At 36.0% G+C, this 101,256-nt stretch overlaps 12 protein-coding genes and 2 pseudogenes across 18 annotated transcripts; 8 read left to right on the top strand and 6 right to left on the bottom strand.

The window, feature by feature from the left end:
* The first annotated feature begins 1,572 nt into the window (after positions 1 to 1,572).
* On the top strand, positions 1,573 to 2,307 carry LOC125198808 (putative calcium-binding protein CML41 pseudogene; annotated as a pseudogene).
* Positions 2,308 to 3,049: 742 nt separating this feature from the next.
* Positions 3,050 to 9,196, bottom strand: LOC125219052 (protein DA1-like). 2 transcript variants are annotated; one of them, XM_048120910.2, is made up of 12 exons: positions 8,870 to 9,196; positions 8,136 to 8,285; positions 7,453 to 7,537; positions 7,070 to 7,265; positions 6,450 to 6,570; positions 6,106 to 6,189; positions 5,111 to 5,230; positions 4,448 to 4,660; positions 4,291 to 4,353; positions 4,119 to 4,219; positions 3,970 to 4,028; positions 3,050 to 3,557 (listed from the first exon to the last, which is right to left on the bottom strand). In XM_048120910.2, exons 2-12 carry the CDS (start codon positions 8,244 to 8,246, stop codon positions 3,259 to 3,261), a joined length of 1,452 nt encoding a protein of 483 aa, XP_047976867.2. In that variant the 5' UTR covers positions 8,247 to 8,285; positions 8,870 to 9,196; the 3' UTR covers positions 3,050 to 3,258. The 2 variants fall into 2 exon arrangements, with proteins under 2 accessions (XP_047976867.2, XP_047976868.2); XM_048120911.2 differs by lacking the exon at positions 8,870 to 9,196 and adding an exon at positions 8,726 to 8,829.
* A 9,853-nt stretch (positions 9,197 to 19,049) lies between these two features.
* LOC125222527 (BEL1-like homeodomain protein 2) lies at positions 19,050 to 24,622 on the top strand. Of its 4 annotated transcripts, none has more exons than XM_089062527.1 (6): positions 19,050 to 19,240; positions 19,295 to 19,619; positions 19,696 to 20,319; positions 20,890 to 21,269; positions 22,234 to 22,294; positions 24,076 to 24,622. In XM_089062527.1, exons 2-6 carry the CDS (start codon positions 19,416 to 19,418, stop codon positions 24,439 to 24,441), a joined length of 1,635 nt encoding a protein of 544 aa, XP_088918653.1. In that variant the 5' UTR covers positions 19,050 to 19,240; positions 19,295 to 19,415; the 3' UTR covers positions 24,442 to 24,622. The 4 variants fall into 4 exon arrangements, with proteins under 4 accessions (XP_088918653.1, XP_088918651.1, XP_047981150.2 ...); XM_089062525.1 differs by having other exon boundaries at positions 19,317 to 19,619; XM_048125193.2 differs by having other exon boundaries at positions 19,051 to 19,240; positions 19,317 to 19,619; positions 19,699 to 20,319.
* A 5,030-nt stretch (positions 24,623 to 29,652) lies between these two features.
* On the top strand, positions 29,653 to 34,189 carry LOC125218966 (DNA-directed RNA polymerase subunit beta (DUF616)). Its single transcript, XM_048120794.2, has 6 exons — positions 29,653 to 30,269; positions 30,964 to 31,181; positions 31,404 to 31,580; positions 31,680 to 31,835; positions 32,936 to 33,212; positions 33,596 to 34,189. Exons 1-6 carry the CDS (start codon positions 29,930 to 29,932, stop codon positions 33,826 to 33,828), a joined length of 1,401 nt encoding a protein of 466 aa, XP_047976751.1. The 5' UTR covers positions 29,653 to 29,929; the 3' UTR covers positions 33,829 to 34,189.
* A 2,161-nt stretch (positions 34,190 to 36,350) lies between these two features.
* LOC125223115 (exocyst complex component SEC3A-like) lies at positions 36,351 to 49,399 on the top strand. The gene is made up of 25 exons (XM_048126104.2): positions 36,351 to 36,705; positions 37,724 to 37,794; positions 38,115 to 38,195; positions 38,312 to 38,379; positions 38,479 to 38,581; positions 39,027 to 39,175; positions 41,203 to 41,320; positions 41,527 to 41,631; positions 42,003 to 42,104; positions 42,249 to 42,386; positions 42,658 to 42,786; positions 42,872 to 42,952; positions 43,085 to 43,159; positions 43,829 to 44,002; positions 44,109 to 44,256; positions 44,331 to 44,395; positions 44,509 to 44,679; positions 45,321 to 45,400; positions 46,207 to 46,288; positions 47,079 to 47,176; positions 47,304 to 47,412; positions 47,827 to 47,895; positions 48,610 to 48,675; positions 48,764 to 48,856; positions 49,087 to 49,399. Exons 1-25 carry the CDS (start codon positions 36,528 to 36,530, stop codon positions 49,195 to 49,197), a joined length of 2,664 nt encoding a protein of 887 aa, XP_047982061.1. The 5' UTR covers positions 36,351 to 36,527; the 3' UTR covers positions 49,198 to 49,399.
* A 1,174-nt stretch (positions 49,400 to 50,573) lies between these two features.
* LOC125218469 (octanoyltransferase LIP2p, chloroplastic-like) lies at positions 50,574 to 54,067 on the bottom strand (annotated as a pseudogene). Its single transcript, XR_016133584.1, has 5 exons — positions 54,000 to 54,067; positions 53,694 to 53,796; positions 52,500 to 52,728; positions 51,930 to 52,080; positions 50,574 to 51,103 (listed from the first exon to the last, which is right to left on the bottom strand). The product of XR_016133584.1 is annotated as an octanoyltransferase LIP2p, chloroplastic-like (transcript).
* Positions 54,068 to 55,003: 936 nt separating this feature from the next.
* Positions 55,004 to 56,758, bottom strand: LOC125217865 (allene oxide synthase 1, chloroplastic). The gene has a single exon (XM_048119428.2). The coding sequence runs from the start codon at positions 56,664 to 56,666 to the stop codon at positions 55,107 to 55,109; it is 1,560 nt and encodes a 519-aa protein (XP_047975385.1). The 5' UTR covers positions 56,667 to 56,758; the 3' UTR covers positions 55,004 to 55,106.
* A 2,620-nt stretch (positions 56,759 to 59,378) lies between these two features.
* Positions 59,379 to 62,958, bottom strand: LOC125219518 (wall-associated receptor kinase-like 14). The gene is made up of 3 exons (XM_048121516.2): positions 62,135 to 62,958; positions 60,915 to 60,989; positions 59,379 to 60,697 (listed from the first exon to the last, which is right to left on the bottom strand). The coding sequence occupies exons 1-3, from the start codon at positions 62,856 to 62,858 to the stop codon at positions 59,508 to 59,510; spliced, it is 1,989 nt and encodes a 662-aa protein (XP_047977473.2). The 5' UTR covers positions 62,859 to 62,958; the 3' UTR covers positions 59,379 to 59,507.
* A 2,452-nt stretch (positions 62,959 to 65,410) lies between these two features.
* On the top strand, positions 65,411 to 67,015 carry LOC148934004 (uncharacterized). The gene is made up of 3 exons (XM_089062128.1): positions 65,411 to 65,503; positions 66,118 to 66,400; positions 66,672 to 67,015. Exons 1-3 carry the CDS (start codon positions 65,411 to 65,413, stop codon positions 67,013 to 67,015), a joined length of 720 nt encoding a protein of 239 aa, XP_088918254.1.
* Positions 67,016 to 67,901: 886 nt separating this feature from the next.
* LOC148934005 (uncharacterized) lies at positions 67,902 to 69,834 on the bottom strand. The gene is made up of 3 exons (XM_089062129.1): positions 69,563 to 69,834; positions 68,488 to 68,737; positions 67,902 to 68,279 (listed from the first exon to the last, which is right to left on the bottom strand). Exons 1-3 carry the CDS (start codon positions 69,832 to 69,834, stop codon positions 67,902 to 67,904), a joined length of 900 nt encoding a protein of 299 aa, XP_088918255.1.
* Positions 69,835 to 77,131: 7,297 nt separating this feature from the next.
* LOC125223732 (inactive protein kinase SELMODRAFT_444075-like) lies at positions 77,132 to 81,359 on the bottom strand. 2 transcript variants are annotated; one of them, XM_048127008.2, is made up of 8 exons: positions 80,954 to 81,359; positions 80,669 to 80,793; positions 80,325 to 80,419; positions 78,685 to 79,643; positions 78,444 to 78,604; positions 78,248 to 78,324; positions 77,833 to 78,160; positions 77,132 to 77,731 (listed from the first exon to the last, which is right to left on the bottom strand). In XM_048127008.2, exons 1-8 carry the CDS (start codon positions 81,132 to 81,134, stop codon positions 77,636 to 77,638), a joined length of 2,022 nt encoding a protein of 673 aa, XP_047982965.1. In that variant the 5' UTR covers positions 81,135 to 81,359; the 3' UTR covers positions 77,132 to 77,635. The 2 variants fall into 2 exon arrangements, with proteins under 2 accessions (XP_047982965.1, XP_047982964.1); XM_048127007.2 differs by having other exon boundaries at positions 77,265 to 77,731; positions 78,444 to 78,610; positions 80,954 to 81,357.
* Positions 81,360 to 84,154: 2,795 nt separating this feature from the next.
* Positions 84,155 to 87,533, top strand: LOC125219200 (uncharacterized). Its single transcript, XM_048121110.2, has 7 exons — positions 84,155 to 84,315; positions 84,943 to 85,012; positions 85,112 to 85,171; positions 85,794 to 85,908; positions 86,714 to 86,829; positions 86,945 to 87,069; positions 87,182 to 87,533. The coding sequence occupies exons 1-7, from the start codon at positions 84,239 to 84,241 to the stop codon at positions 87,303 to 87,305; spliced, it is 687 nt and encodes a 228-aa protein (XP_047977067.1). The 5' UTR covers positions 84,155 to 84,238; the 3' UTR covers positions 87,306 to 87,533.
* Positions 87,534 to 89,309: 1,776 nt separating this feature from the next.
* Positions 89,310 to 92,464, top strand: LOC125221912 (thylakoidal processing peptidase 1, chloroplastic-like). The gene is made up of 6 exons (XM_048124240.2): positions 89,310 to 90,362; positions 90,910 to 90,978; positions 91,078 to 91,146; positions 91,221 to 91,307; positions 91,395 to 91,462; positions 91,726 to 92,464. The coding sequence occupies exons 1-6, from the start codon at positions 89,619 to 89,621 to the stop codon at positions 91,841 to 91,843; spliced, it is 1,155 nt and encodes a 384-aa protein (XP_047980197.1). The 5' UTR covers positions 89,310 to 89,618; the 3' UTR covers positions 91,844 to 92,464.
* Positions 92,465 to 94,432: 1,968 nt separating this feature from the next.
* On the top strand, positions 94,433 to 99,875 carry LOC125223375 (signal peptidase I). The gene is made up of 3 exons (XM_048126498.2): positions 94,433 to 94,776; positions 95,073 to 95,399; positions 98,886 to 99,875. The coding sequence occupies exons 1-3, from the start codon at positions 94,606 to 94,608 to the stop codon at positions 99,624 to 99,626; spliced, it is 1,239 nt and encodes a 412-aa protein (XP_047982455.1). The 5' UTR covers positions 94,433 to 94,605; the 3' UTR covers positions 99,627 to 99,875.
* The last annotated feature ends 1,381 nt before the right edge of the window (positions 99,876 to 101,256 follow it).

Consider the following 101,256-nt stretch of genomic DNA (forward strand, 5'->3'; position numbering starts at 1 on the left):
TTCCTTGTAGTAAAAAGGGCCAGAAACTTTTGATTTGGTGCAAGACATTTCATTATTTCAGATAAAATAGAAAACCTTTTTGACCACTCCCAATCTACCATAATTTCTACAATTTGTTCTATTTATTTACACTATTGTAGTTTTCCACATTATTGAGAGAAATGATATGCTTAGGGACTAAAAATGAGCGACTGTGAGCGCCTCTTTTGTTTTCTCTTTCTCCTCAATATCCTCTCTTCTCAATTTCTCGCCCTCTGTTTTACACTTATCAACATCACAATCCTCTCCGGCTCTCCCCCTCTATCTCAACTATCGTCTCCCTCTATCTCCACTTTTTTCTCTTTGTTATGAAATTCATTCGCCTCAACGATGTGCTACAACACTGCCAAATTCTTAAATTTATTTTCATAATCCAGTTAGGCGAAAAGGGGTGAAACTAGTTTTTGCAATTCTTCTTCAATTTGAACTCTCTCAATTCCTTCGTTATTCTTTAATTGAGAATTTCATTTTCGTTTTTATTTATGCAATTCCAACAATTTATACAATCATCTCTACTAACCACCAAAACTGGCAGAGTACAGTTTCGCCCCCATTATCCTCCAGAGCAGTAGAAAAAAAAATTGAAATCTCCAGATGCACAAAAATAAAAAAACGGGTTGTCGATTAAACCTTATGAAACAAAAAAAAAAGTGAATGCTTGACACATAAGTTTACTATAGCAATATCAATGGCAGTAGGCTATGGTGGAAATAAGAAATTTGTTGTGGTTTACATCTTTGACAATTGCAATTTTAAGAATTCTGAAAATTAAGGAGAAGTAAGAGAGTATGAGAAATTGATGTGGATTTTACATCTCGCTTCAATTTTGAGATTTCTGAAATATTAGGAGAAGAAAGAAACCAAATGCGGATGTGTTGTGTAATTTCAAGCATGAGAAAAAAAATAATGAAGAGGAACTGCTGGTAAGCAAGAAATCCAAGATGAGATGAGATGTGCCGTGAAATTGTTGCAGCGGAAAAAACAGTGGAGATAATAAGGAGACGATAGTTGAGATAGAGGGAGAGAGGATTGTGATGGTTGAAAAGTGTTGTAGCAAAGAAAAACGGAGAGCGAGAAATTGAGAGGAGAGAGAAATTGAAGAGAGAGAAAATAACATCCCTCAGCATATCATTTCTCTAGAAAAGAATATGCATTGTGGATTAAAAGATTTCTTTGAATAATGATAAAGATAAAATCTGAAGTAAGTTAGTTTTGCAATTATTTTTTAAGGAAAATCAAATGTGACTGACTTATTCCAATATATACTTGTTAGTGAGATGGAAATAATACTTCAATATATACATAAGTAGAATAGTTAAATGTTACTCCAAGCCTTCTTCACTAGTACTACTACATTATAACTAGTATATAGGAAAGCACCATGCAATTTCTTGTGAAATTTGGCCATTAATTCCGGCACACATTTTTGGGTAATAATTTCCATCTCATTCAAATAATCTATATAAGCCCTATAGTTTTGTCACAAACATTCTAAGTTTTAACTAATAAAATTAATTCACTTCATACATATCTAAAAATATTGATCAATGGCAATTGCAACCATCACCAAGCCATTCCGCAGCCGGATTTTCAAGCTCCGCCTCCGCACCAAGCCTAACACCGCCGCCGCCAACCACCAAACAAGAAGAGTTCCGGCAGGTTTTCCGGTTCCTGGACGCCGACAACGACGGAACCATCTTGGCGGCCGAGCTGACGGCCTACTTCGCCAGCATTGGCGATTCGATGTCGCCCGAGGAGGCGGAGAGGATTATCGGAGAGTTCTCGGGAGGCGGTGATATTCGGGGTTCGTTGGTGCTGCAGTTTGAGGAATTCGTGAGGGTGATGGAGCTGCGGGAGGGCGCGGACGGCGCGGACGTTCTCCGGCGGGCTTTCGAGGAGAAGGGCTGCGGTTGTATCACGGCGGAGGGGCTGAGGCAGGTGCTCCGCCGCCTCGGCGATGTGAAATCGGTGGGGGAATGCAAGGCCATGATTGGGGTGTATGATCTTGATGGCAATGGGGTGCTTGATTTCGATGAATTTTCTAAGATGATGAGTTATTGATCGGTCGTATAGGCTCGAGTTGGACAACCAATTGCTTCGATTTGAATAACCGGAGAAAGCTTTATGTATATACGAAAAGATATCGACCAATCAAAACGATTCGACTTATGTCACGATAGAAAGATAGCGGTCTAGTCAGTGTGTCTATCTACGTCATGATTAAAAATTTAGAAAACATATTACGCTCTAAAACAAAGGATTGAAACAGAGGACGTCGCGTGTTTTTTCTTGATTTGATACACTTGTGGAGCTTATAATTATTGTGAGAACATAAACATATCTCCTTCCGCATCGCAATTTCTTAGCCAAAATACATAATAAATTATTTTTCGAATCTTGGTACGCATATCAAAACTTTTGGAGCGGTTGTATATTTTTCATATGAATTAACTCTCTCTCTCTATCTTTTGTCCACGAAAAATAATTTTATCTTTCCATAGTTGTCCGTTCATAAAAATTAGTCTCATACTCATAAGAGAAAGTTACTCTACTTATCCACTTTTTTTTTTAGCATATTTTATCAATTATCTATTAAAACTTGTAATGTCAACCGTTGACACCATTTTTAGTGAACATAGCCCAACATTCACAAAAAATAGTCTAATTGATGGACGGCAAGTGTGAATGCAAAAATTGATAAAAATATGCAAACTAAATAAATAAAGTGGGAGAAAGAATGAGAAAATGTAAATGAATAATTGATTTAGAATAACTTTTATTTTTAGTATGAGACTATTCCGTTATGAATGAAAGGAGTATTATTGAATGTAAAAGCTAAAAACATAAAATTATTAAATGCTCGAAAACACTCAACTCTTAAACTTAAATCCAGATTTTTTTCAATTGAATGACACGAAAATTACACATAAAAATGATGGTAAATAAATTATTTTATTAGCATATATTGAATGAATCTTCAACTTATTTAGTGCACATACAAAGCATAAAATTCTAAAATCCCGAAATCTGAAATTTATTATTATCTGTGATAAATCATGTACGTGTGAAATGAAACCTATACAAAAAAACTATACAATAGAATGATCACGAATGATTACTAAGACCTATTCTAAAAACTCCTGTGCAAATAAATGAAGAAAAAAAACTAAACTAAAATCTCACAAAATCAATCACAAAAATGATAATAAAATCCATTATTTAGTGAGGAAATTTTCCAGTCTTTCGAATATAATCGAGTGTGCGCTGCAGCCCAAACTTGGTGACCGCTTTGTGGCCAGCTCGAAAACCATTTCCATACACCTCAGAAGGATCTGATTCGATCTGATATTTGAAGCACTTGCTAAGCTTCTTGTCGAACCGAGAAGTCTTTGATCCTGACGAATGTGAGGTTGATGCATGGTTGTTATCAGACATCGATAGGATCTGAGACTCCAGCCACATGCTCGCAATGACCTGACATATACCCTCTTCCACGTCTTGTCTCACACCTCGAAAACCTGGACAAGATTACCATTATCAGCACATGAAGAACGAGTGAGGCAACGACATGGACAAAGAGACACACGTTGTGCAAAGAGCACCGGGAGAAGACTTCAACAAGCATCAGTGATTCTTTGCTAATAGTTATCTAAGCAAGCCTTCCTTTTTTCACAAGTGATACAAAAACCTCATCTCGCTTAATGGTTACTTTAGTGTTTAGATCACCGAACCAATTTATTTAAAGAAAGCTAAGGGAAGGCAAAAAAAATGTCAGAGTGATAATTTTTAGGCAGAATCTTTTCGTGGCATGCAAAACCGGGATCTGGACGCACATAGGTTAGACTTTATATGGCAGAATGTTCTATTGGAGATAAATATTGTGGATGAAATGGCGATTGTACAAATGAAGTTTGGCGAGAGAGAGAGCACCATTAAGTCGCAACCATAAATGCATCATCTCATGCGCCAATATCAATCCAGTCAGCAACCTGCAGGCATGAGGAAATCTGGGAAAATGAAATCGAAACCAAAATGGAACGTCTGATCAGTCGCTAATAGGAAAAAAAAGTTAAAAGTACCTTGGAAGACCATATAGAATGAGGATTGCTGTCACTTCACAATGGTTGTGCGGCTCTGTTATCATGTCCACGACTCGATTTCCAGCTCTCATCCTTGGCCGCTATAATCCAAATGGGGAATAAGGGTTCTGGGAAAAGGCAAGATCTGAAAAATGATCAAAGAATCCCTTACACTGGTGATTGTCGGTTCCTTGGTGACACAAGCACCCCGAGTTTCAGGCATGTGATAATGACCCTGGAAAAAAAGACAGAAAACTCATATAAACTTAGTAGATGAAACCTATAACAGAGAGTAGGTGACCCTGAATATATGATGTTTCGTATCTTACATGCTGCTCTGCTCCCATGGCTTGATTCAGTGCCTGCTTCTCAACCAAGTAAATGGGAACTTTCTGCGTCAATTTCATGTTTAATCCTTTGAAGAACTCATGTATATCGTAGAAAAGGGGCTGGCATTGGTGAATGTCCATAATTGCTGAGTCCAGGCACTCTAAGCAGAGTTTTCGGCCGTCGTTAAGGGCAGCATATATTTCCTCCGCTGACTGCAACAAGCAAAAGACCCAAAGTAATGATTAGCTACAAGTTTAAATGAATCACATTAGATCTTATGGTGGCAGCGAGTGGTTGGTTTGCATAGATTTAGAGGGTGTTTGGCTAAGGTCATTTTAGAGAGTTTATAAGCTCCAACAGCCTATAAGATGTTTCAAGAGTTTACAAAATCTAATGTCTTAAGAGCTTATATGTTGTCAGAGTATTTGGATGATTAAGCGAGGTAAAATCTTCATTAGAGAGAAAAAAAAATGAAGAAAGATGAAATTGAAAGGGTGTACAAGTTAGAAATAACAAACCATAGTATGGTAATCTTTGCATATTGATTGTTGTTTATAAAATTATGTAAAAACAAGTTGGGGTGAGGAGCAGAGCAGGGATCTTCATTAGCTGGTTTAAGGAGCTTATGATCGAAGAAACACTTTCTTAGTGTCGATACTTACCTCCTTTCGTTCACAACTACAGCATCTAGGAGTGCCATCATCCTCATGCCTAGGACAGTACTTCTGGGACCAGAAAGGATGCACCTTATATTCAATAAGACCAGCTGCGTTTGTCGGAATCTGTGTACATGAAAGTGATAAACGATATAAACAAAAATACGAAATCATATAACCTTACAAATTTGATTTTTTTAAATAGTCTACAGTTCTTTTGACATAGAGATGCATTGATAAAAACAGTCTAAACTTATATTTAAACAATCAGAATCAAAATGAACCGTTCAAAAATCCCTCTCACGGAATAGTTAACCGAACCATGCTGACCTCTACCATCTACGACCTAACCAAGTGCAAAATGTTGCCTGTCGCATTCGCGTAATAGTGCTCTATCACTCCTTTTTCGTGAAGATATAAACAACTTAACCAAGCCTAATTTAGCAAGTTGCTCACTAGCACTAATAATTCTATGATGTTACTACCTAAAAAAAGAAACTGTGATGTTAGAGATCATGACTGCATTAAAATTGTCAATCTTTCAGGTGAATTTAATTTCTCTCCCACCTAGATTGTTCTATTTATGCCTAAATACATTCTATAGAATTATAGCATCTTAGAGAACTCCGTCACAGCCGGTCTTCGTCGGCCAGTTATGAACATCCTCGTCCACCAGAAAGGTATTCTTCATAATTCTAAAAGCTAGAACATCTTTTCAATGGTGACATCAAAAAGGTATCCAAAAATTACAACTTAACAACCATAGACAGTATAACCATAATATATGCATTCGGTGATCTTTCTCGTTCCTACAGTCGCAACCATATCACCTATCACTTTCTAAGCAAACTGCAAAGCTCATTGGAAAGCAACTTTGTTTAGCAGCACCAAACACGTCATCAAAGTATATGTAGATTGTGTGATAATAATAAGGAAAAGAACTTTTGCTCAAGCATTTTCAGACGGAATGAATATGATATTGCTTGGGTTGAGATACTTACGAAGTGTCTGCAGACATCACATTTTGGATGATGAGACTCCTTGTAGCAAGTTTTATGATAATGATAGCTACCAGACACGAAAAACTGTCAATAAAGACACGAACCTGGATTATATAATTCATCATGTGAATTCTGGTCATATTAAATGTGGCGCAATTGCAAATGCAATATTTTGATATTACAATCATCAAGATTGCTCTAAATTAACAAGTTCTACAAAATTGACCAATATGCATGAATGTGAATGTTTAGTTTATAACGACTAGTAAGCCTACTACACATATGAAGCTCTCTATCAAATGATAATAGATGAAAATAAGATGGACATATCATATTCTTTATACCTCGTAATCAGATAACGGTTGGTTACATACACGGCATCTAAAACATTGTGGGTGCCATAGGGCATCCCTGCAACTCACATATCCTCCATGGCCAATCTCCATATTACAGCCAGCACAGATCCTATCACAGAAAAGACAAGATAGGAAGACTACATTAGAAGCTAGACAAAAAATTATGAAAATGAAGTCAGTGTTATACACATAAAATCTGCATCTAATGATTACATTGGAAGTAGAGGTAAATTTTGAAGCCATGCTAAAACGAAAAGGAATGTTTAGAAGATGATGTCTAGAGCTTATGGGGCTCTTGAGTGACAAATTTTCTCTCCGAGTGAGAAAGCATATCAGCTTCCTTCAATTTTATGGTAGTCTTAAAGTACCCACAAATCATAGTCTGGAAAACAACAAGAAGCTCAAAAGAATTTGCCACTCAGAAATCTCCTTGAGCTAAAAGCAAATCAAACATATTATGGTAATGCATATGCTTCTGGAAACTGCATATTAACATAAAGATCCAAATTGGTTCCTAGTTCCTCGGAGAAAGTTTTAGTTAAATTCTCACATGTTTATATAAATCTGATAATCATAATTGTCACATTATGTCAAGACTCCACATGTACCTTAAGCTTGTGTAATAAGGGATTGTTACAGGTTGGTAAAAGTTATCGTTTCCATATCCATATTCGACTCCAGTTCCATATCCATATCCATTTACAGTATCATTTCTACTCCATGACTCCAGTTGAGAATCTATAACCAAACTCTCACGAAGGGCCCTCGCCAATTGTTCACTGTCATCCAGTTGTGGCTCTTTCTCTGTACCACATCAGGAACACCAAAAATTATGCATGCATTAATAAACTGTTACTGGAAACATGAAAATAGACCGTAAGCTATATCCAGCAAAGCAAGTCCCTTTAAAATATCAATCGATTGTCATTGAAATCTTACACAGGAGGATGATAATAGATAAATTTTAGAAAAGTCTTCAAGGAAACCTTACCAGCTGTAGATTTTCCTTTTAGGTCATCTTCTGAAAGCGATAATGCAACAGCATGGTCTATATCTTCGGTTTCTCTCCATGAATTCTGAACCAATGTACAGCCAGAGAAAACAGAACTGAGAAGTTAAGAACATGAACTTTATCCCCTCAATCTATGTTCAATCAAAATTGAACTTCAATAAGAGCTGATCTAATCTGGCAGACCATAAAATTCAAATCACATAAATCTAAGGTATGAAAAAGCAATCTTAGACTTGAAAAGGAGACTGAACATTAGTTGCATAGCTTTGACGCTGTTCTATCCATTGGGAGATTGACACTATGTTTACGACCCCACATTCTTTCCTGCCCTTGTTTATGGGTGATTAAGCCAAGATCAGTTGAAGTGAGGCCAGTTACAATACGAGAACAGGTAGTTTCATAATAATAGGAGATAAGGATCTGACATTGATAAATAGAAAAAAAGCATACGAATATTGATAGAGTTTCTTGCAAAACCAATACGCCCATGTTAAGTTCAGATTGATTACTGCCGCAACACAATTTTAATACCTCTACTCTTGAACAGTTGAACTCGATCTAACATTCCAAACATTTAATGATTGGAGTAATTTAATGCTATGAGACAGTCCTATGAGGAAGAAGAGAAAATAAAATAAAATGAAAGTAACAAATTTACTTACCAATGAAGCCGATTGAGGAGTCTCTGCAGTATCCGCTCCATATCTCCAATCAGAATGCCCTTCCAAAACTTTATGGTCCGAACACTTGAGGATTTTGCGAAGCCAGCCCATTAGATAAATTAACCAGAGGACAGCCAACGAAGTCTCTACCTGAGACACACTATTTAGTTAAGGAGCAGAAGGATTGAGTAAACAGAGGAAGAAAGAATCGGAAGTCTCGGTTCATGGGTGAAGCAAATACCTTAACTGGATAAACAAGAAACTAGAAAACATTTTGAGTTGTGCACCACATTATGTATTTCTATGGAATCAAAATTAGATTACCTCAACTGAAATTGACCAGAAAATTCTTCAAAGCAATGAATGCTTGCATAATGAAACCCAAAAAGATCTCAATCCATTCCAGAAACAGTTTACACAGGCACAACACATTCCATAGAGCAACAGCTTGATATTTAAGCCAAAATGAATCACACAAAACGTGGCAAAATCTATAACTCAACAAATTCAAATTGAATTGCAGTTTGAAACATTAAATGACAAAATGCAGACACCAATTGCAAACCAATAAACATAATTACGATACTCACTAAACACCAATTGCTTCAACAATCAAATGGCACGGATTGCATGAATATCCAGCTCAATTTCCACACATAAATTGAAAGAGATTTCAGAGTTATCGTTTGATCAGATCATCAACAAAAAAGGTAAATATTTGACTAGTAGCTGACCTGAAAATAGACCTCATTAACTCCACAGCAATGGCTGATGCAGAAATATCACAAATTCTCTTAAAAAATCTGAGCGTGCCCTTTTGGTGCATTTAGTCCTCAAAGAATCTTTGCGGAAGAAAGAATACTTTTTTTGCAAGATGTAAATCAATCAAGAATCTTTAGGTTCTCAGGGACAAAAATAAAAAAATAAAAATATAATCTTGATGATTAAGAAATAGAATAGCTCAATGATAAGATGAATGAATGCTCCAGGCGTTTCTTCTCTTCGTCTTCCTCTTTATAGTTGGTCAATCAAAAAATCAAACAAATTGCGTGGCAAAAACTTGTTTGCACTGTGTGAATATGGCTGCAATTTTCAAAGTCAAACTATGACAAAGAGTATTAGCTTTATAATTAATAGATTGAGTATCTTTTACATATCGCAAGATAATTAAGTTAAGAGTAATAAATAGGTAAATTAGTTTTTTTCCTAAATGTTTTTAGATTTATCATAATCTTGATGAGAGAGCAATTTTTTAATTTGATTCTTCAAATTATGATTAAATCTGTCGTCAAATTTTATTTTCATTATACATTGATGACATGACCCTTCACATAAAAGAAACAAATTCACCGAAGATTTGATCTAATTAATTGCCGATTTGTCATGCTATCATTTTAAATTAAAAATTATCAATGTTATATATGCTTCTATTTTTTTGAGCTTGGAATTTCATCCCTTCAAATATTATCCATATTTATTTTAGGTGTAATTACTAATTATGGACGTCAATAATGTACCAATCCAGCAGGTTTTGGACCAACTCTACTTAGATTGCGGATTAATTAATTGCAGGCTAATCAAATTGCTATTTTTATTGGGGAGTAAATATTCAAACCAAACTCTAAAAAAAATCAGGTTTTGAGATGGCCTAACGAGCTAATCGAACTGCTATAAATAAAATTAATATGTTCTAAATACATAAGGATGAAAATAGTCCAATTAATAAATGTAAAACATTTAAATATAATAATTTTTAGATACGTGCTTCATGAACTCAAAATTAATAAATACTCTGAAAATAAACACATGTATTTCAAGAAATTTTAAAGCAAGTTATTAAAATTATAATACTCAATTTATTATAGTGAGTTCGGATTTTTTTTTAATTAATTGATTGCTATTTTTAAAAATTATTTATATTATAAAAATCATCAATATGGTGTTGCATCTAGGTCAACCCATCGAATTTCGAACTAATCGGGTGTGGGATAATAAGATTGTAATTTTATTGTGCTATAAATTTCTAACTATAATCCTTTATTTAGTGAGCCTATTCGGGTGAGTCCATGAGTTTTGGATTAATCTGATTACTATAATTTTATTAGACTAGATGTCTCCGGTTCTAACTCTCTAAATTCAGCGCGCAGAGCTAGTTCACAGATTGTGAACTGGACTAACACCCCTAAATATAATGTAGTGTTTGACTGTAAAGTCAGACAAGTGTATTTAATGTAAATAAATTAATGTAACAATAAAAAAAAATTATACTTCCTCTGTTCAATCATAAGCGAGTCATTTTCCTTTTCTAGGATATCCAACCATAAATGAGTCATTTTACCTTTAAGTAAAAAATCGTCTCTCTTGCTTTATTTTTCTACATAATTTATCCTTTTCACTCATCTATTTTTCACCTCCCATAATTTACTTTCTTCACTTTTAACTTTTAAAATATTAATTTATTAAATCACGTGTTCAAAAGAAATGAGTCGCTTATAACTGAACGGAGGGAGTATATAAGATAGTTCTACGTCATAAAAAAGTGGATGAGCAATATTTTGATGGACCTACTAAAATAAAATAAAATAAAATAAAAAAGCAATGATAAAGGAATAGAAAATGTATTAAGTATAGTTGTATAAAAGATTTTTCTTAAACTATAGCACGAACATCATTGTCACGGTGATCTCTCAGCTCAAATTTAAAAATTCAAACTAAAGAGTTACTACTACGTAATCAAAATTCACCCTATAATTAAGAATAACCCTATATTTAAAATAACACACGGTGACATAGAGAAAATGAAAAACTAGAGAGGATAAGAAAAAAGAAAAAGAAAAAAAAAAGTAAAATATGCAACATTCTTTTGAACTTTTCAACTATCGTCTTGTTCTCTTCTTTAATCCAAACTGCAAAATCTTCATCATGGTTTGCTTTGAGATCTGAAACTGCAGTGCTATGAACTTTTGACAATAAGATAATTTAGTTCTTCAGTGTTGAAATGCCATTTATGATTTGGCATAGTGCAGGGACGGATCTAATGTTCTACCATAAGGGGCAAATGCCCCACCTCAAAAAAAAATTTATATGCTATTTTATCATTAATTTCTAGTTTTTTTTGAAATATCCTTTCATATGCCCCTTCTTAAATTCTTAAAATATATTTATATAGATTCTTGCCCCACCTTGGCACCTATATAGAATTTCTGGATCCGTCCCTGGCATAGTGTATAAGTAAAGATAGAAGGTAAACCAAGGTATTATTGGTTTTTTCGTGAAAATAGGCAATGAATGAATTAATACTCACATAAGCAAACATCGATTAACTATATCTTTACATTCAACAAATCACATTTTCTCTGGTGTTGATAAAGCAAAAGTCTTGCATTTTGCAAAGTCTTATCCATATGATTTTCTTCAATAATTGAGATAATGACTTTAGATAACCGACCTCAGAATTATTTTGTGGACGTGCATTATAGTGAAGATGTCGTCATTTTAAAAGAGATGCAAGCTTAGTAGACTTGCACTTGTTTCACAAATATCATAAACTCATTTCTCAAACATCATAAACTTATATCGACAATCAAAGTAAAAAAAATTGACAACCAAATAAGTTACCCGATTTTCAGCCCGTTAGAAAAGACTACAATGAAACGGAAAAATTGGTAGTGGCAGACAAAAAGTGCAGCATGCTGCTGTATTCAAGTATATAATAAATATTGTTTCAAAAATATTAGGCGGCCAAATACAAAGAGATTAATTAAGTACTCCGTACAGTCTATACTGTAATAATAAGGGCTCGTTTGCTAAGAAATATGACATATAAGAAAATTCGGAAAGTAAGATAAGAAATGCGGGTTTCGTATCAAAATAAGCTCATATGAGAGTTTTTTTGTTATTGTTTGATAAACAAGAAATGAGGTAGAAATGCTACCCGGCCAAATTTATGAGATACATATTCTTGTATTTTGAGGAAAAAATTGCAAGCTTAGATGAGTGATAATACATACTTACATGATAGGTTAACCATGATACTAATAAATACTTAGAAATAATCATATAAGTATCTATATCTAAGCATTACCAACTTATGAAATGACTCATAATAAAATAAGATAATGGAGTGACATAGGAACATGTTAGACAATTCAAACTAAAAAATAGCCCACAACAATGTTTAAAGAAAATTAAAATCACTGTATAAATTTTATAAACTACTCATTATTCATATCACCAATTAATTTTAGGATAAAACCTATAAATTGCTATCAGAATAAAAACCACCATCTATTTCTATCAGAATAAAAAGACCATCCTATTTTTAATGTTCTAGAATTTAAATCGTCATTCCAATTACCATTGACATGTACTAGGTATAATTAGTTCCATCACTTACTTTTTTTTATTAAACATAAATTTGATTTAGTAATGTAGTACTCCGTCTGTTCAACTCCAGATGTCTATATTCTTGAGTGACACAAGTTTTATGAGAAATTGTTAGGTGGAGTAGAAAGAAATTGTAGAGAAAAAAAGTATTAAATATTTTAATAAGGAAAGAATATAAATAAATTTATTTTTAAATATAAAAAGTGAACATCTTAAATGAGGCGAACTGAAAAGAAAATGTAAAACTCTTGAGTGTGACGAAAGGAAAGGAGTACTAAAATTTCAATAATTTCAGTCTCTTGAGTAAAATGGGCCTTCTAACACTTGTTGGCAAAGGACCCAAAACAACAAAATAATTTAAAGCCCAACTTTTGCTCTTCCATGTGATATACCCAACCCAAGCCCAAAAGTAATTCGAAATTGTTAGAGCACTATTTAATTTAATAAAACTCGAACCACATAACACACATATATATTAGGAGAGATTTGAGATAGCAAAAATTATTTGAACACAAAAATCTACGGTACATATGCATCTACTTTCTTACTTATTAATGCATACACCTGTGTAATTCATGTAAAGTTGATTGTAATAAAAAATCCGTTTTTGTATCCTTGTATTTGCTTTGTTCGAAATTAATAAACAAAAACATGATGACATTGCAATAAAAATGCTGTTATTTCCATAAATATAATGCCAAATACGTTGCCTTCCAATGTATCAGCTACAAATTAAATGCAATCTATGACCTTTATAAAAACTGGAGATATTTATTTGCGCCAAGAGACAATTTATATATGTACATCGACTAGAATTTAATAATTTACATTTGAAACTGGTTGAGTTCACACCGGAGACAAGAAATTTTTTTAGTTTACTCTTGTTATTGAGATTTACTTTAAAAATTGATTGATATCTTGGACAAAACTGTTATTCATAATACTAGTGATCCTGGAACGAGTCTTCAGAATTTGAACTAAATTAATAGATGATACAATCCGATAGTTAGTATAGCAACTTTATATTATATTGGTATGACTAAAGTTTATATTTACCTACTGTAAATTGTATTCAATCATATAAATGAGAAAAGTCCGTATGTACTCTACCATAATAACTTCTACAGTAAAACTGTAAAAGTATGTATAATTATTCGATAAAATAATAAATAAATTCTCTGAAAGAATAACTCTCCAGTCTCCGATCCCAGACCTGGTCCAAATCAAAATTAACACCATCAACTTCAATATGATGCATAAAAATAATATTTTTTTTACATACAAACCACATGATCAAATGCATCATCATTGGACCTACTATAGTAACAAAAAGAATGGGGACTCATGTTTCTATTAAATATGATCATCTGCGCCAATAAACTCTTGGTCTTTCTTTATTAATGTTTTAATAAATTATAGTACTGCTACATTACTACATTTATATTGTTTGCGAAAGCTACCCTCAACTTGTAACGAATTCTCGAAACTCTTTTACTATTTATTAATAATTTAATTTATTTTTTATTTATTCCATCTCTGCAAAATAGAACTGAATCCCTGATTTCCTACTTCCTCTCTTTGTTAAACAATATATACCTCCGGTGCTCCACCTTGCCTTTGTATTTGTCTCTCTCGCTTTGTTTTTCCGTTTCTACCTCTCATTATCTGCCACAACTTATTGCCGGTCGAATATATTAAAAATCTTTTAAATTTTGTCCTAGTACATTGATTTAGTAATGATCGCGTCTTATCTATATAAGTATAGAAAATCCCCCATCTTATGAGCCATATTAAGGGAGTAAGCGACCTATTTCTAATATGGTATCAAAAGTCTACCCAAATCATTATAGATCTATTTATCTCTTACTATCTTGTCTTGCCTACCCTACGTGTGGATGTCTGATGTTCATTCCGGCCCACACGTGCGGCGGCGTATTAAAAATCTGACCCATCCTCCTTATGACTCATCTTAAAGGGGTGGTTGACTCATTTCTAATAGATACATTGACGATAATGTTACGTCACCCATCCTTTAATTATTCCTCTCTCATTACCCGTGTATGATACTTCTAGGAATTTTCTTGTTGGTCATCACCCATCTATGGCTTATCGCATACCGCTACTACTGCTAACGCTGCATCTACTACTCCCACAAATTCTCTTATTGGTCATTATCCATCTACTATAATCTGGCGCAGACCGCTACTGCTAACGCCACATCTACTCCTCCCATGAATTTTCTTCTTGGACCCAACGTCAAAATCTTGGCTCCGCCACTATACCGGGGTAGGCAGGATTTAAATTCAAATTTTTTGTATGTATGTATGTAACACTATGATGAGTATATTGGGCATATTTAATAAATTGATTTGATTCAAGTTGATGAAAGAAACGTATATAATGATAATGGTGGTTGTCAACATCAAAAACAGCTGCTCATAGTTTTGGTAGTCCCCCACTGGAAAACGGGACATTCATATTTATTTAAGAGCTACCAAAGACTATTCCCTCTTTTCTTGGTTCCAAATAAGTACCCATTAATCACATTTTTCCATTTCAACAACAAATTTTTTTGTGGTCCCATTCATTTCTATCTTCATCGTCTTATTACTATCTATCATGTTGCTTCACAACTTGTGCCACATATTTTTTTTTTGGGTACTCCTCTCATTTTTAGTGTGAACAAAAGCTCACCTAATTCGATCGTAATATTCGATTTTCTTTCTTGTTAATTAGTAATTAGAATATGATTATAGAAATAGGGAGTACTCCATCGGATAAAATATTTGATTCCATGGAAACACTTTTTTGCTAATAAGTAGTACTTCGAATAATTTGATGCATTTTTGTCAATTTATTCATATCTTGTGAAAGGTGAGTTTTTACTCTTACACAGTTACACAAATGAGATTATTGTGTAGGGTTATTCCATGGGTGTATTTTGAATGCATATTTATTATAAGCACCTTCATGTGTAATTCACATTGGTGTTTTTTTTTTCGTTTTTATTTTGTCTATTCCCCTTCCTTATACTTCGAAATATAATCATGAAAATGAACTCACAAATATTTGAGAGTTCATAAAAAAAATAAGTAAAATAGTTTCATATATTATATGAAACTATTTTACTTATTTTTTTGTCCGCCACTTAAAATTATAAAAGAGAAATAAATAAATGTATAATGACTTGATAAATTTGATGACTCCTGTCATAAATTTTTAGTGTGATACATATGCTCGATCCTTTTTTATCCATACATGCATGCAGCTGTGGGTATGGATTAATTCCATTGACAAAAAAAAAAGTTATACTAGTACTTTTCTTCTAATTTTGATGATTGTAGCATTTCATACTTTTTGTAATGTATTTTTGTTTTCACAATAAATTGGTCCGAAACTTGAATGCGTTGGCTGAATTTGCAACTCTATACGAAGACATATATAGAAAAACATTTTGTTAGTATGGTCTATTTCTTTTTTTAACATCTTTCTCCTTTTTTATGTGCAATTGAGAAAAAACCATTATATAAATTACGGTTAATCATGAATTACCACTTTGATTTTATCTTGGAAAAAAAAATCAATTTTCATTTTCTTATTAACTTTTTCAAAAGTTTGATTCATGTCTCACTTTACACATTCCAACATTAGAATGATGACTCGGCGGTAGATTATCTTAATGACATTGTTTACATTATTTTGTGAAAAGGAAAAATACTACTACTACATCTCACATTTTTGAAATTGCACTTAAAGTAACTAGCATTTGATTAATTTTTTACTTTTTAAATTTTACGAGCGATCTTTGTATAGTCAAACTCTCTCTCTCTCTATATATATATATATATATATTTTTAACTAACGTAATAAACTCACTAAAGTAAGCCGTCTTTCTTTCAAATCCCCTCTCTATTTCCTGTGCGTCTCATTTGTCACCTCTGATCCCAATGCCATGAGAAACTGCCATACGGTGACAGAGTCATCGTTGTCGCGGCTCTATTGCCACCACACCATGACACTGTTGAGGCACCAATAGCAGGTCCGGTCTAATTCCCCATCCCCTCCCTTCCTCTCTCTTGCTTTGGCCAACAACATTAATTAAATAAACATTGATACCGCTACCACTTGTTCGAAATTTTTTTGTTCTCCGTCTTGTAATATTTTCTCTTTTCTAGATATTGCCAACATAATATTCAAACATTGAGTAAATGTTTTGAGATTTGATTCCAATTAATGGAGTGACGGGAGTTGCAAGCCCTTGTCTATAAAAAGAAGTTCAAATGCGTTCGATTATAGAATACTTTAAAGAAAAAATATTTAAGTTTTCAAAAATCATTTTATAAGATGTGACATTAATTAAGAATTTTGAAAATTTGGATTAACGAGAAAACGAAAGTTGGAGATATTTTCCAATAAAATACTCGAAATTGGGATACTAATCAGTAATCAGAATGAACGTCTATAACCAATCTACTTCTCATTGATGAGATCTACAGTATATTAGTAAGTACAACTATACAATAAGCTAGAGCTAGGGACAAAATGCCATATAAATTCACTATAGTTTGAAATTGCAAGTTCTCTTTGTAAGAACTTAGAAATTATGTTGTGTCTCCAACTGCAATATATCAACAAACTGTAGAAACAATATGTTTTTAAAGCAATCTCTTTCAGTCGGACCAATCAACATCTCTTAAAGTTTCAACCATGTTGGTTGTACCATATATAATCATCACTCATGTTTACTACATTGTACTGTCCTATATTGAACTTGTAATCATAAAAAAGACAATATTTTTCCTTTCTGTCTAAGAATTACATGTAGCACAGAACACACGCTAAAGGTAGTAAATTTTAGCACATGGTTTCACAAATTTGTGAAGGGAATAATTATTTCTTTTCACTTGAAGAATTAATTGGACTAATTCTTAGTGCTTCAATGCACATATCTTTGTCTCCACCCTTTTGTGGTAGTGGCAGAAGCTTCATTCATCCATTCGTTCATTGGGACAAATTTCATATTCCACATAATGTCTGTTTTTTATATGTGAAACAATTGTCAATCTGTTCATATTGCCATAAAGGACAATTTATACTCTTATGGGTTATTATGATTCACATTTGGATATAAGGCTGTGCTCTTAATGTTGTCAGTTTCTATGTAATGATATACTACAACAATTACAATTGACAAAAATACATATTTTGGTTTTTCTTTTATGCTTGCCTGACTGCCTCTGGTACTCATTGCGTGTTCATTGGTTGAAATTTCATCATGAAAAAAAAAAAGAATATTTTTTCACCCTTCAAGAATTTCACTCTTTCTTTTTACTCATTTTCACTCTATTGATGGATATTCATGCTATCATGAGATGTTGGTGTAAATATCATAGCAATTCTCATAGAAAAGGTGAATAATTTAATTAGGAAATGAGGAACTTAATTGAAGGGGAATTTTCTTGTTTCATATTTTTACTTTGATAATTTTACAAGTAAAGAGGGGACACGTTTATTGTGTTACGAAGGGTTACTTTTCAATTACCAAACAAACTTCATCTATTTTGTAAATATTTTAAAACCATTGCAATAATATCATTATAAATTGAAAAGTTACAATACTAGGAGTATTAGAACATTCCAAACATCCTATAATAATTTAAAATTTAGTAAAACTTCATGCATTAATTAATAATTAATTTCTTATAAAATGGATTATTGAAATTTTTTGGTGTGCACATCCTCTTTGTCTTCCTCCTTCACCGTCGCCGGCCTCCACCCCGCCGTGGCACCGGCCCCTCCTCCACCGCCTTCTTTGAGCTCATAGTGTGTGGGGACCGACTCTTTTTCCAAAAACAAAATTAGGTTTAATAGTAAAACACAAATCACCATTGTGCCTCTTTCGCCATAATTTCGGTCCTTTTTTCGAGGTAATAATTTCGGTTTCCTTCCTCCCATAACTGATTCTAATGAACACCTTTTATCATTAATTCATTATGGTACTTCCATTATGCTCGTTGCAAATTGCTATTTGTACTAATATTCAATATTACAAATAATTTCATTTTCCCTATTGAATTCAATCAAAATATACTAACCAATTAGTGGCGGCATGCATCATCATCAACATCCAACTATATGAAACAACAATTCTGAAAAAAGAGAGACGAATAAAAGCCAAAACCTATATAGTAGTACAACATTGTTAGGTGTCAAATATTATGAAAATTAACACTAAACCTTTCGAAATCACTAAGGTCACCAATTTGTGTACTATAGTTGGTATACAAAAATACTACATTTAGTACAATCCAAACACATATAACTAATAATAATCAAGAAGCAAGATTATGAAAACACTTTTCTCTATGGAGTATAATATTATACATGTGCTATGCTTAACTTTCACTACCTCAACTTTCTGTTAATAAAAAGAAAAGAAAAGAAAAGAAAAGAAAAAAAAGAAAGAGGGGTAGAGTACAAATGATAAGTTTTGTAGGTATATTAAATATATAGAAAGTTTGGTGAAAGCGAAGCGAGGTAGAAGAGTAGTGTGAGGATGAAGAGAGCGACCCTTTTCCTTTCTCCTTTCATTATCCTCTCTCCCTCTCTCTCTGCCTTGTCTCATCCCCAACACTGTCCCTTCCTCTAAGATTCCAATTTCCAGCACCAAGATCAAGATCAATTCACCGGAAAGTGATGTTTCCAACCCTCATCTTAAGGTACTACTTCAAATTTATTTTAGTCTTTCTTAATTCACAACTTAAAATAAGTAGTCTTCTCTTGTTTTCTTGTTAGAGATCAAAGAGTATGAAAAAATAGGGGTTGTTGGAAACAAACCTAAAAAAAATAAATCAAATCATTCAATCAAAGAGGATTTCGTTTATCCACAAATTCATGTCACAAAGCTTCCAACAAAGCGTCTACACCTTCCCGAATGCATACGAACGATCCGCGGCCGCGAGCGAGTGGGTGTTAAGAGAGCAAGGCGGCTTCGATGCCCCGCCGCCGCCGCCGCCGTTCGACGCCGGAGGTATGCTCACGGAGATCATAAACCGGCGCCACGGCGATCAGATCCAGAAACAGCAGCTCGATAACGAGGTGAGTGTTGACAAATTTTTCACTATAATTTCATGCAACTAAATCAATCACAGCTCTTGAATTTCCTTTTTTGAAGCAGCTCTCTTTCATGAATCATCCACAAGCTGCTAAAGCCGCGGCGGCGGCTTCATCTAATCTGGAAGGGTTTCACTTAATTAGCCCTATTAATCCCCCTTCCGACATGCCGCCGCCGCCTCAGATGAGCTGGATCCCGAGCAGCAGCGGCGGCCGGGGACACGAGGCGGCGGCGAGGGTGCTGGAGGGGCAAGGCCTTTCTCTATCTCTCTCCTCTCTAGAAGGCAACAAATTTGAGAAAATGAATGTGGGAAACGGCGAATTATACTTCCATGGAAGCAATCCATATGTGATTGGAGATGTCGCGACAAATCCGATGCTGTTTGGGTCGCCGAGGTTGGCGTCGGAGCACGAAAACCAGAATCTTCACTTTGGCTATGTTGAATCTACAAGAAGCACGAATTGTGTGAGGAATTCGCGGTATTTGAAGGCGGCACAGGAATTGCTAATGGAATTTTGCTGTGTGGGAAGAGGGAATAATCAAATTGTGAAGAAACAAGATAGAAACCCTAATTCAGACAACGGTGGCGGTTTGTCTTCTTCAAAGGACCACTACACCTTATCCCCTTCTGAGAGAACTGAATACCAGAGAAGAAAATTCAGGCTTCTCTCCATGCTTGATGAGGTTAATTAAATTTTCTTCCTTACAGCTACCTAATCAATGATTGAAGTAGGAAAATTAATTTGAATATTTCATACTATACTGAATAATTGACACTATTATATGATAAAATTAAATAATTTTTGTAAAGTGGTGGAGTGCAGTTGGGGGTACATGTCTAATGAAGAACGACATGCCTCCATTACAGGTTATAAAAATTTTAATTGCAGAATTATTTTAATATATCTTGAGAAGGGGACCATGGCATCTTTTTAATCCTGAATTTGTAAAATAATACCTAGTGCTGTTGGTTTAATCTGACTTTTTCTTAAAAGGAGTAAAAAGACATTCATTCTCCAAGTGATTATGCTCCTGTACGTTTTTTTGAAATCACACACGCACACACACATATACATACATTTATTAAAATATATAAATTAATAATTTACACTGAATCATTTGTGTTTTTCTCCTGATCACATGCAATCAATCAATGCCATAATAATAAAGCCATTGTCACAACTTTATTTAGACATTCCTTCTGCCGGAAAAGCTTCACACATACATAATAAAATTGTTAATTTTGGAGGGCAGGTGGAGGGGAGGTACATGAGGTACTGCGAGCAGATGCAGGCGGTGGTGAACTCGTTCGACGCGGTGATGGGGCAAGGGGCGGCGGCGCCGTACACGGGGCTGGCGAGGGTGGCGATGTCGCAGCATTTCCGGAGCATGAAGGACGCGGTGGCGCGGGAGATGAAGGCGTGCTGCGAGGCGCTGGGGGAGAAGGAGGTGCAAGGGGGGATCACCAAGGGGGAGACGCCGCGGCTCAAAGTGGTGGAGCAGAAATACCGGCAGCACAAGGCGCTGCAGCATATGGGGATCATGGATCCCGAGTCGTGGCGGCCCCAGCGAGGCCTGCCGGAGCGCTCTGTCACCATCTTGAGGGCCTGGCTCTTCGAGCATTTCCTCCATCCGTATGTCTTTCTCTCTCTCTCTCTCTTTCACTCTTACACGCATTAATGTGTGTAAACTGCAATCTTGATAACTTTGCTGTTTTGTTTGCGGTGGGGCTCGTGAGAGAACTGAGATGAATCTGTGAATTTTTTTCCCTCAAATTAAAGCATGTGAAATAATTAAATTCATAACTCAAGTGGGACTTAATTGTACTTATGTAGTAAGTATTATGAATACTATACTGAAATTCATAACTCAATTGCAGCTCGAAAAACTTACTCAACTAAAATTCAAGGACGTAAATGGAAGAATTCATAAAGAACAAAAGATTAAGATGTTGTCGATTCACAAATATGTCCTCAACTTAAGGGATGCATTTTTTCCCTTAAATTTTGGTTATGTTTTAAATTTTCTGAAGCAAATAGTCGTGTCTCCAATTTTGTGTCATTTGTATGAAGATTTTGTAGTAGTCACTATACTAATGTATATCTCTAAATTGGTATATACACTACAAAAATTTACAAAAGATACAAAAAAAAGACACGATTACTTGAATTGAAACTTCTTGAAAAAATACCGCAATTTAGGATGTGCAACCAATCTTTTGTTTTTCTAGGAAGCTTCTATTTGCGTCCATTAATTTCAGTCGAGCCATGTTTTTTGAAGTATTGGTATTTTATTTAGAAACACAAAGTACTGTCCTTAATTAATTGCATTAAGAAATATCCTTAGCAGATAACTCATTCGATGTCTAATAATTACATCAAAAATTGTAATACCATTTTTAAAAAGAAAAATTATGATTTGAAATGGAAATAAACATAGGTCATTATAGTAACACACTTTTCCTTTAATTAATTAATTAATACAGTGGATGAGATGAGTGGTTTCATTGAGGAGAATGTGGAGTGGGACACGTGGTGATTTGTTTTTGTTTGATGATAAAATTATTTTGTTAGCTAAGATAGTTTAATATTGTCTCAGCTATCCAAGTGAAGCAGACAAACATTTGCTGTCGCGACAGACAGGTTTATCAAAAAATCAGGTACTAGCTCATTATATCTTCTGTATATCAAAATCGCTGTGTCATCTGTGGTGAAAGGGATATCTCATGTCTAACTTCGTTTTGCGTGCATATTTGTGATCTATCTTGGATCCCAACTTCAAACTGCACATTCATTTAAGATTTAATAATTGATATAGAGTGTCTGACACACTAATTTCAAGTGCAAAAGTTAATAGATTGTGTATGGAATTGAACAAAGATAGCATCTCATAATTAGATTGCAATTTTGCTCAACTAAAGTACTATCTTGTTATCTGAGTATATTGGTTAGATCTTCTTTGAAATACATGAGTAACATGAGGTATCATATTCTACAGTTTTAATCTGGAGTAATGAATTACTGCTATTTGCACTAATATTTATCTGTACAATGTTGAAATTTTTCTTGATTTATGACCTCATTTTTAATTTATTTTCGATTATAGTAATGATCTTTGCAAATTGCATGTCTGAGCCTGACTCTAGAATCACCCATAAATTTGAGGCATAAATAAAAGAAGACAAGAGTAGGTCATAAACTGCTATTAGCCCTTCTTCCTAGTATTACTAGTATAGAATAATGTTTTCAATATTATGATATATTGGTCTTATAAATGCTTTTGAGAAATTCAAATATCATTCCAATACTTTTACATTTTTTGGCTAGTTTTTTATAATATTATTAATTCTTTCAACCCTATTTATAGTTCATAGTACAATTTATACGCTTTATTAAAAAAAGGTGTGCAGTTTTTGGTTTTCATGTGGTAGACTTTTTCCCCAATTGTAAGAGTTTCTTTATTTGAAATTTGTACTATAAAATTTATTTTTTGTTTGAGTTTTATAGAAAGAATTGATCTTTCTCCTAATTAATAACTCGAATAAACTATATTCTTATGAAAGATTTTATTTACTAGGAGTAACATAATACTCCAATAAACTGATTCATTGGAGTAAATGGATATTGATATTTTTTCAAAAGTGAAAAATACTATGCGCATTCCTGAATGATTGATAAGAAATATCATGGGGAAGGGAATAAATGACTAATTTCAGGGTCATAGGAATCGGTGTATTTAATTGGGATTGGTGATATTTCTGATGGTCGAGGACCCAAGTCACCACAGGAATAATGATTGATTGTTTTTATATTGAAAGAACGATGAATTCTAATTAAAAAAAAAAATTAAGTTTATAGTATCTATTAGATTGAGTACATATTAGGTGATTTTGAGATTCTTTTGCTCTCTGAATTACAAGAAAAATATTAGAGCAATGTAAACGATATTCATGTCAACACTAATCCTTTGGAGTTGGTGGATAAATTATTGTTTATATTTTTTGTTTCATGATTTATATTTTGAGTAATTGTAGAAGATATTAATCCATGTAATATGAGATTTTTCAAAATTGTCGTAGTAGTAACATTTTATGCGTTTAGTCCTTGTATATATGTTGTGAATTTTGATCAATATATTACAATTATATTAGTTGCCTTAGTGAAAGGATCAACGCTGCCAAACATATATGAAATGTTTTTCACCATGCCTGTAAGTTTTTATTTCTGGATTTTCAGTCTGTCACATTTAGAAGTTGAAAATAAAAAGAAAAAAAGGACATTTGGCATTTGCAGACTTTTCTCTAGTGATCATTTGCATCATTGCATGAAGCCATTTGTTTTTGTGCATTAAATTTCGACCAAACATACTCAGTGTTGCAGAAAATTAATTACTATGTCTATGTCTTTTCTCTCTCTCTCCCTCTCTCTATCTCCTTCACAGGTATCAAATTGGTTTATAAATGCTAGGGTTCGACTTTGGAAGCCCATGGTTGAAGAAATGTACCAACAAGAATTCCAAGAAGCTTCAGCTGCAGATAAAGATAAGGATGACCAACCCACTTCCGAAACCGACGCCCCGAAAACGGACCCTTCAGAAACCCGGCAGCCGGCGGAAGATATGATGGTGCCGACCGAGTATCGGTGTTTCATGGAGAATCCTGAGATGGGGTTGGAGTCGGAGTTCAGCGGTGGGAGTGCGGGGACGCAGGCGGCCGGAGAAGTTTCGCTTACGTTGGGACTCCGGCGGTCGGAAAATGTGCCGATTAATATGAGCCATCTCTCAGTTAGGGACTTTGAAGCTTATTAATTATTGAGTTATTGAAAAGCATATATCGGCATTTTATTATTATTATTATTATTACTCTATGTCACATTATTGTTTCTATCAAAAGTACAAAGTGCGTGTAATAAGTAGTAATGTAATTGTATAGATCCAGTACGTTAGATGAAATGATTTTGCCTATTATATACTCCCTCCATTGTTTAAATGATGATGTAATTAATTGCCAGCTGCACATATTCTATAAATTCTAAGCTATAATCTGGATTATTAGATTTCTAAATTTGATGTTGATAAAAAAAATTGACAATACAACGTCGATATTGAAATTTTTTATTGACTTTATTTGTTATCTGTTGAAATCAAATGTAGAAATCTAATTATTCAGATTTTAGTTTGCAATTTATAGTAAAAGAAAATACAGTAAAAATACAGTATCTACTAAGTAACAATAATAAATGTTAAACAAAATACTATATTATAATTTAGAGTAAACTTCATAGGTAGAATATGAAAAATAAGATTTGCACATTTTGAATTTCTGAAGTTAAAAAAATTAGGTTTGTAAGATGATTGAGAAAAATTGCACATAAGATGGCTTCACTGACCATTTTTGGCTTTTTGCTTCTAGACGCTCATTCTGAAGAAGCACACCATAATAATAATATAATAACATCTGAATCATCTATGATTCTATTTTAATCTCAGAAGTCTTTAAAAAGTTATAAATAGTCTTTTTTATTTTCTTAAAAATGGTGTGTTTAGTGGGGAAATATCCCTTTTATTTAACTTAGTAGCACCTCAAGAGCATCTTAAAGTAAAAGGGAATAAGGGATAGACAAATAACCATAGAGAGAGCTGAGCATCTTTTAACAAAAGGGATAGACAAATAACCATACAGATATAATAAAACATAAATTCTAAATATTGTACAAATTTCAAATTGAATCGTTAAAAAATGTTAACAGATGACAAAATAACAGCAATACAATGTCAACACAGAGTCGACGGTTGATGTTGTGTTGACATTTTTTGTTGCTGTTATTTTGTCATCTATTGATATTTTCTAATGGTCCAAATCATAACTTAGAATTAATATAATATTTGGAGTTTGCATTTTATCACTACCCAATAATCATATTTATATTTATTAATAAAAACTCATCATGGCATTTGTCATTGTCAAGGTATTTCACCTTCTTCAATTTGAATATTTCTCTCTCTTCTCCATAAAAATATAAATATGTAATTATTTTTGTTTATCATATTCAATTTACTTTCTTCCCTTAATTTTCATTCTTTAAAAAAAAATATTTATCTTTTTAAAAAATAAATGAGAAGTATGCATTCTTAATTTACTCCCCTTAAAGCATCATTATTATAAGGGAATAAGATAAATTAAAACATATATACAAAAATAATTATATATATACAAAATAATTACCATATTTACCTTTTGTGTTGAGATAATGTAAAAATTGAAGAATTTGTAATATCTTCTCAAATATTTTCTGTTAGAGCAAAATATTTTATGAAAAAGAAGTATACATGGTAGTTATTTCTATTTACCTTTTTATTTACTTTTTTTACCTTTTCATTTACTTCCTTCCTCGAAGATCCTTTAAATTTCACAAATATTGCAATCAATATATTTTGTTTGTGTGCTTAAGATCCTTTAAATTTCACAAATATTGCAATCAATATATTTTGTTTGTGTGCTTATTATCTACATTGGGGTATATTTATTACTACTATAAAAAAAATAGGAGTATCACAAATAGGGATGTCAATGTAGTCCGCAACCCGTGGGCCGGTCCGAATAGTCCGCTAAATTTCTAGGGTTAGGATTGGAAATTTCTAGCCCGATAAAATTACAGCCCGATTAGCCCGCACCCGATTAACCCACAACCCGTTAGGGCCAGACCCGAAAACCCGATGGGCTGGCCTGGAGACCCGATAAAATTTCTCTCGTTCTATTTATTTGCCTCTAATTCGACACTTCATTGATTATTTTATAATATAGATTACTAAAAAAATAACTTTCAATTTTATATATTAATATATATTAAATTTTTATTAATATAATAATAGATATATAAATTAGAAACTTCAGATTCACTAAAAAATATGTTTAAATTTCCAAAACATGCTTTATAATTTCTTGATATTTATGTTTTATTTTGCATAAATCTCAAATATTAGTTTTTTATCATGTTTATGTTTGAGTTTAAGCATATATCTCAAATTTATCATAGTTAAATATTTCACATTTTATAAATATAACTAATTTTCACCATTATATTGGATTAATCGCAGGTTAATTTTATCGGTAGCAACTTGATTAACCCGTTGGGCTAGCCCGAAACCCGAGCTTTTAGGGTTAGGGTTGAACTTTTATAACCCGAAGAAATACAACCCAATTAGCTCGCACCCGATTGACCCGCAACCCAAATAGAGTTGACCCGAAATCCGATGGACTGGCCCGATTGACATACTTAATTACAAACATACTCCAATGAATATTACAAAATATGGTAGTCCATCTGTTAACCCATTGGAGTAAACAAAATCTACGAAAAGCCCAGCAGCATTAAACTGAATCCGGCCCAATGTAAAAGTTAAATATTTATACAATATATAAAAGGAGAGTTTTGGGAGGTTTTGAATAATTATTTTATGCTAGGAATGTAAATACAATTAATATAAAATTTAGAAATTAATTCTAATAAATATATAATCCTACTTAGTTGGTTATGCCATGTTTTTTTTTATTAGTGGAGATTACGGAGGTTTTGAATAATTATTTTATGCTAGGGATGTAAATACAATTAATATAAAATCTAAAAATTAATTCTAATAAATATATAATCCTACTTAGTTGGTTATGCCATATTTCTTTTTATTAGTGGAGATTAAGTCTACGTGAATGAGTGGGAGGTTAGCAAACATATTAGTTTGGCCTGAGTTGGATAAATTGATGGGGAAATTATTGCACACGTTAATTTCTTTTATGTCAAGTTAGTAGTTGCTCAATTTAGATTAACCACTAAATAAAACGGATCTTTATAGAAGTAATACTGTTATTGATGCTCAACATCCCTGCAGGTATATTAGAGCATCCGCAATGGTCGGCTAGCGACCGGTTAGCCGATTCGTCGCGCTGGCCGATCGGCTAGCCGAACCATTGCAGTCGGCGAGAGCGAAATCGGCGAGCCGATCGGCGTGGGCTGGCCGATCGCTCGGCGCTGGCCGATGCGCTAGCCGATGCGCTGGCCGCCATTGTAGCGGCCCGATCGGCCAGCGCCGAATTTTGTTTTTTTTTTATTCTTTTTTAAATTTTTTTTAATTCTTTTTTTAAAAAAGATTCAATTTTTTTTTTTTAATTTTGAAAAACTATATAAACGCGATTTTCTCTATCTCTAAATTTCTGTACAAGAGCAACATCTAGCGATGGACAACAACAACTAGCCCAATACAAAATTAAGACCTAAAACAGAAACATGTCATACCGTCGGGACCCCCGTTCGGCTAGCGGCAAACTATAACAGATTCAAGGTGGCTCGTGTGTGGAAGCTCGGATTTTTTTTTCTATTATGTTATTTTTATGATTTTTAGTTAATGTACTTTTTTTTATTTAAATAAAATTAATAAATTTTCCCGTACATGTGTCGTAAATTTAATTCCGTATTTTAATCGTAATTTTAATTCCGTAAATGTAGTATATTTTGAATTATTTTTATTGCGGCTGGCCTAAATCTGATGTGGCAGGTGGATTTTTTAGTGTTGCTGACGTAGCAGGGGAGAGAATGGTTGGCCTATGGCTTGCTTATGTTTTCTTTTAAAAAAAATTATCGTAATTTGATTGATTTTTCTTCTAAATAATTTTGCATCGTGATTGGTAAAGGGTAAATGTTGATGTAAAGAGAGAACTACACACTCCTGCATCAGATCGTTCTTGCACTCATTTGGAGTTTGACATATCAAGCAATCGTAGCTATTCTTCTTCCTCCACTCGGTGTTTTCCTCAAGTTTAACTATGAGGTACTTCTACTTCTCTTTCTAATTAATATTCTTTTCTTTAATTTGATAGTATATAGTTACAATTATATTTATATTTGATTTTAGTGAAATTAACAGGTTGAGTTTTGGATTTGCTTCTTATTGACGCTTCTTTTGGTTACATTCACGGAATCATTTATGCTATATATATATATATATTCTTACCCAATAGACATATTCACCTCTCTCTCTCATTCCTATGTAAATAAATACTTTTATTCTCTGTTTGTCACCTTAATTGATGTTAATTTGTAATCACTATAAGCTTTGCCTTCTTGATTTGAATGGCTAGGGAAGCCTCCACAAAATTATGTGGTGTGAATTATTTGATTGTGTATTTTCATGGGTCTCATACATCTTATGCTTTGCTCTATGGATGATCGTTTTAATACATATTGATTATTAATTTTGTGCATTGCAAATTGATTTTGTTTTTTATTTTATTGTAGTTTTAGGTGAGGCAATCGACTTTACCTACGAGTTATGTTGAAGAGTGACAAATTGTGAAGAATTGAAGGTTTTAGTTTATAAAGATTTTATTTAAATTTTAAAGTTAATGTAGTGTATAAAGAAGTTTAAAAATGATGAGTAATTATTCATTGTATTTAATTTTTTATTATGATAGATTTTTATCTTCCTACTACATGATTTATTGTTTAAACATTATATTATGTGATTTGTTTCAAATTTATTATGCTTCAATGTTGATTGTATAGATTTTTTATTCTCGTATAACTATAATTGTTACTCATATTATTCATTGTTAATATTGATTCTAATTTGTTTAATTAATTTAAAATTGAAAATTAATATTTAAAATATACTCCCTCCGTTCCATAGTAATGGAGGTATTTCTTTTCGGCACAGAGATTAAGAAAAATTGTGTTGGGAGTTAAGGAAATGAATAGTAAAGTGGAAAATGAAAAAGGTAGAGAGATGAAGAGAGAATAAAGTAAGAGAGTAAAGTAGGTGTGTAAAAATGTGTTTACTTTTTTTAAAAAGGGAAATGACTCTATTACAAAGTAATAAAAACGTACCAAAATGATAAAATGACTCTATTACTATGGAACGGAGAGAGTATTAATCTATGCACAGCACATGCTTGATGGAGTACTATTTTGGAGTAATAGTCGAGTACTAAAATTAACAGAAAAAAATAAATAAATTCAGTCGCAGTCGCAGCCATCTCTCTCGACTCCCACTCTCGCACTCTAACGAGATTCAACAATTTCTCAATTCCTCTCTCTGTAATTCTTCTTCTCAAATTTCCGGTGAAACTCTCCAATCTACACCCACCACCGCCGCCCGTTTCCTCCCTCATTCTCGGCCCAACGATCATCACTCGCGCAAGCACGACTGCTCCTCGCCGCTGCCTCCGTGGCTTCTTCTCTTCTCAGCCTCAACTCAAGAACAGCGAAACCCTAACTCATAAGTTTATAAAACTCGTCAATCGGCAATGTCGACCAACGGCGTCCCAATATATGTCTCCGACGACGACCCCGAAGACCCCTTGAGACGTATGCGGCCTAGGGTCCGCCGGAAGCGCAAGAAGCCCGGCGTTAGGAGCTGGTCTGATTTCACCCGAAGCGTCGTCAAGTGCTTGCCGCTGCTGTGTTTCCTCATCTTTGTCTGCGTCTGGATTTACGAGCTCATCAAAATCGGCGATGGAGCGATCCCAAGTCCGCCACCGGTCAGGAAATCGGATCACGCCGCTACTCAGGGTAGTAAAGAGAAGCCGTTGGGGAATTTGAACAAACTTGATCCTACCACTAGGGTTGTTGGGGGCGTAAGAGAGCGTAAGTCGTACTATATCCTAATTTCTGTTTTTGCTGCAACTTGTCTCCTCCTTCTGCGATCCATTGATGCAAATTGTGCTCCCGTGGTTTATGCTGTGTGTGTTTTGTCATAGTTATTGAGGCGTAGTGATTGCTTTCCATGCTTGCAATGGACACTTAAGTGATGTCTAGCTACATTGTCGAAGTTAGGAAACTTTTCTATAGCACTATCCAGTTTTGTGAGTTATTTGCACTTAGGTTTGGAATTTAGAGTTATGTACCTGAATTACATGATATGAAGCACTGGGAACAGAAATGTTCTCTTTTATGTCTAACTGACATTTATTGTACTAGTGGAAGAAGCAATTTGGATGAAACTATTGATAGTGTGCAAGTGTCTTATTTGGGTTCCCAAGGGAACGTTTACTCTGAGTGACAGAATAGATTGATAAAACAGAGGATTGAGTATTTTGAAGGATAAGGGTCAAGGTCATTGGTCTATAACCGGACCCGATGAAAAAAATGGGATCAATTGTTGTGGACTTGTTGAGAATGATTCGGATCTAGTTCATGTACTATTAGAAGTAGAAGGCACTCAAACAAGCTCAAATTTAATTGACCGTCAAAGTAAACTGTGGATTAACTTGGATTAATTGTAACGACAATTACAAGCTTGTTTGTTAATCCTATGACTCTCTTTTCTGAATTATGTCAGGATGTTTGAAGCTTCTACCTCCTGGAGAACTTGAGCTTCTGAAATTTCCCAATTCTATGGACTCTAGAAGTCCACTAAAAGAGTTGGCATATGCCACGGAGACCAATGGAGCCAGTAAAGAAGGGACGTTTAACTTATCCATGGTATATTTGGAGGGTTCAAGATTTAATTTATTCTCAGGAAACCCAACTCTTGAACAGAGAGACCAAGAGTTTAAGGTAATGCGTTCTATCTTGCCCCTCTGTTTTTAAACAAACTGAATGTCAACTTATGGCATTCTTTTGTACTCTAGAAGAGGACTGATGTGCATCTTAAGTTGGTGAGACATTCAGATTTATGGTCCATGGCTCCATGCTTTGGTACCTCTATGGAATATATATCTATCAGATCTAGTCTCATTTTGGTGCAATTAGTTTATCACAAATCTTACCATATGATAGGTGACTGAAAAGGCTAAGGCCCACTGTGGGTTCTACAGTGAAATTGGAGGATTTAGGATTTCTGATGAAGACAAAAGTTACATGAAGACTTGCGAAGTGGTGGTTTCTACCTGTGCATTTGGTGGTGGAGATGATCTTTATCAACCTATAGGAATGTCTGAAACTTCACTTCAGAAGGTTTTCATCTTATATACAGAAACGTAAATGGAGATTGTATGATATTGATTCACACGTATGAGTGTGGTCATGATTAATTTTTAACATAAATGGATTCAGGTTTGCTATGTGGCTTTCTGGGATGAAATTACTCTGGCAACACAAGAAGCACAGGGGAACAAAATTGATGAAAGACATTTCATTGGGAAGTGGCGTGTCATAATTGTTAGAGACTTACCCTTCAGAGACCAAAGATTAAATGGAAAAGTACCCAAGGTATGAAACTCTAAAATTCCTTTTGCTTTATGCAAGTCATTATTGTATCATACCAGGTATAACTAGTTTATCGACAACTTGTCCACAACTGAAACATAATTGTTTTTTTCTCCTGTCTGTATCCAAAGCTTCGCTTTGGTTTAGGCTTAACTATCAGTGACATTAGTGTCCTCCTGCTGACATCTTGAATGCTCGTAATGATAGAATGGAAAAAAGATTAAGAGTCTTGTGGTTAATTTCTAATGAAGGTTATGTTGGGGGAGAAATATGTCCTGTAATAACTATTTCATATAAATAGAGAAGCCAAGAATATCTTGGGCTTATTCTGCAATTTTTGAATGCATTTTTTTCTTTTCTGCGCTGTTTTCAAGAGCATTTTGTCCACAAGTGCGGAAGTAAAACTAAATTTCCCCCCTGTATAGGCCAGTCACATGCAGATAGGATATCCATCTCCACCTCCACCATGGTGGAGTGCAATGAACAAAGGAAAAAACCTGGAAAAAATATCTAAGATTGTCATGTTATTTCTTAAGTTTAAAAGAAAAATGCCTCCTTTTTTATTGTACATGGGTAATTGCATCAATAATTCTAGCACGAGTAATTCTTCTCTGTGGAATACAGTGTTATATTTGAGGGGGAATTGCGCCTAGTACAGACTTTCACATGATTCTGGTTTTTCACAAGAACAATAAATTCCAAGTACAAATACATGAACTTTCTCTCTTTTTTTCTCATTTTTTACAAGTGGACATTTTCAGCGAGATATAAGCCAAAGTGAAGGCTGGAATGACACGATGAACGAAACGTTTTACTCATAGTCAAATTACGTCATTTGGCACCGCTGGCTGTTTAATTTAATCCATGCAGGCATTCCGGCCTCCACCTCAGCATAGATCTTGTTGAAATGTGAAAAATGATTAAAATTGAAATTACGAGTATTTATAGGTTGATTTACAGTTTATGTGCAAAACCATAATTGTGTGATAGTTCGTGTATTTTGGCGCAATTGCCCCTATATTTTATTTACATGTTGCTGTTTATATTTTAGATTGGTGGACATTTATACTAACTCTTTTGTGAATTATTATCTCTTTATCCAGATGCTTGCCCATCGTCTTTTCCCAAATGCTAGATATTCCATTTGGGTTGATTCCAAGTCCCAGTTCCGGAGAGACCCTTTGGGTGTGTTGGAAGCCTTACTTTGGCGTTCAAATCATGAACTTGCAATTTCAGAACATGGTGCCCGTAGTAGTGTGTATGATGAGGCAAAGGCTGTTGTCCATAAAAATAAGGCGACCCCAGCGGAGGTGGAGGTCCAGTTGGCACAGTATCGCCGTGATGGTCTTCCTGAAGATAAGAGGTTCAATGGGAAGAAAGGTATTGTGTTTCTGGCTCGCATCTATTCCATCACCATACTAGATAGGGTTAAGAGTTTTCAGAACATGATGAGTGGACTTTGCTACTAAGACTCTTACTAATATTATCTACTTACAATAGCTTCAAAAAAATGTTCTGTCTATTTATAAAATTAGCATTTTGTGGATGAAAATCATCATATATCTTTCAAAAGCATAATTGTTTCTGGAAGAGGTAGTGTAATCGTTTCATGTTATGGTGTTTTTCCTGTTGAAGGAGTAATCTTTGGGTTGTCTTGTTATATCATTTGTTGGCTTTAGCTCTTGGCAACATATTTTGTTAAGACAGTAAGTAGCATCTTATTTCTGAATACAGTATGGATAATTTTACGATTCTGTGTGCAGCACTAGCAGAGGCTTCAATAATCGTGAGGGAGCACACTCCAGTGACAAACTTGTTCATGTGTCTTTGGTTCAATGAAGTCGTCCGCTTCACTTCACGTGATCAACTAAGTTTCCCCTATGTCCTTTGGCGACTCAAGGGTTTAACGCGCATCAATATGTTCCCTGTCTGCACCAGAAAGGATCTTGTAAATAGTATGGGTCACATACGCAAGGCAAAGCCCCTCACAAGCTAATACTCTCTGTTCGTTGCCATAAGCAAGGGGGTCTAATTTAGCAGATTGGACATCCTCCAGCTTCGGCACATGTATCAGCAAAGAGATCACGTAAGCAGGATACATTTTTGTATTCTTTTCATTTTTTCTTTTTGGACTTCAATACCAACCTTGTATTGATTTTTCACAATTATGGGATTTGGGGGGTGGTGTTGGAGATATGTTTTTTGTAAATTTGATTCTTAGGTTATTCATTCCAAACCATTTGACCTTCCGTTAAATTTTATTTTTTCCCTTTGATTGTCCAGCTTGTATTATATTCATGAGTGAAGTACCTGATTTTTCAGTTTAGTACTAGTAAATAGCCTGTGATCTCTTTTTATACTCCCTCCATTATAGAAGATGATTCACTGTTTTTTATTGTTTTGGATTCACTTTCTTTTTTATTGTTTTATCTAATTCAAGATGACTATTACTAAAAATGGAAACACTTTTATATTACTTTATTCTTTCTTTTACTTTATTCTATTCATTGAACAAACAAAAATGAATATTTTGATACCTGAAAATCACATTTTTTGTATCTGATGCTGATTTTTGCTCCAAAATGTCCTCTAAAAAATATTTTCATACGTTTGCTATGGAGGATATTTTTGGACTTGCACAAAAAATTGACCTAAAATGATAGTACTATCTTCATTCTTTCTTCTTCTTTCCCCTAATTCTTTTCTCGGTCTCTTCCAATTATAACGTACTATGACATATACTCCCTCCGTCCTAGATAATTCGACCCAGTATTCCATTTCGGGTCGTCCCATATAATTTGTCCCATTTCACTTTTAATATTTTTGGTAGTGGACCTCATATTCCACTAACTCATTCCTACTAACATTTTATTATAAAACTAATATTTTAAAAGTAGGACCCATATCCCACCAACTTTTTCAACTCACTTTCCATTAGATTTTTTAAAACTCGTACCGGGTCAAAGTGTCCCAAATTATCTGGGACTGGAGGGAGTATATGTTTCAAAAACTATTGTTTACGACAATTGGAGCGGTTTGATTTATTTTTTATTTTTCATTTTTCATCCAATTAAATAGTTGGTCTACAAATCAACATATCTGAAATGTGATTTGTAAGAAGTACTCCTTCATCCCATTATAAGTGTGATGTATTTCCTTTTAGATTGCCCAACTAATACTCTATCTCTCTCTTACTTCATCCTCTAGCTTACTTGTTTTCACTCCAAAAACTTATGCCCAAAAGTTTTGACTCATATGAAGTGGGAAAGAGAGAATGTGATTCATAAGAATAATATTTTTTAAAAAAAATATAATTGTAAATAAATTCTCTAGTATGTATTGTTAGGATTGTAAATGTATAATGATTAAATATGATTTTATTAATTAATAATTATTAATTGAAAAAGTAGTATTATATGAAAAAATGACCTAAAATCGTGCCGTAAATATTGGTAAAAAATACCACAAATATACAAATAAAACACTAAAAAAAAGAAAAAAGAAAGAGGAGAAAAAACAGAAACAAAAGAAAGAAAAATGAAATCACGTGTTTGGTACTCCACAATTTCATTGAAATTTCCGAAACTACCCTCTATGGCCCAGAAATCACATGTGTGATACATAGAGTTATTATCTAAAATACTACTCCTACTACTATAAAAAAGACCATGGACTATTTTTGTGCAAAATTAAAAAACCATGTTCCATTTTCGAAGTTCACTCTAAATTCATTAGTTTTACATTGAAGAAAGTTAAAAAGATGCACTTAATAATATGTTGTAAATATACAAACATCAGATGTTATCGGTTGCGTAAACAAGCTTTGTTCTTTTTTGAATTTGGATAGACTAGTAACTATCAATGAGTTTGATTTTTTCGCTTAAACTCTAATATCCTCCAAACTTATGATTTTTCTTCTGAAATTGCATTCCCACCAATATTGTTATGTCGACAATCCTCATGAAAGAAAGAAATCCTTGCAAAGGTACTCAATATTACTTATATAAATATTTACATATTTATGAATATTAAAGTCCACAAAATTTTAATAAGTACAAATTTACGGCATAAACTCAGTTCTACTAAAATTGCAGTTTGTTAATAAATTGTTTATTTGGTCATGCAACTCTGTGACCATTCTTATCATTTTTATATCATTTTTTTTTATGAATTTTTACTAATTTTTAAAAAATATTATGATAAATAATTTTTATCCACATAAATAATTCATTATATGAGAAAAATTTATATCCTTTGAAATAATTGTTTTTTTGTTAAGACTCTACCGAGTTTGGATCTATTTATATTAGTTGAGGGAGATGAGAAGGATTATTGTAGTATAATTTGTTATCTAGATCTCTCTACTTTTAGTAATCGAATGTTTCTAAATGAACTTCTAGAAAGTTTATTACAGTTGAATAGCTTCTAAACTTTTAATTATTTGATAAATAATAAAAAATTGTTCAAGTAAAAAATGAATTAAGTTTGTACTCAGTAATAATCGTATGATTTTTTCTCAAATGTAAATAAGGAGACTATAGTGATGATGCTTTCTTACAGTAGCGCAGTTCTATTTTGACATTCATCTGACTTGAATTGTTGCTGGTTTCCTCCATCACCAGCTTTCCCCCTTCGCCTCTTTACTGTAAACCCCAGCTTCCAACTCATTTTCTCTCTCTTCAGAGCTGAGCAACAATGGCGAAGTCGAGCGCTGACGACGAGGAGCTCCGGAGAGCCTGCGCGGCGGCGATCGAGGGCACCGATCAGGAGATCCTCATGTCGATCAGAGTGGCCAAGAGCCGAGGGATCTGGGCCAAATCCGGAAAATTAGGACGCAATCACATGGCCAAGCCCCGAGTTCTCGCCATTTCGAGTATTGTTATTCGATTCGCTTCCACATATTCTTATTTCGCTTAATTTTACTCGTTTTTGCGAGGAGATGATTAGTGTAGTACTCGATTTATGCCGCCTGCTTGAATTAGTGATTCTGATTAACTTGAGAATTGGTCGACAACTAGCGAGGATTTACTGGAACTTTGATGGAGAGTAATTACGTGTTGGATGTGCTTGTGGGTTAGTAAACTAAGGCTTGGGTTAGCTTTGGCTGTCAACATTGGTAGCGAGGGTGGGAAGTAGTTGCTACTCAAAGCATTTTTACTCTTCTAAACCTCGAGATTGAGCGCAACTCATGTTACGATCTTATCATATTAGTTTTCCATATTTGGCATAAGTTGTGTTCTAAGTACTAATTTTAGAGGTCTATTGTCAAGTCAGTTTCAGTTAGCATCAGAAATTGTGTTGGACACATCAATGTCAACTTTGCTATATTTAGATTCTTGTATTTAACTAGGTTTGGGGAAATTTGTATGAATTCTTTTAACTATGTGCATGTGTTTTTTGTTATTTAAATGAAGATAGCCCGTACGATGGAATTACCGTACTCATGTTCTGGATATGTGTTGGAACTGGAAAGACAGATATTCATACTAATACATTAGCTTGACATGACGTAAGGGATTTGAATAAGAAACGGTCCGTCGAATGCTGGGAAACATGTGTTTGCTTCAATTTTGGGCATGATGGTATTGTTAGCACTGTTCGAAATAAATTTGTTTCCATCCCCTTCCTCATCTAAAAAACATTGCTTGAATACAGTTATAAAGGTCTTTAATGTGGTTTATTGATCATCTTCAAGGCTTTCCTCTGATCTTGATGAGCTACATAACAGATGACTGCACCTTTTCTTCATGTTGATTGTGTGCATAGTGTAGATATTATAATAGTAACTGGTGGAACAGTCTTAGCTGCTCTGTTCTAATTCTGGAATGAATAAAATATTGATCATGTGATGTTATTATTGTTTGTCTAATTGCTTGATATGTTGCTTGCAGCAAAGGCAAAAGGCCAAGGAGCATCAGTGTTTCTTCATGTGTTAAAATATTCCACCGGAGGTGTTCTTGAAGTAAGTATCATATCTTATTTTAAAGTTTTTATGATGTACACTATCTTTTTTCATATATTCGGTTTCTTCTTGTTCACCACAGTAGAGATAGTTACATGGTTTCACGAATATTGAGTAACAATTTTAACAACTCAAGCTTATAATCCATGAGCACTAATTACTTGTGAGCAAAGTGTAGATTTAACAACTGGGATAGAAAACTGAATTTGAAATTTGCATATATAATCTTATCTGACACCTTTCTGATTATCAGGCATATCACTTTGTTTTGAGGGTTTGAAGTATGTTTTGGCTTACATTATATTTCCTTTGATGTATAGCCTGCAAAACTATACAAGCTGAAGCATCTATCAAAAGTTGACGTCGTTACAAATGATCCGAGTGGATGTACTTTTATGCTGGTACATAGATCCTGGCCTCTATATACATCCTTGCTAAAAATATTTATTTCTATAAGTTCATGATCTTTGCTAAACAAATGTTGTGAAAGTGATTAATGCTGATCATGTTTATCAAGGGATTTGATAACCTCAGAAATCAGAGTGTTGCCCCATCTCAGTGGACAATGCGCAATGTTGATGACAGGTATGCCCCTTCAGGCAGTTATTGGTTATGATTTTCCTTTCACCTTCTTCCTCTGCTGATGACCCCCCCCCCCTCTATGTTGGCGTCGATGTGCCTTAGGAACCGTCTACTGCTTTGCATCTTAAATATCTGCAAGGATGTGCTGGGACGTCTTCCTAAAGTTGTTGGTATAGACGTTGTGGAGATGGCTCTTTGGGCTAAGGTGCAGCATGATATAAATTTGGTTATTAATGTTTCCATCACTTTTTCAACCACAGTCAAACAAATATATTTGACATTGTTTTTTCAATCCTTGAACTCTGGGCACTACTATTAATATTATTTAAATTTTTATAAATACTTATCTTCCTTTCACAGACCATACGATGTACTGATAATGATTCGTTTAGGAATTGCTTATTTTTCTATTTCCTTCCCAAGTTTCTTTATGAATATCATGATATCTATGCATGCCCGGACAAACCTCTTTATGATACTTGGTTGATGTATATAATGGATAACTTTTCAGATTATAAGAGAGTATATACATCAATTATCAGTTTTCTGTGTAATTGATATGATCTGTAATTCTGTATGGTGTACAGGACCATGATTGTAATAGTTATACTCCGTTTTTGTGATCAGAGTTTATTTTGTATCTTTTACAGGAAAATACACCAGCCATTTCTAAGCAACAAGGTGTCGTTCAAGATGGGCCTATTGTGGCTGCAGTTGCAGAAACTGACACAAAAGTGACTGTTGAAAGGGAACTTGTATCTCAAGTGGAGGAAGAGGATATGGAGGCTCTTTTAGGAACGTATGTACTTTATTTGAATATAAGATTCCTTCCTTGCGCTGAGCTCTTAGAATATAGTCAAACTAGTTATAACTACTATTGTAATGCAATGTTTACAAGTGGAAACAAGAAAGCATCATGGTATCACAATCCTGATTATGAGGAAATCCAGTTTTTACCAGATATGGTTTGTGACGTATGCTTGTTCATGCATAAAATTGCAATTTCTTAGGAGAAGAGTCTTTAAACGTAATTGATTTCAGGGACTGCTAATGTGAGTTAATTTGCGGGAAGTATGGCTCAGTTACAATACATTTGGGACATGGTAGTATGCCATTGATGAGTCTTCATCTAGTTCCTTTAGATGTATAACCTTGAGTATTCTTATTGATTTCTAGATTCTGATCGATGATTCTATAGCTAATATTGATTCTTATTTGAAACCTAAAGTATTACTAAGAAGAAACAATTAACATGTCAATTTACATATGAGTGTATGCAAATTAAGGGAGGAAAATTTGTGCGGATTGAGCATGAAAATCCTTCAGTATAATTTATGAAGATTGTGCCATCATTTAGTAAACTAATGCTTCGTACAAATTCTCAATAGCTGAAACCTGTGCCCTGTTTGTTTAATTGCTAGAAATTTCATAATTCCTTGATTCCCAAAATGACATGGACCAATAAAACATACTCCCTCCACTCCAAAGAAAGAATCCACTTTAAATTGGCCTGGAGTTTTAAGTTAGATTTCACAGCTATTCTTTTTAACCACCAGTACTTTTATTGATTTATTGATTTAGTTACCAGTACTTTTATTGATTTATTATTCTTTTTCTGTGAAATTTAAGTAAAAAAATGCTAATCCTTTCTTCACTATCTTATTTTCCTTGTGCTTATTAAGCTATTTTCATTTGATCCTTCATTTTGTATTTCTATTAAATAAAGCTCAGAGGACTGAATAAACCATGTAAAATTAAAAATAGATTTTCATGTTATAGTTTTGTAAATTTTAATCTAACTGCATACCCTTAAATTAAAAGCTTTATCTTGATTCTGTGGCAAATAATTTTCTTCAGGCATTCTTGTTAAGAATTTTCGACATTGCACATGCTGTTGTCTTTAATGAAGTTTAAGAAAGTATTACTGACTCAGTTTTGTATGCTATAAGGAAAAGATTTGGAAAAAACAGTCAAATGTGAGAAAAGACTGCCTGAAGACTTGAGTTTTATGTATACAAAAATGGGTACTCAATCGTATGGTTGTTGTTGATGATCTTGATTGCAACCAAGATGTTAGTATTGAAGGATCAATTCTTTTCTAGTTGGGGACTAACTCTACCTTTTATGTGGCTCCACTAACCTTCATTCTTTCCTGGTGAGGTTAGATTTCACATTTTACCTGAACTCCTCATTTAAGGGATATGTTTAACCTAATATTAAAATAGCTTTAGATGCATGTGAAAATTGGTGGGACTAATTGGCAGCAGTTAAAATGAGATTGTTAAGGTGCAACCAAGCTGCTATCAGTATATTAGGATTCCTCTCATATTTTCACTGAGAGGACACCTTGGACTGTCCTGGCAAATAGTGGAAGACAGTAGAAGTATTTTCCTGCCACTTGCCATTGTGGACATATTTTACTGATAGACAAGGGTCCTTCGATTGACGATTGCCTCATATTTGAAGGAGTAGGTAGTTCTTTTATTCATGTTCACGGTTAAGTTTTTACCACATGGTCTACCATGTTCATTAGTCCAGGGCCATAAGAATGTCGTTATTATTGAATAAAGCTACCATGGTTTATATATTTATATGCGAGGACTATGAGCTACCATTATAATGTTTAACATTGCTTATTTCTGCGTTCTTTTAGAGACATTATATGGGTTGAGACAGTATACTGTCTTACTATTTCTGTTATTCTAGCTATCTCCGTAGTCCATATGCCCTTTCGTCACAGTTTGCCTCATACTCATTTGTATGCTTTCGCTCTATTTTGTGTTATTTGACCAAGAGCTATGGGTATTGGTAATCATTGATCTGCAGATATGTTATGGGGATTGGTGAAGCTGAAGCCTTTTCTGAGCGGTTGAAACGAGAGCTTCAAGCGTTAGAAGCAGCAAATGTGCATTCAATTTTAGAAAATGAACCTTTAATAAATGAGGTTAGTTATGAGATCCTAATGATTACGTGAGATATCTCTTCTTTTTGTGGAATTTCCATGCACTTAGACTTTTGGAACACTGAAAGGTTGGATGGATAGTGGTGCCCCTTTTGGCTCTTGTGTCTAATTAGATTCAGTTATGCTTTTGTTTTATGCTGGAAGTAGCAATATGTATAAAAATATAAATTCATATTTTTTTCCTGCAGGTATTGCAGGGGCTTGAGTCAGCTACTAGCTGTGTGGAGGACATGGATGAATGGCTAGGGATTTTCAATTTGAAACTTCGCCACATGAGAGAGGACATAGAATCGGTAAAGATCTCTACAAACTGTAATCTGATATGGAAAAGTTTGCCTAGCGACCTACTTTTGTATACCACAAACACCTTATTTTTCCACTGATGTTTCCTCCCACTTTTGAACAAGAGTGATGGGATTAGAACAAAATATATGTTGACTATGTATATTGTCATTGTTGGATTTCACCACTTATGCTGGGTTTGAGCACATACCATACATCCAAATTCCAAACTAATTTATTTAATCCATGTACTTTGACCCATATATTACCTGTTACATTTGAGTTATTTTTCTGATACATTTGAGCTATTTTTCTGATTCTGTTAGAAAAGAAGTGTATTATCACTAGTTTGCTAACATATTTTATGTTCCATGGCCTGCAGATTGAAACACGAAACAACAAGCTGGAAATGCAGTCAGTAAATAATAAATCTTTGATTGAAGAACTTGATAAGCTTCTTGAAAAACTGCGCATCCCATCTGAGGTCCTTCCTCATAGCTTTTTTAGTTTGTGAAATGTGCCTTTTGCAGAATTAGGTGTATTATCTATAGTCTAGCTTCCCCCTACTTAAGTCTGTACATGTGAGAGTTTTAGCATTTAATTTTGTATTTGTTCCTTTAAATTGCAGTATGCAGCATGCCTTACAGGGGGTTCATTCGATGAGGCTCGCATGCTTCAGAACATTGAAGCTTGTGAGTGGCTAGCAAACGCTTTGAGAAACCTTGAAGGTCCCCATTTGGATCATACCTATGCAAACATGAGATCTGTATGTAAGCTTTATGCCTTGAGTCTTTAACTTTTCTGGCCAAGGTTAATTGCACACTGTAGTTACTCATCCTCCAATATAACATTATATATTGCACTCTGGAGTAGTTTGAATTGTTCTGATATTTATGAAAATTCTCTTCTCAGTACTATAATAAAAAAAATAATACTACTAGTTTACTGCAAAAGGATAGTCACCTGAATACCTGATTAAGCTTTGTGATGTATGACAAAGTTGGGATATTTCTCTTACTTGATATGATGGTGAACAGGTTCGGGAGAAGCGGGCAGAACTTGACAAGTTGAGAAACAATTTTGTCAAAAGAGCATCCGAATTCCTGAGGAACTATTTTACTAGTTTGGTGGATTTCATGATAAGTGATAAGAGTTACTTCTCTCAGGTATTCCTTGCACACATAGTGTTGATTAATAATTGTTGGTCTGCTATAATGAGTGTAATTTTGCCGTCGTCTTGGTCTTTAACAGCGTGGACAACTTAAGAGGCCTGATCATGCTGATTTGAGATACAAGTGCAGGACATATGCACGCCTCTTGCAACACTTGAAGGTACAGTAAATCACCCACAACATTTTATGTTTGATATTATTGCATACAATCATGAGCTATATCATTTCTTCATACCATGCCTTAATTTGGGGCTGGCTTCTCTTGCTCCACTTTGCCACTTTCCATTTTCAGACTTTAGATAAGAATTGCCTGGGCCCATTGAGGAAAGCCTATTGCAGCTCTCTTAATTTGCTTCTACGTCGAGAGGTCAGGACACATGATATTTCTTAAACAGCTCTTCATTTTCTTGTCTGATATATCATCGTATATGCATCTACAGCCGCATGCTTTCTAGAAAGATTTTGTATGTAATTTTGATTTTGACTTCACTGTTACACTGTCCACATTGGAGCTATGACTCGTTATGTATGAATTGCTTTCAGTCCTGCTGGATATTTATATGCTTCTCAGAATATGTTTCTTTTATAAATACTCCCTTTGTCCCAAATTATGATTCTCCTATGATCCTATCTTGTTAAGATGTCCAAATAGAAAGGGAATTTCCTATTGGAAATCATTTTCCCAAAGTTACCTTCTCCAGTTAATGGATGATTTGTTGGATGAATTATAACATCAATGAAATTCAGCTTGATATTCTTCTGAATGCTTCTATATATATTTGTATGTTTCTGCAATAACTGTTGTGTTTATCTCATAGGGCTCAAGCAGATCTTTTATCTGCCATTGACAATGTGGGAACAATAAATGTTGTGCAAATTATTTCAAAGATGATACATAAAATTGATCTTTCCATTTTGTTATAATATGATCTTTACATAAAACATTTTGACCAGTGTCTCTGTTTATTTGCTTATATGCATAAAATTTTACCTTATACTTCTAAGATTTCATACATTATTATGATTTCCACCCCAGGCCCGTGAGTTTGCAAATGAACTTCGTGCTAGTACTAAGGCATCAAGGAATCCAACGGTGTGGCTTGATGGTTCTGCAGGATCTAACCAAAATGCTAGTAGTGCAGACACATCTACTGTTTCGGAGGCATATGCAAAAATGCTGACAATTTTTATTCCTCTTCTAGTTGATGAGGTTATAATGAGCTTCCTTCAAACTTCAGTCTCTTGCTGATTTTGCTGCTTTCGTTTTCTTGGAAAGATGCTTGATTCTTGCATATACTCTTGCTTTTGAACTCCAGAGTTCTTTCTTCGCACACTTCATGTGCTTTGAAGTGCCAGCTCTTGTTCCACCTGGAAGCCTTGTCAATGGCAACAAAAATGTACACACTGATGATGAAAATGATGATGATTTGGGCATCATGGACATTGATGATAATGAGAATGATGGTAATCTCCATCTTTCGTCATACTTTCTTCTTTCCATTGCGACATGATCACATCACCCCCTTACAATTCTGCAGGTAAAAAATCTGCAGATCTGCAGGCTTTGAATGAATCACTTCACGATTTACTTGATGGAATACAGGTACTTTAAATTTATAATCTGCAAGTTTTAGTTCTCTGATATAGTACAGTTAAGTTCCCATTTGTTATGGACACTCTTCATCCTCTATTCTTTCTTGCCGTGATAAATTTTAGGAAGATTTCTATGCTGTTGTGGACTGGGCATACAAGATCGACCCTCTTCGGTGTATATCTATGCATGGTACAACAGAACGATATATTTCTGGTCAAAAAGCTGACGCAGCGGGATTTGTGCGTATTTTACTGGATGACCTTGAAAACAGGATTTCTACACAGTTCAGTCGTGTAAGTTCTTATGTTCAAGTAGGAAAAGCACATTCCAGAAATAGACAAAGGGGTAAAGAGTGTGGTGTGTATGCTTCTGTTTGGTTTTCAAAATGTGTTGAAGGATCTTCCAATTTCTATCAATCACTTAATGAGCTTGAATTAGCCTGGCAACCTAAAATAGCATTCCATCCCTCCGGCAATATGTGTCCTGTTTTTCCATTTCGAACTTTCCGCCATTACATGTCCCATTTTCTTTTTACTAAATGTAGTAAGTGGTCCTACATTCCACTAACTCATTACACCCACATTTCATTATAAAAACTAATGCTCTGTAGTATAAAAAAAATGGGACCCACATTCCATTAACTTTTTACACCTACATTCATTCACATTTCATAAACCTGTGCCTGAATCAAAGCAGGACACCTAGGACACATATTGCTGGACAGAGGGAGAAATATGCTACTTATAAGTTCCAACTAATCCTATCTAGGGGGTGAGGGGAGTTGCTAGAAAATATCAAGTCTGACTAAAACAGCTGGCCTCAACTTGGTTATATATACCATTATAGAGTCAGCTATAGTTATATATAACTATATATACAAATGGTACAGTTTGACCAGTGATTTTCATGCACTTAAACATGTACTGTATTCCAGTTTGTGGACGAAGCTTGCCACCAGATTGAGAGAAATGAGCGAAATGTTCGACAAATGGGACTCTTGCCATATATACCAAGGTATACTAAACCTCAAGGTCTTTGAAGTTTTAGAAAACGAACAAATCCATTTCTTATCTTTGATAATTGTGTTTTAGATTGTGTTAGCTGTAGTTCCCATTTTACATCCTGTGTCATGTGTATGATTGTTTGACCAAGACCATAATATTTCCTGAGGACGAAAGCTCTAAACATTTACAATTCCTTTCTGTTAAACATTTTAATTGAAAGAATGTACTCATTCCTGTCCACATAATATTTCTTCTGATCGCTTCTTACATGCATAGTAATGGATCTATGGACTATTTAGCTAATTCAAGCCATAGTGATAGCTTAAACACACAACATTAGACTAGTTCTACAGGTAGCAAGCTGCATCTAACTAGATGCTATTTAAAATCTGGTGTCAGGTCAGCACCACACCGTTGTCATACTCAGATAAGCCTATTACACACCTACATGCTCTTATATTATGGATACCAATGTTGAGTGTGGTCCAGTTTAACATTCGGGGTTGACTCATAGTTTCCTTAGTTTATGGGGATGGTTAGAAGCAATGCTTCAGAAAGATTATGCACCGAATACTGATGTTCACAAATGAAAGCAACTGAGCCTGAAAGTTGGATGTATAATTTGTTCAGAAATTTGTAACTTGGATTTCTTAGCTGACTTTATTATTTTCATTTGCGTGGAATTAAATATCTTTGTGATCTTAAATATCCTTTCGAGAACTTTTTCTGTTCACTCCATGTGTATTAATTTGGCTTTCTTAGGCATTCAACAATGTTTCTCTATCAGCCATGAATTTACTGTTAGTTTTGGCATAGATTTGCTACTCTTGCAACACGTATGGAGCAATACATACAAGGACAATCGAGGGATTTGGTTGATCGGGCGTACACAAAGTTTGTAAGTACTTCTCTTAAACTCTTTTTCTTTAAATTATATGATTTGATTTTATTGTTCCTATCTCTTCTAGATTCATATATATTATGGGTTTTGCATAGTAATGTTCAGTTGCCACTTTCAGTGTGTTCATCCTTGATCTAACTAAAGATGTATATGATACAAACATTCCATCCCACAAAATAGTGCACACTAGGTTGTGGCATGGGTTTTAATAAACATTATGAAGAATGTATTGTGAGTGGAAAAGGGTGCCACTTTTTTTAGGTAGAGTGTATTGTGAGTGGAGAAATGGTAGGCCATGCATGATGAAGTTGTAAATAAGTGGAGAAAGTATGGATGAAAGATAGAAATTTGTATCCAAAAATGACAAAGAAATAAATATGCATTCATTGCGTGGATGGATAAAGTTTAATATTTTGTCTGTGATTTGAGAAGGGAATCACTGAAGAGTGTGACAAACTATCTAATTTCTGTTCTATCTGTCCTGCTGTGCCAGTTCTATTTGATTTATGGTGTAGAAACTGTCAATGATCTTGGAGCCAAATTCTTCTAGAATCTGTTAAGAAAGGGAGAAATATGTAATTATATTATTCTTCTAAACTTCTATTTATGTTTCAGACTTCAAGACGTAGCTCATTATTATTTTTATTATAATAATAATTATAATAGTAGTAATTTTTAGAGGTAAATACATTTAATCATTAATACTATGTATTCATTGACTACAATTATTCTTCATTTTAATGCACAAATTGAAATTTCCTGAGATGTATAAATCATACTTTTGCAGGTAACTGTAATGTTTGCTACATTGGACAAAATTGCTCAATCAGACCCTAAGTATGCAGATATTTTGCTTTTAGAAAATTATGCAGCCTTTCAAAACAGGTATTGCTATCAGAGTTAGTCATTCTATGAATCACATTATGTTATTTGTTATTGCTTTATGCCTGATATTTGTTTTTTTGGATACCATCAAGAACTCTGATATTCACAAGCTAATCACACTGTGCAGTCTGTATGACCTGGCCAATGTTGTGCCCACTTTAGCAAAGTTTTATCACCAAGCAAGTGAAGCTTATGAACAAGCCTGCACACGCTTTATAAACTCAATTATCTTATATGTAAGTTGTTCTCTTTCATGTGAGTCATATCTCTGTTCCTTAATCAGTTAATCTTACAAATCATACATTAGCATCCCATGAGATGCCTTGCAATTTTCCTTCTTGTTTTCCATCTTATCCTCCGCCCCTTCTCTTTTCTTGCTTAGTTAGCCAATGAAACTTCAACTTTGTAATTGAAGTCCCTATCTCTGATGTCATGCGTGATGTCCAATACTGAATTGAAATATCTGCAAAAGAGAGAAAGACATACAAGGGATCTCTGCAAGCTATTTTCTCCTCATCCCCTTGAGTCACTTCTCAATATCCATTGACATATCAAGCTCTTAATTTGATCGTATTCTGTCATAATATGTGCATTGGTTTGATTTTCTGGAATTTACATATTGAGAAATTTGTTTGATGTTCCCAATGCAGCAATTTGAACGCCTTTTCCAGTTTTCACGCAGAATAGAGGACCTAATGTATACAATTACACCAGAGGAGGTAAATCTTAAGCACGCGCCTTATGAATCATACTGATTCTAGAGTGTAGTTATTTTTCTTTCTTTCTTGTTCATCTTCTTCATATTCTCCATCCCCACGTTTTAAAGTCTTCTCCTAGTCATAGCATAAATTTCACGCCATTTCTCTCTCTCTAGATTCCAATATTTCTTGTAACTTCTTCTAGGGTCTGTCATTATAATTTGCCACTCAAACTGTGTTTTCCATTTTTCTGCCTAATCCTCATCCCATCTTTTGCATTTTTCTAGACCTTGCCAGATTTTACCGGAGACTGATTTTTATTGTTGATCTATGCATTTTGGGGTTTGAGATCATATATTTACACATTTTTTTATAGCAAAGGGAATAATTCATCACGTTTGTACTTGTAACCTAATGATGCATAGAATTTACCTTCCCTCCCAAAAAAGGAAGAAAAATCTAGTATGGCAAGGTGCAAAATGTTAAGGTTCATGGGTAATTGCAATAATCCAATTTCTGATAAGAATGCAGTCCATTAAACAGTGAAAGGAACCCCATGTTGCCTTTACTAGTGGTCATTCCTATAGATTTTTTCCTGTGATTGAGTAATGTAAGATGCATACAAGCTTCAGTTCTAATTGATGCCATGTCAACTTAAGCATTTTAATTCTTTACTCTCCAGAGCTTTTCTTACTAAATTCTCGAGACTAAGCATGAGATAATGCAAAATTTCAGATACCATTCCAGCTAGGATTGTCAAAAATGGATTTGCGCAAAGTTGTGAAATCAAGTCTATCTGGGGTATGACTGATTATTGACTTTGAGATTTGGCATCTGACTAGAACAATAATATCCTCTGGCACAAATTGTTATATCTTATGACATGTAGGTTGACAAGTCCATCGCGGCAATGTATAAAAGATTACAGAAGAATTTGACAACATCAGAGGAGCTGTTACCTTCACTATGGGACAAGTGCAAGGTATTTTTTTTAGTTATACAGTCATCTCCTTTAACTTGAAACTGTCCTTGCAATGACAGTCAATTGTGTATTCCATGGTTTTGCAACTCATCTAATATCAGAATGTTGACATTTCTGAATTGAATGAACAACAGAGAGTATGCTCATTTTGCTATCTAAATGTGCATCATTCCTAATAAAATGGAGTATATTATGAACTACCTTACTGATATATCTGAAACTAATGGCAGAAAGAGTTTCTAGACAAGTACGACAGCTTTGCCCAACTTGTCGTTAAAATTTATCCGACAGAGTCCATCCCTCCCGTTTCAGAAATGAGAGATCTACTGGCATCTATGTAAATGAGCAGCCGGTAAATTTCATGAGTGTATAAAAAGTTGTTGATCAAATTACTTTACTTATCTCTTCCACTGCATTTTGGTGGAGGCTCACAATTTGATTTATTCAAAGAAAGTCGTTAGTATAGTATCTAGTGGCTATCCTTTGTATTACACGCTTAATCCATGATTGTTATGATTAGTGTAAATCTATTTTTTCCAGTTATTCTGCTTCATCTTCATTTTTTTCTGCAGTTATTTAAATGCGTAGTAATTTGGAGCTCGCTATTTAGTATATTGCAGTATATTTTTTTAAATAAATAAAGTCATCTGATATGTTCCAGTTATTTGCAAAGGAACATATTATTGGGCAGTAAGTTATTTATACGTCCATGGATGTTGGATTATTGCAAATTACATAGTGCCTTTTTTTAATCACTCGTATAAATATGACCACCCCTAATTCCTTGTAAATCTCTTCAAATCTGACCGCCATTGACGAAGCCTCCGCTGCCGCAGCCTCCGAGCATCAATTCGCCATTGACAGCATCGCAGAGGAACATCTGAGTTTTAGAAATAATTAGAGTAAAAAATCAGAATTAAAAGTCTAATTTGGTTAAAATTGGGTTAAACTCGTTGACTGTTATAAAATTAACAGGATTATTGACGGAGGACCAATTGTGATCCGATTTGAAATGTGCAGAACCAAAAAATTAAAAAGATTATATGTTAAGGACCAGTTTTGGCCTTTTCTCTTATTATAATTATAAAAAAGTACATAAAACTAGTTACAGACGTAACCAACAGTATTCTATGTGAGTATATTTTTTGAATTTAGTATTCTAGATTGAAGGATGAGTAAAATGTAAATAATCAATCAACTTTGATGTACTAATAAAATAGTCATTTAATTGGGTGATTAAGATGTGACTTGAGTTATCTGTCATAGATTTGAATTTGATCCATCTAAAGTCTAAACCAAATAGTATTTGATTAATTTGAATTACTTTTATCATACATGCTTTACCACCACTCAAACCAAATCCTTTGTACTTGTGACGATGGTCTTGTAACAAGTCTAGTATATAAATGTGTGGAGCACATTTATATACTCCATGTTTTTTTGGCATGCTGACACAAACCAAAACACGGCAACGTCTTCTTCGAACTTCTACCACTACAGTAGTCTATATGACTCAATGATTGGTCTAATCCAGTTTGGTATAACTCATCTATCTTAAAAATTATATGATAAAAAATAATCTAAAATGTGTGTTTTTATCAAAAAGATCTAAGTGCAACCCCACGAATCTTCCACAAAATCCATTATACGTGCTTAACTTGACATCATTCCTCATTCAATTACTATCAATCAAACATGTAATTTTAAACCCTAAAAATTATCGAAATGCCCCTTTCTAGACTAATTCTCAATGGTTAAACAATCTCAAATGTATTCTTGTTTACAGGTTGAGAAATTTGATCAATTGAGAGAGAGAGAGAGAGAGAGAGAGCTACACACACATACACTAATACCTCTAGGTAACTCCTGGCCCACCAATCTATTGATGAGAGGGGAAACGTAGAGCGAGACTTAGATAACCATGCAAGCTAACTTCTCTTATTAACTGAGCTTAGATTTGTCCAAGCCCCATTTTTGTGTAGCTTTAGCAGAGATCTACCTGGAATATTTCACAAAAGTGTGTGACCAGTGATTTACATGAAATATCAATCAATTCACTATCATCATCATCTTCTTTGTTGCCTTGAGACCGGAGTATACCTTTTATGCTTCCAACTTGACGATCGTTAATCCCACATGGGACTATGCGTTGAAAGGGCATTAGGTCTGTCGTCACATTAAGTGCCAAACCGTGATATGTTATCCATCTCGATATCTTTACACCGATGGCTGCTAATTTCTCATTACCTGTTCCCATTTATGTCAGCATTTCGTCAATAACTGGACAAAGTGCAAAAAGAAAATTCTGAAACATAAATAACAAGTGTTGATGGCATGCAGTCAACAGAACAAGAGTTTCACAGGCCAAAATGCTTTTTTCAAAGTGGACAAAGACTTGTAAACCATTAAGAAAAACAGCTATACATTGAGAACACCTCCTACAAACCACAATTCATGGAGTGTGTGAGGGTTGACTTCTGAACCAACAGAGATTTTTCAGACGAAATGACACCATATATGTTTCTTATTTGGATTATGATGTTTGCAAAAACTTCTAGTAAATATGTCCCAAAACCCAAAATGATTCTGCAGTAATGACCAACATCTACAAAAACTAGAAAAATACACAAGACGAGAGAGATGGGTGCTAAATGAACATCTGCACTGCCACCATGTTACGAAGAATAACTGGCTAATCACCCAGATTTAAGTACTGGACTGTACATATTATAATCCAAACAAGATTGTGGGACAAACAACATCTTGCTGCCATCCCCAGTCAAGATAGAGCTATAAAATGTTTTCCATAAACTAAATATTTACAAATCTTTCATATTTTGTTCCATCTATTGTCTATTTGGAAGAGTGAATTATGTCTACTCTATAATATATGCAGCACACTCTGTGGTCTACTATTCCCTACATCTCTCTTTGTTCTTTTGGATTGAGCGCTTCTTCACTAGTACAACTTTAAGTAACATGTATTTCTATGTAAATTAACAGCTGAAATACCGAACCACACCGTTTCAAGATGAACAAAGAGAGAAAACTAAAATCAGGTTACAAGTCATACCAACCCAAACACCAGTTAAGCCTGCAATGCGTGATGCTTCAATATCAAATGCAGAGGAGATAGCACGGATAGCAACCTCTTCAAGTGCCCTCAGGTACCAATGAAGATCCATCTTGTGATGCCGTAGATTCATAATAGGGTACATGACTAGCTAAAGCACAACAGAACAGCAGGTTAATCTCACACTAAATTTTTCATTAGCTTAATCATATCTCAACAACATCCTTCCAGTCAACCACTTTTCTACGTTAAACCTCCCAACTCGAATGCAAATCGATGTTCTCAATTTCCATCCCCAATTTCAAAGAAATCGTACACATTTTCTTTTCATCCAAGCACATCTTAAATCAAATAAAGTGCCAATCACTTCAACCGTAGCTGGAAATCAAAATCCTTCCACCCAATTCCCAAATCAACATATATACTTCCAATCCCTCTATGCTCATAACATGAAAGTAAGGGTTTTTAAAAATATTTTATCCAAATTTTGCAAATTCATCAGAATGTTTCAGAGGCTACAATGAACACGATGAAGAAAGAAGAAATCAATAAAATGTGGAAGAGATATACCTGACCAGGGCCGTGATAAGTAACTTCACCGCCGCGTTCGGTTCGATGCAAATCAAAAGGCGCCCAACGTGTAAACAGGTTGGTGCTGCAAAATAATCAAAGATTCAGCAACATCTTCATCCTTTTCACTCAACGCTTTCTTCTCTTCGACGATGGATTTTTGCCATCGCCACGCCTCGGCGTAGAAATCGCACCTGAAATTGGAAGCGGAAAGGGGGGAAATGTAAACCTAACTTGCTCTGAGGTTCAAATTGAGAAGTAAAGAGGGAAAGCGACCTTCTGTTGCGGCTAGGGGTAGGGCTTAGTGAAAGAGAAGGAGTAGCGCAACAGCGATGACGAATTGGAGTTCATTTTGATGGGGATTGTGTTGAGAGGTGTGGATTGGAGCTGAAATTTGGATTGAGTGGGAGAATCATTTGGTAGGATGAAGGAGAGTGACACACACACCATACAAGAGTGAAAACAGGTGGCGCCAAACATCGCCGATTAGAGTTACACTTTGACTTGGAACGAGTTTTAAAAATTATTTGAATATCATGGATGTGGGTCCTATTTTATACTACTCCACTATGTAGTATATTTTCCGTCTCAAGATAAGTGAGCAAAAACTTTTCGGATGAAATTTAAGGAAATGTGATTTTGTTAGTAAAGTGGAGGAGAATAAAGTAAGATACTCCCTCCGTCCGCTATTAGGAGTCTCATTTCATAGCGGCACGAGTTTTAAGAAATGATAAAAAATGGGTGGAAAAAAATTAGTGAAATAGGAGTCCAACGGGTATATATATTAATTTTAAATGAGATGTGAGTGAAATGAGTTAGTGGAAGATGAGACCCTATTACCATTTATGGTAAAAGTGAATCGGGACTCCTATTCACGGACGGACTGAAATGGAAAAACGAGATTCTTATTCACAGACAGATGGAGTAGTTAATAAATTAGAGAGAAAAAGTAAGAGGGAGAATATCAATAAAGGAAATGGTTCACTTATCTTGAGACGTCCTGAAAAGGAACGTGAGTCGCTTCTTGGAATGGAGGAAGTATTAATTTTATAGTAGAGTGTCAGTCTAATGAACTAGTGGAGTATGAATCCGGGGATTTGGAGTTACGAAGGTGTAGCTGGGGCACATATTGTGTTTTCTGGGTTTTCGCCTCCGACCCGAGAAAAGACACGGTCAAGCCAAGCCCTTACCCGCCTGAATGGAATTCATATCTCCTTCGTCTGGTCGAGAAGGGAGAAAGCCCGGAGAACCAGGCTTGCTTAGCTTACAAAGAAGAACTCGGCCTTCGGGGTCAACACTGCAAAATATGGTAAAATGTGTATTTTAATGGACTAAAAGAGTAAATCATTATTGGTGTCCGACCAATAGAGTAAATCAACGGTATTTGACATCATTTCTGAAAATTGTGAAATAACCGACCTTTAATTGCAAAAGAATAGGGAATCACTCATCACGATCTTAATTACTAGTAATACTACTATTCATGCAACCACCATCTACCTATTACGGTGGACCAAACGTTGTACTGATAGACTCTCAAAAGTCAATTGTTCTAAGTTGATAGGCATTCTTTATTAATTTTTGTAATTGTCGGTATTAAAGAGACGTGTAAATCAAATGGGCCAAACACTTTTTATAAGAGGTATTATGTCGACATAAGTTTGCCATTTATGGAAAGCCATTTTGAAAGAAAAACCAACTAAATACTAGTAGTAAGTATTTCAGATGGTAATATGATATCTATATTGATTATAGGGGTACAATAAAAGGTGGGTCAACTATTCCATCCAATAATATTGAGCTTGTTTCTCATCTTCTCACGGCAAAGACGCGGACGTGGCAATTTCACCAAAATTTCTTCATGTAGTGGACAAGAGAGAATTTGATTAAGTGGTATTCTTGAAATACTCCTATTAGTTAATATTGTAAAATTAACTTTATTTTGGGTGAGTTGCAAAAATAAAATTCAAAATAGTTTAACTTTGATGCTGGAAAATATATTACTCGAAAATATGGCTTTGTTTTAATACCGATAAATTCAAAAAACATATACTACTACTCTCTTTGTCTCAACTTTAAGTATTTTAATGCATAATTAATAAAATAAGAGAGATATTAAAAGAAAAATTGATTAAGTTATTATTAACGAATAAAGAGTCACAAACAAGAAAAAAGTTTTCCAAAATATAAAGGTAATTTAAGGGACGGATCAAAATGAAAATAATTATTATTTTTAAAGGACGAAATTAAATTAGTACTCCATATGAATGTCAAAACAAAGTTATTTTGTTAGTACTTTTTAAAGTAGATATTTCATGCAATTACGAATTAAAATCCGAAACATTTTGATGCCCAAATGAAATATATTTTCATAGTACTATAAGTTAACAAATAAATCTAAATATAATCTGATTTATGCTTTCTATGACTTTTCTGCTCTATATTTGCAACTTGCACCTAAATTTTTTTTGTAACACTATCAAGTACTACTAACTAGAAAAATATCAGTACGATTAAGAAATTATATTTGATAAAACAAAAAGGTTACAATATACAACCCCACAAACCACTACTAAGTACCATCACCACCACTACTCCGCCGCAGATTCAAAAACTCGCCCTTTTCAACGACGTCAATTTAATCGAGTTCCCCAGCGGCGACGTCGAAACCTCGATGTCAAACGAATCGTAGCGGCGGAATATCTCCACCAGCAGCAACCTCGCCGCCAGCACCACGAAGTCCTTCCCGGCGCACTGCTTGTTGTTCACCGTGGCGTGCTCATTCTCCGGCCCGTTCGACCACACCACGTGCTTCAGCAGCCTCTCCCCTTCCTCCCCCACGAACCGGCCCGGCACGAACTCCTCGGCCCGCTCGAATATCCGCGGGTCCTTGGTCGCGAACGGCTGGAACCCGAACAGCATCTCCCCCTCCTTGATCTCGAACGCCGCGTCGTGCGACTCCACCACGAAGTCGCGCTTCGCCTTGGCGTACTGAGACGCCACGGGCGGCTCCACCCGCAGCGCCTCGTACACCACTGATTTCATCAGCGGCATACTCTCCATGGCCGCCATGGTGACGCCGCCGTGGGACGCGACCGCTGCACGGACCTCGCGGGCGAGATCCGTGTGCAGGCGCGTCCCGCCGCGGCCGACCCATTTGAGGATGTTTGGGAAGAGCTTCTTCATCCCGCCAAAGGAGTTGAAGCACGTGGTGTATAAGAGGTTGTGGACGGCCTCGTCCGGGGACAGGCCGAGCTTCTCGGCCTGGCACAGAAGCTCGGCCGAGTTGCTATAGAAGAACTCATAAAGTCTCTCATAGTCCTTCTTTATCAAAAAAGGCGGCAGCATGAAATTGTGCAGAAGCCCATCTTCGATGGGCCTTGGCAGGCCCAGAGTCAGCAGCGGATGGAGCTGAAACAGGACCCATTTTGTGATGAGGCTCGGGCCGTCCGGCCCCAGCTTCGTCTCGAGCGGGTCAACCCCGAAGAACGATCGGGCCAGGAAGTTGAAGGCGGCCTGATCGCTCGGGGGGCCGAAGTCGGCCTTCCCTTTGGAAGCCAACTCTTTCTCCAGATTCTCAAACATCTGTGAGTAAGTATGGTGGAACTCCGGCATGAGGCGGTCGCGGCGATAAGAGAGCATGATGAAGATGAGCTTCTTGAGCTTGGCGTGGTTGGGCTCGGAGGGGTCTAAGAAGGAGAGGGTGCGGTAGCCGCCGGTGAGGTCGACGGAGGGCATGTAGGTGCCGGTGAAGAGGTCCTTCTTCTCGACTTTATCGGTGTTGAAGAGGGCGGGGAAGCTCTTGGCGTCGAGCAAAACGACGACGTTGGGGTTGAGGGAGATGAAGGGGCCGGGCGGCATGTTGGCTCGGAACACGGTGGATTGGTATTTCTTGATCCTCGATTTGAAGAATTCGTCGCGCCCTTGGTTGTAGAAGAAGTCTTCTCGGTCCTTCCACGGCCCGATCAAGGGGAGCCCGTAGTCTCCCGGGATTTTGCGGATGGGGAGGGTGGAGGGTTTCGGCGGTGGCGGCGCCGCCGTGAAGGGCGGAGGAAGTGGCTGAGAAATGTATGGTTTCTCGGAAAGAGTGGCGGTGGTGATCGGGTGAGATCGCTTGGGCTTTGAGAAAGCCGGTAGGTTTGAGGGAGAGGAGAAGAGAGAAGCCATTGATGAGTAGATTTGAGTTTGGTAATTGATTGTTGACTATTGGTGGTGGGTATAAATAGGGAGTATAATGAGAATAATAAATAAATAAATTTTGATGAAAGCAAGATGGATTATAAACATGGGTCGGAAGTTATGTACTTTAATACCGGCGCCGTCCAAAAAAGGAATAGTGAAATCGAGAAAAAGTAGGCTCAATTCCGGTTTCCTAGAAATGTCACAATTTGTAGGTATGTAGAAACATAAACGCTTGACCTTAAATAATGTAATTTGTAGCTACTTTTACATATACTGACTAATTTTGTGATACTTACGAAAGTTAAAAACTTGGAGTGAATTTAGGTGGTAATTATGTGCACATATATTAAAGAGGGAAAGTAATGTGAGTTGAACGCTTGAATGAGTGTGAATTATCGTTGGGAGAATTAAAGACATTATAAATTCAGTCCTGTTTTTCAGGTTTGAATACGAAAAATAAATTAATAGTAGTAATAAATACTGAATTCAAATCACATATGGTGGGCTGATTCTCCGTCTGCTTATTACACATGTTCTCGTCTAGAATAGTCAACACAACAAACACCAAAACAAGTCAAAGCTAACTACACGTCACTCCCAAACTCCAGTACATGGACGGTCCTTCGATTATAATGTGCAATAAGCCAATAATAAAAAGATGCCCATGCCAAAGTCAAAGCCAATAGTGCGGGCTGCGCAGAGTATTATATGGAACACCGAACCACCATATTTTCCTTGTTTTCTCCCTATTTCAGGCTATTTATAGAACACCGAACGAACCCTAAATAATAATAATGAAAATGAAAAGAACTAATATATAATCTGCGGCTAGCCCATGTCCATTTCATACCCTAAGTCGCACCTTTTCTAACCCATGATCATTTTTTACATAACTTATACGTTATTGTATTATTATTCCTCTTAGTTTTCGCATCAAACCAAAACTCCCACAACCATGTACCTTATTATCTTACCTATACTCTAATTCGTCTTCAATTATCAAGTTATGCAACATAGTACATACTACATACATGACGTCGAAGATGCAATATATTAATGCCATAGACATGGTGAGCGTTTAATTACTGCCCAATGTGCCTGAAGCAATCTGAAGGCGCATTCCAAGTTTTTTCTTTCCGCCTCATGTCTGCTCTTAAGAATACAACACCCTCTTTGGAGGGATTCATTCTCCACTAACAATACTTTAATTACTTTTTCTATCTACCTCTCTCTTATTTATCAATTTTACATTAAAATCCGTGTCGAACCCAAAATGCATATTCTTTAGGGACGGAATGAATATTTGATAGAGGATCTAATTTTCTTTCAATTTTGATTTTGAATATGAAGTTAAATTTATTTATAAATATACGAGTTTTCAATTATTATCGATTTTTATATGAGTGCCAATTTTCGACGAAGTAACGTTGGCTGGCTGAAGACGAAAATTAATGTTGTTTTATTACTTTAATCGCAATTGATATCAATTTGAAAAATTAAAATAATTGAAAATTTAAATATTTCAAAGTAAAACCTTTAATTCATATACAAATAAAAATTTGGTGAAAGTATGCTCATTTAGATACAATTGCGGAATTATCAAAGTCGCTAACAAATTAAAGCTTATCTTTAGCCATTACTAGTATACCACTTTTCCTACTGTCTATATTTCTGTCCAAGAGTATTTCCAATTATTTACGCTAAACTTAAGTGTATTTTGATGTAAAAGTTTCTCCAATCATTATACTAGATTCAAATTTAAAAATATATTTTTTATATTATGGCATTTTTCTCAATTGTCCAATAATATTATGATTTAAGAGAAATTATGAACGCTTTTGATTAATGAAAAATATGATGCAGATAAAACATCTGGTTATCTGGATGACGTCATTTAATAATTTTTTTAGCTAAATCTATAATTTGATGATTTAAGATTTTTTTATTGCCATGGCTATTTTTAAAAAGATTTGTGTGATCATCCGGCGGTCTTGGGCGCCACCTCTTCTCTCTGTTTTCACTCTTCGGTGGTGTCCATTTCCACCTCCTACCAAATGATTCTCCCACTCAATCCAAATTTCAGCTCCATCCCACACCTCCTTTAACATCTAATTATGATTATTCAAGTTAGACTAGAGCGATCACAAATACAATAGTAAACCTCCTTTCGATTCATTTAGATTGTAGTTTACACACTTGGTACAATTCTAAACCATGAGCATGTAACTCCCAAGAGTATTACTAGTATTTATTATTGAATACTCAAATCTTGGGAAACATATGAAGATTGGCTTGGATATGGAGTACTATATGCCATATAGTCACCCCTTTAATCTCAAATCAATTATCTAAAATGTATTCCCAACGACGACGAAGCATTGCCCAATAAAGAAGAGCAAGATTTCAAATATATGATGTAGATAATTTCATCAACTTCATAATTGAAGGATCAAATGGTATGTATGCAAAGAAACACAGAACATTCGCCTTCAAAATGGGTAAAATTTGTTGAATTTGAAAATTCTTTGGCAGTTATTGTGCGTGTTAGTATATCTGAAACCAATAAAAGAATTGTTGAAGAACATTATCGCCATCGTCAGGAACATAGATGATAAAATAAAGAAGAGTGTTGTGTTGCAGAGACTCATGTTGCAATTGGCGCAAAATAACTAGTTCGACGGTTGATGCTTGTATCAAAGTATTAATTATATTTGCAACTATTTTTTGTTTGAGTATAATCAAGGCGCTTCCATTTGTATCCTCATATTAGAGAAGATTTTTCAAGAAGTCTAAAACATTAGAAACATACCAATTAATCAAACAGATTTAGCTGTTTGACGAGGAAGAACTCTCATCACTTCTCAATGAATCAATAACTGAAGCAATTGGAGATAAATCCATCTGCATATTCTTCAACGTCTTCTTGCTACTACTAACCCTACACAAGCTTCCATCTTCTGCACCCACCACCAAATTAGAGGAAGCCTTACTCCCCGCCGCCGCAATCTGCTCCAACTCATCCAAAACATCAATCATCGACGGCCTCAAATCCCTATCAAAGGCAAGGCACCTAAACGCCAGCTCACCCACCTTATTCACCGACCAAAGCGTCCCCTCACCGCCGCCGGACTTCAATATAAAAGGGTCAACAATCTCCTCCAAACACCCCCGCCCGATCCGATCCACCGCCAGCGCCGCCAGGTTGATCTCCCCCGGCGGCCGGCTGAAATCCACCACCCTCATCGCTGTGATAATCTCCACCAGCACCACTCCAAAGCTGTACACATCGCTCTTGTCTGACAAATGAAAATGTTGGTGGTACTGCGGGTCCACGTACCCAGGCGTCCCCTGGGGGGCCGTGGACACGTGGGACGCCTCCTCAGACATCCCAAGCCTCGACAGACCAAAGTCCGCCACCTTGGCGGACAGGTTGTAGTCGAGGAGGATGTTACTGGTCTTGACGTCTCTGTGGTAGATGGGAGGCTGCAGTGTGTGGTGCAGATAAGACAGGGCGCGGGCCGTCTCAGCAGCAATGCTGAGACGGACCGCCCAGGGGAGCCCACCGGCCTTCTCTCCCTGCAGGTGCTGGGAGAGGGTGCCATTGGGCATGAACTCGTACACCAGGATGTCCTCGCGCTCGATGGAGCAGCCGAGGAGCTGGACGAGGTTCGGGTGCTTTACTGAGGAGAGGAGTTTGATCTCATTTATCACGTGCTGGATATCGCCCGGGCCGTGGTCTCTTTGTTTGAGCCGTTTGATAGCGACCCATTTGTCGTTGCTGAGCTTGCCGGAGTAGACTGTGCCGTAGGCGCCGGTGCCGAGCATTTTCTTGTCGGAGAAGAAGTTTGTGGCCTTCTCTATTTCTTTGTAGGGATAAATTGGAATGGTTATGGATGCTGTTTCTTTCAGTTTCAAGCTCCGGTGACGTCGGCTTCTGCTCCGAACTTTTGATAATTTTACGACGAATCGCAAAGTTATGGCTGCTGCCGCTGTCACCGTAATAGCTGCTGCAATAACTGAGTAACACATACATTCTCAGAATGCATAACACCCATTTGCATAATTAAAAAAAAATAAAAATCCAAACATGACTACTTCAAAAAATTTGCCTAGTTTTGTCATTTTGTATTGTAAGGTTCTATTTTTATGATAAAACTTTTAAAACATAAGTTTAAGAGTGGAAAAGGTGTGCAAATATTTTAAATCTCATTTGGAAATTGAGTGGTTTCTTACCTCCTATTAGAACAAGTATTCTAGTAGCTCCTCTGCATTCGCCAGATAGATATTTGGAAAGGTTGCATTCTTGATCTGTTTATTAAGCACATCAAAAAACTATGTTTCAAATTGAAATCACTGTAATAAAATTTAATATACAAACAGTTCAAGTATTTTGCAAATAAGAATCATGAAGATGCTAATTAAATTTGAAGCATCTTTGCTGTAGGAATCTGTTGTCCAGGTCTAGCAAATAAATTAATCAATATTGTTAGGTATAATTATTAAGACTAGCAGTTCTTGGATTTGATGATTACGCTATTTAGACTTCTAGTGCTACTAATTATTTTACGTCAAAATAAAATTATTGAAAGTTGGCCCATTAGACTAGTGGATTGGTTTGACCCGCAATATCTCCCGTATTTATTATGCCAATTATTTTTTGGATCCCTAAGTCGCAAGAAATTTTATATGACAGGGCTGAGTATATAAGAAACGCCTTTGTTGTTATTTTTTTTTCTCAGTGGCTAAAATTATTTATTGGCTTGTGAGTGCATGCCTATGTATGAGGGCAGAGTGCATGACGTATGACAATATAGTAATTCCCTCGCGTTAAAGAACTTAAAATTGAAATTGCATTATACTAGATAAATACTCCACATTTAAAAAAATATGTGTTATAGAAATAAATAAATTAGAATGATGTTTAACTTAAAAACTTTTATGTAGAAGGGGATCTTCTAAGTTACACAAATAGATCTTTTTCATTTCTACCTAGCAACGACAGCGACTACATTTTACAAATATAAAATGCAGAATGTTGAGTGTTAGTTAAGTCACTTAAGGTTTCCATTGTGTCAATTAGAATTTCGTTAATGGAGCATCTGGTCAAAGGTAGATATATATATATATATATCCTGCTGATTTATTCTATTATCAAAAACCTTATTTAAACTAGAAAATGGGATACTTTTTTGTACATTACATACAAAGTAACTGCACTATAAATAATGATCATTAATCTATTAAAGTAGAAGAAAATGTGACTAATGAAAATCGTGTTTGAAAATTGAACATAATGACCAGTACCTACTCCCATAACTAACAACTTAATTAATCTAAACAATTTAAATCCAATTTCATTCTCCACGTCAGCTAATATCCATTATTTGACAAGTAATAAAAAAATTCTAAATAAAACAAAATAAAAATAAAAATAAAGAATGATGATAACTAACCTCTCCGGCAGCCCATACCATCCCTAAAACCATCGCCGACGAACCCATCAACGCACCGGCACCGATACGCCGCCGCGTCCCCAATCCCCGGCGGCAAAACAGCCTCGCATTTAGCATGATCGGAGCAGCCGCATCTCCCCAAGCGCCACCACCCCAGCCTCACAATCCTCACATCCAGGGAAACAGACAAATTACTCATATCCAAAGACTCAATCGAAATCGCCGAAAACAGCGAGGTGCAGCCGCTCCGGCGCAGCCTGCCGTAGTCCATGAAGAGGCTGGAGTTATCCGCCTGCGAGTAGCAGCGGATGCTGTCGTTGGTGTGGCCCCCGCAGTCGAGCAGCTCGAAGTTGGCTCTCACCTCCGTGGTGGGGATGAAGCACGAGTTCGGGCCGCCGCTGCAGTTCTGGAGGAGCACGGCGTTCAGGAACGTCGGGGCGTAGTTTCGGGTGAAGAGGCGGCCCAGCGCCTCCACGGGGCGGTTGCACACGGCCGGGAGGCTCGCGAGGATGGTGTCGCTCGTGATGGCGAGGACCGGGAAGTCCGCGGCCAGGGCGGTGCCGTTGTGGCTGCAGTTGAGTTGGATTTCGCAGCCGGGGGAGAAGCCGAAGGGGAAGGGGACGGTCCTCCAGCCGCAGGTTTGGTTGCACGCCATAGCCGCGGCCGCGCATAGAGCGAGAGAAGCTGCGTGAAATAGGATTTGATTTGAGGATTTTAGTTTCATTTTTGTGATGCCAAAGTTTAATGACTTAATGTGGTTTGTTGTTGATGTTGTTTTCAACAAATGGAAATGAAAAAACTTGAAATAGTGTATGTGTATTATGGTTGAATCCATATAATGACATGTTTCCATTGTAATGATTTGGGTTTAATATTGTCGTTTTTATCATTTATAATATGTATAACTGGTGGATAATACAAAATTGAGTACTAATATATAATAGCGTATTACTACAATTTTCAAAGATGGAAATATTGACTTTATGTCCTACTGGAGTGGATTCTAAGGATACAAAATGGGAAGATTAAATTAAGAACAAATGATGATGGGATATGATTGGTTTTCAGTGGTTCTACATACTATTTCCACTTCGTGCATATATATTTGTCCACTTTTCACACGAGCTAATTAGTCCGTTATAAGAAAATAAAACAAAAACAATTTGGTAAAACGGAGAATTTTTTTATTAAGGGAGTTTAGGAAATAACTAATTTTTTATATAGCTAACACAAAATTTAAGAGATGATGGACAATTTATGAGAGCATCTGCAGTGGCGCCACACTCACGGCTAGTGCGCGGCGCCCCTGCAAGGTTTTTGAAGCGGCCATCGTAAAATCGGCATTGGAATGGTTCCACAACTATCGTAGTTCGAATCTTGATTGTTTGAGGGAAGAATTTTTGGCAGATGTTAATCATAAATTAATTTCATCCTTGCGCTATCATCTTCGTTGATATAATATAGAAACTATGCAAAGATGAATGAGCACGCAAATTCAAACAAGTAGTGGGGATGCCTATCGACTTGCCTGATACCCTCATCGAAGAGTATACCGTCTTATAAGAGACTACCATCAATGAGACAATGATGATTGTTCCTAATGATGTGACAGGGACTTACACTTTTACTTTATTTCGGAAGGGTTAGGATCATCGAAGAGACTACCATGAATGATGACGTTATTCCCGATGATGGCATAACTCATGATGTTCTAAGTGGCGTTCTTTTTTATAAAGTGACGTTCTCAATGATGATGTTGATTTTTTTGTTCCCAACGACGTTGTTCGTGATGATGGCATTTCTTTTTTATTGTTTCGGTGCAACGTGTAACGGATCCACTCTCTCCGGCAACTCCCACAAAGAAGACAATGAGTCACCACATGCGCTTGTTGTTACGAGAGAGATCCCGACGCACGATTTCTCTGTTGATCCACTCTCTTCGACAACTCCCACAAAGTAGACAATGAGTCGCAATATGTGCTTGTCGTTACGGTTTCTCCATTTTGTTTTTGTGATTTATTTCAACCACGGGGAGTTGATATGTATAAGTGTCCCGCCTCTTCTATTTTTCTCCATGAATATTATTTAGTTTATTTTATTATCTAGAATATATTATTTGGTCTATTTTATTATCTAGAATATAGTTTAGTCATGTCTTTTAGAATGTTATAATTTGATATGATTTTGATTTTTTTAATTTCCCTAGATAATTTTTTCTATCCTCAATTATTATAAATTCTAGTATTTCACCAGTTGTACGCAACATATCAAGAAATTGAAAAATATTGTGTAGTTACAACCAGAAGAATTGAAAATTTTGGAAAAACTAATAATTTAATCATTAATTTTAGTGTCTAAATAAATGGAGTATTTTTTACTATTAGGTTGCGTTTGTTTGGTCTGATTGCTTTGGGACAGATAGTGTTAGGGCAATTAGCAAAACCTTGATGGTCTCAATTTACTATATCTTCACCGAAATTTGGTTGGTATGATTCTACCACCAAGAGAGTTATACATGCTTTGATTCAGCATTCAAAAATCTGAGATAGCATATAGAATGGACAAAATTGTCCTCGTAAAAACTGCTTATTTCCAACTTTGTCCTCATCAACCCTAATTCATTTTTGGATACAAAATAAAAGACCCGCCCCCAATTTGAAGAGTGAGCGCCACTTTCCCCACTTCACAAAATCGGAGGACCGCTTCCCCCGAATCAAATTCCGATAACGTGCTGCGTTTTAAGATTCACCGGTATGTTTTCTATCAACCTTCACTTCGGATAGCACAGATTATTAGGTAAATTTTGAAACCGTTTCGGATTGTAGGCTGGGTTTGTTGTCATTGCGACCAGAAGCGAAGCTTGATTTTCAATGGCCTCTCAACAGCTAGGAGGTACCGAAGAAGATGGTAGCCCATCACACGAGGGTAATGATGTTTCACATTTTATAATGTTGTGTGGAACGAACTCGGAAAAGAGATGAAGACGCAGTGTTAATGGGTTGTAGTTTGGTCGCAGGCATTACCATCGTGGGCAACACAAAGAATGTGAGGGTCGATAGGACCCGGCGAACTTGGTCAGCTCGCGAGGAAGAGATACTCGTGGCTACGATGAAGGAATTGGCAGCGAAAGGTTGGAGGGGAGATAACGGTTACCGGGCAGGATATCTAACACGTATTAGGGAGGCGATCCAGCTTGAATATCCCAATACTGATATCCTCCCTCGCCCCCACATGTACTCGAAGATATCAACTTGAAAGAAGAATTACGGGTCGCTCATGACGATGCTTAACCATAGTGGAATCGGGTTCAACTCGGACGGTAACTACAAAATTGAATGTGATGATGAACAATGGGCTCACTTTGTGAAGGTATATGATATTTTAACTCTCCAACATTTTGAAAATAAAGGCTCCAGAATATCTTATGCCTATGCATTTGCTATATCCTAGTTGATGTTTGAATGAAACAATATCCAACTATTTATGCATTTGGTAAGATATTTGATTCTGAATATGTCTGACACCCTATCCTTCTGTATGATACAATAACTAATAATCTAATGTGTATGCATTTGAAGAATTGATTCTGTATGATGAGTTGATTATGTATGCAACCAATATTTTAAATGTAATGCAGTTGCTAAATCCCTCTTATTATGTTTGTATGAAACAAACACCAACTATTTATGAATTTGGTAAATTGTATTTGTTTATGTATATGTATGAAACAATATACTTCTGTATGAGACAAATTTCTATCGTATATGCATTTGAAGAGTTAATTCTGTATGATGAGTTCATTCTATATGAAACAATATCCAATGTATATGCATTTTCTAATTCTTTCTGTTTATGTTTGTATGAAACAATAGCAAACTTTATATTCATTTGGTAAATGCTATATGATTCTGTTTATTAGAAACAATTACTGCTATACTTGCCCCAGCTAATACCAATTGTTCGTTTACATATAATATCCACAGAAAGATAGCAATGCTAAGTACATGAGGAAAAAGTCATGGTCTCTAATAGAAGATTGGAAGGAGATATTCGGCAAGGACCGTGCTGCGGGTGCCAAGATTGTTGACCTCGGTGATGCAGTTGGAAGCATCTACGGTACTAAAGAGTACCCAGCTGACGACGCTGGAACATCCCACCACATGACGCTGCAGGACCTATTTCCGGACGAATCTTTCCCAGATGGAATTCTTCCTGAGATGGTAGGTGAAAGTCAGTCCTATACTGAGGGGGTGGGTGTTGAGGCTGGTGCCGGGGGATGTGTTTGGAGCAGGTGGTGGGTGTGGTTCAGGGGCAGGGACAGTTAGTGGGTCTGGGTCAGGGGCAGGTTCCGGGGTTGGTTCTGGGGTTGGTTCTGGGTCTGGGGCTGTGGCTGGCCTTGGGGCAGGAGCTGGGTCTGGGTCTGGGGCTGTGGCTGGGCCTGGGGCTGGGGCTGGGGCAGGAGCTGGGGCTGGGGCTGGGTTTGGGTCTGGGGCTGTTGCTGGGGCAGGGGCTGGGTCTGGGTCTGGGGCTGGGGCAGGGGCTCGTGGTGGGGCGAATGCGGCTAAGAAAGTTCTGAAGAAAAGAAAATTAGATGACAAGATGGATGGAGTGCTTCATCTTATGAGCCAGATCCACACCGACACAAACGAGCGACTTAAAGAGATTTCGGCTAGGATTGGCTACGAATTCAATCTTAGTACGAAGAGGTCTGAAGTGTTTGACCAACTGAAAGGTATTCCCGGCTTAACTCTTAAACAACAATTCTATGTTTCTAAGAAGCTAGTTAAGGAGCCGGAGCTCATGGACCTGTTTCGAGGGCTGCCTGAAGTTGCTTGTGCAACATTTGTTTTCGACCTTTTGGAAGAAGATCAGATGCTTTAAGCGCTGAAAACATCAGACACTTGTTCCCCGGTTTGTGGTTTTTGTGGAACTCTTTGAACCTTCTGTTTTGGGATGTTTAACCTCAGACTATATTAAGATTGAGGGAAGTAATCCGTAGGACTATAACTACTTGAGTTGGCGATGCATTTACATCCGATAACTGTATATGATCGGACACAACTCTAATATTTTGTAGTATTTTGTTGTTGAACTTGTTCAAACATTTGTGTACGTTATGTTAATGGGATTGGGATTGCTATGCTCCTAAGCATTTGAACTGTGTGTAAGAATATGCCTTTTCTAGCTATTCATGACAAGTCTTGGTTCGTTTAAGTGCAAGGTGTTATATCATTTGTGTTTAGCCCAAATACAATTGCAATTTGTTTGTGAATCTGATTTATCCATTTGCATAATGAATATTGAGGGTTTATTATGTCTACTGAGAAATGGGAAAAACAACATGTTGGTTAAATCCCTAATTCCAATTCCTTCATCGGCAATCAAAAGGTGCACATAATTCAAACAGTGAGCCATACATTAAGACCAGGGCCCAAACCTTATGAAATTTACTAGACATAATAACCCTATTTTAGCTAATATCCAAACAACTAATTATCCATCCATGTGGAGCAAAAGGATGGATAATTTCCAACATGAAAAGAAAAACCTTAGCAAAGTACTTCCTAAAAAACGCTAACACACAATTGAACCTCCCGTACTACACAGTTCAAAAGGATAGATATTTTCCTACTACACTAGATTAACGATAGCCTCGTTCTTCCTACATAAGGGTACCACACAATTGAACCTCCTATACTACATAAGCCAGAAGTTCTTCACGATGGTTAGCAAGATTCGTCCTCGGTCAGCCTCTAGGAGGGGGACTCTACGAGGCACACGATGACCCTTTAGGCGAACCTAAAGGGTCCTTCCTCAGGGGTTTAAAGCAGGTTGGAGAATTGGTCGATGACGCCTCGTCGAAACATGGGCCACTTACTTCAAATAGCTTCCGACGAACTCGTGCGGATATGCCCGGCATCGGCGATGCTACCTCGTTAGAGTCGGCCGGGGAATCATTTCGCACTCCCCGTATAGGAGCGTCGGGTACGAGTGTATCACTTAACACGATGACCTTGGTGTTGTCCGATAGAATTATAACCTCATGAGGTAACTCTTCTTTGACATCAAACAACCCAAACAAACTCGCAAGGAGGCTGAATTCGGGTTCGTCTCGGTAGTAGTAAGCGCCGGCCGAGGCATCCCGCTAAATAATCAAAGTGCAAACGTGTCTGAGTAGAGAATTATTGTAGAATAATTTAACACGATCAGACAATTTTAACAGAAGTGCAAACGGTGCATGAGTAATTGAATCTTGCAAAATTATTTACCATAGTTCTTTTGCAGAATTATAATCAAAGGTGTATGACTACCGAATTCATGCATACTTCATAGCGATGGGGATGTATACGTACCTTGATAATCAGCTTCCAAGTGGATTCGTCGGCAATCACTATCTTTTCTTTCATATTCCAATATGCCCCGTTCGTTCGAACAACATTCTTGAACGTCAAGTGTCGGGCCTTCATAAGTTTCACTCGAATGGATATATCGTTGGTCGACAGCTCAGCGCTAAACGGAGGGTTGATCACTCCACGGAGCGTACGAAGCACGTCCTCAGACCCGCAATCGTCGTCCCATTCTCGTCCAAGAAACTGAGTATACCTGTTTGTGTAATAGAGTAATAAATGAGGCTTATATTTTGAATAAATGAAGGCTTAAATTTTGAATAAATGAGGATTATATTTGATTGAATAAATGACTTCATATCTTTGCATGTATTTGGAAGTTCACAAGCATTATACATCATTTTTTAATACAGAACACGTGTTCATTTATTACAAGCATATGTATATATAGTGAATATTATGAATACAAGTGGTTATGGTAGTATTAGACACACCATTGCCTAGATTAAGATCTCAACACAAAATATCCACCGCACATTTATTTCTTATTGCATTTTACATGTGCAACCGAGAAAGAGTTATTATTCATTGATTCATCAAAATAAAACACAAAGCGTTATTATTAATCTCCAATCACTTGTATTGCCACGACACATTTTTCACATAACTTACTAAATTGTGAGGAAAATATGGGAATTGGACATGATCATTGAATACATTTTGTAGACAAATTTGAACATTTAATAAAACCACGTTATGCCAATATATCTTAACGTTTATTAAAATATCCTAACATTATGCTAAATGTCTTAAAAGATTACAAATATTAAACATCGATAAATACGCGTATTATCATAACTACCTTATGCTCAATATCTTCCAAGAATACGAGTATAATTTGAAGATATGGATCAATATCTTCCAGAGCAGGGATCAATATCCAAAATTGGATAGAAAATGTCCAAACGATGATTCAGTGAAATGTAATAATTCTTAACATGCCAACAAGTGAAAAAATCCACACAAATACTGTCAATACGAATCAATACGGTTGCTAGTAGCTAACGGCATACACGGTTACATTGCAGTTCTCTCCGCCCACATAGCTCTTGCAAGATCATCTCGTTTCTTGGTCCATGCTGTTGAAGGTTCAACGCTACTGATATATTCCATATTACCCGAATCAGGCTCGTTCTCTTCCTCATCGTTTGCTTCATTTGCCAGCTCTGCCTCAATTGGATTTACAGCCATTTCACCTCTGATGTGATGTAGTTGTGTAGTAGGAAGCATGCTATGATCAAGCCCGTTTGAACATCTATCGGGTAGAGACTTGCAGATCGGAGTATACCCCATCGCATCTTCAGCACCGCAAACGATCGTTCGATGACATTTCGGGCCTTTGTGTGTCTCAAGTTGAACAGCTCTTCCGGGGTTTGTGGTGCTTGCCTACCAGGGCCCCATTCCTTCAAATGATAGCACTCCTTTATAGGGAGTCATAAACCCCTCGGCATTTGCATACGCGTTATCGCAGAGGTAGTAACAACCTTAAACAAACATAAGCAACCGAATGACTACATTTGGCTTGGCGCCTTTTCAAATTGGATGGTTACAGTAGTATACAACCAGCATATGATGCTCATAATTGGTTAGGTTTGTACCTTTAGGCACCTTTAGACCGAGGGGTCTACTGACTGCTTCCCGCAAAATCCTTGAATCGCCGGCGGACCCCTCCCATCCTGGCAGAAGGTAAGTGAAGCGGAGGTGAGGGTCACATACGGCAAGTGTGTTTGTCGTGATTTGCCCTTTCCTGTTTCTGTAACGAGGTGCGTCAGCAACCGGAACTCGTACGTTGATATAGGTGCCATCTAATGCGCCAAGACATCCATGTATTGATTAACCAAAATGAATTAAACTGAGATATATGAATTCTGCCAGTGTGACTAATCTTAAACATGGTGTTGTAGCGTGCAAACCTGAAACCAATTCCAACGCCGGTCAGAGCAAGCCTCATCTATAGGAGTGGGCTTTGCTAAAAAAAGATTGTGAAGCGTCAGCACTCCACGGAGGACAGTGTGTATGTACTTTGATATGGTTTGGGATGACCGCATGAATCTGAACCCAACTATCCGAGCCTTCGTGTGGTGGGAAAGAACACATAAAAACATAGAAACTTGTTCTTCTACAGTGACGAACTTCTGATCTATCAAACCTACACGATCACGAAGAATACGACAAAGACGCCCAAATGTGTTCCTATCCATCCTTAAGTTATCCATACATGCCCGATCACTGACACGAACAAGTCTATCTAAATGCTTAACATGATCAGGTATTGTGTCGAGCACAGGACAGATTCCAAGCCTATCCCATCGTTTGCGCTTGCGAGTTTCTGGGCCAATGAGCGTGATTATAAAAGATATGAGCAACATATTGATTTGATGATTCAGAAGTATTTCCTCCAATAAAATCAATACGGTTGTCAAATCATGACGCCTACGTTCACCCTGATGAAGCAAAACAAGATTTGTAACTGAACGCAAGGGGTCTAAATTAGCATAAAATCCTTAAACATGTTCAATGTCAGTACACCACCACATCTTCAACAAAAAAAGGTTCAAACCACTTCGGAGGAGTGAGTGTACATATGCACAGAGGTGCTGCCAGTCAGTGAAATATAATCAACCTCTCAAATATCCCATATCAAATGCAATTATACACAAATATGCAGCAGCTAATTCTATGTAGTCAAGTATTCAAACCCATATCAACTTTCATGAAGCACAGCAAACTTTTGAAATCAAAAGCAACTCATACGATGTGAATTATGAAATACAATCCAAAAAAAACATAGGATAGTGGCAGCAATCAATTATAAAAACTGCATTTCAAACGAGTTCAAACATCCAAGAATTGGGCTTTCATTCGGCCATTTGCTTGAACTGGTTCATAAAATCAAAATAGCGACCAGTCAGACGGTTGAGATGAAGACGTTTTGCTCAATTGAACTCCGCATAATTTTTAAATCGATACAACCCACGTCTAATTGGGTAAGTTTGGGTAAGCATCGAACTAATTTAAAACAAATACGAGGTCCATTCACGACTCACAGTGTGTACCTTACGAATGTCGTCTTCAATAGCCATTAGAATCGAGCGAGAGTCGACCTAATCTGCCGAGTAATCGTCTTATTAGTTGAGCGGCCTGCACAATATGAACAGATTTCAATTCAAAACAAAGTAATACGAGTTCAGAGAGGAATTGCAGTAAATGGGTGCACCTCAATTCGTCGACGCCGCTGATTTTTTCACAGAACGACGACGGGCGCCTGGGGCAATTAGAGGACCATGTGATATATCAAATTGAAATTGGGGCTAAATTCGAAGGAGAAGGGAACAAGGGGAGGGGTGTAGTGGACATTTGAGCAAAATGAAGTCTAACCAGAAGAACAACATAGTTCTTATCGGGGAGGAAGGGCAGGGTAGCTCAATAAGGTTTTGGTAGGTTGCTATCATAATTGCTATCGGGTCAGTGGGTATATCCCGGGTAATTGGATTTGTATATCATACCAAACAAAAATAGGATAGTGGTAAGATAGTGTGGCCTAACAGACCAAACAAACGCACCCTAAATATTTCTTTCCATACCATTTGGAGTTAGTATGTTATTGTGTAGCGTGAACTATTGCCAGAATAGCAGTTTGCTCACTACTTCTCTCCAGAAAAGTTTTGGCAGACCGTTTTATGCACTTTCTCTAAGAAATATAATAAAAGATATAATAAAAGATGAATACATGTGTTCCAACTTGGCATTGCATTCATTTCTCAGACTTCTTCAATTTTGATATTTGAAGGAGAGATTTCAATAGGTTCTATTCATCCTCTCAGCAATATCATTTTGCTGAGGGTTCGATGGAACATTCCTATGTTTTTGAATTTCATTTTTTTTTGTTTTTTGCAAAATTTCTCAAAATCAACATACAAGAATTTCATTTAAAATCATGTCGGTTTCCAATTTCAGCTTGAGATTTATCCTTACAATGTGGAGAGATTTCGGAAAAAGGGGTTCAATTCGCAGGCCTTTCGAAATTAGGGATTAAATTTGCTAACCTTTCAAAATATGGGATCGTGGCATGCAAATTTTTCGGAATAAGGGATTTTAAATTTTTTATATATTTTTCCATTTTTTTCTTATTATTTCTCAAACAATATTAAAGAAATGACAGAAGAACCCCTAATATTTTGACCACAATTTGATATTTTTCACCACATATACTAAAACTGGATTTAAATTATGTGGTTGCTAATTATCGTCAACATATGATAGTTTGATAAGTTTCAAGCATTAGGTATTCTCGCTACCGCCATACTTAGAGCTTCTTGGCAGTGAAAAATGTCCATAAAAATGGTTGCCGCCGGAGTTGAAGCCCCCGAATTGTGAATAAACCGTTGGTTATCCATCGGAAAACCTACAAACCCATTGTTCGCTTCACCTTCATTGACAACCGATGTAGGCAGCGGCAAAGATGGCGGCTCCGCCTTCACTTTGGGGAAGAAGCCGTGTATGACTTTCTTTTAATATGTTTGTCGCTCCAGAACCCATTAACACACTTGAATCAGACCTCTCGCTCCAGAAAACTCCAGTTGAATCGGTGTTTGTCGAATTGTTACCTTCGAATATGTTGAATTTTCCCCCAACTAGGTGAAAATAGAATTGGAGTAAAAAATTGGAACGAAATTGTGGTTTGAATATTAGAGGGTACTTTGGTCTATTCATAAATATTGTTTGAGAAATAATAAGAAAAAAGATGAGAAAATTGATAAAAATTCGAAAATCACTTATTCCGAAAAATTCGCATGTCACGATCTCATATTTTGAAAGATCAACGAATTTAATCCTAAATTTCGAAAGGCCTACGAATTAAACCCCTTTTTATGAATTCTCTCACTTAAAATGTACACACACCTTTCATGAGTAATCATCAATTAGACATAAAATATCGTCCACCGCCTATTGTAGCATGCACAGATCATAATGAGCATAGTCCATGACCGACGTAGATGTATCGCCTTAAAACACAGCTTCTTGCTCCTCTCTATGATGCAGTGCTCACACTTGCTTGTCAATCCATGACTGATTTAGATGTATTGCGCAGCTTCTTGCTCTTCCCTAGCATGCAGTGCTCACACTTGCTTGTTTCAACAAATATATAAGTGGGATGATGCCTTTCTTAATCAACTCCATCATCCCTTACTAACCAATGTAGCCTAGTCTTTTGTGTCAAAGAGCTTGATCATCCATACATGTAACATTCAGAGATCTAATAACAGTTTCTGACAAAATATTACAGACCTAATAACAGTTTCGGCTACAAAATAGTATAGACTATTCATTCTTTCAGCAATCTTGATGATTTTATCATTCATTGAAAAAGATCTCTAGTCTGAACTGAATTTGAAATCTTTTGACTCAAGCATGTCTAGGGAAATCAAATTCCTTTTAATAGCAGGGATAGATCTGACCTGAGTAAGTAGCTTGATGGATTCATTATGGGCTCTCAGCCTGAGTGTTGAGGCTTTGATAATTTCCTTGCGTGACTGAGCCATCAGCTTCCACCAAATCCTCAAACCATTCTTTATTGGAGCTGATATGAAAATTACGGCCCAAGTCCATGATCCATGATCTTTCAGTCTCATGGTCTAAAATATTCAAGATCTGTGCACGATATATTTCCTCAGCTAAGTCAGCTTGGCTGGGACAATGTTTTCCTCATTTTGCTTTCTCTTCTAGGAGTAGTAGTCCTTCTTGAAATGACTAGGTTTCTTGCAATAGTGGCAGCTTCTAGTTTCTTTCCCAGCTCCTTTGATTTGTTCACATTCAGAGCTTGATCCTTATTCTGAAACTACTTCTGGTCATTGTTGAACTTCTTCTTTCCTTTTGACTTGTTTACATTGAGAGCTTGATTCTTAGATTCTTGGTTTGAACACAACTTTCCCAGCTCCTTTGATTTCAGAGCGCATTGCATTTCCTCAAGTGTAATTGTGTTAATTCTTCCATACAACATGGCATTACGCAGATGATCAAAGCTAAATTTTAGGCAGAACATTCAAGAGGATGATTGCATTATCCTTATCATCCAATTTTACATCTATATTCTCCAAATCATCGACTAATTTGTTGAATTAGATGCTCACTTATGCTCCTATCCTCCAAGAATGTGTAGGCGTAAAGTTTTTGTTTCATGAACAATCTATTCGCTAGCGACTTGGTCATGTACAACGACTCTAGCTTCGCCTAAACACCAGCCACGGTCGCCTCCTTTGAGACCTCCCGCAACACATTGTCAGCTAAGTAGAGGATAATATCTCCAGCTTCTTGACCTCCAATTTCTCATCACTTTCTTCCTCATTTTCTTTCGCGTCATCAGGCTTGATCGCATCTCCCAAACCTTGTTAAATAAACAAGGCTCGCCAGAGCCCGAAATCACTCTTGCTGGAGAACTTTTCCTCCTCAAATCTGGACGTGGCCAATTCGTCGAGCACTTGATCGGCCTTCACTCCTTCAACTCTCCCACAGACGGCGCCACTTGTTGTAAAACAAGAACAAACGCACGGTTGATCAAGCAACGAGCAAACACAAGTTTTACGTCGTTCGATCTTGTGATCTACATCCATGGGCAAGGGAAACTCTTTCTATTAATCTTGTTACGAGAGGTGTACGAAGCTCTCAAGATTCAAGAACATACAACGAACACCTCTCACTTCTAATCTAACACTCTCTCTGAATTAATCAATTGTAGAGCTTGTAGTGATGATCTATTCTTGAAGCTTTATTGATGGACGCGTGGAGTCCCTCTTATAGGCCTCTGTTCAGCTCAACACACAACAACCGCACTTCCATGAGCTAACCGTATTAACTACCTTGAACCTTCTATTCAATCTCAGCCGTTGATCAACTTTAAAGTCATCCGACTTGGAATCATGCAAATTAGTATATATTCTAATTTCTAATAGAGTTTCTGTTGTGACTGGGCTTTTTGTAACAGTGATTGGTATTCATGTGAATTGAATCTGAGCCCAAGTCTCTTGTACCTTTCGTTCTTGCTATTTCTGATAGCCAAAATGGTACTAACTCTAAATTTTAGGTAGTAGTATTATTTTACTAATCAATGGCATAATGTCAGACACTAATGTTAATAACGCAGGTATATATAGAGATATGAATGAAGATAAATATCAGGTTTGAGTTCAAAAGGCTTATAAGACTATGGTCTCCTATCATTTAAAATTTTTTATTTATTCATGTGCGTTAAATTTAGACATGGTATTTTTTTTTTTGTGTTCTAAAACGTTTGATTGCCTGCTTTTTTGTCAATTTACAGTTGTTTTTCGAGTTCAAAAAATGTGATAAGACTATGCATCTCCTTGTTTAAATTTTGATTTATTCATGTGCATTAAATATAGACATGGTATTTTCTAATGTTTGATTACACATGTATGATGTATGACATAATAGTAGTATAATAGTAGCTTATATTTTTCTCTTCTGTTTTATACTTCCGTTTGATAGCATAGAATAGCCCTGAAAACAACCATTTTCTGGTCAAACTCCAGTGTTTGATACCAAATGAAGATTTTCGCATCGGCCCTTGAAAAGGCGCGTGGCCCGCCCAAGCGCATGAAACTATTCCTATGTACATTTATCGGGGTTTTCTCACCCGATTAGTTTCTTAATTTGAAAGCTGTGTCCAGAAAAAAAAAATCTACCACTATTGCCCCTCCATCAATTTACTCATTTGCAAATCATTCTTCAAATTTTTTCACAAGATAGTTTGAAATCGAGGTGGCAGATGTTGCTGGTCGCTGGATAAGGTCCTCGAATGTATTTCTGATTCCTTCTAAAAGACAGTCTGCCGTCGAAGCAACATATGATGTATTATGGGGCTGATATCGTTCAAGTTCATTGATTTATCAACCATTGAATTGGAATATTTCTTATAAAAAATTGATAGATATCATAAAGGGAGCCTATGGCAAAAGAAATCACGAGCCCTCAACAGAAGCTTTGTCTCCTTGCACCTTTGACGATAATTGCTTCTCGGCGGGAGGTGAAAAAAGGAATGGCGGCTGATACAAAATATTTGCAAAGTCTAAGTAGTTGTTAGGTAACGGTGGGGGGAAAAAATAGAAAATCAGACCATTGATTTTAGGGGTACAAATGTTAATTAGCATTTAATACAATATCAATAAACACGTGTCAAGCATTGGGAAGTTTTTCGTCCAGCAATTCTGAGGTGTATCAAACTCAAAAATATGAATTCATTTTCTCTTGTTTTCTTGGTCAACATCTTATTATGTTTCTTAACATAGTTTGACCGACATTTTCTTCACGAGAGTATCAAATTTTTCTTTTTCTATCCTATTTATCCACTTTTTCTCCTTGCATCTCTCATTTTATCAATTTCTCATTAAAAATGGTGATGTCCATCTATAAAAATTATTTTTATATGCATTACAAAAATCTATTTATATTTCTAATGACATTTATATTTGCATAGATAGATGTATGGAGTCATTGTTAGAAGGTGTAGAAAAGATCACACAGAATCATGTGAGAAGGAAGAAGAGATCACGCAGAATGACAGAGAGATCAGTCAAGAGATACTCAATTAACTTTATTCTGTTATCATCGCTATGCCTATTTCCTTGTAGAATACATATGTAAATCCCTATTTATAGGAGATAATAGCACACACATACAATTAAATTCCAAACCCTTTTGTATCGTCATTCTAACAGTCTTTTATTATAATTTACAATGAATAAATAAAATATTTTTTCATTCTCTCATTTACAGTTGGAACCGATTCTCTCAAAAAAATGATGGAAGAGAACATCGCTACTCTTTTCGAATAATTCTCCGATCTCATGATGTTTGATTAGAATTTAAAACAGTTGAAACTGAACGACGGGTCCAAAAAATTTGGATATAAATCTATGATAAATTAGCAAAAAAAAAAACATGAAATGAAACGTGATCTACAACAGGCCTAAAATAAGATTAATTGACAACTACATATATGGTATAGGCTGTATAGCAAAACAATAATGACAAATTCCGAGCTAGAACTCACCAAGAAAAAAGAAATGGACTCCAATTACGCATTTGTATTCAATCCCTGCAGGTGCCCGCTTCGACAACCAACTGAGTCCCTACAACTAGCTGCACTTCCTCCTTCTAGCATCTTAACTACCTAAAACCAAAACAATATTTGGTGAATATAGCAAAACTTAACATTTACCAAAAACCCATGACCTTGACAAATGAATTGTTGGAGCATGAGGAGTGTAAGACCTTTGACATGGGTGGTCGGAGGTCGGGATCTTGTTGAAGACACAATGAGGCCGCGTATCCCATTGCCTGAAGCTCATACGGTAACATAGGTTGGAGTTGGTACGGGACCAACCGGGGATCCAGCAATTGATTGTTGTAGCCGAATATATGTGGTGTGTCACCCGTGGCCAAAGCACGGATATGGTCTAACAAAAACTGATTGTCCGAGCAGTATTGCAAGTCATGGGCCCGTTGCCCGGTAATTAGCTCCAGTAATACCAGGCCAAAGGCGTATACATCGACCTTCTCAGTCATTTTTCCACCACTGACTAGTTCTGGTGCAAGATACCTACATGAACAAGAGAAGAAACTGAATTTCCATGCATACATTTAAGAAATTGAATTAGAAACACAAAGTCTAGAATGCTGGATTTACCATGAAGCTCCGACGATTTGGCTACTTTCACATGACTCCCACTCGTCATGCAATCTTGCCAGTCCAAAATCAGCAACCTGATATAAAATAACGTTTGAATTGGTACACACATTAATCTTTTTTTTTTATTCAACTCAGCATTATATGTTTAGCAAGTGTTGAAAAACTACATGCTTCAGAAGATGAGATTGTATACCAGAGGTTCAAAATCATGAGTTAAAAGGATTTTGCTCGGCCGCAAATTTCTGTGAATGATGCATCCCACCCTACAATCTTCATGAAGATACCGTAGTCCTCTTGCAGTCCCGATAGCTATCTTCAAACGAGCTTGCCAATCAAGAACTGGATTTCCTCTTCCTGCAACTTAAGGCATGAAACAAATTTCAAGTTGCTGCTGCGTTGGAGTACATAAAACATGACATGTATAAAGAAGGTACCATGCAAATGAAAGTCTAACGAGCGATTGCAGATGTACTCATACACCAACAATCTCTTCTTCCCCTGAATGCCAAAGCCAATAAGCAACACTACATTCCGATGCTGAGCACAACTCAGTACACATACTTCCCTGCAGAAATCAGCATCTCTCTCAGGGCCAGCAAACTTCAGTTGCTTCACTGCTATGACCAATCCATTCCTCAAAACTCCTCTGTGGACCAAGCCAAACCGGCCTTCTGCTAAAAAGTTTGCGTGTGAGAAACCATTCGTAGCTTCCTCTAGCTCTTTGTAGTGGAACTGCTTTGGAGGTTCTCCGAATCGTGGAGCCTTGGATTTACAAATAACACATAAAGGAGGAGGAATTGGGGAAGTTGCTCTAAACGAAACAGCTTCCCGGATGCTAGAGTTGTATGCATAATCTCCATCAGAAATTTGACTGTTTTCGATTCCTTCATCACTATATGCTCCTGTTTCAGTTCTGGCCAAGGTATACGTACTCCTAGAGATCACATCCGTGTTTCCAAGATCCGAGCCATTTTCATCACTCTGAGCAATCAAGAACCTCGGACTCAGAGAAGTTTCTGATTCTGCATTGTGTGTGATAACTCTATCAGGTGGATAGGTACCTTTACTTAAGCCTTGATAAAGTGGATTATTTTCACAAACGACGTAGACAGAAGATGCGGTGTCAGGAGTTGATAATATGTTTTTGGTTGACATTCTTGAGGAGGAAGCATTTGGATCATCACGACTGCTAACACGAGCCATATGTTTCACACTTTTGCTCTGCAACTTCTTACTATCCCTAATAGGGAAAGAAGTGGGAGTATAGAAAGGTGTTTGAGTATCGTTTGGGCTTGTTAGATTGAGGCGAAGAACGTTTGGCTGGGAACCCTTCATGACTACAATATTGCAACGCAATTCATCCACGCATTGCTTTATCTCTTGCTTCAACTGCCTGACTTAATGAAAAAACGTCAAGAAAACGGTGCTATCAAATTCCAAATCACTAGATGTTACTCAGTTGAAAACAGAACAGGCATAGGGTAGAGTTCTACTATGTATATATGTGAGCTAATGTTACTTCTACATGACTGAAAAAGCTTTTACACGTTGCAGACTGAAAAAGTAATGAAGCATCGAATTAAATTCATGAGGCCGTGGTATTTATCTGGATTTAATAAGAGCAGTATATTTCCATACTGAATTCATCTTTGCAGGAAAACAGACACATCATAGCAATTAAGGTCTGTAATGACATAGCAATTCATTCCAATTGGAGGGGTCAAAGTTTCCCTATTCATCATTGCAGGAAAACAGACACATCATAGCAATTAAGGTCTGTAATGACATAGCAATTCATTTCAATTGGAGGGGTGGTCAAAGTTTCCTATTCATTTGTCTGTTTTAGGTATCAATATCTTAGACCAGTGTGCTTCAAATAATTTCTAATAACTGGATATAACTAGCAAAGCCAATCAATTTTAAAATATGAAACAGAGTGTGTAACTGATTGGAGCCTTTAGCCATTCTAGCCCTTTGAACATCACCATACAGAAAACAAAACCAATATCCTGAAAGATATATCTAAGGAATCACTATATCAGGAAAAGGAGTTTGAAATTTGTGTTTACTTTACTTGTCCAATATAACCCAATTTGCTGCATTACTCTTTGCTTCTGCTGTCACAGCACCAGTGCACATTGCTGATACAATCTTGATCTGCACCCTCACCTACACCCAAAAATGACAAACCAACTTCTACATCAAAATATGCCACATCTCTTCAACTTCATCCACGAGAACTACACTTGAAATGTCACTCTACTATGATCAGGTTTCAAGTTCCTTAGGTTCAATTAATAGTATAAATGGATCGATTTACGAGATGAAGAACAACTTTATATCACAAAAATCATCAAGATAAAATGGACTAGAAAATCATAGAATTGGCAATACACTCATTTAGCCATATTTAAGCACCTCGATTCGATCCCGAACTTGAAGAACCATCTGAGAACAGGACTCAGCAATCTGACGAAGGCGATCCGGTTGGCAACTTCGAGAGTTTCCTTTCAACAGAGGAAGTCCCCAAAATCTCCTCCCTCCTGCTTTTCAAGCACTAGCACATCTTCAAAATTGCCTCGAGCAATTATAAATAACAGCAATAAAACGATAATTTAAAGCAAAAACAGCAGCAGAAGCAGCGAAATTTCCCGATTGTGAGTTGAAGGAAAGTAGAGGAAAACACTTCGATACGGAGATTACCAGTTTTGTTGTCGGAGAAGATGGCGAGAAGCGTAATGCAGTCGCCTGGGGAGGCCGCGTGGTCGACAGCCCAAGCGAAGGCGGTCTTAGAGATGACTTTGTCTGCTTTGACGGCGACGATAACCTTCGCCGCCGCGTCGCCGCCGAGCAGGCCGGTTCGTTCTGGCTTTGGCGGGAACATCAAGCGCAGTTTGGCCGTGAAAGCGGAGGCGGATTAAGGGCGCGTTTGCAGATTTTGAAAAAATAATGTTGGGAAATGGGAAATTCGATGTGTGTGATTGGAATTAGTGATCCCGTTTTATAATAATAAATTCCCTTTCCAAGCTTATGCTATAATTTATTCCTTTGATAATTAAGTTATTTAAGTAAGTATAGCAAAAAATCAATTTATTCCTGCGCAAAATATTCATTAATATTTACGTGTAATAATAAGCACCTTTCTTAGTTTTTTATAAACTCCATTAGAGTATTAAATTAGTAGTAATTAATTGCCAAATAACAAAACACATTACTCTTTCACCCTCTATTATTTTCAACATGACTTCCGTTTTTCAGTTACTGAAATTTAATATTTTCACACATTGATATGTATGCGACACGCGAATAAAGATGTTTTTAATAGGGGTTTGGAATTGACTCTAGTAGGCTCAAAAAAAGATGTAAGCACTACCAACTTAAAATGAAAGTTGAATTTGGTATACAACAAGGATTGAGGCTTTGAAAAAGCTATACTTTAAGTTAAATAATCTGTTTGTATTGCCCGCCATTTTAAGTTATGCACCTATTTTAATGTGAAGAAAAGGAAAAGAGAAAATTGTTCTTTCTTCAAATAGAGCTTTAATTTGCGTTGCCACTTTATTTTAGCGACTTTTAAGATATCAATTCAAACTTCATCAAAGAGTTAATTTACTTTTGTGTGACTAATTAAAATCCCTCTCAATATATAAAAGAAAAGACAGAAAGTAAACCTATATTAATTATATGTTATTATATGTAAAAGTTATAAATAATATAATAGAAATAATATATTTTTGCAAATTATAAATATGGGATGTATTAAGATGACAACCCTCTTATTGTAACACCATATCACCATTTTAGGCCATTGGATCTGAAAATCGTGTGCTTGTCATGCTGCCACGTGTAAAAACACGGAGGGGTAAAATAGGAAATTTCTAATTTTACGTTACCAGATTGCAGTGTTGTTCATTGAATATTGCAGTCTTACAACAACAATATTACAGTTTACCACGACTGCAATATCTAATACAGTAGACTGCAAACCCGTGTTTTTTCACGAAACTTAATCCTAGGCGTTCATAAATGAGATCTAACGGACTATATTGGTGATATGGTGTTATCCTATCTATGGTAGCACCATAGTGCACCCCTTACGAATATACTATATATCACCTTTTATATGTAATCAGTACGCTTCTCGTAGAGGAAATTTGAAGTATATCTTTTTCAAAGATTTGGTATGTAATTTTGTATTCTGATCCAAAATTTATTAATTACAGACATATTCCAGAACTATTTTCATAAAATATAAATATACAGAGAGGCTACACTACAATTCATATTTATTGCTAACTGTTTTTTTATCTATTGCTATAAAATATTATGAAAAAAAGGGAAAATAAAGAAATGAAAAATGATTTCAAAATTTTATACAAAAGTATACAAGATTCCTGATCTATAAATTTGAAAAACGTGTATGTGCAAAAAGGTTCGGTGCAGGACGAAGTCCCTTTTCTAACTTTGTATTGTATACAAAATGTCTAAGATTCTAAGATATGATTTTCAGTTCTTGTAAAGAACCGTGTATCAGTTTTCAATCCAATTAAATGGTCAATGACTCAATGTTCTAATAGCATACATAATTCAATTATCGACGGTTAGATTTATTTAGTGGTTTGGACTTTGGATACAACAGACAAATTTTATTTAGTGGTTTGACAGCACAATCAATAAAAAAAAGTTCACTTGGGTGGACCTCTTTCAACTATATAGTGTTATTGACTGATTTCACATTCTTGCAGACTTAAAAACTAGTACTAGGCCTGTTTGGTTTGACGTATTAAAAATCTGGCATAGTTGTTCGCACAGAACACGACGGTACCGGTGTTGTCAAAACTAATTATCATATGATAATCTATCTTGGATTAGATTGTGAGATTATTTTAATTGGAGATGAGTGGCTATAGCCAATTATAACATTATTGTTCGTCTATAATTAAGTTATGAGATTTAATCTCTATATACTTCTAACATGTTTGGTTTGCAAGATTGTATCCGAGATTAAATTTATAGTGTGTTTGGTTAATGAGATTCAAATAATCATGGGATAATTAGTAAATCTTATGACTAAAATAATCTCACAACTCAATTCTAGACTATATCTTGATATTATTTTATCTTAGAAACCGAACACCACCTTCATATATTTAATCATGAGATAATAATATTGCAAATCGAATAACTCTGACATGTACATAGATTCAGAATAATATGCCTTATACAGGCATGAAAAAATGTTAAACTAACTAACAAAATCTTAAACAATTACATTTTTAATTTTCAACTTTAATAGGGTGCTTCTGAAATGGATGAAAAAGCCACAAGACGAGGCATCCTTCTCATGGATGAAAAAGCATGATTAGCCCAAGTGGTAAAGAGGTAATGCCCGAGGCTAAAAGTCTTGGTTCAAGTTCTTTGTAGCATGGCTTTTATTTAAAATCGAGTTCGAGTTCTTTGTAGTGCAACTTTTAAATTTAAATTCATTTATCAATTAAAAAAGCCCGATTAACCCTAAAAAGCCATGGGCATAAATTTAAAATGATATTTAAAACGATACATATTTTTTGATCGGGCCACACATCTATGCTCCGGCCTGCAGTTCTAATATTTAATCCACTTAAACCAACACATTTTTTTTGACAAAAATGGCCTACTAAGTGCCCTTAAAAATTGAATTGTATGGACACTTCACAAGATTCATGTGTGGGATTAGACATTTAACACTATGGGCTTCAAATCCAGAAATAATTTTTTTAATTTATAACATAAAAATGTAAAATAATTGTGATTATATGTTATTATCACATTGGGCCATAAAAATAAATAACAGTTGGACCTAAAATTTTGAAAGCCCAACTCATCCACTGAATCATTTGGCTCTACATTCAATCTGCATCGCCAATTCTGCATTTTCGATCAACACACAGACTGAGACTGTATTTCTGGTGATCCTTCTCTCTGTCCGACGGAATTTCACAACAAATCATGACCATATTTCACTTCTTCAACTGTGCGATTCTCACTTTTGGCCCTCACGCCGTTTACTACTCCGCCACTCCCCTGTAAGCTTAATTTTCGTTTTTACTATTCATCAGATCTCATCGAATTCATGGTGCCCTTGTACCGAATCTGCTTAAATTCTACCCATGGAACTTCAGCTTTTTCCTTATTTATCCTGATTTTATTTATTGGTATCATTACTAGCTTATTAAGATAGTTTTTACATTATTTATTTTAGTGGAATTATTAGGATTCGGTATAATGTTGCATTCGGGATGTTAATGTAGCTTATAAACAAGTCCAAATGTAGTAGGACTTCGAATTGTAGGAATGATTCTTGGAGTTAGGGCATCATGAATTTACAAGCAAATTTTGTGGAGGTTGTAAGTTGTTGTATTGTCTACTGGATCATTATCATTAATCTTGGCTACTTTATTGCTTTCTTCTTTACTGTTTTATTGAGTTGGGTTCCGATAGCTGGAGAAAAAAAATCTTTAATCAGGCTGAGACCTACTTTTGCTTGTGTAAACTACTAAACTTAAGCACCAACCGTTGCAAAGATGTTTTTTGTATTTGAGATTTATATGTATCGATTCTTTGCGTTGAATTTTTAGGAAGCTTGTTTAATTTCACATGATTGTGTTGGGAAAAGTTTTTGGTCTGTTAAGTTGACTGGTTTTATCATATAGATCCGAGTATGACACGATTGGTACTTCAATTAAATCAGCTGTTGTTTATCTCGTGACTGCATTAGTGAAGGTCAGTTGTTCAGATCAGAATGATTGAATGTCTCTACAGTATACATTGATGCTTCTTTTTGGTATTCGTGGGCTCTAATTCATTGAATCTCTTTTGCAGCTTGTATGTCTTGCAACCTTTCTAAAGGTATCTGAAAGTGACAGTTTCGACCCGTATCAGGTATTTCCTTCTTTTAGGATATTTATGCAATTTATCTTTTCTTGTCAATTTGGTATAATGTCCTAAAGTATTGGAAAAGGTAGTGGATCATGTTCACTAGAGTTAGTATCTACTTCTTGATGCAATGGTTTCTGTATGTTTTTGTTGTTGTTTGCAAATATTTTACTAATATTTAGATTGCATGAGGCCATAATATAATCATTTCAAAGCATTTGAGTATTGCCCTATCCATTTCTATAACAATTCACTGAAATGAAACAAGTCGTAATTGTCTTGGATTCTGTTGATGTGTAACATATATTATGTTATTGAGGGATGCAGGAAAATGGATTCTTTGTGGGATGTTTTGACAAATGGCCTTCTTAGTTAGATATGCTAATTTGGTCTTTTCAGCTCGTCATTTTTCTTGTATTCTTATCCTTTGCTTGTGGGGTTGAAGGAGGTCGGTGATAGGGCTTTATATAAGTTTTAGGCTACCTGAGAAATTAGTTTTTGTTTTGTTTCTCCAAATCCTTTAAGGAAAAACTAATCATCATGATTGAAAGTGATTTATTCTCTTCAAAGTTTTAAGGAACACTAATATGTTCTAAACTTTTAAGTTCTGTTTCTCATTGTCTTTCAGGAATTGTTGAAAGCTTTGATTGGATTCATAGATGTTGCTGGGCTTTACTTTGCCTTGACACAATTAACTCATAGGAATATTTCTCAAAATCACAAATTCCAAGCTGTTGGACTTGGTTAGTGCAGTTCTGTTTTCCTCTCATTATTATGATCCCCTTCACTTCCTCCTGGATATTTTGTGCTGTACTGCTTATAAAATATTGTGTATCAGTCATCACAATTCCTGGAATGAAAAAAGTTAATTGGGAAAGAAAGCTTTCTTTTGGCTTGTTCTATTTAAACCCTTCCTCTCGGCTTGGCAAATGAAGCGTTTATAAGAGATGACAATTTAACTAAACATATGTTTGTTCAACTACTTCTGTCCTTTGATTCAGTCCTGGCGATGCAAGAAAGAATAACTTTTAAGATATTTCCTTAGTATATTTAATGGATACTTACAAAGAGCCTTAAATATCTATTTGCTTATCACAACTGAGTCGGACACCAGTAGAATATGTGGGCATTTCTGTATTTTGCTATTCCACAGCAGGCCTTCAGAGCATTGAAGCTATTAAAGGCCTTTTATAGATATTAATGAGCGTAATTTGGCTGATATCTTCCAGCCAAGACCTCCTTACCCACTTTGCTTCTCTCTCTCCATAGTCCACATTCGTCTTTTATTAAAATTGATTGTCTTCATCACACACCCTGAGTTTGGTTGGTGGAAATTTTAATAATACACAGAAGAAGCTGGTCATGCAGATTATGGAAATAATCCTATTTCCTTTTTAAAATTGATACATTCCAGCAGCTGTATTAACTTGCATTTTCATTGAGGATTCTGATGAAAGGAAAAGAGCAGATGTTGATTACAGCCAAAATGCTTTTTCTACTTTGCTTGCTTTCCTATGACATTTAATGTTCCATTTTTTTTGTTGGCAGGTTGGGCTTTTGCTGACTCCGTCCTTCATAGGCTGGCACCGCTTTGGGTTGGTGCCAGGGGATTAGAATTCACGTGGGATTACATCTTGCAGGGTCTGGAAGCAAATGCTAATCTGGTAATACAAGTTTACCATGGTGTTTATTACTTCATTCTCAGCATACCGGATGTCGTTCTAAACCTTTTATGTCATTGTATAATCTAAAAGTTCTTGTGCACTGATTGTGCTTCAGGTGTTGAGTATATCACTAGCGGCATTAGGCTCTCTGATTTGGCTCAGGAAAAACAAGCCTAAGACGTTGATTCCTATCATATATGCTTGTGCCGGAATAGTAGCGACAATGCCATCGATTACAAGGTATGTTGCACTTGTAGATATATTATCGTTGTGGGTGTTGTAGAAAATGCATGATTTAGTATACGGCCCAGAGTTGACGTGTTTTGAGTGTGATTCAAATGGTTTGTTGCAGTTATCTGAAACTTGCCTTGGGGTGGCACTTTCCGAAGGTGGTAGGTTTTGAGCTGTTCACTTCACTGGTGATGGCTTTCATTAGCTGGCAGTTGTTTGCTGCATGCCAGAGACCATCAAACTGAGAGTAGGAAACTGTCTGACTTCATCAATTTGAGGCTGCTGCTGTAGAATTTGTTGTAAAACTCAAACTTTCTTGAGCATATTTAAGAAATTCTATATATAGACATGGTAGTTGAATTTTGAGTGGTGAGAAGAGCTCAACTTTTCGTTTTAAGGTGCTTCTTGTTTTATCTGTTCTGTTCCACTATTCCTATTCATTGGTTAATTCCATTTTTGTACTCTGGCCAGAATCTCTGTATTCTTTGTTTCTGTGCAACCCAAATTGGATCAATTTTGTCTGCGTTGTACACCGCAGAGCAGACGAACTCATTTGTATCGAACTAGTCCTACCCATGCAATTTCACCTTAAGAAAAGCCTACAGGCCGGTTTCTATCATAATAATAGCCATCATGTTGTGCTATACAGTAATTAGTTTTTGTTGATTAGGGATGTCAGGTTGATTCGAATAGCCCAACATAGTAGTTAGATTGAAAATTTATAACCTAAAAAAATTACAACCTGAATAACTCTAACCTAAATAGCCCACAATTGTTGGTTGCGTACGTTGACAGTGGCCATGGTGTGAATAATGACGACCATTGGGAGAGGAGGCTCAGATCTAAAATGTCACCAATCCTGTTGTCTTACTTCCAATCCTTGTGAGAGAATGTTAGTCGAATTGGGGCGGTGAGAGAGTGTACAACGGCGACAAAGAAATGGGAGAGGGGTAGTTTCGGACTTTCGGTTAGCTAGGTTAAACAGTGTACAATCCCACAATTTTTATGGGATTGTTTTTCTGCAAAAATTAGTGATTTTGAGCACTGTGGGCAGCATGGATTATTTTCTTCTGCTTCACCAAAATTATCCATGCTACGAAAACAACAAGAATATTTGTAATTAATGTGACAAACCTTTCTTTTCCTATCTATAAAAAAGGACCTTACCAAACATGCTGTAGCATTTTATCTGCCTATATTATATGCTGGGGGTGGGTTGTAGTTGAGTATCCTATCTGTCCATATTCTATAGTTAACATGGATGTAAATAAAGACTAGTTGGCCAAAATATGACGTAGCACGCACTAACATACGTAAGCCCTTACGTCATACTTAAAATGCTGATAATTATTTAAGATTTGGTAAAAATGAAAGTTCAAGAATCTATTTGCATGTTTCAAAGTGAGGCGACAAGTATGGTCAAATTTGTTTATTCAACTAGACCTGATTTAGTTTAGATATAGACATAAGAATGAATAAAGTGACTTGTAATTGGAATTTCGTAGCAATTCATTCAAATTTTATAAATTCGATCCTCCGATTCTATACTAGGTATATCTCTCATATATACCTTTATTAGTTATAGTGAGTCTATAGGCTGTTAATGTAGCAAATCAAAAACTCAATATTTTACTACTCCATTACAAAAAACACAAATGATCAACGAATTATATGAATGTGTATATGTACTTGATTAAAATACACACACCAGCCATAGAAATTACTAAATCCTAAAATTAGAAGTTAAACAATATGATTTCTATTTGCTAGAATCATTTAAATTGCATAGGTTGACTTGTTGTATGTTTGGTAATATTATTGTGTCATAAATGTAGTCATGTAGATAAAGGGCATTTTTGCCAATTTAGCTTGTTGTCACAAAAGTCTTCTGAATGTGAGGAAGCAGTTGAGGAAGAAACAAGGAAGCTACTGCCTCTCACGATTTGTTGGACCGGTCAGACACATGCCAAAACTAAAAGACTATAATGCCCATGCATTACTACGGAATTCCTATCATTCTTAAGATTCGGATATTTTGTGTTTTAAAACCTCATGTGAGAATTAGTTGATTGCATTCAGTAGCACATTACTTATTTAGATTGCAACATTTACATTTCTACTACAATATCTATTCCCACTCCCACATTTCCAGTTTTACGGTATTTTCCGTAATAAGTGAGGAATGGAAGGGCAATAATGGCACTGCAGCATCCTCTCACGTTGAATATTAAACCCCAAATTCATTTTCAACTCTTTGAAAATTTCCCATTCTTCATCTGCCAAACTAAGCCGCCTTGCGCTCTCTCCTCCTCCTCGGCCCTATCGCCGCCGTCGATAGGGTTCCGCTTTCCTTCACTGCTCACTCCCAACCCCTCAGTCTCCTCCCCACCCCACTGATCTAGCCTCCTCCTTCAATTCCCCCTCCCTTCTCCCGATTTCTCACTGATTTCCTTCACCATGTCATTGTCTGCCTGCTAGACCTCTCTCGCACACCCTTCCTAATCCCCAATCCCGAAATTTTCATCTTCTTCCTCGTCACTTTCTTACAATTCGTCACCATGGCTCTCCGGTTCACCGTGGCCTACTCGGCCACCGTCGCCTCAAACCTCTCCGCCGCCCCCGGGAAGTGCGCCGTCTCCCGATTCTTCCACGACTGCGCCACCCGATCCCGGGCCTTCCAGCACACGCCGTCGCAGACCGACATCCGCCGCCCCCCTGATCGCTCCACCCGAACGACGCCGTTTCACTCTATGCTTGCACAGGAATTGCTCGGTGAAAGCACCCGGTCGCCTGTGATTGGTGGTTTGGTGTCTCTGATGAAGCAATCGGCTGGGGTTTCTTCTGACGTTGGGGTTTTGGGGGTTTCTATGCTTAAGACGTCTGCGATTCTCCCGTTTTTGCCTGGATCTAAGTGGCTGCCCTGTAACGAGCTCGCTACGTCGGAGGTCGATCGAGGTGGAACGGCCGTTGCTAGCGGTAATCGCGCCGTCGTTACAAAAGGATCTTCCAAGAGTGGTAGTGTTAGTGTCGTTGAAAGCAAGTGTTCAGAGGCACTGGCTATGGGGAAGAGCGGTGGTTCAAGCACCGTGAAGGCTATGCACCAGAGCAGCAAAGGTCGTGATAGCAACCGTTGGATTCTGAAATTGATGAATTTTTGCTTCAGCTCCGAGGATGCTAAGGCGGCCTTCACTGCTGTAAGCGTTAGCATTCTGTTCAAATCGACTTTGGCTGAGCCCAGGTCGATCCCGTCCATGTCTATGTACCCGACACTTGATGTGGGCGACAGGATTCTAGCTGAGAAGGTATGCTTTCTTTTGATGGTGGGCCTTTAGTACGTTATTTGAGTTTTTCTTGGCTTTTTGATGTTGGATGCAATTCACTGTTTTTTAGAATTTGTGCATTAAATGGTGTAATAATGAGAAACTATTCCCAACTCTTATGCCATAAACTCAATGATTTTAACTGGAGTAATAAGTAGACATTCTTTTGTATTGCCAGGCAGTAGGTTCAATCATATATATTGTCATTCTGGAATAATGAATACCCCTATATTGATAAATGTTGAAAGCAGGACCCCACCTTCTGTCTTCTTTGAGCTGAGGGATTGGGATTTACCTTGATCTTTCACCCCTTACAAGGGGTGGAACTACCAACCAAACTATACATGACTAACTGAAATTATTCTTAGAAAGAAAATTTCTCCCTGAATTTTAGTAGTTATTGGATAGATTGGACTATTGAGTACTAGAATATTTGTCTATTCTCTCTCTCTCTGAGGAAACACCATTGATGCTGTGTGATTTGAATGTTAGCTGTGCCATTCTTGACTCTTTTATGTTGTGTTTACAGGTTTCTTATATTTTCAAGAAGCCAAATGTCTCAGAAATTGTGATTTTTAAGGCTCCATCATTTCTTCAGGTAATTTTTAAATTTTGTTATCATTATCAGAGTCATTAGTCACTTAGAGTCATGTTATACCATGGAGTTGATATCTAAATGTTTTACTTTTCCTTGCAGGAGTATGGTTTCAGTACGTCTGATGTGTTTATTAAAAGAATCGTAGCAAAAGCTGGGGACTGCGTGGAAGTAAGAAATGCTCATTGATTCTTGGAATTTCTCATCTCAGAGTCTGTTCGTATCTAAATATTTTCCTTGTGCAGGTTCGTGATGGAAAATTGATGGTCAACAGTATAGCCCAGACTGAGGATTACATTTTGGAGCCAATTGATTATGAGTTGGAGCCAGTGGTAAGTTTGTGCTTGTTCCCAGTTCGAGCATATTGATCATGCTATTATAGCAAGAAGAAAACTAACCCATCATTTTGTTTTTAATAGTTTGTGCCAGAGGGCTATGTATTTGTCTTGGGAGATAACCGTAACAACAGTTTTGACTCTCACAACTGGTAAGCAACTCTTTGTCAATATTTTTTACATGCTTGCTTTAGGTCTGAAGGATATTCTTTATTTATTCTGTAGTTTCTGTTTATTTGTTTCTTTATGATCTATCTATTTATTACAACATAAGAACTCTTAATGGTAAGCGATTGGAGCTATGGTGAAAGCAATAAAACTTGTATAGATGGTCTATTTTTGTTTACACTTCATTGCTATAATGAACATGTTTGGAGGTGTATGGAGCCTGAGTTCCAATGTTCTTGTATTGCAGGGGTCCACTGCCTATTGAGAACATTGTCGGGAGATCAGTCTTCCGATATTGGCCTCCTTCAAAAGTGTCGGACACTCTGTATTCGACATACCAGCAGAGCACCCTGGCATTCTCATGACACTTGACCTCCGGCTTATTGGTTAATAGTTTTGACCTCGATTCTTTCATCAAATCCGTTTCTTCCACACTGCAGCCCTTCTGGGCTTATTTGGCCACCGACAGGAATTCTGATTTCCTTCAGTATGTTCGTGTATTGTCTATAAGACGGATAGTGGAATCCTCTGCCACGCCACCACTGCCTCCAGCAGCCTCACATGGCTGGTTTTGGGTTCGTTATGTAATTTATTCAAGTTTCATGTGGTGAAGAATTTGAATCTAATGGATCAAACTCTGTATATGTTGAGGCACCCCCGTGCTACAAATGCTGAAAGCACAGCCATTGATTATGGTGCCAGTCGACTCACAAATGATGGATTCTGTGATGGTGTTGGGTGTTGCATCTGCGGATGCATTCACAGATTAAAGTCATCAGGTCGACTGGGGCAGCCAGGTATTTCGATGGATGGAGGTGAATCCCAGAGTTATTCTGCTGAAACAAGCCTATACTCGTTATAAGTTATTGTTTCGACTGCTGACCTTTCGAGTTACTACTTTGTAGAAGGTGTACAGCAGTAACAGATCCATCTATCGTGTGCTATTATATGAAAAAGGAAAAAAAAATTCATATTTTGAGTTTTTATTTTATCCTTGAAATTTTTGCATTCTAATTTATATGTTTGGCAGGAAATTGAAACGTTATCTTCAACTATGTGAGTAGCTGTTAAATGCTTTGATTTTGGAGAATACAAGCAGAGTAGGGGGAAGGGAAACAAGAAAACCATTCACCCTAACTTAATTTAACTGAGGGGAAAAAGTACTCCATCTCAAAGCCACTACAACCCTTGAGGGAAAAAGCATAATCAAGTGCGCCAATACTACTAATATAATCACAGAAATAATATGCTATGGTTTGTAGTCATATTAGAATTATTAGAATTAAGTTATGAGATTATTTTAGTAGGATGGAGTATAAATTGAACAACTTCTACATATATTAAGTGGGATTTGATCTTTCACTTTGACACATAAATGGTACCTGATTTTTATTTTATATCGTTTTTAGTACTCATGACAAAAATAACCCTGGATACCAAACATGTGATTTTTTTGTTATGGAGGATATTTTTGGAAATTTCAATTAAATAGTACCAAAGATGTGATTTTTTTTCTTCGTTACTTATTTCTTTTTTTCTTCTTTTTTCATTTTTCTTCATTTTATTCTTTCTTTTTACTATATTTTATCTTCCTTTCTTCTTTCTTTTTTCTCCTTAGTTTATGTTTCCTCTTTTCTTTTTACTGTTTTATAAATACATCTAATTGTATTCATAATATAAATCAAGAACAAAACACTTAATTAAATTAATTATTTAAAGTAATTAAATCAATTAAATAATTTTTATTAAATTATTTTATACTCATTTTAAGGTTGAAACACCTAACTAAAAATATTCAACTCTTTATCTCACTACGAATACAATTCACAATTTTAAATTTTTATTAAGACTATATTGATTTGACTATATTGATTTAGTTATTAATTTAATATAAATAATAATAATAATTGTTATTATTATATATATTATACAATTCACAATTTAAATAATAATACTATAATTATTTATTTATTACTACTAATTTTTCTATTACAACAATAATGCTATTATAATAATTAAATATAATTATAGTTATAATTGTATTTACGTATATTTGAATGATATAAATAAATTATTAATTTATAATATTAAAATAATGGTACGAATATTGATTAATAATAATAGTATATAGAGTGAGAAGAATGAAATAAAATATTATAATATCACTTTTGGTACTAGTTTTATTTATACCCAAAATATCCTCCATGACACAAATGGAAAAATGCATTCGTTTAGAGGGCATTTTAGGGTGAAAATCTTATCAGGTTCTAAAAATGTGATTAATAGGTACCAAAAGTGATATAAAATAAAGATCAGGTACCATTTATGTGTGAAAATGAAAGATCAGGTATCATTTATGTAGTTCACCCGTAAATTTTATGTGTTTAGTTTGATTTTAATGTATTATTATTAAAAATTGTTATTGATATTTTAATTTACAATTTTTGATTAAAAAAAATCAAATCTTGATGTATTATTTTATTAATTTAAAGTTAAAGATGGGTGAATAGAAATGTCAATAACAATTTTTTTTGAACTTTACCGTGTAAATACAATAATAACGTTGAGCTAAATTTACCTATTTTCGAAGATCATTCATGGCATAACGAAGCTATGCCAAAAGTCGGTCAAAGCTAAAAGTCCACTCATAATTAGTCGAAACATTAAGGTATGAAACAATACTTTATCATTTAAATTAACATTAAGCTATGGACCATGCCATGATGATTGATGCCAACATATTCATGGTATGTGAGAAACAATACAAACGTTTTTATTTTCAGATGATTTTGATACTCTTATCTGACAAATAAATCGTTAAATGTCATTTAGATATGCAGTAGGTATAATTAATTTCTGGTTTTGATTAATAAACTCTTAACTTAATTACAGATCGATAATACCTGCGGTTGAATTTAATTATTATAATACCTTTTGGTGGCAGAGTGATATTTTCAATAAGCTGTTTGCGTAAGCCACTCACATAATTCCACTAAAAAAAACCAAAATTGTTAAATAATAAAATTCCCCGGCGGCAGATCAATTCACCGTCGTCGCCGACAGTCGCCACCCATCACCTTTCATCACTCAACACTCTATCATTTCTCAGTCGACATTCAATAATTCGATGACTGCCCCAAATTCGACGCTATTTTTGCTCACAATTTTCCTTTCCCTTGTGTTGACACACTCGGCAATCATCCCGTCGCGCCCTTTCAACATCTCCCACTACCTCTATCCCAAATTCACGGCCTTAACTGAATCGGACATTCCTCTCCACCCACCGCACTTTTTGCAGGTCGATTTGCAATCTCCAATTTGACTTCAATTGCTTCATTTATCTGTGATTATAGAATGGTTTTCAAATGGTAGAGTGGTTAGAGTTTGTTGATCACGAATCTGATTTGCTACTTTGTGGGTGTTGAAGAATTTGATCATAAATTATGCCAAAATTTATGTTAGAGGAGGAATCTCGTGTGTGTGTTTAGTCAATGAGACTTGTTTTCTGGCAGTGTGATTGAGCTTAGCTATGAGTGGTTATCAAATCACTGTTATCTTCATCTTTTTTTTTGTTGTTTTTGGGATCTGATTCAGGCTGTTTTGGATTCGATTTCTAAAAAAGAGAAATGGGCGTTGGAGGATTTTTGGGTTTCAGAAATGGATGTAAAGAAAGCTAAATACAAGACAGTGCAAAGGTATGACTTTCGGGTTCATGTTGGGAAGATTGAAGTTGCACTTAAGATGCATGATGAAACGTCAGAATGGAAGAAGTTGGTTAGGTTAAGTGAAAATGGGACATCAAACTTTGAGTCACTGGCTAGGAGAATTGGTTCCTCCGCGGTAATTGATAGCTTTAAAGTTGAAGGCCCTTTGGAGTTGATGGTCGTAGGAGAAGATGATCGGCTGTCCCTTACATTTCCGGTATGTCTACTTTCCCTCTCTTTGTTGTGATCTTTTGAACCTGTATATAGACTCCACATTTTTAAAGTGACTTGGATCTTCAGTCACAGTTTGCTACTTAATAAATAAAGTATTTTTTGACATTTGTAATAGGTAGATTATAATTGAGGTTAATGAAGGAAGGAACTAGACATGGAGATGAAGCAGATGCTCTTGAGTTATGTAGCTTACATATGCAACACAATAACCGGATCAAATATCAATATCCCAAATATGGGGGTAGTAGAAGAAACCTTATTATTATTGCTTGAAGAGATTATTTTTAGGTTTGTATTTAATCATTAGATCCTTTTGAGTCCTAGTGTATTAGAAGGTGTATCAAAGTGTGAGTAAAGGCCATTATAATGAACTTTCTTGAAGCATGTTGAGGACTAGAGTATCCATTTTGCGTTGATGCAAAACATTCCTCTGTATAATGTAATGTTGTTCTAGGCTATTCATGTTCAGATACAATCTTCTTCTTAGGCCAGGAAATACCTTCCCTATTTTCCTTCCTAAAATTATCTGTATACTGAGTTAGTGAGTTCCCTAAAACTGAGTTGTGTTTCAGTGATGTTGCATGGTGATCTGGTAATAAGTTGGTCTATTGGGTTTTTCTGCTCGTTTCAAAAGGTTTACTGAGGTGGAAAGCCTCTTGGTCTGTTTTGGACACATTAAATGAGTAATCAGTCCTAAGGTTTTTTCTTAGAAATGAGTTTTAAGATCAGATTTAATTTTGAGAAGAGAACCCAGTTAGAGGCAATGAACCCTTGTTTTAATAACCATTTGTTTTAGTGGAGGGGAGCCGGTGTTATTCGATGTCTTGGTGCTAGCGTCATATGGATGAAGCCACAAGAGTGGACTTCACCCTGGTGGCTACATTCATTGGGTGCAAACGGTGATGTCAAGAAATTGACTTATGAGTTGCTACGCCAGTATGGGTACCACCCATGGAGAATTTATTTATTCCGCATACGGTGCATCTTTATGTGTTATGTTACTTCTGGGTGTATCTCAACATGTTGTGTGAATAAGTTCCTTTCCACCAATGCCACAAAATATTTGACGCCATGACTTAGGCTCACAAAACACACGGTGAATTCAGTACATCCAAGAAACTCTTGTCAGCTTTGGTTCTCATTTTTATAAGTTTGGTTTTTGGGTTGGTGTGTGCAAAATCTGGTTTGCTCCAACTGGATATAAAAACCGGCAATTCTTGATTTTTCTAGTTCTAGCGCCTCCCTGTTATGGGTAGAATCTATGCGCTGCGGGGAGAATCAGCGGTAATCAGCAGATAGCCTTAAAAGTATATAGATATATCAGCAGATAATAATAATATTATTATTTCGTAGAACAATAAATTATAGAGATATGCGTAAAAGTATATAGACATATTAGAGAAAAGTAGTAGGTCTCTTTGATTAAGGCACATATGTATAGTACAACAAAGCCTGACTAAGGCACATATCCAATGTGGGATACTTGTTCCATAACACTCCCCTCAAACTGGAGCATATATGTCAACCATGTCCAGCTTGGTACAAAGTTCTGATAAGTATTTCCCTCAACAGTGTGAAGAAGACATCGGCAACAGTAGTAACAACGGTAGTAGCAGTGGCAGCGGTGGTAGTGGTAGTAGTAGCAGTTGTAGGGAAGAGTAGTAGTAGTGCATTGGTCATATTTTACAGAGTCTATTTCTCAACCTGTTTTAGGTTCAGACTGTTCAGTTGAATCTGAGGTACTGCAGCAGTACAGCAACAACCCACTGGTGAATGCTTTTCAGGTGTTGATGTGTATGCATAAAATGAGCACTGATGCTTATTTGATTTGTATTGCTTGAGAAAATTTTGAATGTGATTGTTTTGGACAAGTATAATATTCCAACTAAAACAGTAAAAACACTAGTAGCATATGTGTTTGAAACCGAGGGAGAGGATCCCGCTAACTACTAGGAATAGAATCTCTGTGCCACCGGGTGAATCAGCAACAATCAGCGGATAACCTTATTACTATCATTTTCTTTTTTTGTTGGTTTTATTATGTCTTTTGTAGTTGAGGCATGGGTTCTTCATTGGCTTGTTCCCATGGTAAAAAAATGACCCTCGCGTGCTAGTGGGAAGGATTATAATTATATAGGGTTAGATAAAGTATAATAGTTGAATGCGACGCTTGGGTACAACACAATCTGCCTCCTTTGAGGAGAACATGGCGTTCATCAGTTAGGCAGGGGATCAATCTTCTGTTATTCATTTCAGCTAATAAATTAATTTTGTTGCTTCAAACACGTTTTTGGTTCTCTTCTGCTCTAATTCTCTAGGGCACCCGATGGATTGAGAGGCATCCTATGGTTAATGAATTACACTCTGGTACATTCTAGTTGTCTCGAGTCTGATGTTTGGACCTTAAGGCTAAGGGTCTCTGTTTCAAGTGGAGCTATACCAACCTCTACATAATTTTCCAAGCAAAAATGTTGTCAGTTTTTAGTTTTGAAGGGATAAACATAAGTGGATCTTGTAGACCACAGTTCACTTACTTCCTTCCATATCATAGCCTTTATGGTGTTGTTTTGTAGGATGCCGAAGCACTACTAGGAATTCATGTGCATTTTTATGTATTGTTTTTTGTTTGCTGGGTTAATTGTCCTATAAATTAGAATATTCGGGTTATGTTTAGCGATCTTGCAATGATAATACCCACAATTTTTGTCCGGTTAGATTTCTCTTGCCATGTGTTATAAACTTATTATTTTTAAAGAAACTAATCCTTACCTATCTAGTTTGCATATCTTTTGGGATAGTTGAGGTTGGACTGTTCCTGAGCCTGTAGGAATTAGATATTGTTTATATATTATGAAAATGATCAATTAGGGTATTTAGGGTAATGAAATTTGCATTGGATTTGGTATAATTCCTGGGCAGGTTCTGATAGGATTATTCTGGGTTTCTTCCTTGTTTCGCTTTTCCTTTTTAACAATTGTTTAGTTTTCCAGTCCTGTATTAATTTCTGTTTTGATTTCCTTGTTGATTTACTTGGCACGATCCTTGACTTTATCAAAATCCGACAAATGAGGACTGAGTAGACAACATTTTGACTCCTTAAAAATTGAACTCAGTTTTACTACTCGACTAGTTTCAACTTCTCCCAGAGTTTTCTTGTATTAGTTTCTTACAAATTCATTGGGTGGATTGCTTGACATTTGACAATAGTGATTATTGCCTCTATATTTGTAGCACTATGGAGTTCACTTGTGTCAGCTTTGGAACTTCATAATTTGTAGTACTTCATTAATTTTGCCTGTCTTTTTTGAGGTTTTATAGAAGGTGAAGCCCTCTGAATTTGTTCTCATACATGTGGTGTTGAAGCCATTTATTAGTTTTATTCATACTGCTACAGTAACTAATGATAAATGTATTTTATGCAGTCCTACATCATCTAGTGACAGTTGATTTTCTTGGTTATTCATTTCAGTTGAACAGATCACACTTTGGTTTGCGACGGATATTAGTTGGGGAAGGCATAAGCATAGAAGTGAAGGGCGCTGAAGAAATTTCATTAGTCCATCCTTCCAATTATCAATTTCTGTATGGTATGTTCCGTTATAGGAGATGGAGTGATGTGGGGTCAATATGGCCTGCTCTATGCATGAGATTACTTCCAATACGTATTCAAGGTTCTGCATCCGTGGTTGCCTACAGAAGCGGAAGACCAGGTTCACCTATCCGGACTTCTTCTCGTTCTAAAGATGTGATAAAATTATTGCCAGAGAAGTGTTATGTGAGACAAAACTACGAGAGATCTGTGCATCTCCCTAATTCTCTAGGCACTAGAATCGCGTTGTTAAAAGGTTTGGAGAGCTTCCTGAATGAGACAGACAATCCAAATCCGGCTGCTATGGGATCTCTGAAGGTGAGAATCAGTGCATTTCCCATGTATCGCTTCCCTTTGGAACTGAGAAGAAATATCAGAACTAACGATTCTTACTGGAGCACACTAGCTGAGTGGCGAACGAGGCCTTCTACTGAACGCATAAGGTTTGAAGTTGCAGCAAGAATCAAAGGTGAGGTTCTGAAGCCCCTGGTGATCAAGAAGGTCAGGCCTGTTAATGCCGATTCATTTTCTTGGAGTAGTTTATCATCGAATCTCTCGTTCACCGAGTTGCCCCCTCTGTTTCTCCCTCCGGAATCGTTGACCCTCGACGTGAAATGGTAGGAAAGCGTGTGTATAGCTCAACAGGTTGGAGCCTTTTTTCCTTGTACCTTTGTGTATCGTAACGTTTATCATGTAAGGCATAGTGTTGTGCACAAACCTGAGTGAGATTGTGACATGAAATCGTAGAAGGAAGCAATGGATTTACTTGTGTAACTAAAAGATTTATTTTTGCACTTAGATAATAGAAGTTACCTGAGATGATGTAAAAAAAAATTGTTTTGTTTCAATGAGGATCATGTGTTTTATAAATTGCTGCGTGATTTAGTTTAACTCACAACTTGAATAAAACATTGGTTACGGAGTATAATAACATATGTGTAAATTAATTGGGGACGAATGAAAAAAGAGATTAGTGCCATTAAATTGGGACGGAGGAAGTGTATAATTGTTCGACGTTATTTCTTCTTGTAGTAGTAATTTTTTTTCCCAGCCCATTGACATGGTGAAAGAGTTTTACTGTTTTTTTTTCGCTGCTTATTTTGGTCGTGAATACAGCAATTTATAATTAAAGTTATTGTTGAAATTGTGAGTTGGGTCACTCCATGACAAAGGATAGATTAGGTCGTGAATTTTGTCCTGAATTCACTAATTAAAGGCAAAACAGTCCTTTCAGTAACTATTTTTACTCATTATGTTCATTTTTGTAACTATTTTTTTTTATCCTTTTACCAATATTTTAATAGTACCTATATTCACTATTTTATTTTACAAATTTAGAAGTACTACTCCCTCCGTTCCATAGTAATAGAGTCATTTTGCCATTTTGGTACGTTCCATAGTAATAGAGTCATTTCTATTTTTAGTAAAAATCAACACATTTTCCCACATATACTTTACTCTCTTTTACTTTATTCTCTCTTCATCTCTCTACTATTTTCATTTTTCACTTTATTCTCACTTTACATAACTCACCAAACATAATTTTTCTTAATTTTCGTACCGAAAAGAAACACCCCATTACTATAGAACGAGGGAATAGTAATTATAGAAAATTAGGGAGATACCTCAATCGTGCTACTGTGAAACTGCCGCCGTAATGACGAGTCTTGGATGTCCACCGTCGCCACCGCCACCGCCACGCCACAAGCTTGTTTGGGAAAACATTATTGTCGGCGCATTTAGTGAGCCTCTCATCAGTCATCACCATAGAACTTTGTCATTCGGTTTTCGGTTGCAATAAAAACGTGGACGATGTCATATATATCATCCATCATCCACTGCAAATAAAATATTATAAAATTCATAAGTCATTTATGTCCGTCTCCAATCATATATATCAAATACTTATCATTTTTTTAAGTATAAAAAATTTATTCAATCATATTGCAAATCTAAACTTATTTTTGCGTTTCTATAAAACAACACTAAATTGTACTCTATCGGTCACACAATAAAAGTCACATTTTATCATTTTGATCCATCCTATAATAAGAATCACACTTCATTTTTACCACAATAAGAATCACACATTTCCACTAACTCACTTCACTCACATTTTATTATAAAACTAATATAAAAAAATGCGTCTTATATTTTCACTAATTTTTCCAACCCACTGTTCTTTATATTTCTTAAAACCCGTGCCCACAATAAGAGCGACTCCTGTTGTGGGACGGAGGGAGTAGCTACT

The sequence above is a fragment of the Salvia hispanica genome, chromosome 1 (assembly GCF_029641045.1).
Source record: "Salvia hispanica isolate PSC_SH4W2 chromosome 1, Shi_PSC_v1, whole genome shotgun sequence".
NCBI lineage: Eukaryota > Viridiplantae > Streptophyta > Magnoliopsida > Lamiales > Lamiaceae > Salvia > Salvia hispanica.

Bases quoted from the DNA above. Each gene is read 5' to 3' on its own strand.
- LOC125219200 (XM_048121110.2), top strand. From the start codon at position 84,239: ATGACCATATTTCACTTCTTCAACTGTGCGATTCTCACTTTTGGCCCT. The intron at 85,172-85,793 runs GTATTTCCTTCT...ATTGTCTTTCAG, and splicing joins ACAGTTTCGACCCGTATCAG to GAATTGTTGAAAGCTTTGAT. The intron at 87,070-87,181 runs GTATGTTGCACT...GGTTTGTTGCAG, and splicing joins ACAATGCCATCGATTACAAG to TTATCTGAAACTTGCCTTGG.
- LOC148934004 (XM_089062128.1), top strand. From the start codon at position 65,411: ATGACGATGCTTAACCATAGTGGAATCGGGTTCAACTCGGACGGTAAC. The intron at 65,504-66,117 runs GTATATGATATT...TAATATCCACAG, and splicing joins AATGGGCTCACTTTGTGAAG to AAAGATAGCAATGCTAAGTA. The intron at 66,401-66,671 runs GTGCCGGGGGAT...GGGCTGGGGCAG, and splicing joins GGGGGTGGGTGTTGAGGCTG to GGGCTCGTGGTGGGGCGAAT.
- LOC125219052 (XM_048120910.2), bottom strand. From the start codon at position 8,246: ATGGGCTGGCTTCGCAAAATCCTCAAGTGTTCGGACCATAAAGTTTTG. The intron at 7,266-7,452 runs GTAAGGTTTCCT...GATGTGGTACAG, and splicing joins AAAAGGAAAATCTACAGCTG to AGAAAGAGCCACAACTGGAT. The intron at 4,220-4,290 runs GTAAGGGATTCT...TTTGGATTATAG, and splicing joins AGGAACCGACAATCACCAGT to CGGCCAAGGATGAGAGCTGG.
- LOC125223732 (XM_048127007.2), bottom strand. From the start codon at position 81,134: ATGTTCCCGCCAAAGCCAGAACGAACCGGCCTGCTCGGCGGCGACGCG. The intron at 78,611-78,684 runs GTACCTTCTTTA...TCATGCCTTAAG, and splicing joins GTTAGACTTTCATTTGCATG to TTGCAGGAAGAGGAAATCCA. The intron at 78,161-78,247 runs GTAAATCCAGCA...TTGTTCATGTAG, and splicing joins CAAATCGTCGGAGCTTCATG to GTATCTTGCACCAGAACTAG.
- LOC125217865 (XM_048119428.2), bottom strand. From the start codon at position 56,666: ATGGCTTCTCTCTTCTCCTCTCCCTCAAACCTACCGGCTTTCTCAAAG.
- LOC125221912 (XM_048124240.2), top strand. From the start codon at position 89,619: ATGGCTCTCCGGTTCACCGTGGCCTACTCGGCCACCGTCGCCTCAAAC. The intron at 90,979-91,077 runs GTAATTTTTAAA...TTTTCCTTGCAG, and splicing joins AGGCTCCATCATTTCTTCAG to GAGTATGGTTTCAGTACGTC. The intron at 91,308-91,394 runs GTAAGTTTGTGC...TGTTTTTAATAG, and splicing joins ATTATGAGTTGGAGCCAGTG to TTTGTGCCAGAGGGCTATGT.
- LOC125223115 (XM_048126104.2), top strand. From the start codon at position 36,528: ATGGCGAAGTCGAGCGCTGACGACGAGGAGCTCCGGAGAGCCTGCGCG. The intron at 38,196-38,311 runs GTACATAGATCC...ATGTTTATCAAG, and splicing joins GTGGATGTACTTTTATGCTG to GGATTTGATAACCTCAGAAA. The intron at 47,177-47,303 runs GTATTGCTATCA...CACACTGTGCAG, and splicing joins TATGCAGCCTTTCAAAACAG to TCTGTATGACCTGGCCAATG.
- LOC125218966 (XM_048120794.2), top strand. From the start codon at position 29,930: ATGTCGACCAACGGCGTCCCAATATATGTCTCCGACGACGACCCCGAA. The intron at 30,270-30,963 runs GTAAGTCGTACT...GAATTATGTCAG, and splicing joins TGTTGGGGGCGTAAGAGAGC to GATGTTTGAAGCTTCTACCT. The intron at 33,213-33,595 runs GTATTGTGTTTC...TTCTGTGTGCAG, and splicing joins GAGGTTCAATGGGAAGAAAG to CACTAGCAGAGGCTTCAATA.
- LOC148934005 (XM_089062129.1), bottom strand. From the start codon at position 69,834: ATGGGGTATACTCCGATCTGCAAGTCTCTACCCGATAGATGTTCAAAC. The intron at 68,738-69,562 runs GTAACCGTGTAT...TTACACAAACAG, and splicing joins TGGGCGGAGAGAACTGCAAT to GTATACTCAGTTTCTTGGAC. The intron at 68,280-68,487 runs GTACGTATACAT...TTGATTATTTAG, and splicing joins CTTGGAAGCTGATTATCAAG to CGGGATGCCTCGGCCGGCGC.
- LOC125219518 (XM_048121516.2), bottom strand. From the start codon at position 62,858: ATGAAACTAAAATCCTCAAATCAAATCCTATTTCACGCAGCTTCTCTC. The intron at 60,990-62,134 runs GTTAGTTATCAT...CTTAATAAACAG, and splicing joins TGGTATGGGCTGCCGGAGAG to ATCAAGAATGCAACCTTTCC. The intron at 60,698-60,914 runs GTAAGAAACCAC...TGTGTTACTCAG, and splicing joins AATACTTGTTCTAATAGGAG to TTATTGCAGCAGCTATTACG.
- LOC125222527 (XM_089062527.1), top strand. From the start codon at position 19,416: ATGTCACAAAGCTTCCAACAAAGCGTCTACACCTTCCCGAATGCATAC. The intron at 19,620-19,695 runs GTGAGTGTTGAC...CCTTTTTTGAAG, and splicing joins AACAGCAGCTCGATAACGAG to CAGCTCTCTTTCATGAATCA. The intron at 21,270-22,233 runs GTATGTCTTTCT...ATATTGTCTCAG, and splicing joins TTCGAGCATTTCCTCCATCC to CTATCCAAGTGAAGCAGACA.
- LOC125223375 (XM_048126498.2), top strand. From the start codon at position 94,606: ATGACTGCCCCAAATTCGACGCTATTTTTGCTCACAATTTTCCTTTCC. The intron at 94,777-95,072 runs GTCGATTTGCAA...GATCTGATTCAG, and splicing joins ACCCACCGCACTTTTTGCAG to GCTGTTTTGGATTCGATTTC. The intron at 95,400-98,885 runs GTATGTCTACTT...TATTCATTTCAG, and splicing joins GGCTGTCCCTTACATTTCCG to TTGAACAGATCACACTTTGG.